The 142,701-nt window shown below is 32.2% G+C and overlaps 10 protein-coding genes, 1 long non-coding RNA gene and 6 pseudogenes across 23 annotated transcripts; 11 read left to right on the top strand and 6 right to left on the bottom strand.

The window, feature by feature from the left end:
• Nucleotides 1-3,466: 3,466 nt before the first annotated feature.
• LOC111307516 (uncharacterized) lies at nucleotides 3,467-7,607 on the bottom strand. 2 transcript variants are annotated; one of them, XM_022905537.2, is made up of 6 exons: nucleotides 7,374-7,607; nucleotides 7,105-7,234; nucleotides 6,465-6,623; nucleotides 5,209-5,469; nucleotides 3,962-4,636; nucleotides 3,467-3,733 (listed from the first exon to the last, which is right to left on the bottom strand). In XM_022905537.2, exons 2-6 carry the CDS (start codon nucleotides 7,183-7,185, stop codon nucleotides 3,647-3,649), a joined length of 1,263 nt encoding a protein of 420 aa, XP_022761272.2. In that variant the 5' UTR covers nucleotides 7,186-7,234; nucleotides 7,374-7,607; the 3' UTR covers nucleotides 3,467-3,646. The 2 variants fall into 2 exon arrangements, with proteins under 2 accessions (XP_022761272.2, XP_022761278.2); XM_022905543.2 differs by having other exon boundaries at nucleotides 6,401-6,623; nucleotides 7,374-7,482.
• Nucleotides 7,608-29,448: 21,841 nt separating this feature from the next.
• LOC111284514 (zinc finger BED domain-containing protein RICESLEEPER 2-like) lies at nucleotides 29,449-33,423 on the top strand. The gene is made up of 4 exons (XM_089765542.1): nucleotides 29,449-29,591; nucleotides 30,588-32,700; nucleotides 32,794-32,864; nucleotides 33,208-33,423. The coding sequence occupies exons 2-3, from the start codon at nucleotides 30,598-30,600 to the stop codon at nucleotides 32,833-32,835; spliced, it is 2,145 nt and encodes a 714-aa protein (XP_089621668.1). The 5' UTR covers nucleotides 29,449-29,591; nucleotides 30,588-30,597; the 3' UTR covers nucleotides 32,836-32,864; nucleotides 33,208-33,423.
• Nucleotides 33,424-34,009: 586 nt separating this feature from the next.
• On the top strand, nucleotides 34,010-36,059 carry LOC111307363 (RING-H2 finger protein ATL20-like). Of its 2 annotated transcripts, XM_089765541.1 has the most exons (3): nucleotides 34,010-34,766; nucleotides 35,401-35,510; nucleotides 35,584-35,852. In XM_089765541.1, the coding sequence occupies exons 1-3, from the start codon at nucleotides 34,091-34,093 to the stop codon at nucleotides 35,707-35,709; spliced, it is 912 nt and encodes a 303-aa protein (XP_089621667.1). In that variant the 5' UTR covers nucleotides 34,010-34,090; the 3' UTR covers nucleotides 35,710-35,852. The 2 variants fall into 2 exon arrangements, with proteins under 2 accessions (XP_089621667.1, XP_022761110.2); XM_022905375.2 differs by having other exon boundaries at nucleotides 34,019-34,766; nucleotides 35,401-36,059.
• A 75-nt stretch (nucleotides 36,060-36,134) lies between these two features.
• LOC111307481 (putative RING-H2 finger protein ATL21B) lies at nucleotides 36,135-38,250 on the top strand. The gene is made up of 2 exons (XM_022905501.2): nucleotides 36,135-37,160; nucleotides 37,347-38,250. Exons 1-2 carry the CDS (start codon nucleotides 36,485-36,487, stop codon nucleotides 37,457-37,459), a joined length of 789 nt encoding a protein of 262 aa, XP_022761236.2. The 5' UTR covers nucleotides 36,135-36,484; the 3' UTR covers nucleotides 37,460-38,250.
• Nucleotides 38,251-40,886: 2,636 nt separating this feature from the next.
• Nucleotides 40,887-42,588, top strand: LOC111307392 (putative RING-H2 finger protein ATL21B). Its single transcript, XM_022905407.2, has 2 exons — nucleotides 40,887-41,737; nucleotides 42,017-42,588. Exons 1-2 carry the CDS (start codon nucleotides 41,077-41,079, stop codon nucleotides 42,484-42,486), a joined length of 1,131 nt encoding a protein of 376 aa, XP_022761142.2. The 5' UTR covers nucleotides 40,887-41,076; the 3' UTR covers nucleotides 42,487-42,588.
• Nucleotides 42,589-48,564: 5,976 nt separating this feature from the next.
• On the top strand, nucleotides 48,565-55,114 carry LOC111307302 (long chain acyl-CoA synthetase 4-like). The gene is made up of 19 exons (XM_022905321.2): nucleotides 48,565-48,813; nucleotides 49,652-49,715; nucleotides 49,833-49,922; nucleotides 50,057-50,113; nucleotides 50,263-50,311; nucleotides 50,533-50,609; nucleotides 50,847-50,886; nucleotides 50,990-51,084; nucleotides 51,611-51,778; nucleotides 51,937-52,047; nucleotides 52,127-52,214; nucleotides 52,605-52,671; nucleotides 53,081-53,156; nucleotides 53,293-53,410; nucleotides 53,523-53,768; nucleotides 53,858-53,997; nucleotides 54,411-54,593; nucleotides 54,686-54,805; nucleotides 54,928-55,114. Exons 1-19 carry the CDS (start codon nucleotides 48,662-48,664, stop codon nucleotides 54,973-54,975), a joined length of 1,989 nt encoding a protein of 662 aa, XP_022761056.2. The 5' UTR covers nucleotides 48,565-48,661; the 3' UTR covers nucleotides 54,976-55,114.
• A 1,861-nt stretch (nucleotides 55,115-56,975) lies between these two features.
• On the top strand, nucleotides 56,976-59,469 carry LOC111307431 (protein phosphatase 2C 51-like; annotated as a pseudogene). Its single transcript, XR_016344876.1, has 4 exons — nucleotides 56,976-57,158; nucleotides 57,616-58,199; nucleotides 58,861-58,966; nucleotides 59,037-59,469. The product of XR_016344876.1 is annotated as a protein phosphatase 2C 51-like (transcript).
• Nucleotides 59,470-59,604: 135 nt separating this feature from the next.
• On the bottom strand, nucleotides 59,605-63,701 carry LOC111307502 (endoglucanase 6-like). Its single transcript, XM_089765540.1, has 9 exons — nucleotides 63,221-63,701; nucleotides 62,839-63,051; nucleotides 62,359-62,559; nucleotides 61,838-61,927; nucleotides 61,578-61,742; nucleotides 61,168-61,452; nucleotides 60,714-61,062; nucleotides 60,537-60,611; nucleotides 59,605-60,387 (listed from the first exon to the last, which is right to left on the bottom strand). Exons 1-9 carry the CDS (start codon nucleotides 63,422-63,424, stop codon nucleotides 60,089-60,091), a joined length of 1,881 nt encoding a protein of 626 aa, XP_089621666.1. The 5' UTR covers nucleotides 63,425-63,701; the 3' UTR covers nucleotides 59,605-60,088.
• A 16,484-nt stretch (nucleotides 63,702-80,185) lies between these two features.
• LOC111307422 (ethylene-responsive transcription factor ERF061 pseudogene) lies at nucleotides 80,186-81,685 on the top strand (annotated as a pseudogene).
• A 566-nt stretch (nucleotides 81,686-82,251) lies between these two features.
• Nucleotides 82,252-87,022, bottom strand: LOC111307322 (uncharacterized). Of its 4 annotated transcripts, none has more exons than XR_016345047.1 (15): nucleotides 86,668-87,022; nucleotides 86,513-86,563; nucleotides 86,231-86,406; nucleotides 85,994-86,071; nucleotides 85,767-85,878; nucleotides 85,478-85,562; nucleotides 85,327-85,378; nucleotides 85,182-85,243; nucleotides 84,984-85,099; nucleotides 84,776-84,897; nucleotides 83,965-84,071; nucleotides 83,730-83,787; nucleotides 83,252-83,325; nucleotides 82,960-83,008; nucleotides 82,252-82,583 (listed from the first exon to the last, which is right to left on the bottom strand). XR_016345047.1 is itself a non-coding variant. In XM_022905339.2 (15 exons), the coding sequence occupies exons 1-15, from the start codon at nucleotides 86,825-86,827 to the stop codon at nucleotides 82,441-82,443; spliced, it is 1,407 nt and encodes a 468-aa protein (XP_022761074.2). In that variant the 5' UTR covers nucleotides 86,828-87,022; the 3' UTR covers nucleotides 82,252-82,440. The 4 variants fall into 4 exon arrangements, 2 of the variants coding, with proteins under 2 accessions (XP_022761074.2, XP_089621664.1); XM_022905339.2 differs by having other exon boundaries at nucleotides 84,003-84,071; XM_089765538.1 differs by having other exon boundaries at nucleotides 84,003-84,071; nucleotides 86,513-86,558; nucleotides 86,668-86,845.
• Nucleotides 87,023-87,136: 114 nt separating this feature from the next.
• On the top strand, nucleotides 87,137-89,892 carry LOC111307441 (abscisic acid receptor PYL8-like). Of its 2 annotated transcripts, none has more exons than XM_022905483.2 (3): nucleotides 87,137-87,498; nucleotides 88,305-88,520; nucleotides 89,324-89,892. In XM_022905483.2, exons 1-3 carry the CDS (start codon nucleotides 87,352-87,354, stop codon nucleotides 89,540-89,542), a joined length of 582 nt encoding a protein of 193 aa, XP_022761218.2. In that variant the 5' UTR covers nucleotides 87,137-87,351; the 3' UTR covers nucleotides 89,543-89,892. The 2 variants fall into 2 exon arrangements, with proteins under 2 accessions (XP_022761218.2, XP_022761198.2); XM_022905463.2 differs by having other exon boundaries at nucleotides 87,141-87,498; nucleotides 88,290-88,520.
• A 137-nt stretch (nucleotides 89,893-90,029) lies between these two features.
• LOC111307346 (putative polygalacturonase) lies at nucleotides 90,030-96,224 on the top strand. 2 transcript variants are annotated; one of them, XM_022905357.2, is made up of 6 exons: nucleotides 90,030-90,502; nucleotides 90,973-91,312; nucleotides 92,882-93,002; nucleotides 93,349-93,523; nucleotides 94,077-94,147; nucleotides 94,677-96,224. In XM_022905357.2, the coding sequence occupies exons 2-6, from the start codon at nucleotides 90,974-90,976 to the stop codon at nucleotides 95,315-95,317; spliced, it is 1,347 nt and encodes a 448-aa protein (XP_022761092.1). In that variant the 5' UTR covers nucleotides 90,030-90,502; nucleotide 90,973; the 3' UTR covers nucleotides 95,318-96,224. The 2 variants fall into 2 exon arrangements, with proteins under 2 accessions (XP_022761092.1, XP_089621665.1); XM_089765539.1 differs by lacking the exon at nucleotides 90,030-90,502 and adding an exon at nucleotides 90,544-90,867.
• Nucleotides 96,225-97,691: 1,467 nt separating this feature from the next.
• Nucleotides 97,692-99,463, top strand: LOC149516724 (putative inactive receptor kinase At5g58300; annotated as a pseudogene). The gene is made up of 3 exons (XR_016344875.1): nucleotides 97,692-97,758; nucleotides 97,882-98,442; nucleotides 98,606-99,463. The product of XR_016344875.1 is annotated as a putative inactive receptor kinase At5g58300 (transcript).
• An 11,693-nt stretch (nucleotides 99,464-111,156) lies between these two features.
• On the top strand, nucleotides 111,157-112,999 carry LOC111307414 (putative WRKY transcription factor 53; annotated as a pseudogene). Its single transcript, XR_016345044.1, has 3 exons — nucleotides 111,157-111,812; nucleotides 111,920-112,048; nucleotides 112,179-112,999. The product of XR_016345044.1 is annotated as a putative WRKY transcription factor 53 (transcript).
• A 209-nt stretch (nucleotides 113,000-113,208) lies between these two features.
• Nucleotides 113,209-115,225, bottom strand: LOC149516723 (uncharacterized). Of its 2 annotated transcripts, none has more exons than XR_016345046.1 (2): nucleotides 114,639-115,225; nucleotides 113,209-113,875 (listed from the first exon to the last, which is right to left on the bottom strand). It is a non-coding gene; the product is annotated as an uncharacterized LOC149516723 (long non-coding RNA). The 2 variants fall into 2 exon arrangements; XR_016345045.1 differs by having other exon boundaries at nucleotides 114,659-115,225.
• Nucleotides 115,226-117,071: 1,846 nt separating this feature from the next.
• On the bottom strand, nucleotides 117,072-118,684 carry LOC111302564 (NADPH HC-toxin reductase 1-like; annotated as a pseudogene).
• A 12,107-nt stretch (nucleotides 118,685-130,791) lies between these two features.
• LOC111315734 (hydroquinone glucosyltransferase pseudogene) lies at nucleotides 130,792-132,747 on the bottom strand (annotated as a pseudogene). The gene has a single exon (XR_016345375.1). The product of XR_016345375.1 is annotated as a hydroquinone glucosyltransferase pseudogene (transcript).
• Nucleotides 132,748-142,701: the final 9,954 nt, after the last annotated feature.

The following is a 142,701-nucleotide window of genomic DNA, read 5'->3' as shown; positions in this document are numbered from 1 at the left end:
TTAAAAGAATCCCTTCGTTGAGATGAGTCAAATGAGTTAAAGATAAAATTTTTTGGACATGCAACCACTATTAAAATAATATCATCCTCCCATTTGGATTGATTGAAGATGCCTTTCATAGTTTCTTCAGCCATTAATTCTGACAAAACAGCATCAAAGAGAAAGGACACGATGTAGAATAGAAGCACAAATAGACTGAAAATCATCTTGAATTGTGCAATATGACTTTCTTCTCTGTATCAATAATATAATTTTGCATCAACAGTCCATTTAGGTTCCAAAAGAACTAATTGGTCCCAAATAATCGACATTTCAGAATGAAAATTAGAAACAGATTGTCCCTTTCTCTGTTTCAAAATAGCAAAATCCATCTCAAGTTTATATTTTCGAGCAAAATTAGTTTGCACATAACATATTTTCAAAAAAATTCCAAACCTCCTTAGCGGTGTCAAATTTTCCAAGCTGTATATTAATTGAAGGAGCAACAGTATTAGCAATCTAAGTAAGAATTTTGCTATTATTAATCTCCCATTATTCATATTCAGACACAAAATTTTTTAATCCATCAAGAGCTCTCGGACATTTTTTATCACTATAACATATTTCCAAAGTCCTTTTCCTTTACAAAATTTCACATCAAATAAGACCAAATGAGTTAGTTTGTTCCATCTAATTTCACTGTAATAGGTTGTGATGATTCTAAGAGAGCCATGAGAGAAAAACAATTCAAAGCCAATAAACTGATCAACCTGTAACAAGCCAATAAATTGATCAATTGGTAACAAGTAAAATAGAAAAGTCAATTATACAGGTGAACAATCCATAACCAATAAAGTATTTAGTCAACCTGGAGCTTGTGAATAAAAGTAAGAAAAAACAAAGGCAATTCCAATTTCACAAAACCCAAACTATAGTCAATGACATAAAAATCAATTCTACCCAATTTCACAAAATGACAAAACAAAAAAAATAAATACAATAGTCATTTATTAAAAAAAAAAAAAGAGAAGTCAAACAATAACAAATCAAAATGACTTGAAACAAAAAGAAATAGCAGTCATCAAAAACTCTAATACTATGATGATTTGAAGAATGAAAAATAATATTATTTTTAAGGTTATAAAATACATATATATACAAATGTATAAATAAGTTTAAAGCCCACGAGATATATCTAAAAATAAAATACAATTTTATAAGTTGACTAAATATAATATACATTTTAATATAATAAACCTTTGAAGGTATAATAAAATTTATTAATATCTTATTGGCAATAATAAATTTGCGTTAAATATAATATATAATTGTTAATTTTATTAATGATTTTTAATGTATTAGGTGAAGATATTATTTTATATAATAATCTTTAAAAAAAACCCTAAAAACAACTATTAGCAAAATTCTAATAAAATTAATTTGGTTTTTGGCTTATGTATATATATATATAGTTTTTTGCTGATAATTTTAAGTTTCACATGTAAATGATATAACATGGAAGATTCAATAATCCAATAATTTAAGCTTTTGAATTCAAATTTTAACGTGCTTCGATAAACTTCAAGTGCCATTTAATCATCGCCCCCAAAAAATAACTACAACGTACAGCCTTTCGATAAAAGCAAGAGGAAATTTGGAATTTAAAATGAAGTGGATTTCGCTATCAACGTATTTTAAAGGCTAAAATTAGGTATGGGAGTGACTGGTTTCACATATTTTAAAGGCTGCCAACTGCATGTGGAAACACAGAACAAAATCTTTTCATTTGATCCATGAAATAACAACTGCCTAACCTTTTGTCACTACTTTGCTAAACTGGGGTTGAAAAATTTTATCTTTATATTAGACTGGAACACCGGAGTGAACAGTTTGCTCAGCAAAAACACCTATGCGTTCACTGTGCTATCAGCTATGGCGAAACAATGAAAATCTGTTTTGAAGCACGAGTGATCAATTTTGCTTATGTATCACATAAAATCCAAGGCTTAATTTCACAAATATATTAAAAAAATAAAAAAGATAATGGCACATAAAGCTGTAGGAGTTCATCTTTGAATTGGGATAGACTCGCTAGACACCATGAAGGATTCGGCTGTTTGTCCCGTGAATCGAGACTTTTTGGACATTTAGTTGGCTCCAGCACCAGCAGTAAGAGAAGGAAACAAGATAAAGCGGCTAAACAGCCCACAATCTAGAAGTTTTAAGTATTTTATAGACAAAAGCTTAGACACGTAGTATATTAAATCTCAACCGCAACAAAGACCTTCGGGCATTGGTGTTCCACCCATTCAAGCAAAAAATTCTCAGATCTCCCCACTCACTTGATGTCCAAACTCCGAAGAGAGTCAATTAAGCATGATTTCAATGATTAATCAGTTGCAAGTCCATGCATTTTGACATATTTTTAAATTTGATGTGAAATCAGTATTTTTCAACACACTAAACATATGAATTTGACATGAAACCTCAACAACTTTCTTTTACTAAGCTGAAAATCTTAGACACTTGGCTTATTTCAGTTGAAAAACTTGTGCCATTATACCGTTCATTGACAAGATATGCTTAGAAGATATTTCCTATATGGCATCGTGCCATTCAAAGCTGGATCAACTTACCATACCCGACGTGATAAGTGGCAAAACACCCACCGCACTCCCATCATCATGGATCGTGTCTATACGGTCCATATTGTTATAGACTTATAGTAACAGATCGTGCCATTCAAAGCTGGATCAAGAATTTTTATTCATGGACTGACACAACAGAGCCATCATATGTAGCGGGCTGACACATCCTTGCACATCACAATTCCTTTTTTTTTTTTTTCATTTGATCCCACTCTTAACATCTTTAAAATTTTCTTTTTAAATTGACTAATGAATAATAAATCCATTATTTTTATATAGTTTACTCATTGATTTTTGTGTTCCCAAATAATGATTAATGAAATGTTTATTCTCTTCTAATATAGAAAAGAAATGCATCTTTGAAAAAAAACAATAATTCATGATGTCTATCAATTGTTATTTGTACTTGTAAAATTTATTACCTTTTGAATTAATTAGTGTCTATAAAATTTGTTTATTCACAATAAAAAAATCATATCTAATTTTGAGTGTAAATCTAACAATTCAAGAAACATAATAATAATAATAATAATATTATTATTATTATTATTATTATTATTATTAAACCAAACCCAACCCAACCTTTACACGTCGGGTCAAATACGGCACGACACGAGCCGCGTTGAGGGTTTAAAAATCTGAATTGTGCCAGATACGGCATATATATCATAGGTGAACTAAGCCGACATGACCCAGCCAGGACCAAACCCAATGCTGAGCCATGCCAAGCCGACCCAATCCAACCATTTTAACCACCTCCATGCCTGAGTGCTCATACCATTGTTGTAATTGCTGGCATGCAAATTTAAACGGGGCACAGATACTGTGAAACATACGACTTCAGCCAAAACAGAAACCCAGTTAATATAAGTCTTCAAGCACGACTACAAATGGTTCACAACATTAGAGTTGTAACTTTAAAAACTTTAAACAAAGTATTTGCACACCATCATACTGTTTTCTTTCCTTTTCCTCGAGGAAAACTTAGCAAGTGCAGTAATATCCAATAAAAAAACCTACTACACACGCCGTCGCTTGTTCTTAAGGTTCTCGAAAATCTGGTTGACATCAGCTGCTGTGATAGCCTTTGAAGGATCAACTGAGCCCTAAAGATAAAAAACATATATATAAATCTTAGGGGCAGCAAGTTTGCTTTTGAAAGATACATAAATGAAGAATCTAATGATGCAGGAACATGAAAAAAAATTGCATGGTTTTCCCTAGAACCTACCTTGCAATATAGTCAGTAAAGGCAAGCAATTAAAAAGATATACAATCATTATTATAAAATATAAACAAAAACTAAGCAAAAAGAAACACAATCAATAACATACCAGGAAGGAACGGAACTCGTCTGTGAAGTCTGCAATGCCATTCAGAATCTCCATTTTTTCTATATGACCAAGATTGTTAAAGAAATTTAATTCAGCACCCTCCCTTTGTTGCAACTTTTCTTCCCTCTTCTGCTTTGCATTTTTTTCATACTCTGCTATTGAATCCTCCTTGTCAAGTAGATAACTAATATGCTTCTGCTTGTACATATCCAAGCACTTGTCACATCTGCAAAGGCCATCTCTCCAGTTTTTAGAAAGAAAAAGGGGTTTACTTTCTGAAACGAGTGATGCATCCACCCAGTCTACTCCAAGAATACAAGTACCACGTGAACTGGCAGTACTTCTGGACACACTTGAGCTGTCATCATTACGAGAGCTTTCTCCAATAACAAACTTCTTGTCATCAAATACAGATTCACAATCAGCATCAGCAACCAAATTATCCTTTTGGGAATAATCAGTGCACGAATAATTTTCAAGTTTCCCAGCTCCATCATCTTTAGGAGGGATGTCTTCCACCACACTTTTATCCTTGCTAGTAATAACAGGAGCAACAGGCTGCCCCCCTGCTGCCCATATGGTTTTAGGATATATAGTCAGAAAAGAACAAACCACTGAGCATGCCTTGCATATGAAATCTTCATATAGAGGCTCCCCTTCATCATCTCTAGGAATCTGTCATACAAGTATTTTCAAATCATAATCTATTTCGTAGTATCAATAACTCAAAAGAATAGTGCAAAAGCTGCTAAGTCTTTTTTTACTTCTTCCTCTTTGCTTTTGCCATATCGAAGCTCAAATTGAACTTAACTAATCAAGTAAATGTGCCAAATGAAAGGTCCTTCAAACTGATAAATGATCAGAAATAATATGTCACTGAATTTATTACTGTTTGTTTTCAAATGATTAGAAAACATATCCATCTTTAAAGGGACAAGTTCAGGCAAGAACAATGCCAGTAGCATCATGCTTAACATGAAACAGAACCTAAAGGAGGGCAGCAGCAGAATAACCACCAAAAGTTTGACCAGCTAAGATTCAGCAAGACAGCACATTGCAAGTAGTCATAATTAGTATAAAAAAAACCATGGCAAACATGAACCTACTTAACAGGGCATCTCTCTATAGATTTGCCAATGCTTACAGCAAAACTATAACATTGGGACATTTTATAGGATATCTGGGAAAAAACTAGTTAAGAAAAAACCATGATATGAAAATGTAGGACATGCACCCAGCTTACCGACCTCATTGGGTGAGTTGATACTAATATGCTCCTCGTGAAACCAGTCCTCACACATACAGCACTGTATCATCTCTACTTGTTCCTGGACATCTGGATCAGGATAGGGGCGATTGCAGGTGCAGTATACACCTTTGAAGTTGTGATTATATGAATTCTCGATATTCTCTACATCTTTATTTGGGAAAAGCTTGCATGAGAACTCTTTGAATTTTGAATTTCCACAATCACACCTAAAATTTCTCTTGGTCCAGAGCTCCAAAACCTTGAATATATTGCAACAATGAAAATCTCTTACATTCAAGTAAGCAAATAGAAACAACAGGATAGAATATTCATACAAAGAAAAACAAGTAACATAAGCACATTGTCCTCGACAGTCTTGAGCAGTGGACCACAGATAAAATTACCAGCATAACATACATAACTTATGCCCAACACTCAAGTAAGCATGTGCAATTTCAAATGAACCTTAGCATATATTACTTGTGTTCAGTACTTAAGTAAGCACGTGAACTTTCAAATGGACATAGGAAGTAATCAAAATGAATCTTTCATTTCATATGTTCTAACCAATCAAATATTGTTAAATCAATTCATAAGTTCTTATATAACATATTTAAAATCAATAACCCATTATGATCCAAAAAAATCAAGTAATTGGATAGATGATAAGAATATGGCTTGAAGCCACTCTCAACGAGCAGAGTTAGATATTGGAATGTGGAAACGATGAGCAGTGTAAATTTTAAATGCAGTTAATGCTGATCAAGCACCAAAGAGGTCAATGTTATTCCAATTTAAAATGGGGAAGAAAAAAAAGATACACTAGTTGGAAATATCATGACAATAGTAGGGATGTAAACAAACCAAACATGAAAGAACACTGCTATGTTCATGATTTTTTCGTTTATTTTTAGGGTTGTTTGAGCTCGATTCATGTTCGGTAAAAAAATTTTACACTATGTTCAAGCTCAATTCATCTAGTTATTAGAATGTTTGAGTTTGGTTTGGGATCGGTTTGTTTAAGTTAAATGAATTCGTTCAAGTTAAACAAATTTATTCATGAGCATGAAACAAACGTATTCAAAAACATAAAATAATAACTATAAAACACAACTCAAAAAGTCAGAGTCTGCAGAAAGCAAAAACACAAAACAAACTTCCACTTGAATAGATCATAATTTCAGTCATACCTTAAGAGATGAAATTAAGCGAGGAGATCTCCCACACCGTAAAGGAAAATGCAAAGGAAAATACCTCATGGCCATCATGGCAAGACAAGCAACATGCAGTGCAAATTCCAGCATTCCCATCAGGGGTGCATGTGAGGCAGGAGAAAATTGCCTGTCTTTTCATGTAACCTTTAGGATATGTACATTCATCGCCCTCATCTCCACCCAAAACCAAATCCGCTTCCTTCAGATTAAAAAAGTAACAAGTTACACATTGCCAAACAGCATATATAGCTCAAAGAAGCACAACAACAACAACAGAATCAACCAATAGCTAGTTCAATCTTCCTATACTTAAGAATCATTGCAGCTAATACTTTTTCAATCTAAATTTACAATAGAAGATATATTTGACCAATCTCAAACTAGCATGCTTATGATGCATTCCGCGCTAGTATAAAATTAACAACATAAAGCTTTATCTCGTGAAATTTTCTCAAAATGTAATCAGCGTTCATACAACAGTTCAAGTATTAAATATATCTCAACCGAAAATTCTGCTCCGGAAAAGCTAAAAGATTTTGATTTTATCACTTCTACCAAAAAAGAAAAGGGGAAAAATGCCCATGTCCACAAACCAGACGAAAAAAAAAAGCCCCAACTAAATTCAATCATTCCTGCAAAAAGAAACCCTAAACCGATAAATAGGGGGAAAAGACTTTTACCAGCTCTTCTTCTTCGATGCTCTCAAGATACTCGTTGATTGACATGGTCTGCTCACCATCATCGTCGAGCTCGGCAGCCATATTCCCCAAATCACCAGGGCCTTTAAAACCAAATCTCTACTCCTCGAACCTGAAATTGTATAAAAAAATGGAAAATATTAGCAAAATATTTCTGAGATCAAACGGATATTTCATATCTCTTTTACTCTTTTGGGGAAACCTAGCGTTGAGCCCGACAAACAGAAACCCTAGCATCGAAAAAAGGTTACCTTTTCAATCTCGCAATTAACAGATTTTGAGAAGGTTGATGAGTGATTATATTTCTGTTGAAGATAAGCGAGAGAGATAATGAGAGAGACGAAACATAGTTTGGGGATTGAGAATTAGAGATGGGAGGAGTTAGGGTTTTATATAAAAACGGGTAAAATAGAGTGACGAGGGAGTGTGTGCGGACATTTTCCCGCCACAATGTGTCCTCACCGGAATCAAATTACGTGGTCCGTTCCCTCCAATTTGTTGAATTTTATTTTTATTGTAACAAATTATCTTGGTATAAATATTCGAGGTCATCATATTTATTAATTCGAGTGATAAAAAAATTAATTTTTTTAAATAAAATTTTGATTTCAAATCTTATAAATAAAAAAATATATATTTAAAAAAATTTACTCATCTTATAAAATTATATTCAATTTGATTTCAAATTAATCAAAATTTAAAATGATTATTAAACACCAAAACATCTTAAACCAAAAAATATATATGTTTGAGGTTATTTATTTATTTTTCTTGTGTCTTGATTTAGGGAAAAAAGAAAATGTTCTTCTGTCCCAAACTGAAATTTATCGGATCCTATTTAGCTCATAGTCAACAATATGTATTAATATTTGTCGTAATGATTTTAGGACCGTCAAATTTAAAAAAGTTTAAAAATCGAAGTAAATGAAAGGGGAGTCACCATCAATCTTTATTAGAGTGTGATTGATCACCTAAAAATTTATCTTTTTAATAAAATTATAAAAACAGACTTAAAGTTTATTAAAAAAATAAATTTTGGTCTACGAAAAAAAATAGATTGGGTTAGGAAGTCGGTTACGCGTAGGAAAGGATTAGCACCCCCAAACGTCCATAAATTGGTACCATTTAATTATGCGCTATTTTCGATGTTTGATAAAAATGATTTTGACTTGAAATTTAATACTAATTCCCTTCATTTGAAAAAAAAAATTTTGCTAAAGCTCTTTATTTAGGAATATTGAGAAAATCTTGAAGTTAAATAATTATTTTAAAATTTTCTAACATCTAGGCAGAATTTAAAATAACTCTTTTCTCTTAAGATTTAACACGATAAATCTTAAAATGAAATAATAATCTTTATAGAATATAATTATTAGTGACTCTCCAACTTCTAAACAGAGTACCAAGAATTATTTTTTTCGAAATATTATTTTTATTTTATTTTATAATATCACAAAAAAAAATTTTAATGTATTATTCTTTTTTTTATTATAAAATATTTTATCATCAAACAGTAAATTAAAGAGAGAATAATGTCGATAATTATTGATGATAACACGCTAACGTATGTATGCTAATGGATGTCATGTAAAATGAAATACAATTTAAAAGTTAGGTTCTTAAATATAATGAAACCACCCCGACTCTCCAACATCTAGGCAAAGTTTATGTGTGACTGTTTATGTTTAAGATCTCAATTTATTATGATATTTTTTATTTATTAATCTTATTAATCTTATTATTAATGTGAATTAATAACTCGTGTGAGAAACTTAATGAAATAGAGTTTCTTAAATACCCCATCATTTAGGCAGCATTCAAGAACAAACCATTTCATGTGAGATTTTCACACGTATCCTTAAGGTTTTGAAATAGATTTAGGGTTTTGATTTTAGAGTTTGAAGATTTTAGGGTTTCGATTTTAAAATTTGAGGTTTGAGGTTTTGATTTAAGGATTTGAATTTTAAGGGGTTTGGATTTAAGAGTTTAAAGGTTTGGGATTTTGGATTTTGGGGGGTTTTGGATTTTATGGGGGTTTTCGGATTTTAGGGGTTTGGATTTAAGGGATTTTGGATTTTTAAAGGTTTCGGATTTTAGGATTTTGAAAATTAAGAATTAGTGTTTAAGGTTTCGTTTTTAAGAAAATACAAACATCTCTAAAAATTCCCAACATTTAGGTGAATTTTCGAAGCAAGTTCAATTTTTATGATTTTTGAAAACTAATTAAAAATTTCTTATATATTTCTTTTTATGAAAATTTATTAATAATAATTCCCCAACATCTAGGCGAAATTATTTCTTTAGGAAAATATTTTTTATTCCCTCCAACATCTAGGCAGGAAAAATAATAATTATTATTCTATTATTTTATTATTATTATTATTATTATCTTTAGCATTTTTAATATATATTTTTAATTATTATCTTACTTACTTTCATTTTTATTATTATTAAAACAATTAAAAAACTTATCCTAACAAATTTAAAACTTATCATGCATATATATATAAAAAATACTTAAAATAACAAAAAAAATTATATATAAAAAAAATTAGAAATTTCAAAATTTTTTTTTACCTAAACCGGACCCGTCAACGGTGGTTCGGTTGGATCGAAAAAGGTTTAGTTCGACGCGCTGTTCGATTGAGCCGGTTGAGGAACGATTCGGATCGGTTCGATCGATTCACTGGCAATTCATCTAAACCGACTAGAGGTTCGCTGAGGCAGGTCGATGGGTCAATTTACGCAGATCTCGGGTTGGGTTCGGTCCATGCGCGGATCCTCTTATGCTTGAAACGACGTCGTTTTGGCCCTATGCTTAAAACAACATCGTTTTGCTTCTATGTTTTCTATATAAGTCAGTTTTTTTCAGCTATTTCACCATTTTCACCAAAAAAAAATTTTCAGAGCTTTCAGTTCTCTCTATCCTTTGTCGAAATCCGGTGCTGTGTGTTGCATCAACCGCCGTGTAGGTCGCAGTCGAGGATGGTCACCGGTGATCAAAAATTTTGACATCCTCTTGGAAGCTCTTTTCGACGCGATCTTTCCAGATCCGATCTTTTCTTTGTCGAAAACGACCCCGATCGATGTAGATCAGGGTTCAAAGTTTTCTGTTCTTTTTTTTTTAAACTCAAACTAATAACCTTTCTTTTTTGTTGCAAGTATCTCTTTGGCACTTGGTTCTTCATCGATTCGGTAAGAACTGTGATTTCTGTTTTATGATTTTTTTATGTTGATTTTCGTAGATCTGTTTATTATTTTGTTTGGGTATTTGGGGGTTGTTTAGTTTTTTTTTTTTTGTCTGAGAGGTTGTTCGTAGGGGTGCGTATTTTTTGATGTTCTGATGAGGGGATATCCAAAAGTTTCAATCAGCTCTGAAATGAGGGAGAATCGAGTGTTTTATATGGTTAAAAATGATGGTAGCGTGTACTGATAGAGTGAAGGGACTGGATGAAAGGGTGGTATGATGGCTGGTGTAGTGGCAGGGCATGGGTGGCTTGGCAGGGTGTGGGTGGCCAACGGTGCCGTGCACGGCACATGCTGGCACTAGCCTTTTCCATTTTGTTTCTTTTGTTTGGATTTTTCATTTGTCTTTCTTTCTTCTTTTTTTTTTTAATTTTAATTTTTTAATTAATTAATTTTTTTAAATTATAAAAAATGTAGATCCGGATAAAATTCGGTATCTACAACTATCTCTCTTTACACATTATTGAATATCAGTAATAGGGTAAAGATAAAGACAACGATTTTGTCCGAAGCTAACTAACTAAATAAAAGCTATTGGGATTAAATCGTAAGTCGAAAACATAAGAATGACCAAGATTAAACCATAAGTCAGAGATTAAAGACAACTGAGATTAAATCGTAAGTCAGAAATAAAAATGACAGGTTAAACTGTAAGTCAGAGAAATAAAAATAATTAGGATTAAACCACAAGTTGAGAAACTATAGGAATGACTAGGATTAAATCGCAAGTCAAAAAAATAAAAACGACTGGGTTAAACTGTAAGTCAAAGAAATAAAAACGATTGGGATTAAATTGCAAGTTGAGAAACTATAGGAATGACTGGGATTAAATCGCAAGTCAGAAAGTAAAAGCGACTGGGGTTAAATCACAACTCGAGAAGTAAAGAATCGATTGAGACAACATCGCCAATCAAGAAATAACAAGATCAGGATTGAACTCGGATTAAATCACCAGTCAAAAATGAGGAGAGCGGGATTAAACAACGAGTAAGAGAAATACTAAGGATCAGGATTAAACCACAAATCAAAGAATAAAAAGATCGAGATTAAACCATGAATTAGAGAATAAAAAGATCGGGATTAAATCGCGAATCAAAAAATGACATTAACTTGGATTGAATCACAAGTCCGAAAATAAGGAGATCGAGATTAGACCACGAGTCAAAGGATAACAATAACCGAGATTAAACTATGATTTTGAATTAAAAAGAGCAAGATTGAACCGCGAATCAGAGGATAAAGAGACGGATTAAACCGCAAGTCAGAAAATGATGTTAACTTGGATTGAATCACAAGTCTGAAAATAAGAAGATCGAGATTGAACCACGAGTCAGAGGATAACAACAATCGAGATTAAACTACGATTTTAAATTAAAGAGATCGAGAATGAACCGTGAATCGGAGGATAAAAAGATCGAGATTAAACAGCGAGTTAGAAAATAACGTTAACTTGTATTGAATCACAAGTCTGAAAATAAGAAGACTGGGATTGAACCACAAGTCAAAAGATAACAACAATCGAGATTAAACTGTGATTTTAAATTAAAGAGATTAGGATTGAACCACAAATCAAAGGATAAAGAGATCGAGATTAAACCGCGAGTCAAAAAATGACGTTAACTTGGATTGAATCACAAGTCTGAAAATAATAAGACTGGGATTGAACCACGAGTCAGAGGATAACAACAATCGAGATTAAACTGTAATTTTAAATTAAAGAGATCGAGATTGAATCACGAATCGAAAGATAAAGATATCGAGATTAAATCGTGAGTCAAAAAATAAATGACTGGGATTAAATCACGAGCCAAATATTGATAACGACTAGGATTGAACCACAAGTCAGAGAGATAAAAGAAACTGAGATTAAATCGCAAGTCAAAAAATAAAGAAATTACTGGGATTAAACCACGAGCCAAATATTAAAAATTATTGGGATTGAACCGCAAGCCAAGGGCCTATATAAGACTGAGTTATGAGTTGAAGAGGATTAGGTACCCTATAGATCGACAGTTTCAATTTTTGGGAATGTGCTAACATACCATCTTCAAGGCCATCATCTTTGTTTCCAAAAAGAAACATATTGATTCTTTTTTATGTCTCATAAAAAAACCTTCTATGTAACTTATCAAGAGATATGTAATGCATGTAATGATTATGATGAATGAAAAAACAAAAATGTCGTCAACAAATTATATCATGCATTTTCATCCAAGTTAATTCAACTTGTCGTTCAATTCTTTCAAACATTAAAATCAGCTTCCTGTAATCTTGTCTTTTTAAATCTTTCAATTTTTGATCAAAAATCTCTGTTTCATGATGGACTCATTTGGCTTTTAGTCGCTTAAAAATCTTTTTTTTTTATTTTTTATCCCTTTTTTCTTCTTTGTCTTCAGTAATCAATCAATTTTATTTCATTCTTTCTGCTCTCATATTACTATTTTTTCTCATTCTTATATTGCATTCTTTTTTTGAGTGGTGCATTGATTTATTATGAACTTTATCAATCACTATCTTAATTCTAAATGACAAATGCAATGATTTCAGGTTTAAAATTAGGTGTGAAACAAAGTCAGTAATGAGGTATTTTTGGGTTTAGGAAGATAAGGATAAGCCTTTTGGGACACAAATAACAGTTAACTCAAAAATATTTCAAGAACCAAATTATCAATTCTCTAGATAATGAACATTTGAATGACCTTAGCCTACTCAGACCAAGTCTTTTCCAAAAACTTGTTACATTTACGATCTTGTCGCCTGTGATTTCATATGACCAATCCTTACCTCACATCTGTGACTAATGAGAACTCGTCCCCTAAAAGTGATCTTTTTTAATTCTGGTGACAATTTGTCCATTCGATGCCATTCTTTCATTCTCTAAAAAATTTTCTCCGAGCTCCACCTTCATTCAAGTTGCCTTTTCAGATTTTCAACTTAAATGATCATTCTTTGATTCAAATCACCCTTTTTCGGGTTTTTAAATTAAATCACTTCTTTTTTTTTATTTTTTTTGTTTTATATTTTTTTATTTATTTTTTTAAGTAAAATATTTCTTGATAGTGTCCGAATTTATAGGGTTTGGTAATTCACCTCCGTCCATTTCTACAAGGATCAGAGCTCCACCAGAATAAGCCTTTTTTACCACATATGAACTTTCCAATTAGGGGTCCATTTTTTTCTATTGTCATGCTGACATGGTAAAATCTTTTTCAAAACCAATTCGCCCTCGCGAAAGCATCGAGCTCATATCTTTTTATCATGTGCTTGCATGACTTTTCTTTGATACATTTATCCATAACTGAGTGCTGAAAGCCTTTTCTCTTCAATAAGATTCAGTTTGCTCGAAACGATCCTGAACCCATTTTATCTCATCCAATTTTGTCTCCATCAACCCCTTCAGAGAAGGAATTTCTATCTCAATCGGTAATACAGCTTTCATCCTATACACCAGTGAAAATAAGGTGGCCCCTGTGGAGGTTCGGATTGATGTTCTATAGGCAAGCAAAGCAAAAGGTAACTTTTCATGCCAATCCTTATATGTGTCAGTTATTTTCTCCAATATTCTCTTGATGTTTCTATTCACAGCTTCTACTGCATTATTCATTTTTGAGCGATATGATGCTGAATGATGATGCTTGATCTTGAACTGTGCACATAATTTTTTCATCATTTTATTATTAAAATTGCTAGCATTATCTGAGATGATCCTTTTCAGGAGCCCATACTGACATATTATCTCTCTTTTTATAAATCTACACACCATTGATCACGTAATACCAGCATACGAAGCTGCTTCTAACCATTTTATAAAGTAATCAATTATCACAAAGATAAATCGATGTCCATTTGAAGCTTTTGGGGTTATGGGTCCGATCACATCCATTTTTCACATAGAGAAAGGCCATAGTGGTGCCAAGACATGCAACAAGACTGAAAGAAAATAAATTTTATTTACATAAATTTGACATTTGTGGCACTTTCTAGCATAATTCATGCAATCATTTTCTATTGTAGACCAATAGAAACCAGCTCTCATGATTTGTTTGGCCATCATATGCCCATTAGCATGTGTTTCACAAATTCCTTCGTGTACTTATTCAAGTATCATTCTCACTTTCACAACATCGACGCACCTTAGCAAAATCTGATTTTGACTCTTTTTATATAGGATTTCTTCATCAAGCATAAAACTTACTACTAATCTTTGAATGATCCTCTTATCATTTTTTGAAGCCTACTCTTGGTAGTTTTAACACTTGATATATTGTACAATGTCATAGTACCATGGTTGTTGATTTGTCTCTTTTTTCACGTTTGGGCAGTGGGCTGGTGAAATTTTTATTTGTACTTTAATGGGCTGAATTCTCGTACTATTATTTAACTTAAACATTGCTACCAAAGTAGCCAAAGCATCAACAATCTGGTTTTCTTCTCGGGAGACATGCTGAAATTGTATCTCTTTAAAATGTTTCATCAAGTCAGTTATGTATTTTTGATATAACACTAATTTCAAGTCTCTGATCTCCCATTCATCTTTTAGTTGATAAATCACTAAGGCTGAATCCTCATATACTTTTAATGTTCTAATCTTCTTTTTAATGGCATCTGTAACCCCATGACGCATGCTTCATATTCAGTAACATTGTTTGTGCAGTTGAAATCTAACGTTACGATACATGGGTAGTAGTTCTCTTTTGGGGATATTAGCACTTCTCCAGTGCCATGCCCCATTATATTGGATGCCCCGTCAAAAAATATTTTCCATACTTCTCTTATAGGTTATTTATCTTCATCCTGCAAGATTACAATCAAATCTTCATCTGAAAACTTAAACTTCATAGGTTCATAATCTTCTGTAGTTCGATCAGCAAGAAAATCAGTAATTATACTCTTTTTTATGAATTTTTATGTCACATACACAATATCATATTTTGAAAGCATGACCTGCCATCTCGCTATCCTGTCTGACAAAAATAGTTTCTCAAAAATGTACTTGAAGGGATCTAATTTTGAGATTAACCATGTTGTATGGTAAAGCATGTATTGTCTGAGTCTACGAGTAGTCCAAGCTATGGCACAACATATTTTTTCTATTTGGGGGTACTTGGCCTTGTACTCTATAAACTTTTTATCAAATAGTAGATAGCATGCTCTTTCTTGCTAGTTTCATCTTTTTACCCCAATACACATCGCATCAATTTTTCTTGAACTGTTAGATATAAAATCAATGGCCTTCCTACAACTGATGGAACCAATACCGGTAGGCTTATCAAATACTTTTTAATCTTTTCAAATGCATTTTGGCATTTTTCATCCCATTCACTAGGATTATTTTTATGAAGTAACCTGAAAATTAGATCACATTTCGAGGTAAGTTGAGATATGAAACGAGAAATATAATTCTATCACCCCAAAAAACCTCTCACCTCCCTTTACGTACGTGGTGCTAACAATTTTTGAATGGCTCAAATTTTATCAAGGTCTACTTTTATACCTCTTTCACTGACTATAAACCCTAATAATTTTTTAAATTTAACAGTAAATGTGCATTTGGCTGGATTCAACTTGAGCTAGTATCTCCGTAATCTTTCAAAAAGCTTTATGAGATTAACAACATGATCTTTCCCTTCTTGAGACTTAGCTATCATATCATTAATATATACCTTTATCTCCTTATGCATCATATCATGAAAAAGAGTGATCATCGTCCTTTGATATATGGCACTAGCATTTTTCAGCCCAAAAAGCATGACTTTAAAGCAAAATATCCCTCACATTGTCACAAATGTAGTTTTTTCTATATTTTCATGAGCTATTTTGATCTGATTATAACCAAAAAATCCATCTATGAAGGAAAAAGTGGAGTGTTTAGCAGTTTTATCCATAATGATGTCAATATGTGGCAATGAAAAATTATCCTTTGGGCTGGACTTATTTAAATCTCGATAGTTTACACACATTCTAACTTGTTTATCTTTCTTATAAACTGAGACTATATTGGCTATCCATTTAGGGTACTTGGCTACTTCTAAAAAGCCAATGTCAAATTATTTTTTTACTTCTTCTTTTATCTTTAGTAACATTTTTGACTTTATGCGTCTCAATTTTTGTTGTACTGATCGGTATTCTAGTTTTAAAGGTAACCTATGTTCAACCACCTCTGTGCTAAGTCTTGGTATATCTTGGTAAGATCATGCAAATACGTTCATGTACTTTTGTAGTAAATTCATCAACTTTTGCTTCTCAATTGGTGATAATGAAGTATTGATCCTAACTTCTTTCTTATTGTCACCATCTCTCAAATTTAATGGATCAGTTAATTTCTGATGGGGTTCTAGAATTTTCTTCTCTTATTCCATCCATTTCAACAGATTATGAGATAAATCATAGTCTTCTGAATCAACATCATTATCAAGCTCGCTAATGTGAGTTAAATTTTTCAAAATCAAACCCGGTGTTATTACATTGGTCATCCATAATGTTCATTATTAGAAAACCTGAAAATGGGTATAATCACAAAGAAATATATATCGATCTTGGCAAGGGCAAAGAGAATGGTAACGAAAAAAAGAAAAAAGAAAAATAGAGAACATGATATAAGTGAAATGCATTGCATTCATCATTTTATTAAGATAATAAAAATAAGCCCATACACTTAACCTCCGCATGCTCTTGGGTAGAAGTAATTGGAAATTTTGAGTTAAAGGGTTCAAGGATAACAAAAACGATACACCATTCTTCGAGTCTCTTAAAAAAGAAAAAAGATCTCTTTATTTTGCATGACTCATTCATCTACTTCAACTTGAAATTACCAGTCCCTCTTGTTCAACATCTGTCGACCCAGGATAGACATGTTTGACTGAAAAAAAAGTTTCATACAAATAAGGGAACACTATTTTTTCATCAATCGAATTTTACCTTTTGAGGCGTGCCATTCTCTTTTTTTTCTTCTCCAGCATTACATTCTTTTTATCAGTAGCCGTAGGCTTATAGCCTAACCCTCATCTTTTTTTATTTTTAATTGAGCATGGTGCTCTTGCGATTCCTTGTAGAGCTTTCTCTAAGCCTTGTCTGGCTCGTCAACCCTTGTCAGCAGTCTGTTTGATCACCATATTCGTAACTTTTGATAATTGAAGGATCGGTATCCTTAACCTTTCTTTTATGTAAATAGCGTTTGCTACTTTAAAAGCTCTGAAAGAACATTCAATTGCTTCTTCTGCTACCTCAATGTAGAGAATTGTTAAAGTCTTTGTTACCAATAAATCTTTCTCACCATCCACACAGACTTATTTTTCTTCCATGATGAATTTTATCTTTTAATGTAGAGATAAAGGTACAACTTTGATCGTGTGAATCCAAGGTCTTTCAAGTAGATAACTATACGCAAGAGTTATATCTATTACTTAAAATATGACATTAAAGGTATAAAGATCGATTTGTAATGGGATCTTTATATCATCAATTATCTCTTTTCGTGCCCTATCAAATGCTCTTATAATCATATGGCTATTCTGCATGTGAGAGAGATCCACTGGAAGCTTTGATAATGTCGTCAGAGGTATAACATTAATAGATGATCCATTGTCAATAAGTATTTTAGCCATAGTGTGGGACTTGCACTTGACAATAACATGTAAAGCCTTAACACTACCACGTCTTTTCGGAGGGATTTCATCATCATTGAAGGTGATAAAATTAGGGACTGTAATATTCCCAACCATGTGATCAACCTTCCCTATAGAAATATTATGCTTGACATAAGTTTGGTTGAGCACTTTCAGCAAAGTATTCCTATGTGACTCAAAATTTAACAGTAGCGACAGTAAAGAAATACGAGCTGACAGTTTATTTAGCTGGTCAACCACACTGTACTCACTGTATTTGATGATCTTTAGAAACTCATAAGCTTTTTTTTTTTTACACTGGTTTGTTAACTTGTACTTTCGAGCTTACCACTGGTTAAGAATCTTGGCTTTCTCTTGTGTCTTCTTCTCCTATCTTGCCTTTCCTTTTCCTAGCCCTTTCTGACATTTTAGGAGTGTAAATTTGACCACTTCGGCTCATTCTTCCTATTTTCGTTATGTTGGCGGTATTTTTCACGTTTGGATTATTCGAGGTCATATCAGGCTCTGGCATCACTACATCATAATCGTATCTCTATGGGACTACTTTGTCGATCTGATAAGGGAATGGACTAAGAACATAAATGGTCATTGGTGTCCTAAAAGAAGAGATGATTTTCTCAGTTAAGGGCTCTGATTTCTTATCATAGTAAACAATTAGGGGTTTGAGGATAAAAGACTTGCCAGGACACTCGTCACCCACTGTATTCACACTATTTCCATCACATTCATTATATAACTCAATAATGGCCTCATCCATTAAGCTCTGTAATATTCGCTTAAAGACCTCACAACTTTGGATCGAATGTCCAATTATTTTCCCATGGTATTTACAAAAATGGTCAAGGTTTTCATGACTTTTGTTATCTAAAAATAATGGTTGAATCATGGCCATCTCATACAAACAATCGTACACCCGTTCAAAAGGGTTTTCACTTCATCCGTGCATCTTTTGATCTTCTCATATTTTTCCTTACCCACCATATTGATTTTTCTTTCAATGTGATCCAGCAAAGAGTTTCTACTGACACTTGGCTTGAATTTGGTATCAAAAGATAAAAGCCCATCATTTATTAAACCTTGCACCTTGTGTTTAAGTGCTGTGTAATTTTTAATAGAGTGTCTTGTAACCCTGTAATAATAATCGCACTTGGCGTTAAGGTCATACCAACTCGGGTAAGATGATTTTAATGATTTCACATAAGTAGGAACGATAAGGTGGCCTCTCATTAATTGAAGGTACAAATTGATGTAAGACATGAGAATTGGGTCAAAATGAAGTTTTTCTTGATTGTTATTATTCTGTGAGTTTTTTTTATTGCTGTTTGAGTAGGTTGGTCTGGTAAATGGTCGAGCTGAAGGTACAAAGGTGTAATTGGATGGTTGAGGGCTAAAGCTTGGTCTAAGTAGCAATTATTGGGGTGTTCGGTAATGATATGATTGTTAAAAAATTTGGTTTATGGCAAGGTAGTAAGGGGGTATGGATTATATGGGACAAAAGGATGGTGTGAGGGATTTCTATGAGTGACAGCATGTGTCTCATGCTCTTTCTTCTTTAAAGTTACTGTCTTTTTTTTAAGCCTTTCAATTTTATAACTTTTGATAGCGTTCTCTATCATCTCTCTTGAGATTACCATGTCAGAGAAGTTTTTCGTGGTATTCCCTACCAATATATCATAATACGGGGCTTTCAGTGTGTTGACAAATAATACAACTATCTTTTCTTTGATCAGTGGTAGTTAGACTTGGACTGTTGTATCTTTCCACCGATGCACATATTTTTTGAAGGTTTTCATTGATTTTTTCTCTATATTTTGTAATGACAGCTTATCTGAGCTTGTATCCAAGATATGCTTATACTGAGCAAGAAAAATTTTGGCCAAGTCTTTTCACGAGTGAATCTTGCTTCGATCTAATTGCATGTACCATTTTATTGCTGAACCAGTCAAACTATCTTGAAAAAAGTGTATCAATAATTTATCATTATGAGTATGACCCGTCATCTTCCTACAAAACATGATAATATGAGCAGAAAGATACCTTATTTCATCGTATTTTTTAAAATTTGGGGTCTTAAATTTTTATGGGATAACTAAGTCAAGCACTAGGCTGAGCTCATTAGCGTCAATGACCCCATAAATGTCACTACCTTCAACCGTTTTGAGCCTCTCTTCAAGTTGGTCATACTTGTTTCAAAATTTTGAATTTATAATAGGTTCTGACATTTCGTGAGACTTCTCCTGTTCAACAGGGTCATCAAGATTTGGCACCATGATGGGATCAACTGGGATAGGTCTCAAGTTAACATTCAAGTGGGTCAGTTGTTGACTTACAGAATGATTGACATAGTGGTATGACTGTGCACTTGGTGGCTGTATGTATATACCCCGAGGGATTTGAACCTGAACCTGAAGTGGAGTGAATCACGAAGGGTATAATGGCTCTTCTATGTTGACCTCATCCCTTGTCCTTGACGTGCCAACAACTCTTTTTCTTTTTATTGAACCAAGCAACAGTTGTCTTAATTCAGCCATTTGTGCTTCGATGCTTTATTGTATTTCCATCACTCTTTCTCATATTTTCTCATGTGCCTTTTCAATCCTTTCAAATCTGGTTGTATTCTCTTCTTTCATGGCTCGAGTCTAAGAATGAGTATTATATCTATACGAAATTGATTGATTTTGATTCCTCGATTTTGCTATCCTTGAACCTTAGTTTATTAACCATGAATTAGATCGCATGATATAATGTCGTTGATATCGTTATTAGTATTTACAATTATGCTTGCATGAAATGAATAAAATACAAATTGGGGCATTATCTTGGATCGATCAAAGCAAAAAAAACCTTTCATTAACCATGGGAGTCTTTATACATCATCTGATCATTTTTGCATTAAAGTTATAAAAATATTTGATTTGAGCATATTGTTCTCTAACTTCATACAAAAAGTGTAATAATCTTTAACTGTGACCTTAGATTGGTACAATCTCTCGTTCCAGTACTTTTACCTTTTCAACTATGTTGCTTGCTTTTCTTACAACCTTATAGATTTGAGCAGTCAGATGTTCAATGTATTGCTGCCTTCCTAAATTTTTCACTCTTTACATCTCTCTAGCATCCACCTTCATATTGCAAGTGCGAGCCTAATAATCTTTCCTCTCTTACCACTCATTCAAAATCTTATCTATGTGACTCTGATTGCTTATCAATTGAAGCTCCAAGTTCATTAATTCCTGCTCTAAGACTTTTTTCTCACTTTGTAAATCGAAGTTCCTATTTTGTTTCCTCCTTAGTTCAGCTTTTAGCTTCTCACTTTCTCTTTGGTGCTTTGCTACCTTTTCAGAAGCTCTTAAAAATTTTTCTTTCCATTCATGTTGTTCTTTGATGAGTATGGAGATCATTTCTTTGTTCTCTCGAGCTCTGTTCTTTCAATATTCCATCATATCTTATAGTTCTTTCACATCTTTCTTGGATCCCTTCAAAGGTCTACTATCCAACCTTAGTTTTTTTTTTTTTATATATAGATTTTACATATCTTTTTTCAATACTTTTCATTTTTTGGTCAATTTTTATACTGCATCATCTTTTATCATTAAATCATATCTCAATTGGTTAACCTGATCCATCATAGCCATCTTCTCTTTCTCTAACCTTTTTTTTTCAATCTCAAACTCTCGTTGGGTGACCTAAAAAATTGACGATATCGATACTAAAATAGGAGCTGGTAACTTTTTTGAAACATCGGTTGGTAGAGGCCTAATTTCGTAACCATTTTCATCTTTCAAACAAGGTAACCTTTTGTAACATTATCTGTAAATCTAGTTGGACTCATTCGATTAACTTAATTCTATGCTTTGATGATTTCACGAACCCTTTTCACATAATCGGGTGTCTCATAATCGAACTCGAGTGAACTGAGTCCATGAGTCATAGGGATAAACTGTCGTGAGTCATATTGTCTTTGAACCATAAGGGGCGTATAACTCACTACCTCTCGTATTCCTAACAAAGATACCCATGACTCATCTCTACAACTACATAAAATGGCCATCGAAAGCATCCATGGTGCCCTCTATGTTACATCATCGCTAGTGAGCTTCAAAAAGAATGCCAACCACTGATTTTTTATCCAATCTTTTCTCTATTCTTTAGCAATAAACTCCTTAATAGGACTGAAATGAACGAAGAATGGCCAAAATGATGTCTTTTTTTTCCCAAAATTAAGTAATCTAATAGTCTCTGCCAAAATAATTGATGAAAGATTATTCTTTTATCTAATTGTTAAAAAAAGTCAATCACTGATACTTCTATGTGTCCTAACCCCTTAGGAAATATCATCAATCCATACACAACCAAAGTAAATACCTTCAATCCCTGATCAATTTCAATATACTTCTTTATATACGCAAGCAGAAAAACTGATGGAATAGTTTCAACTCTGTTCTTTTTCTTCTTGTGTTTGTCTATCTTTTCAACCTCTACTTGCATGATATTGGCTAACTTCTTTTTATATCCGATAGTCTTATACTCTTTCCAATAGATCTTATATTGATTGGTAGACTCTATCTGGAGTAAAGAAGAATATTCTTCGATTGTGGGGGCCAAGTCTTCTTGGTTGAATACAAAGCATCGATAAGATAGATCCTATAATTGTATTGCAGCTCTCATCAGCTATTCATCAACCTTCAATGACATAAGCAGTGTCACATCCTCATATTTTTTGAAAAAAGATTCATTTCTCTCTATTTTTCACTATTTCCAAATAGCTTCTAATTTTGATATATTATTATGGCTGAGATCCATATGTATTGACTGTGGTAGCACCGATATGTGACCATCTACTAAGCAATCTCTTTTTTTTCTCTTAAATGCTTTCTGAATGGCTCTTAACTTCTAAGTAGCTTTTACACACGGATGACATCTTTTAAGTTTTTTGAAAGTTTTTCTTACTGAAGATTGATCCAAAATAATACCCTCTAGAAATATGATACCTATATGATGCATGTAACAAAATTGAAGATAATAAAATAATTAAACAAATCAATAATGTAAATAAAACAAATAAATAAAAATGAGTAAATGAATGAACAAGTATAACATATGTCATAACAGAATATACATAATGTCTTAATTTAGGTAATTTTCTCATAAAAGGGACAGCATGGCTCTATCCTAAAGTTAGACCTTACAGCTCACTATATGTCAGGTTAAGATTTACATGTCTAAAGGTTCTCAGACTATTCCTTACATTATCATTTGTTATAGACTAGTAAGGCTCCCTGATCATCACCCATTACAGGCTACTAACGAAAATGGTTCAATCTGAATGAAAGTGTTTCGCTAGCAAATGTAGAAGTTATCACCTCACGAGAACGTAGCTACTTCACTTTCTCCTAAAAGGGATAGTGCCCGGGTCTAGAGCTCATGCATGAATATGTAAAGTGTGTGCAAAATAATATATTAATCAAAATATCATAAACGTAAAATTAAAATAAAACAACAACTAATATACAATTTATCTTATTCATTAACACATATTTTTTTGAAAAATCAAAATAAAGGAGATTAAAATAAATGTCAAATAAAACCAATTAAATCCAACAATTCTTAATATTGCGTAATTAAAAGTTTTGGCTTGACTCTTAAATTAAATTTTTTAGTGGAGTCGCCAAACTGTCGTAACGATTTTGGGACCGTCAAATATAAAAGAGTTTTAAAATCAAAGTAAATGAAAGGGGAGTCATCACCAATCCTTGTTAGGATGTGATTGGCCACCCAAAAGTTTATCTTTTTAATAAAACTATAAAAACGGGTTTAAAGTTTATCAAAAAGATAAATTTTGGTTTACAAAAAAAAATAGATTAGGTCCGGGAGTCGGTTACTCGTGGGAAATGATTAGTACCCCCACAACGCCCATAAATTGGTACCATTTAATTATGCACTATTTCGGTGTTGGATAAAAATGGTTTTGACTTGAAATTTAATACTAATTCACTTCATTTGAAAAAATAAAATTTTACTAAAGCTCTTTATTTAGGAATATCGAGAAAATCTTGAAGTTAAAGAATTATTTTAAAATTTTTCAACATCTAGACAGAATTTAAAATAACTCTTTTTGCTTAAGATTTAACACGATAATTCTTAAAATGAAATAACAATCTTTATAGAAGATAATTATTAGTGACTCTCTAACTTCTAGGTAGAGTACCAAGAATTATTTTCTTCGAAATGTTATTTTTATTTTATTTTATAATATCACAAAATTTTTTAAAAAATGTATTATTTTTTTTATTATAAAATATTTTATCATCAAACAGTAAATTAAAGAGAGAATAATGCCGACAATTATTGATGATAACACGCTAACGTATGTATGCTAATGGATGTCATGTAAAATAAAATGCAATTTAAAAGTTGGGTTCTTAAGTATAATGAAACCACCCCGACTCTCTAACATCTAGGCATAATTTAGGTGCGACTGTTTATATTTAAGATCCCAATTTATTATTATACTTTTTATTTATTAATCTTACTATTAATGTGAATTAAAAACTTGTATAAAAAACTTAATGAAATGGAGTTTCCTAAATACCCAATCATTTAGGCAGCGTTCGAGAATAAACCATTTTATGTGAGATTTTCACACGTATCCTTAAGGTTTTGAAATAGATTTAGGGTTTTGATTTTAGAGTTTGAAGATTTTAGGGTTTCGATCTTAAAAATTTGAGGTTTGGGGTTTTGATTTAAGGGTTTGAATTTTAGGAGGTTTGGATTTAAGAGTTTAAAGGTTTGGGATTTTGAATTTTGGGGGATTTTGGATTTTATGGGGGTTTCAGATTTTAGCGGTTTAGATTTAAGAGATTTTGAATTTTTAGGGGTTTCGAATTTTATGAGGGTTTCGGATTTTAGGGGTTGAGATTTAAGGGATTTTAGATTTTTAGGGGTTTCAAATTTTAGGATTTTGAAAATTAAGAATTAGTGTTTAAGATTTCGTTTTTAAGAAAATACGAACATCTCTAAAAATTTCCAACATCTAGGCGAATTTTCGAAGCAAGTTCGATTTTTATGATTTTTGAAAACCAATTAAAAATTTCTTATATTTGTTTTTTATGAAAATTTATTAATAATAATTTTTCAACACCTAGGCGAAATTATTTCTTTGAAAAAATATTTTTTATTCCCTCTAACATCTAGGCAGGAAAAATAATAATAATTATTCTATTATTATTATTATTATTATTATTATTATTATTATTATTATTATCTTTAGCATTTTTAATATATATTTTTAATTATTATCTTACTTACTTTCATTTTTATTATTATTAAAACAATAAAAAAAACTTATCATAACAAATTAAAACTTATCATGCATACATATATTAAAAAATACTTAAAATAACAAAAATAATAATATATAAAAAATTAGAAAATAAAAAAAAAAATTTTTTTTACCTAAACCGGATCGGTTAATGATGGTTCGATTGGATCGAAAAAGGTTCGGTTCAGCGCACGGTTCGGTTAAGCCGGTTGAGGAACGGTTCGGACCAGTTCGATCGGTTCACTGGCCGTTCGTCTGAACCGACTAGAGGTTGGCTAAGACGGGTCGACAGGTCAGTTTACGCGAATCTCGGGTCAGGTTCGATCCACGCGCGGATCCTCTTATGCTTGAAACGGCATCGTTTTGCTTCTAGGTTTTCTAGAAAAGTCAATTTTTTCAGCTATTTCGTCATTTTCACCAAAAAAAATTTTTTAGAATTTTCGGTTCTCTCTGTCCTCTGCTAGAATCTGGCGTCGTGTGCTACGCTGACAGCCATGTAGGTCATTACTGGCGGTGGTCGCCGATGATCGAAAATTTTGAAATCCTCTTGAAAGCTTCTTTCGAAGCGATCTTTCTAGATCTGATCTCCTCTTCGCTGGAAACGTCCCCAATCGATGTAGATCAGGATTCAAAGTTTTCTGTTCTTCTTTTTTAAAAAAAAAAACTCAAATTAATAACCTTTCTTTTTTGTTGCAAGTATCTCCTTTGCACTGGGTTTCTCACCGATTTGGCGAAGACTGTGGTTTATGTTTTATGATTTTTTTTGTTGATTTTCGTAGATCTGTTTGTTTTTTTGTTTGAGTATTTGGGGGGGTTGTTTGGCTTTTTTTTGTCTGAGAGGTTGTTGGTAGGAGTGCGTGTTTTTTGGTGTTATGGTAAAGGGATATCCGAGCGTTTTAGCCAACTCTGAAATGAAGGAGAATCGAGTGTCATATATGGTTAAAAATGGTGGTAATGTGTGCTGATGGAGTGAAGGGACTGGACGAGGGGATGATATGATGGCTGGGGTAGTGACAGGGCGTGGGTGGCTAATGGTGCCGTGCACGGTACCTACTGGCACCAGCCATTTCCATTTTATTTCTTTTGTTTGGATTTTTCATTTTTCTTTCTTTTTTTTATTTAAAATTTTAATTTTTTTAATTAATTAATTTTTTTAGATTATAAAAAATATAAATCCGAATAAAATTCAATATCTATAATATTTAATAGTAATATTATCAAAATTCTTCTAAACAACCAAAAAGAGAAAAAAGAAATACTAATAAGGTACCATAGCATCACACTTAAATGGATAACATTAATACGTGGTTTTTTGAGATTCGATAACCGGCTGCTTTGCCTCCAGCTACGCTAAGATATGAGCAAGATTGGTCTTTATTTAATTACTCTTGGCTTTTTATTTTGGTCAATCAATAATTGGACCATTGACACAACTACGGTCTTGTTGGGCAAACCCACTCTTAAATGCTTTGAAATTAATAGTGTGAATTATTAAAGATTCGTTTGGTATTATTCTATGTTTTATTTTTTATTTAATATTTTTAAAATTTTTATTTTTTTATTTATTAAATTTAAAAATATCTTTGGATAGAACATTTTTATTTAAAAAATATGAAAATAAAAATATGTCAAAAAAAGTGATTAAAGTTTTTAAACTCAATATATTAATAATAATATAATAATATTTATTAATATATTATTTATATAAAATTATTATTTTATTAATATAATAATTATAACATTACTTTAGAGATTTAGTTGTAATTTATGTGAACAGTATTCATGCAGTAATATTATCAAATTATTTTAAAAAATCTTAAAAAGTATTTTTTATTTTCAACAATTTCTAAAACTTTTTAAAATTTTATTTTTAATTTTCAAAAACAGAAAACAAAAACAACTTACCAAACATATTTTTATTTTTAATTTTCAAAAAAATTGAAAAAGAAAATAGAAAACAAAAAAAAAAACAAATGACCCTTAATTTATCATTTTTTTAATTGGATATTTAGATTCACTAGTAAAATTTCCTACATTTTAAAGCTAAATATATATATAAAAAAAAAAGTAAACACCAAGTCCTGTCAAGTAACCATGGACAACTTTATATTCGGTATGCTTCAAAATGTTATAATAATACCAACAGTGAAATATACAAGAAAATCGCATTAAAAAGAGTTAATATGACGCAACCAAATTAATAGATAGCGACTGTGATTTGATTTAGGAGTTCAATTTAAAACTTTAATCGCATTGAAAAAAATACTTTATGATTGGACAGGAAAATAAATAAAAAAATTATGTAAATATTTGATTAACAAATGCGTTTCTTTTTTATATATATAGTTCTTCATTTGACTCTTTCTCAATTCAAGAAACATAACAAAATTCCATGTTGTTTAACACGTGTTTGGCTTGATGATTCCTTGTGTATAGAACACGGAAAAAAGATAGAAAAAAAAAAAAAAAAAAAACAAGGAAAAAAAAATGAAGGAAATGAAAAAAAGACGTGAACTTTTGAATGGTCTCTGTTAACAGGACACTGGCACGCTGACCCACCACCATCGAACGCTTATCTAGTAAAGAACATCTTAACCGTTCACATGCTTGACAAACTCGCTAGAAGCCATTAGATCAGATACCAACTTACGTGTTTCCTTCCAACATAAAAAGTGATTCAATAAATTAAAATTCCTTATAAAAAAAAATATTGAATTTAAATTCTATGATAATTATAATTATTTATTTTAAATTATTAAATATAATATATTTTATTTTAATTTTAAATTTTAAAAATTTATTTATTTTATATTTCATCAAACAAACAAAAAAAAAATCATCTTAATTAAAAATTTGGGTATATTATAAAATATTGATAGTAAACGTAGATGTTAATACTTTTTAACTACTTAATAAATTGTTAAGTATTTGCTTTGCAATTGAACTATAATATTTTTTAAGGATGTCATTAAACCTTCATTATCTGCATAGACTCATATAGTCAATGATTTTGTTATTTTTTATATTTTTAATTGTACAAAAGTTTTTGAATAAAAAAGTGATTTATGTATATAAAAGAGAATTTTACTAATTTAAAAAAGAATGAATTATCATAATAGTATCGAAATCATATAATATAATATGTCATCTTTATAGCTACAATTATAATGCTATCCAGTCTAGGGGTGTAAATGATACATTAGTACTCGCAAGCTACTCGGGTTCGATTCGAAGAAAACTCGAATTCGGTTCGATTATTATCGAGTCGAGCTCGAGCTCGAGTAGCTCGACTTATCGATCGAGCCGAATTCGAGTATTCTTATATCCGGCTCGAGTAGCTCGCGAGCCTAATCGAGCTTTTCTATTATATATTTATTTTTATTATTTTATTTATAAAATTACTTTTTTACCCTTAACTTAAAAAACCCTAAAATTTTATTTTCTTTCTTTCTCTCTTCTCCTTCAGTTTTTCTCCCCGTCTCTCTCACTCACCAACAGCCCTACTTGCGGCGGCTTTTCTTCCCGAATCCCACTCCATCTTCCAAGCTTGTTCCACCCTTTCGAAAGCCCTTTCTCCTCTCTCTAAAAGGCTTGAACATAACCCGATCTTGAACAGAACCCATTCGACGTTTGCAGCAGCTTCAACAGTTTGCAGCAGCTTCAACAGAACCCATTCGACGTTTGCAGCTTGCAGCAGCTTCAACAGTTTACAGATCTTGAACAGAACCCATTCGACATTTGCAGCAGCTTCAACAGTTTGCAGCAGCTTCAACAGTTTACAGATCTTGAACAAAACCCATTCGACGTTTGCAGCTTGCAGCAGCTTCAACAGTTTGCAGATCTTGAACAGAACCCATTGGACGTTTGCAGCAGCTTCAACAGTTTGCAGCAGCTTCAACAGTTTGCAGCAGCTTCAACAGAACCCATTCGACGTTTGCAGCAGCTTCAACAGTTTGCAGATCTTGAACAAAACCCATTCGACGTTTGCAGCTTGCAGCAGCTTCAACAATTTGCAGATCTTGAACAAAACCCATTCGACGTTTGCAGCAGCTTCAACAGTTTACAGCAGCTTCAACAGTTTGCAGCAGCTTCAACAGTTTGCATATCTTGAACAGTTTGCAGTAGCTTCAATAGTTTACAGATCTTGAACAGAACCCATTGGACGTTTGCAGCAACTTCAACAGTTTGCAGCAGCTTCAACAGAACCCATTCGACGTTTGCAGCAGCTTCAACAGAACCCGATCCCTCAACGTAGCCCTTTTTCCTCTCTCTAAAAGGTAAGCTCGTTCCACCCATTCGACATTTGCAGTAGCTTGAACAGAACCCGATCCCTCAACGTAGCCTTTTCTCCATGACATACTTTTTGAGTGCCATTTTTTTATTAAATGTTTTTATGTTAGGCTTCCAATTCATGCTAAAAGGTGGTTTAAATAAGAATGCCTTAATTAAATACCTTTATGAATGCCTAAATTAAATACCCTTATGAATATTGTGGGGATGCAGATCGAGAACAACAATGAAATGGGGCAAGGTGTTATAGCTATTTGTTAGTATTGATATTCTCAATTCTGATTTGTTTGTCAAACACTATCATATTATATTTTTATTTTTGTTGCAAACTTGTGAAAAGCAGTATGTTCTTTGTGAAGTTGCATTTAAATACTGAATTTTGTAAACCAAAAGTCTCTATATTATTAGCAAGAAAGTAATTGAATTTGGGCCACTTCAAGACTTGCACAATACGCTTTATCAGTAGAAAAACTTTTGGATGGTTCATATTATTTAACAAAAAAAAAAGGTCATTGGCTCTATTGTTTTTAGTCATAATCATAATTTGAGCTTCCATATAGTTCATCACTAATTTATTGGGGACTGTTTAATGTGAATACTTTTCTTTTTTATGCATATTAGATTTGTTAGAATATAACCTGACACTTATTTCTAATGAGATTGAGTTAATGTTATATAAATATTAAATAGGCATGTATAATTGTAAAAATTAATAAGAAATATTCATTTTAAGAAATTGATTTTAGAAATTGAAATTATTATCGAAGTAGGTAATCTTAAATTTATTAAAATTCCTACAATATTAGTATATTTTTCCAAAGAATAAAATTTTATACTCTTCCAATAATTTGTTCTCGCAACTTGTTTAGCATGTTTCTGGCAATAAAATTTATCGCACATGTTTCTAACAACTTGTTTGCATTATTGTTTGATCCTAAAATTATATTATTGTTTTGATTTGTCTTTTTTGTTTTTTGTTATAGGAAACTAAACATGTCATCAACCACACCAGATATCTCTTCTATACCAGTTCAGCCGACAATAAATTCTTTTACTAGTCGAATTGTGTCAGATGATGGTAATGATTCAATGAATGAAGCTTTAGATGCCACTAATGGTAACACAGATAAAACACCAATCATTGATGCCAATGATAGAGAATGTGATAATGCTGACCTTGAAGAGTGTGAAGAAAGTAATGAGAAAAAGAGGCAAAAGACATCTGCTGTTTGGTTAGAATTCAAAGAAGTCACTCTTTCTGATGGTTCCAAAAAAGGAGAGTGTGTCCATTGCAAGAAGAAGCTAGCAATAAATACAAGTAAAAGTACAACTCAATTTAAGAGGCATTTGACAACTTGTGTTAAGAGAAAAATTTTTCAGAATCAACAACAAATGATCAACTTTCAGCCAGTAAACACATGTGGTGATGTACAGATATTACCTGCTCTCACAGATGGCAAGTTTGATATGGTAAAGATGAGAGAAGCAGCTGCACATTGGATACTTATGCACGAGCATCCTTTTTCGATTATAGAAGAGGAAGGTTTTAACATGATGCAAAAACGTGGGATGCCTGAATGGGAAAAGGTATCACGCAATACTATTAAAAAAGATTGCATGCAAGTTTATGAAGCAGAAAAGAAGAAATTAAAGGCATTGTTGAAGACTGTCAGCAAGATTAGTTTGACAACAGATTTATGGAAATCAAGTAATCAAAAGATTGAGTACATGGTTCTTACAGCACACTTTGTAGATTCTAATTGGAGATTGCAAAAGCGTGTTATTAGCTTTGTTCACATACCTCCTCCTCGTCGCGGTGTTGAGATTGCTGATTGTATTTTTAAGTGTCTAAAGGAATGGGGAATTGAAAACAAGGTGTTTACACTTTCTGTGGACAATGCTTCAAGCAATGATGTGGCGATTAGAATTCTTAAAGACACTTTTTCAAGAAATAGGATGTTGCTTTGTGGAGGAAAATTATTTCATGTTCGGTGTTGTGCACATATCTTAAATCTCATGGTTCAAGATGGCCTTTCTGAGATTAAGAATGTGATTGGTGATGTTCATGAAAGTGTCAGTTTTATTAATCAAAATGAGGCAAGACTTAACTCATTTTCTGATATAGTACAGCAGTTACAGTTACCTGATAGGAAACTCATTCTCGATTGTAAAACACGTTGGAATTCGACATTCGAGATGTTGTCGATTGCAATCAAATTCAAAGAAGTGTTTTCGAGACTCAAAGAGCGAGAATCTCATTATGAATGTTGTCCAAGTCATGAAGATTGGGAAAAGGTGGAGAAAGTTTGTGAGATTTTAGAAGTTTTTAATTCAGCCACTAAAATCATCTCTGGAAGTGATTATCCAACTTCAAACCTGTTTCTGAATGAAGTTTATCGTGTGAAAGTGTTGTTGGATAAAAGGATGAATGATGAAAATGAATTTGTTCAAGCAATGGTTCGTAAGATGAAGAGTAAATTTGATAAATATTGGGGAGAATGTAATTTGTTGATGTCTATAGCAGCAATCTTGGATCCAAGGTGCAAAATGAGGGTGATTGAGTTTTGCTTTCCTCGAATGTACCCTGATAGAGAAGCAAAAGAAAATATTGCTAAAGTTCGAGATGCCCTTTATGAGATTTATGATGAATATGCTCGTGAGTATCAATTTGGCAATGAGCATAGTGCTGAAACTCAAGTACATGATAATGGTATTAGTGGTATGAATATAGAAGCTTCTTCTTCTGGTTGGTTTGAATTTGCAAATTATGTAAAATCAGTTGAAACTGCTCAACCACAACAGTCTGATTTAGATGTCTACCTAGCTGAGGGCTGTTTTATCTGTGAAGGAGATTCCACTAAGTTTCATGCTTTGGAATGGTGGAAAGCGAGCACTTTGAAGTATCGTATTTTATCCAAGATGGCTCGGGATATACTTGCTATTCCTATCACTACAGTGGCTTCAGAAGCTACCTTTAGTGCAGGAGGTAGAGTTATTGATACTTATCGTGCTTCTTTATCTCCTGACACAGTGCAAGCATTACTTTGTGGAGGAGATTGGTGTCGGAATCTTCATGGAGTGAAGAAGAAGAACAAAGTGAGTTTTTTTTATTATTATTTTGTTATTAGGTGACTATCATTGGTTTAATCTAATTTTTAACTATTATTTTCCTTTACTTTATCTATGTAGAAAGAGAAGAAATCAATTGAGATTGCACTCAAAATTCCCTAAAGTGAGGATATCTAATGTCTTCTATACAGGTATGAAATATTATTATTAAATACTTTTAATTTGTCACAACATTACTAAAGAAAAATAGGTAGTAGCTAGTCTAGATTGAGCTTTTTGCATTATAATTTACGAACCATAGGTTAACTAATGATAGAAACTCATGTTAAGGTAATTGACAAGATATTGTTTATATTTTTTTGCTTTGATTATAAGACAACTGACAAGATAAAATCCATGTTGATGCTAATGTTAAAAATTTAAAGTTATTGATCATTGTAATAATATTACAATCTTTTTCTTGCATGGGTACTTTTATCGTTATTCTTATTGTTAATTATAATTTCTTTGTTTTGTAATTATTCTTTTGTATAGGTTTATTGAAAAGCAATATGAGCCCAATGTTCATTTGAAGACATAATATTGTGAAGGCAGCATATGTATTGTTGTTGGTTTGTTGTAACTTATTTGTGAACTTATTTGCTTGGATATTTACTATCTTTCAATTAGGATTTTAATTTCTAAGTTTCATTATGTCTTATATTTGTGTGTTGTATTTGAATCATTTAATGAGACTTTTATTTGCTTAAATTTGATTGTTGTGTAAGTTATTATTATTATTATTGTTGTTGTTGTTATTGTTGTTGTTATCTTGAAAATATAATATTTATTAGGTTTGATAAAAATTAGTTGTAAAAGATCTCGAGCTCGAGCTCGAGCTCGAATAATCGAGTTTTTTTTTCGAGTATAAAAATCGAGCTTTTTTTTATATATTAATCGAACTTAATCGAGCGAGCTCGAATAGCTCGAATTCGATCACGAATCGAGTTCGAGCTTGAAAAATGAAACTCGATCGAGCTCGAGCCGAGTATCGAGCCCCGAATTGTGAGTCGAGCTCGAGCTCGAGCTTCTCATTATTCGGCTCGGCTCGGCTCGTTTACAGCCCTAATCCAGTCTACATATTGGTACAAAATTTTTAAACCTTTATTTAATGATGAACTTAAAAATCATAAATTCTTCTGGACCCAACCCATTACCTCCTCGATCACCACAAGTTTCTTATTAGTACGGATTTTTGAACAAAATCACGTGTTAGTGGGAAAAGACAACACGTGTCAACATTACATTTGCTAATTGAAAAAACCGCACTCTCTCCGGTCGCAGAGAAAGCATCAAAGTTTCCACACAAAATTCCTTGAAAGACTCGGGTATATTCTTAGGCAACATGCTGGTTGACGTTCTTATTCAAGCGTGAAAAATGGCTCTTGTGACATTTCTTTCTTTCCTCCTCCTTCTACTCTTTCTTCAAAAACCAACGACTGCTCACACTTGTTCAACATCATGCGCGGGCCGTGAACCAGAAGTTAAATTTCCTTTCGGGCTGAACGCTAATGGCAGCCGCAATGGTCATTGCAGCTATCCGGGCTTTGGTCTTTCCTGCAGCAACAAAACAGGAGGACTAGTCCTTAATCTTCTGGAATCCGTAGAATTCACCGTCAAATACATCGATTACGAGGCCCAACAGATACTGATCGACGATCCTGATAACTGTCTCTCTAAACGGTTCTCGCGGTCTTTCGATGAATCGGGAACTCCCCTTCACTCAGAATCCAGTTATACCTTCACGTTCTTAAATTGCTCTGATAGCGAAGTAGCAGCTAGGTTGTGGACAATCCCATGCCTTAGCAATCAGAATTATTCGGTTGTGGCTTTACAGACAAACTCTTCAGTGGATTCTTTCAATAGTTTACCGTATTCATGTCACCTTATAAATACCGTCACAATTCCATTTGATTTGTATAGATGGACGGAGGGAGGCTGGTTAGAATGGTACAAACCGGATTGTAGGTCATGCGTTGAACGTCAAGGGGATTGTGGGTTCAAGAATAGAACTAGTCAGGAAATTGGGTGCTTTATTAATCTGCCAAGCCAAGGTATGCTAATACTAACCACAGCTATGATTAGCGTTTAAATCACTTAATTTGGGTTTCTATTAAGATTAACTTCATGAATTCTTAGTGATCTACAGTTAATTGTTATCGTGACTAGAAATCTAATAGTTCTTGAAATTAGAGTATCGCTTAAAACGTTTCAGAATCCTTAATTTGGATCCAAAGTCAAGAAATCAAGATGATTTTTTTGGTTTCTATTTTGTGTTGTATCGGAAGCTTTTGAGTGAAACTTACAATGGAAACGATGAACAGTGTATGATTGATCAAAGTCAAAGCGTTAATGGACTCAATTTCTATCATCTGGGAGACTGGAAGGGTCTTGGGTTCCCATTGTTGCCTCGACATCCATTGGATGGAGCATTTTTTTCAACTTATTGAGAAAGCGATGCGGGTCATTTATTTAGAGCCCCCATATATATTACAATTTTTGTGGCTGTAGTCATTTTGAAATGCATAAATGTCGCCAGTCATCACGTTATGAAAACTCCTCAGACTCAACTGAATTTATTTATTTTAATCTGTTGTCAAAATTCACGATCTCTTGGTCAATATTGTGACAACAGAGTGCTTGGAATTTGGTTTTCCTTTTCCCACTGAAATTAATTTCACATTGCAGGTGGTCTTCCAAGGGGTGCCAAGTATGGAATTACAATTGGCGTTGGAATTCCGGGTTTCCTGTGCCTAATTGGGCTCGTTTCGTTCGTTGGTAGCCGAGTGACAGCTTTGGTACGTCGACGCAACCTCCCCAGCTTCGAATTCTCCACATCAATCTCCCCTTCACCGGCTATTTTTGTGGCAGGACTCGACGGACCAACTATTGAATCCTACCCCAAGACTAAGCTCGGTGACAGCGGGCGTCCTCCTAAGCCTAACGATAGCACTTGCCCCATATGCTTATCAGAGTACCAGCCTAAGGAGACATTAAGAACTATACCGGAGTGTAACCATTACTTCCATGCCAATTGCATAGATGAGTGGCTAAAGATGAATGGTTCATGCCCTTTGTGTCGTAATTCACCCGGTGAATCTGCTGGAATGACCCCATCTATATCTTCCTCTTCATCATCAGCTTCTCTCTTACCATCATAGACAAATTCTATTACATGCCATTTATCAGCTCCTGTGTATAATGTATGTAGTTTTGGGAATTTCCTGCTGTGTGCTTGATGGATTTTTGTATTTTGTCAAACAAACAAATTTCTCGTTTCAGAACATTAATTGCAACAGTGTTTGTCAATTGTCTTTGATTTAACACAAATTTGAAATTTCATTATATTATAATCTTGCAATTAACCCATCATAGAAAAAATTATCTAAGGGTCCAGAGTATGGATCCTATAAAAACTTTTAATAAAGCATCAAAATATTGAATTTTAATTAATTAATTGCATTACAGTAATTTTAGGTGATATTTTATTATACCAACAGTATGAGATCAAGATTGCTGAATTAATTATCTACATAATTTCCAAGGTCAGTCTCTAATCTTTCTCTTTTTCATTGGATTATCTGGGTAAAAAAAATTAAAAAAAAATTACAGCTTTCCACTTCGTACGCGTTGCTTACCAAACAAAGCTAGCACATCACACCAGTACATAAAACAGAGAAATTTGTTGTTTGCTTTTGGATAAAGCGATTCTAATGGTGAGAGTTACAATAACAACAATATATGCCAACCTCTTCTAGAGCAAAGGTAAAAAATGACTTCTTTCAAACTCTACTTGTTCTTCTCCTTCCTCTTCTTCTTTCTTCAGCCATCAAAAGGCTATGAAATATGCCGAACCAGATGCGGACCGGTGCCGATTCGCTTCCCTTTTCAGATTATCAGTAGCCTACCTGAGAACCGCTGTGGCTATCCGGGCTTCACTGTCTTATGCGAAAACGAAACCCAAAACATCCTAACATTTCCATCCGGTGAATTCAGAATCGAATCCATCGACTATTTATGGCAACTTATTAGCATAAGTGATCCAAGTAACTGCACCGCCAAACGTCTTCTTCAGGGATTTGATTACTTGAACACTCCTTTTCAGCCACTTTACGCTCGAAACTTCACGTTTCTCAACTGCACATCCGATCCACTGATTTTCCTAATTACCGGAGTATCACCAATTCCTTGTCTTAGTAGCGAAAGTTATTCCGTCGTGGCTTTACCGAATGATCGTTACAATGTCTCCAATATATTGAGTTGTTCGGAGATAGCAACGTTTTTATACCCGAGTTTGCGGGCTGATGATTCTTCTGACTCTCTTGGTGATTTTATCACCTTAACATGGAAAAAACCAGATTGCCAATCGTGTGAAAGCGTTGCAGGGATTTGCCAGTTCAAGGCTACTATGAGTTTGGATATGGGATGCTTCGATCCTGTTGATCCTCGTAAGCTTTAATTCCATTTTTTTTATTGTTCACTGATAAATTTCAGGAATGAATTTTGAATAAAACAGGTCAATAGATGGTCATTATGAAAAAATAAAAAGAAATAAAAAGCATGTAAAGATCACTTCCCATGTTAATTATGAAGTTTGAGATCATTCATCACTTCAATTTAATCTGCTTTTTCAGGATTTCTATCAAATACTATATACGCCGCCATTTTTGTTGTGGCTTGTGTCTTGTGCATCTTTGGGCTTATAACTTGCGTCCAACGCAAGATAGAGCGTCGTGGCCAAAGCTAACCCAACGCCGCTGACATCTCCAACTCCACTTACACTCTACAAGGGGGAAATGTTTTCGCAAAGGGACTCGACAAGCCTACGATCGAAATGTATCCCACGACGTTGCTCGGTGAAAGCATGCAATTACCAAAACCCAGTGCCGATGTTTGTCCAATATGTCTATTAGAGTACCAAGCCAACGAGATTTTACGAACCATACCTAGTTGCATGCATTACTTTCACGCTGATTGCATCGATGAGTGGCTTAAACGAAATGCAACTTGTCCTTTGTGTCGCAATTAAAATATACTACAAAAATATGCTTTTTTTAGTCAGTAACAGAGACTGTTTTTGAAAGCCGCAAGCATTGGATTTTAGTATGCTTTCTAGAGGATATCAATGAGAAAAACGTCAGAGGTCAAGCCAAGCTGCATTGTCTTGGATTTTTCATCTCAATGTATATTTTATTTGCAATTATTCTATACCCAGGATTACCAATTAGAATTTACCGTGCATTAAGCGCTTTTCTTTCTGTTTTTGCTTTTTCTTATTTTTTGGTTCCATTTAAATGCATGGGTGGGTGACATTGAATATCAACCATGACAGCATACCCAACAGAGAAATTCAAGATGTAATTGACCTCTCAAAAGGAAGAATACAACAAAAATCATGCAAATGCAAGGCATACATATGAATCCTAGATGCCAGAATCATGATTAGTTTATGCATTTATTCCCTGTATATATCTTGTTATCTCATATTAATTAATATTTAATATGGAATAAAAACAAGGTGGCTAGTCGTTCAAAATAATGCTATGAACAAGATAGTGTGGATGATTTGTTCGTTTATGAGAAGAAACTGACAAACACGAATTCTCTTTTTTTTTTTAATTACATGACAAATTTCAAATTAATGTACAAAATCTAACCATTGAAATAATCTAAAAATTTAACCTCTTAGAGTCCTAATTGTTCTTTTAACCATTTACGCTCTAAAATAAGAATATTGTAGTAAATCAGTTGATGATTATTTGTTCATTTAATTTCTTGGAAACAAATACGGCACACGAAATTAAGTTTAGTCAGTACCTTTAATGTTAAAAAAGAAACATAAATTTGGACTTTGAAATTAGACCGACGACAAATATCAATTAACCATTTGTTTCTTTGTTTTAATTTGTGTTTTCCAAATTACAAAACGGTGAGCACAGAATCAAATTTACCATATTAGCTGCTGAAACGATCATCTCTACATATTCTAAAGGTCAGCCTCCAATTTGTCTCATTAAGTTCTCATTGGAATTAATTGTTTAATGTAAGTTTCCTACAACTTTTCTGTTTGTATATACCCAATGCTAAAGTAGAGTTGACATCAGGTCGGGTTTGAGGTGAGTTTTGTTCGTCCCGAATTTAATTTATCCAATTTTTTTTTGTTTTTTAAAATCTGAATCCAACTCCGACCTGATATTATATAAATCGTATTCGATTAGACTCAATTTGAAATTAATAAAATATTATTTTTTTAAAATATAAATATTTAAAAATATCATTATATAAATATATATATAAAAAAAATTAAATAATTAATTAAAAAATATTTTTTATATAATATCAGGTCAGGTCGAGTTTGTCTAAAATCTGAATCTGATTCGAGCCCAGTTATTTCATAATCTTACCCGATCCAACTTGATCCGAAATTTGAATTTTATAAAAAAAATTCGATCCCGTAAGATTAAGTCGAGCCGAAATCTGTCGAGAATGGATTAAATTACTAACTCTATGCTAGAGCTTATTAATTAAATACAGAATTTTATCGTAGTTTCTCACGTAAGCATGGAAATAGAACCGTTAATTGGTCTCAATTCGTTTACTATTGTTGTTGAAAGTAATTTTTACATTTCAAAGTTACTTTTGATCTAAATGTAATGTTAAATAATTAAAAAAATTTTGAACTTTCAATTTAAAAACTAATTTTTCAACTCAAATAAACAACTTTTCAAGAAGTGTTTTGGAAATAAAAAATTACTTTATTATCCCTATATTTATAATATTTTATTATTTTATACATATACTTTTAAATATTTCAATTACTCACGATATTTTTTAACAACAATACTAAACATTCAAAATTTTTAATCACATTTTTTTCATTTTACATTTTAAACATATTCTTTGAACTTAAAATTTTTTCAACCATAACAACAATATTAAATTAGAAGTGTAAAATTCGAGGTTGGAACTGTGATATTGATTATCTCCTCGTTGTACCAAGAAGTAACGGGGAAATATCTTCTTTTTTGTTTTTAATTATACGTACATACACGACCCCGTTTTAAGTCCCACAATCGTATTATTTTATCAATCAATTCATCAAATTAGAAGGGTACAAAAAAAATTGAACAATGAAAGGAATCTTGTTAATGTTTCTAATTTCTTATCTTAGTATTTAATGTGGATTGAAAGCAATAAGAACTTCTATAATTAGAAATATAATTGATTCATAACGTGAAGAAAATTGTCCTTGATGGCTTGGATAAGAACATGAATTCGTTTTTTTTTTCTTTTTCTAATTAAAATAAAAAACAATACTATATACAGAAAAAATTAAAATATACATAATATAATTTTTTTTAATAATATTTTAAAAAATAAAAAATAAGATTTTTTTATTAAATTAAAAAGAATAATATATAATCCGGCTCTTGAACTATATCATTATTTACGATTTAGAACTTATAAAAGAATTTACAATTTGATACATCAACTTTTATTATATCAAATCATTTGTTAAAAACATCAACTTCGTTAATAATATGTTGATATAATAAGAAATCAACGAATAAAATTATGACACGTGACATATTTTTATTGATTAATATCTACTATTTTAGAATATAAGATTAAATGAAATAATTACATTATGTTAACATATATTCTTTCTATTCAAATCATCAATCGTAATCACATTATTGAAAAATAATTATTTATTATAAAATAATTAATAAATATATTTAAATATATATTCATCATAATTATCACAAATTATGTGTAATAAATAATTGATTTTTTTCTTATAACATAACTATATCATATGATTTGAATGAAAAGAACATATGCTGATGTGATTTATCATTTAATTATCGTATGTGATGAATAATAAAGAGTAAACTTTTTTTAATAACATGATTATGTAGTATGATTTGAATATAATGGACATATACTAATGTGACGTAATTGTTTGGTACAATTCTTTCTCATCATTTTATCTAACACTACAAGTCAATTGTGCAAATTATTTGATGAAAACAAAATTAAGTTACCAAATCATGACAAATAATATACTTTGTGGCCAATTTCAAATTAACCCAATTAAAAAAGTTGATAGGACAATTGAGAAAGAATCAATTTGTTTGCATATATTTATGTTTTTATGTACATATAATAAATAATACATTCAAAAGCTCAACAACAACTACAGCAAAACTATGGGAAGCCTCCTAATTGACTTGTTTGATTGGATTATCTGTCTAAACTATTTATCCAACTTAAAATTATTCTTTGTTTCGTAGGCCTCGATTACGAGGGAAGAATTAACAAATTTCTTTGTTAAATGAGAAGCAAATACCTTCAAGGAAAATGGCTCACTCAAAACTCTTCTTCTTCCCCTTCTTCCTTTTGTTGCTTCTTCAACCATCTACAAACGGTGAAACATGCCAGCAGGTTTCCTGCCGTGATGTAATAGTTGACTTCCCTTTCCGGCTAAGAGACCAACCGGACTGCTGCGGCAATCCCAATTTCAATCTCTCATGCACAAAGAAATCCCGAACAACGATCACTTTTCCTTTTAGCGGTGAATTTATTGTCGACGCCATCGGTTACTTAGAGACAAATTTACTGATCAGCGACCCAGAGAATTGCATTGCAAAACATCTCCTTCAGGGTTTAGATCTCTATGGCACTCCTTTTGAGCCACAATACCCTGAAAGCTACATCTTTTTCAACTGTTCCTCCTTAGTATCAATAGACTATCCTGCAATATATATTTCATGCCTTAGCGATACAAACTTTATGGTTTTTGCAATCCCCACAATTGCTTACAATCAGTCGACCTCGTTGGGGTCATGTCTAGAAATAGCAACGATTTTCGTCCCCCTTCCGGTTCAAAATTGGCCATACTATCTTAGTGAGCTTCTGTTAACATGGGAAGAACCAGATTGCCAGTCGTCATGTAACTGTGAAAACCATTCGAGATATTGCGAATTCACCGGTGGATGCAATGATTTCAAAAAGAAAAGTGGTATGTTTGCAAATAAAACCATGTTCTTGGATGATTTCTCATATATTTTTTTCTCACAGCAAGATTGATTATGTGCTTTAGTTACCAATAAAAGACCAATATGAAAAATCAAATTAAGAATGAATTGAACTCTCGAATTCAGGAAACGAATTTAAGGTTATGAAAACTGTAAGATTTTAGATACGCTAGTTTAATTTCATTAACTATAGTTTTTATACATATCTTTTAAATATTTAGTAAGTTCGCCCATTAATTAAACTTGATTTGCAAATGTTTTAGGTCTTTCAAACGGTGCCAAATATGCCTTAATTTTTGCCCTGGGAACACCCCTCTTCTTCATTGTGGTGTTTATTATTCATCACAAGCTCATTGTCCATGGTAATGATCAGCGCCACCAATCCACTGTCGAAATATCCAGCTTGGCTGCAGAGCCGCAATTAGCCGCTCGTACTGTAAATGGCCTCGATGGATCAAGGATTGAAGCCTATCCAATTACTTTGCTTGATGAAAGCTGCCGGCTTCCAAGGCCTAATGATAATACTTGTTCAATATGTCTATCAGAATATCAAGCCAAAGAGACAATAAGAACAATACCTGATTGCGATCACTACTTTCATGCTGACTGCATAGATGAGTGGCTTAGACTAAATGCAGCATGCCCTGTCTGTCGCAAATCGCCAGATCAAGAGTCTGCTTTAATAATCCATTCTACAGTACCCTCTTCATCAGCACCACCACCACCACTATAGATGATTAATTCTACAAAAATGTTTGTAATTATTTTGGGGTACAGTATATGTTTGTATTATACGTAGTGTTAATCTCCAAAATATTCCAAATTAATTTGTTAAGTCCCTCATTTACCGGTCAGCCCTCTGTACGTACAAACTTTTATCCTTGCAGTGTTATACTTTGATCATACATGGCGGCTGGAACCTTAATTTTCTAGAAAATGATCCGGCCTTGCTGCCACCAACCACAATCTCCCTCACCTATTCCAACAGTTGAGCTCCGAGAAATTCTCAAAATACTATAAAAATTACCTACTCTTTTGACTCATTTCCATTGAACCATTATAAATGGACACCAGGAAAGTTTCGAAGAAAAACAAATCATACATCTCTTTTTGCCATACGAGTAAGCATAAAATGACATCTTTGAACTCTTCTTTATGTTCTCTCTCTCATTTTCTTTGGATCATACAATTTATTATAAAATTCTTTAATTTTTCTTTGTGTACTTACTAGTCATGAAAGTTTGAAAGGCAAACATAATTTTTGTAGCTTTCATTTAGCACCATATGGCTCTCTTTAAAACAACCTACCTATCCTTATCTTATCCTTTCTTTTACTCTCTCTTCAACCATCAACAAGCGTTGAAATTTTCCGTGTTTCATACGGGAACCAATGGATTCGCTTCCCTTTCCGTCTCAACAACCAACCTGATCGCTGTGGCTGTCCCCGCTTCAATCTCTCGTGCAGAAATCAAATTTTGTTGAAAAAGAATGAATTTTATTGGTGGCTAATTAAACAAAAAATCCATGGCGCTAATACTTGGCATACGTCTATATTTTGATGATTTATTAGTTTGATTATGCACTCAGATACTATATGCAAAAAAATCTTTTTCAAAATGAAAAAAATCAACGAACGTTAATTTGATTAAGAACTACATAATTAAAGTTGGTTTACCTTTTCAAGGGACTTAGCAGTTCTTCAATTCCAAAAATTATTGTGAGATGTTAAAAGGCCGGCAGGAGTCCATTGGCCATTGAGCTATGGCCTTTGCTCAAAACAAATCCATCACCCTTTCATGAAAATTGAAAGGTGAAAAAGAAAAAGAAAGCAATGGCAGTCGATGATTGGGCTAAGCTGGACCCAAAATTATCAAAGGAGGTCCATTCTATCGACGTCAAAAGGACGGGATTACCCTTGAAAGTTTCTATATGTTGAGGACAACAAAAGAAAAGTACAAGGAACTCAACTCAAAAGCGGGGAGTTAAACCCGGTTCTGTTCAAAATTCTGTTCGGAGAGCGCCTTGTTCGTTTGAGCACCTGATAGAACCTTCTATCTGTCGAACACAAGAGATAGAAACGTCGAATTTTTGCATCTTCTTTCCGGTATTATTTTAGTTGTTTACTCTGTTTTCGTGTCCAAGATTTTACCTTAGAAATCTTAGTGTACTGCTATTTTAGTTTTTTTTTTTTTCATTTTTAATATATTTTTTCTGCATTTATCTTCCTTTGATTACGGTTTAATTTGGTTATTCTTCTTCTTATTTTTCATTTTATTAGAGGAACTTCTATTCTTCGTTTCAATGGCGTTTAGGCGTAGCCTTTCCTGCAAGATAGTAAGAGTTATAATCTTGTAGCAGCTAGTAACAGCTCAACAATATCAAAGCTTCAATGATAATTTACGTTAAATTTACAAATGTTTCATTAGTCATTTTCTAACGCGTACACTTGAGTAAATCCTCCACAAACGTGTTGCTAAATGGTATTGGGTTTTGGTCTTGCAAGTTTAATGTTAGTTGACCTTCCGGTTAACGTGACAGGTTGAATGACGTTACTTAAAATGATAAAAACTTATGAAATAAATAGAATAGTGACAAGTAATGATGAAGGTGTGGCGTGCCAGTAATTCCAATTTAGACATCCAAGATTTAATTGTTAACCATTTTACTTGGACTCCTTCCGATCATGATGAATCAAATTGTTTGTCTTTTTCTTAGTACTGTCAAGTCAGTGTTGAGTGATACTTGGCCATTTTTTTTTTTATAATACCACTTGTCGAAGAAAATTGCCTTGGCCAATTTTTTATAAAATAGGATGTGGTTGGTTGGTTTCATCTCAAATCGGAATTTTGTTATGTTTTTTTTTTCTTCTAAAGAGAAAAGATGGGAAAGATTTGTCCTTCATCTTTATTTAAAAAGAGATGCATTTAAGATAATTTTAAACATGTTATCATTGATAAAATTTAAATTAAAAATTTTTTTATTAAAATAAATAAATTTTAATCAATTAAATTAATTAATTATTAATTAAATTATTTTATTTTCGTTAAAATATTTATTTATCAAGGGCAGAACTTAGATAGAGTTTTTTAATTATTTTTTCTGAAGTTATCCCATAAAAATTTAACACTTCATCTTCTATTCTCTTTTTTTTTTTTCTTTACTTCTAATTAACCCATTAACACTGAACCAAAACCTTAATTTTTTTTCTTTTGAATAATTAAAACTCACGGGCGCTATTGCTTAAAAAAAATTCATTATAGTTAATCCAGTCAAGAAAAATATGATTTACTTTGGAATTTTGATTAGATTTTTTCTTAAAAAAAAAAAGCATGTGATTGTGTATTATTTTAGTTTTGATTGGTTTTTACTTTGGAGTTTTGATTTTTGTAATTTGATTGGCTGTTAATGTTTGTTTCTTCTTTTTGGGCATTTGATTTTATTCATATGATTTTTTTGTGTGTTGATTTTCATTTTTAATTTTGATTTTTTAAAGGCTCTTAGAATATTATTGAATATTAATTTTTGGCCTCGAAAACGTTATTCAAGATTAGTTAATATATTTTTATTTATAATAACTTTGTGTTAAATATAATCATTAATAATTTCATTAATGACTTTCAATACAGTTAATATAATATTTTTATATAAGAATTTTAAAAAAATATTTAAAAATATTCATTAACAAAAATTCTTATAATTAAAAAATAAGTTTTGAAAATTTTTCTCGAAAATGCTATAATTGATAATTATACTTTCTGTCTCAAAATATTTATTATATATTAATTTTTACGGAGTTAAAAAAAATTTATTTTTAATATATTTAACATTAGAATTAATTTTTTTATAAAATTAAAGTTTCATAATTTTTAATGTCAAAAAGTTTAAAAAAATCATAAAAAATAGAATTTTTAAATACTGAAAAAAGACATAATTTTAAAATATTTAAAAAAATAGATAAAAGGAAATGAAAAAAAGAAGTACAAATTTTAATCTTTATCGAAATACTTGAAACTATACTTTGAATTTATCTATAGTTATATCTATTTATATATGAATGCCTTAAATCCAACGTCTCACCCATAATTTTTTAATTCAATGAGCCGCGTCTGGTTAACAGTTAAAGATTTTTATGAATCAATTTGACGAACAGTTAGCAGACAGTAAGGACCATAAAAGACAGCCAAAAGCAATTCGATCTCACTTTCCTCCCCCCTACCTTCCTCCTTTTGCCTCATTTATTTTGTTCATTTCTCCCTCGCTCGCCCTCCTTCAATCTCCATTTCCTCCTGCCCCCTAAGCCTTCCTACCAACCAACCAACCAACCACCCACATGCATAATTTGCTTTTCCGGTTAACATATAAATTGAATATTCGTTTGGATTTAGGTTGATCTGCTTTGGGCATTTATGAATTATTTTATGTTTGAACTTTGCTTAAATTGCTTATAGATGATTAAAATTTTGTTTATTTTCCATTGATTGCCTCAGAAAAAAAAAAAAAAAACCTTTTTATGAGTTTTAACAAAAAAAAAAAAGAATATAAATATCAAAGAAGTTAATCATTTATCATTAAAATCATTAATAAATTTACAAAAATAAATATTTATTATTTAATATGATATGTAATAAATAATTTATTTTTTAATAATAATTCTATGCTATAATTTAAATTAAATAAATATATATTGATGTAAAATAATTTTGTCATACAATTTTTTTCTTTTTTGTAATCAGCGACGGATTCACGTTGTTTCCAAAAAGTTTGAAAGCGTGATTCTCGGTCCAGTAATGCCTTTCTTTAGCATGGATCGAGTTTGAGGGAGAAAAAAAAAAGAATATTATGAATATAAAAATATCAATATGTTTTAATAGGTCATATAGATAATATAAAATATTGAGCTGTGATCTCAATTATTGTGTTATTTTATATGATTCTATATCTTGTAGGTTGAGATATGTTAATTGATCATCATTTTAATTTTTTATTCAACAGGGACAGCAAATAAAAAAATTTGACATTTAAGAAATGAAAATTTAGTTTATGTACAAATAAAATTAAAAAGCATAAATAATTATTTTTATACTTCAAGTAATGTTGATGATAAGAAGAAAATTATGTAATTAATATTTATTAATTTCTATTAAAGTTTACAAATTTTATTTTTTAAAATTTTATTATTTTATTACAATAATAGTCAAAATTAAGTTAATTTGACCACAACACTATAATTTTTTGTGATACAAAAGAAATAAGAAAAGGAGAAACCTAAAAAACAATTAACGAACCAGACATGAGATATCAAATTAAATGATATTATTTTATTATTTTCGTTACAAAATAGTTTCGTATTTATATATTATTCTTAAACAATATTAAAAAATATAATATCATTTTTTTTTTATTTTCCAATTACAAATTTTCTTTTATAAAAAAAGTACATGCGTTGTGATTCACAGCATTGACTTGCAAAATGGTAAAAGAAAATGTCATTTTGACGTGAACATTTACCGACCGGCTTTTGTGTCGTTAAGTGGATCAAAGCTAAAAAAAAAAAAAAGTACATCATTTGTTTGTGTTACTTATTTTTTGTAAAGTGAAATACAAAAACATTAAATAGAAAAGAAAAATATGTTAGGAAAAAAATAAAATTTTTAATATACGTAAAGCTTAAAAAAATAAAATAAAATAAAATTGTAATTACTTAATAGTATCTCAGTATATGACATTATAAAACCAATAACGTGTAATCTTTAAAGTAAATTTTTAATAAATTTTTGAAAATTTGAAATTTAATTTAAAGATTATGGTTAAATTAAAATGTAAATAACATATAAAATTTTGGATTTTATTAAAAATGCAAATAATTTTTTTAAGGTTATACATTTTTATTTTTTTGTAAGTATTTTTTATAAATTAAATCATGCAAATAAGAAAATTTTAATAAAATATTAAATGTTTATACCATCAAAATTCTATTTATACTAAAATAAAATTGATAATTGTAATTTCATATAATAAAAAAACATAAGTTTATTTTTTTTCCAAATAAAATTCAAAAGTTTATTTGACTTAAAAGTTATTTTATTTTCTCTTGTAACAAAATTTAACAAAAATAATAGATTAGTAAAAAAATTTCAAAGAAAAAAATTAGAATGAATTTCGATCTCGAGCTTATTTAAAGATGACAATGAGTAAGATCATAATAAATTTTTATTTATTTTAAATTTGATCTGATCAAATAATTTTTTTATTTTTTATATTTAAATTTGATCTAATATGATATTATATAAATTCGATTTAAATTTTATAAAAATATTATTTTTTTAAATATAAAATATTAATTTTAATGTAAACATAAAATTAAATAAATATTAAAATATATATCAATATAAAATAAAATAATTAATTAAAAAATAATTATATATATTAAATTAAATAAATTTATTTAAAATTTGACTCTAATTTTATTTTACAATTATTCAATCCAAAACTTAAGTTACAAAAAAATCAACCTTGTCGAAACGCGTTGAACACGAATTGGACTGCCATTTCTCTGTTAACCACAAATGCTGTCCGTCACACCGCAGATCCAGCCCGGTCCTCTCTCTTTCTCGAGTCTCTTTCACTCGAGACTTTGAACTTCTCTTCTTGTCCGCAAGTAGCTACAAAATTAATGCCTCAGCCTTGCACATAAAATAAGAATAAATAAATAAATGAATTTTAAAAAAGGGCGTTTTTCAGTTTGCCGGTTACCCACGGCCACTTAATTATTTTTGGCATTATAAACTCACAATTTTTCTTCTCCACATTCAGCCCTGAGATCCTTCCATTTATATTTATATATATTTGAAAGAAAGAATATATAACAAAGAAAGTCTCGCGAATCTGATTCCGACTCTTTTGATCAAATGGCTGAGAAGAGTTATATAGTAAAAGTAGAGGAAGGAAAGGCCGCCAGCGATGGAAAACCGTCGATCGGCCCTGTTTATCGCAGTTGCTTTGCGGAGAATGGATTCCCTGCTCCGGTTCCTGGAATGGAGAGTTGTTGGGACATTTTCTGGTTAAGTTTTAGCTTTTTCTCTTTTTTACGTTAAGCTTTTGCTTGGTTGCTTAAAAAATACGGAAAATAGGAGAAGGTTTGACTTTTTTTTTGGTTTGATTTCAGTTGAGTTTGGAAATAATTGCTAACTTTTGAATTTCCGCTTTTGTTTATTATTATTATTTTAAGTTCAGTAGTAGATTTGTTAAGTTTGATTATGTACTTTCATTTCAGATTCAAGAAACAGTACTTTTAGGGATCATAAGATTTAATTATATTAAGATGGAAACGCCTAATATTTGAAAATTTTGAACTTGAACGTTCTGAAAGGAGCAAGGTACTGAGATTTCCATGCTTCTGGTTGAAAGATCGATGACTTTCATTCATCTCTCAGTCTAAAACTGTAAAATTAAAATTTAAATACCTAATATCAGTAATTATTTCTATTTTTGGTGCTCATGGGATCTGGAGAATAGAAGTTTTTGCCAACTTATAACTTAGCCTAAGTCATGGATGCGGAATTTGAATTTACTATGCTACGAAAGGCTGATGTTCTAGTTGAAAGATACTGAGTTTTTCTTGCTTCTAGTTGAAATATCGATGACTTTCATTCAACTCATTCTAATCCTGTAAAATTAAAATTTAAATGTTTAATAGTAGTAATTATTTCTATTTTTGGTGCTTGTGGGATGCGGAGATTAGAACTTTTTGCTAACTTATAACTTAGCTTATGTCACGGATGCAGACTGATTGAACTTGTTAACTAACTATAAGACAGTGATAGCTCGTATTTATTATGCTGGGAAAGACTGATGTTCTATTTGGCGATAATGGCTTGTGTTTCATCTTCTCCTTGCAGCATGTCAGTTGAAAAATATCCTAACAACCCTATGCTTGGTCGCCGGCAGATTGTGAATGGGAAAGTATGTTGCCACTGGAGATTTTTTTCTTGTTTTGGTTGTTATTACTTGCGCATTCTGTTTGTACTGCTGCCTTTGACTTTTAGTTTGTTGATCTAAATTGCTATGCTTTGACTGTAGGCCGGAAAATATGTGTGGCAAACTTACAAAGAAGTTTATGACATTGTAATAAAAGTTGGAAATTCCATCCGAAGTTGTGGTGTTGAGGAAGTAATGTTCTAATTTTTTCATTGTAAAATCATTGTTAAAATTTTTATAACAAAAATACTATTTCTGTGATCATTGTCCAGAGCCACAATTTATGTACATTTTACAAATTTTATGCTTTTTATTCTTTCTTACAGGGAGGAAAATGTGGTATTTATGGCGCCAATTGCCCAGAGTGGATAATGAGCATGGAGGTATGGTTCTGGCATGTTTTTGTCTGATTTGCATGGTAGACATCTCCAGTTACTTGGATGTCACCGTAACTTGTTTCTGTTGAGCCTATACTTTTCTATCAAAACGCTTGTTGCCCAAAATGTTTACTAATGCAGCAACATTGATACAGGCATGCAATGCTCATGGACTTTATTGTGTTCCTTTATATGACACTTTAGGTAATTCTTCTTGAGAACAAACAAAAGCATGCTTTGAATTTTGTTAAATCACTCCTATCAGCAAACAATAATCATATCTGTGTTATGTAGGCTTCTTCATATTTGAATATGGTGATAGTCTGTTATTAATAACATATTTAAACTCTTTTAATTATGTGTGCATCTCAATGTAACGTGCATACCGTTTGTGAATGTTTGATCCTTTGTCATCGATGTTATAGGTGCTGGTGCTGTGGAGTTCATCATATGCCATGCTGAAGTTTCAATTGCTTTTGTAGAGGAAAAGAAGATTAATGAGGTAAGCATATTTACGTCTATATTTGGAATCATAGGATTGTTATGGGAACAATTGGGAAAGATATTTTTTTCTGGGTAAAATAAGTTATCTGTGTACCAAATTGATTTGTAGTTTTTTTATTATCAGTATTTGCTCCTATAGATGCTGCTCACTTTTGCATAGTTGGTTTTGATCAGAGAATTTGTACTTACATTGGTAGTTATTTTTCTCATGTAAGGTTTCTCTTTGCCCTTTCAGCTGTTTAAAACATTTCCGAACTCAACACAATACTTGAGAAGTAAGTTGTCAAAAATTTTTTTTTCTTTTGGGGGGGGGGGGGGGGGAACTATTCTTGTTCTACTGTTTTAGAAATAATTCATGCGTGTATGTTTCATATGCAGCAATTGTTAGCTTTGGGAAGGTAACACTTGAGCAGAAGGCGGAAGCTGAGAAGTATGATTTGGCAATATATGATTGGGAAGAGTTTTTGCAGTTGGTAGGCTACTTGCTCTGTTATTCTCCTCTTGAATTTATTGGTAAATAACTTTATACTGCAGAAGTTATTGTGTCTTTTTTGGCAGACTACCAGCCATGTTAGTTATGAGTTCAGAGAAAAACATCTTGCTGTAAAAAAACAAGTTTGTGGCTTTGCATTGCAAATCTTTAATATGAGCTAAGGATCTGTACATTTTCATGCATTGACCTCTATCTAATGTCCTCTGAGAATAATTTTTCATTTATTGCTGAATTTTAGATTTGCAAAAGCGATGATCCGTCTGCTTGATAATTTTACCATTTTGACCCTATAAAAATATATTAGTTGGCGTTTTCTTTGGATTCATTCTGATTGAGGATGCTCTAGCAATTTTCCAACACTGTTTTATAGATAGTATTTGATAAGCATGTCTCATGCTTATTTGATAGTTGTTTGGTTTGCTTCTTCATCTTTAGTTATTGTTGATTCTGATTTAAGTTCTAACACACTATTGATTCTGGTTTAAGTTCTTATCTGTTTCTTGCAGGGAGAAAATAAACAATTCAATCTTCCATTAAAGAAGAAAAGTGATATCTGCACGATAATGTATACTAGTGGAACAACTGGTGATCCCAAGGGAGTATTGATTTCAAATGATAGTATCGTTACTCTTATAGCTGGGGTGAAACGCCTACTAGAGCATGTAAATGAACAGGTGATCTTTTCATTTAATTTTCTGATTCCAAGACAAATTGTTTCCCTAGTCACTTCATTTGACCTGTCTTATTTTTCTCCACATTAAATTTTGACATATGATTTTTCTCTTTTTTGCTTTCACTCTCTCATTTGTTCGTTTCTTGTGAAATTTTACAGTTGACAACAAAGGATATATATATTTCTTATCTTCCTCTTGCGCATATCTTTGACCGGGTGATTGAGGAGTTATTTATTTCACATGGTGCCTCAATAGGATTCTGGCGTGGGGTGAGCATGATTATTTGATGTTGTCTCAACAAATAAGAGCTTATTCAAGTAAGTAATTGCTTATTTATTGCATCTGCAGGACGTGAAACTATTGGTTGAAGATATTGGGGAACTAAAGCCAAGTATCTTCTGTGCTGTTCCCCGTGTGTTAGATAGAATCTATTCAGGTAAACTTTCTTTTATCCCTGAATGTACTGAGGAGATTGATTTCCAGCATTTTTCTAAACACTATTAAGGTATTGAAGCGGTCTTTGAAATCTGGATTTGGCAATTTCATTTTGGCTTGTTTGTGAAGGTTATAGTAAGCAACCTGGAACATGCACTTGCTGGAAAACTCATCCTAATTTATTTATTTTTTCTATTGGGGTGGAAATCTCATAGTTAAATTCTGGTTCAAGTATATTTTTTATGCCCATTTTAGTATATATTTAAACAAATGCAATGAACTGAATTGATTCTATTTTATATTGTTTAATTAAATTTATATGAAGTTTTCTTTCAAAAGGACTCTGCAATGATTTATTAGCTGTGAGACTCATAAATTGTCACATTGTCAGGTTTACTACAGAAGATTTCTGGGGGAGGCTTATTGAAAAAGACATTGTTTGATGTTGCATACTCATAGTAAGTTACTTTCATTTTTTGGTTTGCTTATGTGAAGCAGTTCATTTTGTCTGCTGACTGCCAATAAATAATGAGTAAAAGAAGGGTTAAAGAAGGAAATTAGTTTCAGCACCACAGATCATTGGAATTAAGAACAAAGGATATTGCCTTTCCTTGTATCTTTTTCCTTGTAGATGAAACTAGAATTATTTCAATCCCTTTGGGCATTAAACTTTATCTTGAACTTTTGCATTAGTTCATATTTATTTGCACTCTGTCCTTGCATTTGTTGTTACTTTGTTTAGTGGGGTTACCTAATTAGGATTAGTGCTTATTGGCTTTTGTCTTATTTCTGTTGATTCCGGTTAATTTCCATATTTCTGCATTGCTGTTTGGTTCTGAGTTCTGACATCTATGATAACCCCTACAGCAAATTCTATAACATGAGGAACGGCTACGAACATGGAGAGGCATCTCCAATTTGTGACAAAGTTGTATTTAGTAAGGTGATGAAAGTCTTCATTGTTATATAATACACACAAGGCTCCTTGCATGCTGGTCAAAAGCCAATAATAAACCACATTACATGCACATAAATCCTGTTGACTACTTGAATCTCATTCGTATTTGCAATTTTTTCAGGTAAAGCAAGGATTGGGAGGGAATGTACGCCTTATTCTATCTGGAGCGGCACCTCTTTCTGCTCATGTGGAAGAGTTCCTGCGAGTGGTGGCATGTTGTCATGTTCTGCAAGGATATGGTATACTATATCTGAAAATAGCCTTTGTACATGTGATAATTCCTTTCTTTACTGATTGTGCACGCTTACCACAACATGAACATTGATCAATTTTATATGGATATGAATGTAGGTCTGACAGAGAGTTGCGCAGGGACTTTTGTCTCATTACCTAATGAATTGTCAATGCTTGGTACCGTGGGGCCTCCAGTACCAAATGTAGATGTACGCCTAGAATCTGTTCCTGAAATGGGATATGATGCCCTTGCAAGCACACCACGTGGGGAAATTTGTATCAAGGGAAGTACGCTATTCTCAGGGTACTACAAACGTGAAGACCTCACCAAAGAGGTATTGATTGATGGGTGGTTCCATACAGGTCTGCTAATTCATATCTCTTCTTAAATTAAGGTTCTACATATCATTAGTTTATCTCCAGGTCGATGTCATTTCATATTTGTTCATTAGGGGATGTTGGTGAGTGGCAACCAAATGGAAGCATGAAAATTATTGATCGAAAGAAGAACATTTTTAAGCTTTCACAAGGGGAATATGTTGCAGTTGAGAACCTGGAGAATATTTATGGTCTTGTGTCTGATATTGATTCGGTATACCTTTTTGCTCTCGTCAATATGTCAACATCCAGTGCTTGTCTCTATGTTTCTGTATTGCCATATACTGAATCTTCAAGTTAAATGTTTTGAAAATGATGGGCAATTGAACATTTTTATCCTGTACTCATCCTATGATTGCATTCCTTGGTTAGCTGTGCGTTTCAAGTCTTTATCACTCATACATCGTAGCAATATTTGGTGCAGAGGGTGTAGAAATTTCTGTTGTAGAAATTGATATGGTTGCTTTATTGTGTGTGTATATATATATATATATATATATGTATATATATTTCATGATTATAAGGATGCTTAATGTAAAATAAACTGTATAGTTTATTTCAGATTTATCTTACCTTTCTGGAGATTGGCATTCTTTTAAGCAGTTACCGTGTCTTTATCAATTTCAGATATGGATTTATGGGAACAGCTTTGAGTCCTTCCTTGTAGCTGTGGTTAACCCCAATAAGCAAGCACTCGAACGCTGGGCTGATGATAATGGTGTGAGTGGCGACTTCGATTCCATCTGTCAAAATCCCATGGCAAAAGAGTACATACTTGGGCAGCTCACAAAGATTGGCAAGGAGAAAAAGGTTAGTTATTCAAAACACATTTTCTTTATTGTACTTAGAAAAAGGAAAGAAAATGGAAATTGAACTTTTAATCGTTGGTGTTATTCTTACAGCTGAAAGGTTTTGAATTTATAAAAGCTATTCATCTTGACCCTGTACCATTTGACATGGAACACGACCTACTCACACCAACATATAAGAAGAAGAGGCCTCAATTACTTAAATATTATCAGGTAGCTATTTTTCTTCTTTCTTTTTGGTTTTTTCTATGCGTGAATGCATGCATGCATGTGGACGAGCACGACTACATGCCTGCGCCCGAGCACTGATAAAACAAAAAATACTTTGAATGCAGAGTGTTATTGACGACATGTACAAGCGTGCAAACAAGCCAAATGCTTGAAAATACAATACTTCCATTGGAAGTCCTAAGGGGGTTGGTTCTGCGATTTGGGTATCTGGCGTTACATTTCTTTTCTTTTCTTTTGGTAGTTTGGACTGTAAATAACTAAATATAGTCAAATTTGTTTACTTTTACCCAATTCAATGAACTGCGGAGAAAATTATCAAAAAAAAAAAAAAAAAGGGCCTGCGGATAAAACGTCAAACATACAGTAGTTTCTTGGTTCAAGGTTATGAACCCCAAATGTTGTTCGGTTCCTAATTTGGCATGATACTCTCGCAAATTAGATAAAATTTATTTTCCCAAATGGAGTATTAAAATAAAATCATTACAATTGTCATAAAAATATAAAATTAATTATTTAAAATTAACTCTTTTTTGTTTGCTTTACTATTAATTTTTTGGCCTCAATCTATAAGTAGAAAATGTATTTGGTGACACGACATTATTGCAATTTCTCTTATTATTTTTTTGCTCTAATTCACATCTTTCTTCCTTGAGAATAAATTTTTGCAGTTTTACCATCCTTCGCGCACACGAGAAAGGGTTGAAAGAGTGAGATTGAGAAGCGAAAACAGTTTTCATCAAAAGAATTCAAGATAATAAAGCAATTGTAAAATCTTCTTCTTTTGGTTATATCTATTGTCAGCTAATTGCCTTAAAATGTATATTCTCTCTCAATTTCAATTAGATTGAGTGTTACAATACCCGTATCAAAGGCGGAAACTATATGGCAAGTAATTTTCTAAGTAATTTTCTATGCTATACTTTAATCTTTGATAAGATTGTAAATGAATCGAGTCGGATATCAATTCATTCAAAATCAATTCGGCTAAATTTAAATGAACACAAATGAATTTTAGTTGAACTCAAACAAGCTTTTTAAATAAATCATTAAACATGACTTGAAATTTCAATTATCTAGAAAACATAAAAATGCTGCCCGAAATTGATAAGCCAACAATCTAAGCGAAAATGGGCAGTGGCAAACATAGAATCAACGTTTCCTTTTGTTTTGATTTCCTATCTATATGGAATTGCTTAAAGAGACTATGAAGAAAAGCTTCTCCTCGTTTTTTTTTTTTTTTTTTTTTCAAAATTTATCATAACTCCAATTTTAAGTACATAAAAGATTACTATAAAATGCGTACTTTACAATTGTACAAATCTTAAATCATGATTTGGATTATATTAAAAGATATTAAAGTTACAATGAACTTATTTAACAATGACAAAATATATCATTATCAAGTTTTTATCTAAGTTTATTCATAAACGAACTTAATAAACTTGTTCACAACATAAACCAACCTAAACATATTAATGTTTGAACTCTATTTATTTATTAAATGAACTTTAAAATTTTGTTCAAAATTATTTTTAACTTAATGAACAAATATAAATGAGTTGTAATCGAACAAGTTCACTAGTTCAACAGGTGTTTTATTTGTTTACATCCATAATTTTTTATTTATTTGAAAAAACAAACAAGAGAAAAAAAAAGGGAAATGTATTACTTATGTCTTTACAGCCATCTCTGCTATACTTCAATCTTGTTCTTCTACTTTTCTAGCTTAATTTGTCAGTTGCAATATATAATATATATAAAAGGTCAAAAAATGTTTTTTGTACAAGAAAAATGTATTTTTATTAAAAAGCTTGATATAGAAAAACATATTATAAATATCAAAATTTAAATTTATTAAACATCATTTTAAAAGTAATTACATGAATCAATTAAATTAATTTTCAAATTAAAAAATTTTTATTACTTATCTCTTTACAACTATATATCTTCAATTCATTCGGTGTTTCCTCTTGTGAAGTTCATATGACATAATAAACATGCAAAATTCTGCATAATCAATTAATTAAGCTAACGGAAACACAAATAACGAGCAAAAACCAGGTAAACTAAATAAAGAACAACTAACCCCCAGAAATCTAGTGCTGTGTATATATACATATAAGTATATAATTTAAAATTTTAAACAATTAAAATGGATTGGATAATTTCCAAGATTTTCTTGGGTAAGTTGATCGATATTTTCGGTCGGCTTGGAGTTTCTTGCACAGTTGTCAATAAGAGAAACGAATTGCGGCGCATGTATCAGATCATAAGCTACTGCCACTGCCAGCAGACCATATCCAAAGCAAACATCGGCCGTCAATTGCCATCAAAAGTGATCAACCAAAATCTTTCTGCTCTTTGTATCATGTCCTAAACGCAGACCATGTCCCTTGGAGCGCCAAAAAACAATGATCCCAATCCACGTTTTCTTTTCCAAGGAAATAACACTGGTCCGAAACTCCCAACATTGTCTCCCGCCAAAATTAACCAACTCTTGTCGGACAGATAATTGCCGCGTGTGAGTCCTTTAAACTACCGCGTCTTATTTTAGACCATCTTGTTTTACCTGTAAAAGAAACCGAATTTCGGAACTCGTGGCACTCATCTCATCAAGGGACCATTAATCCAATGGTCCACATCATTTCTCATGCCCACTCAAAACTCTCGATTCCTTGCCTACCTTCTCTGTCTCTGCATTAAAACTAAAATTCAAGGAAAAAAAAGAAGAAAAACCATTAAGAAAACTGATCATCAATGGTGAAATGAAGTTCAGTATGTAATTAAAGAAGGGATACAAAGCGAAAAGAGTGATGGGTTCCGAAGTGGTGATGGATGGCTACTTTAAAAGAAAAAGAGAGACATCAATGAGTTAAAATCAGGGGAGTTGACAGAAATGCCTGGAAACGATCAGAAGAAGAGAGAAGAAGATAAGGGAGAGAGTGTCACGTGCATGTCACATGGGTTTATATCGGTTATCGGACGGCGGAGAGTGATGGAAGACGCCGTGAAGGTGTCGGTTGGAGAGATACGAGGGTATGACTTTTTTGCTGTGTATGATGGGCATGGTGGGGCAGGGGTGGCTAACGCTTGCCGTGATAGGATGCACCGGTTGGTGGTGAAGGACGTAGAGGAGACGACACGTGGAGGTAAGGTATTGGAATGGGAGAAGGTGATGACAGCTTGTTTTGGGAAGATGGACGAGGAGGTGAGCGGTGATGAGGGTGGGGCAGAGAATGTGGTTCTGAAAACGATGGGATCTATGGCGGTAGTGGTGTTGGTCGGGAAGGAGGAGCTGGTGGTGGCCAACTGTGGTGACTCAAGAGCTGTTCTCTGCCGTGGCGGCACTGCGGTGGCTTTGTCCCGTGATCATAAGGTCAATTTTTTATGTCTTACAGTAGTTCTTTAAAAATTTTTGCTTGGAATTGAATCGAAAATTGAGATGACTTAGGATTATTCTGATGAAATGATTAGCAATTAGAAGCTAATCCAAGTGGCCGATTTTTTAAGAAAAAAAAAAAGAACACTATTGCATGAACAATGGTCTCTATTGCACGAACATCATGTGAAATGAACTACATTAATCTTCAGTTGAAGGGAAGTGGGGATTATATGAGTATTCATTGAAAGTATTGCGGGTAAGAATGTAACAAGAAACAACCTAGTTTTTGTTCAATTTCAAACCTAGATTTTTTAAGAAAAGGCTAAAGATTTTTCTTTCTATAGTAATTAGATGGGTGCAAGTATTTTAAAAGAAAAGACTAAATAAGAAAAAAATGAATGATAAAGTAAAGAATGTGATTGACAAGAGATTTTACATGAGAGATGCTTTGTATCATTTTAAAATTCATAATCTTAAATTGGTAGCAATGCACAACTCCAAATCGTCCTCTTCTAGTTCAAACTATTACTGTGAGACAAGAAGCAAACCAGGGTAATAGGGTTGATTCTGTGGTTGGATACCTGTAGTATAGTAGGAACTTAATCTTTTATTCATTTAATTTTACATGAGGCTTTTTGTGGGATTTTTTACACAGCCTGATAGACCTGATGAAAGGGAAAGAGTGGAAGCAGCTGGAGGAAGGGTCGTAAACTGGAATGGAAGTCGTGTCCTAGGAGTTCTTGCCACTTCGCGATCCATAGGTATTTGGAAAATCCTATCGATCGATATTTGAAAGTTAGATCCATTGGAGCTGTTCTTAATCTGATGCAGGGGATCAGTATTTGAAGCCATATGCGATCTCGAAACCAGAGGTCTCTGTGACTGAGCGAACTAAGTCTGACACCTTTGTTGTATTAGCAAGTGATGCTTTGTGGGATGTTGTTTCCAATGAAATTGTATGTGAAGTTGTCAAAAGATATCTTGATGGACAAATAATGATGAGATTTTCATATCTTCCCGAAGGATGCACCGGAGATCGTGCAGCAGAGGCTGCAGCCATGCTAGCTGGGTTAGCAATTGCTCGAGGGAGCACCGATAACATTAGTGTCATTGTAGTTGAGTTGACAAGTAAAGCTGCTGCATCTCCTATGCTCGAGTCTTAGGTCTTTCTTTTCCTTTTCTGATTGAAGTGTTCGTCTTTCACTCTTTCTTTTCACTTTGCTTTGAAGTTGTTATGTAATAGCAATAGAGACCATTGTTATCATCATGGTAGAGTAAACGAAAGCTCCAATTTGATAATAGGAAACTTCCATTAGAATGATAGCATGTCCATTAGTTCATAGGGAAATCTTTACAAAAGCAACAACTGAACTCCCATTGAATCTTGAACAAGAGAAGATTGACAAAACATTGTTGTGCAAACTGTATTCATATGGAAATTATAAAATGCTGCAAAGCTTGCAGCATTACAACAAACACAGAAAGAAAAAGGACATTAGCAGCTTTCAAGTACAAATAAGAAACAGACTCCTTGCAATCTATGGAGAAGTCATTCGTTTACTTCTCAATTCTCACTCTTTTTTCACTTTCTCTGAATCCTATCTATTAGATATATAACTAATGAAATGAAGGAGAAAGAGGATGAGCACTCCTTTTTAATTCGTCTCTTCACTCCTTTCTCCTCCCATCTTCAACGTTATTTAACCTAATATTAGCTAGATCCCTAATCAAATACCAAATCAACAAGTTAAAATTCCCAAACAAGAAAAAAAAGGAAAAAAAAAAATTCTGGACCACATTCTGTATAAATAGCTGCACAATTTTACACCACAACCCCATCAACCATGGGGACCTTATTCTGTTTTTTGCAATTTTTTCCTTTCTTAAGCCAAATTGTAGCTTGAAACTGAGACATCAGCAGGAGAAGCAGAATGGATGTATACAAACTCAAGACTCTTTCCAGCTGGTAGAGCACTGAGCCATGTTGGGAAACCATAAGAATTGCCAGACTTAGTGAGTCCCCATAGAGGACCATAAAGCTTTGATATAGAAAGCTTGAGATCCTTCACAGTCTTGTTAGACTTGTTGGTCACTACTATGGAATATCTGTAGTAAGTTTTTCCCTTGTCATTCCAGGAAGTTGTCATCTTCTGCTCTATGGTAATTGGACTAGAAGATGAGGCTGTAAAACAAAATTCCCGAGTCAGATCCTGACATTTAATAGCCTATTATAATGAGAAATAGAACCACACATCCATTAATCAATTAGGGAAATTGCGTGTCCTGACTCATAAGATAATGTTTACCAACTCCAATGTTTGAGGGAAATACCTGGAGTTGGAGTCAATTTGGGTTTTGACGCCGGTTTTGGTTTGACAACTACAGGATTAGGAGCTGGGACAACCACTGCAGGAAAAGCCAATATCATGATCATCCTGATTGATGGAATACGCGTGAAAGAAAAAGTTAAAACCATACGACTTAAATGGGTATACAGGCTATACATACCAGGAAGGAGCTGGTTATAACCACCATGTCCACCACCTAGTCTAGCCAATATGCCAAGAAGGGGAGCATTGTTATAGGTAGCAGGTTCTGTTTGTTCATAATTCTCCCTTTCATCAGCAAAATTATCGTATGCATCAGGCCCTCCAACCAAGGCACCAGTGAGGACATTAGGATCATTTGCTTTCCTTGAATACCAAGTGGCATAACCTTGCCGGCAGGCAACAAATTTAGGGTCAACCTTGATTGAAACAATTGAAGAACCCCGGTGGTGAACTTGTCGTGGGTAATTGTTCCCATAACCAACCATGTAACTTGTAGCTCTTGGATTGTCTCCAAGAAGGTAATCCACCTGAGAATTTAACATTGTAAAACATCAGAAAATTTGTTGAAGTCTGAAACTTGCTACCATTCACAAAAAAACATGAGTTAAATACACGAAGAGATAAGTACTCACCTGAGATTTTGCAAAAGAAAGAAGCTCGGATGTTGCAACATTGCCAGCAGCACACTTAAAGCTTCCGCTAGAGGACGTGAGATAGTCGGAGTACACAATGGCCAAGAACGAGGCACTAGTTACGAATTGCATGTTATTCCATCTCTGTCGGAAAATCAAACCACCAGGAGTCTTCTGGACATTACGTCTACCCTTTCCAATCAATGAACACATGAAGTACTCTGCCTTCTCATGGTACCTCTCAAATACTGGTGCATGGAGACCAGCTTTACCTTGCATTAAGAACTACAGTGCAAGCAAAACATTCCACTTAGTCAGCTAATCAAAGCAATTAATTACTTGTTGATGAGACATAGCCAACTATTGTTTTGATAATATATGGATTCGAACTAGCAGTTGAAAAACAATACCTTGGCGACAAGGGTCTGAACCCCAGCGTACTTGACGTCCCAACCAAACTCAGTCATGGCCCAGCCGGTTCCACCCATAGAGTCACCATTGTTTCCAAGATAGTTCAAGTAGTGCTGGTTGTTACTAGCTTGGTAAAGCCATGCAGCGGCCCACAACAACTCGTCCTATAAAATATCCAAATCCAAAATTGATTCATCAACCATACTAACATGACATGTTCTACCATTAATCAAATTTTTAAAAAAATGCAGAAACTTACGTTGTAGCCACTGACGGATCGGTAGTATTTTTGGGCAACTGTGATGCTGGTGTCATATTTGCCTCTGTATTTATCAGCAAATTCGAATAGCTGAAAACAGAAAAGAAAATTCAATATATTACTACAACATTATTAATTCTATGAAATTTTTTGTTAAGGGGCATGGATAGGTGATGTAAGGGTAATTGAGGTTTAATTGGAGCACCGACAAACTTGGCGCGTGAGAAACGAATAAGATCTGCTAGTACGATTTATCTGTACGGTCATAATTACAATTACCCGTGATGGACAGGTCAAAGTGATACCATGAATCAAATTATGCGCCGAACACTTTACCCCATATAATTTTCAATTTGAAAACCAGGAATAATCCACCAATGACACCCTTTTTCATTAGATGTAACTTAATGAAAGGCATAGTTTGAGTTAAATTGCAACGGCGGGTCCAATGGTCCACACCCAATATTGTGTCAGGAAACAGTTAGCTAAAGAGAGTGAGAAAAGAGACTTGTGTAAAATACCTGGTAGGCGTGGCGAAGAAGCTCACTGGAATATGCAGGGTTTGAGCGGCGGAAGACGATTGAGGCCGCAGCCATGGCTGCTGCGGTTTCACCGGCGAGATCCGACCCTGGGTTAGTTGGGTCAATCTTGTAAGCATGACGGTCGGTGGTCATATCCTCTGGCCTTTGCCAACAGTAGTGGTCACTGTTACCATCTCCCACCTAAAACACACCCACACCAAAATTTAGCAACACGTTAATTTGAAAGGATCTTTGCTTTAAAATTATTAATTCATAGTTCCAGCATAGTTCTTTGCCCTTTTTTAATTCAGTCCCTTGAGTTTAAAGAAATTATGGTACTAAATTCTAACTATTAAATTAATATTTTAGTAGACCAGTGTCGCGATCACGTTGTGAACTAAAAAAAATATGGACACATTAGTGTTAACAGTGGCAGGAGCAAAAGTTGATGAAGAGAAGGAGGGAAGGGTGGAAGAGTACCTCTCCATAAAGGACATAGGGTTCGGGGTGAGCTTTGATGAGGTAGTCAGTGCCCCACTTGACGGCTTCCAAGGCATGGCCGAGCTCTCCATTCGCAGCCATTTGTTTTCCGTACTCTATTATGCTCCAGGACATCATTGTTATGGTAAATGCCATGGGTAGTCCAAACTTCACATTGTCCCCTGCATCATAGTACCCTCCTACCAGATCCACCTGTAAAAAATTTCACAAACAATTTCAACAAATTAGAACCATAATTTTCAATGCAGAAAAGAAACCAAGAATACAGCAACATTTTTTATTCCAAATTGTTATTTTGGGGTAGAATTGCCTGAATAAGAAGGTCAACATTTAGGAAAATGAGAGAGGAACTTTAACTTACCCCACTGGCTTTGCCGTCATTCAAGCCCGAATTGGCTCGCCATGTGACTCTCTGGTTATGAGGAAGGTAACCAGATCTCTGAGCTTCAAAGAAGAGAATGCTCTTACTCAGAGCTTGGTTATAGTCATGTCCAGCAAATGCAAAGGGAAGAGAAAGTAGCAGAAGCAGAGGAGCCATTGAAATGTGTCTCATTAACTTCTCCATGTATTCACAGTTATCAGAAAACACAAATCAAGTTTCAATTTCAACAAAAACAAAGGAAAGAAAAAACAGATCTGTTTCTGCGGCAGAATTTGTATACTTCAAAATGGGATTTCCTTAAACTTTCTAAAACTGATAAGAGAAACCCATTTTGGTTTAAACACAGAAAATGCAGTCTAATTAGAGAAAATAAAAGTAATGTGGGTATATTTTATCAGTTAAAACTCTGATAAACCCACCAAGAAGAGAAACTCTTAAGGAGAAAGAGAGCAGTGGGATTGGGAATTGGAAGAGGAGCCGGAGCCTCTATATATTGTGGATGGAAGGAAGCTACCCAGGGGCTGGAAATAGGTAGAGATCAATAAATGCAAAATATTTTATTAAAATTATTTTCCCCTTGGGATGAGAGGAAAAAGGTTGACGAAAGAAAAAAACAGAATCATGTGGGTGTCCCTGGCTCCTTAGTGGGAACGGTCGGTGGGGATTTAATGTACTTTTGGGAAGAAAGAAAGAAAGAGAAACTGCTGATAAGATGAAAATATAATCCGTACAAAGTTTAAATTTGATTTTTGATTAAATTAATTCCACTTTTTTTGCAATCTTTAATGGCCGTCTTGAGTATCAAGAATTACCCAAACATGTATGAGAAAAGCAGCATTGAGTTGAAAAGAAAAACCCAGAATCTGGCCCCCAAGCCAAGAGTTCCGAGCTTCAAAATGTCGATAATGCACCCTGAAATTTTCCTATGAAAGACACTTGGCAGTTACTAGGGAAACCTCCACTGCATACTCTTGCAGTTTAAACGTGCAAGGTGAAACCAGGATTCGCAGAACCCGACAAACAACACTCACCACCTAATTTCACTGTATTTATAAAATGCCCACCGACAGCATCCGGTAAAAGAGATTTTTCATATTTTAGTTTTTTTTTTTTTTGGCTTTTTGGTGTCATTAAAATTAATCCACGTAAAATCAACTGTTTAAGATGACCATTTTGGTTTTGATTATTTTGTTTTAGAAGAGGGAGAAAAAAAGAAAAGAAAATGACAATGACAATGACAATGGCAGCTGGGGTCAAAAAGAGCGTCCCCTGTCAGAGCGCTTTATTCCCAACCGCAATCAACGGTCTCCGCCGAAAATGAGATAAAATCTTAATTTATCTTTTTTTTTTTAAAGAAAATTTTGTCCTTTCGCCTTTTTTCTTTTTCCTTTTAGAAAAGCAAACTTTTACTATTGTAACATCACAAGGTTAAAAACAAAGAGATGTGGACACGTATTGTAAGTCAAAGCATCTAACGCCGGTTCTATCACGGCTTCGGCAGCACTTCCGATTCAATGCAGTCCAGCGGCTGTCGGGGTTGGTTAGGTTTCACCAGCCCAAGGAAGTACCGTCTGGAGACAACCCAACTAACCGGTAGATCTCCTTTTAAGCGTTAAGACTGAAATTAAAAATAATTATTATAATTATAATTAAAAAAATTTTAATAAAAAATTTATATTAAATAATTTTATAAAAATTAATATTTAAATTTAATTGATGATATGATAAATTTATTTATAATGCAATTAAATTCAAATATAAGTTAAATGTAAAAAAAAAAAAAAAAAAGTTAATGCAAATACGAAAATGAAGAAATTTATTTTAAAACAGTGTTGTTTGGTTTAAAGGTGGTGAAGAATGGAGATGCTGTTGGCGGGAGTCAAAGTCCTCCATTCTGATATGAAAGTCATCGCCTGCTGCTTTCCTAAGTGTCCCCCAAAATAATACCACTCACTTTGCTTTTGGTTAGTCTTTGAAAATTTGGACATTTTCCCACTACGTACATCTTTGAATCAAGTCCGAAAAATATGAAGTCATCACAGTTCACACTGTTTTTTTGCAACCTTCAGTGCCCTAGAGCCTACCAAAGAATTCAAATTTGAAATACTACAATTTTGCTTTACGATCTAACAAAAGTTGGTAAAGAAATGCCTAATTAAGTTAGTAACTTGTTGAACTCGATGTTTAAATTAATTATTTTAAATTATTATAGTTAATAAATGATATTAAAAAATTAAAATTAAAATTAAAATTTCAGGATTTATTATCATTCTCGTGTACTAACCTCTTTTATGAAAGAAAATGTAGAGTTATTTGTTCAATTCAAATAGATTAACATTGAAAAAATGTGTTGTTTGATTGGTTAGATTTATATTTTGATAAAAAAATAAAATGAGTTTGACCTGGAATTGGTAGCTTGGGATTGTGCATGGTTAACCATACCAATAGGATTTGTTCATTGATTATTCCAATTTGCTTGCAACTGGCCAAATTGGCAATTTTTTTTAAATCAAACTAAACCAGACAATCACTTCATGCTGTAGCCAGGCAACTTGCAGTGATGGCTAAACAGAATATTTTTTCATAAATGCATATATATTATCTGTTGGTATGAGCTTCAAGTTGAGGGTAAAAATCTTGAAATTACATAAGAGAAAGAGAGTAGTTAAGAGTAAACACAGAAGATTTTTCTTATGTTTGCATTATGATATTCAAATTAAAAATCAAGATAAGAAAAGTTGGAAGGAAAATAAAAAATATAAGAGTCGAAGAAGAAATCAAATGAATAGATAGCACATGGATGACTTTATTTATAGGTGAAAGGTGAGAGATTTATAAAATAAAATAGTAACATAATCGAGTTGATATGATACCGTATATATTATGTTAGTCCAAAAGTCGAAGATATTTTTAATTATTTGTTGATAATGTTTAATAAGAGAAAGGGTAAATTTATCATTTGGATCTAAAAAATATTCCTAACATTACCTTAAGCTGCAATCAACTAAAAATTTCAAATTTATTAGCTTAAGCTGCAATAAACTAGAAATTAATATTAGGGGTCAAAAGATGAGCGAAAGGAAAGGTCATTGGAGTGAGCTGCAGGGTAGGAGGGATGGGGCAATGGGGGGAATATAGAATTTTACAGACTCAATTATGAAGAACAAGTGAAGAAAGGGATATTTGAGAAGACAGCGCTTGGGACATGTGCTGCGAGATAAATGTGTTTCACATCTCCCAGTCAGGGTCTCTTTCTTGCATGCATCTAATTTGGAAGGACCAAATAAAGCTTTGGTGCTTGATGAATTCTTAAAGCGGATGCTTATAATTCACGAGGAGATAAGATAAAGAGCATGAAAAATGTCAAAAAGAGAATGTACCAAGCATCTTTTTATTCTTTCGTTCTTTGAATCCAGGGGAATCCGAAGGTCATGATGTCAAAGTTAATTGCTATTAACAAAGTAATTAATTAAAGTACTTAATTTGTTAATAGCAACCGTAAAAATTAAATGATAAATCCTTAAATGTTAACATTGAACAAATTTGTTATTCAAATTTCAATACTTATTAATTTTTTTAATCTTTTTATATCAAAAAATATTTTTCTTTATCCATATATTACATCTTTTTGTATAAAAAACAGTAAAAATAAATATGCTAGACTGCTTAATTAGAGTACTTAGTTATTTAATCATTTTTTTAGTACCTTAAACCTTGATCCCAAAAAATAATTGAAAGTAAAAAGGACTGAACCTAAGTAAAGTCGAAACAAGTCATTGTCATTTGATTTTGATCTTTGAACGGATAAAGGAACATTTTTTTTTGAAACGGATAACATTGTTCTTTTGGAAAGACTTAATTACTAGGGACAAAGTTTTACTACAAATGACAAATAAGATTAGAGTTTGAACAAAAAGTTTTACAGGATTTATTTATTAAGATTAGATTATCTTAATTTATTATCCCATTACAGAAAAAGATTTTAATTACAAAGTAATTATTAAACGAACAGAAAAGCAGCATGTAATTGAGAAAACTTTTTTGAACAAACCTCCAGAAGAGTGTTGAACAAGCAAGGAATAAAAAGCTGGGAGATATGAATCTTTTTTTTTTTTTTCATTATATTAAAAATGAAATTGACATGATTTTGTATTTACTTTTGAGGCATGAAAAAGCAAAGCACGTTTAATAAAAATATATGATCCTTCGGGATGATAGATGGTGACTTTGAAAGAGCTAGTAAGGGTGCAAATAGGGAACCTAGGCAAGGGCACCCATGAATTAATCCAACACGCATGCAACAGAACAAGAGAAAAAGTGCAGCTTCCTCTCGATCGTGGAAGAAGGCTAACGATTTGAGTTAAGGTTTTGGACCCACTTTCACACATGCAAAATAAACCCTTCCAAGAGACAAATGTCCATATACAGATCTGTGGTGATATATGCATGTCTCCTATTGAGAATGATGTGTGGGTTAATGCTTTAATGGAGGGGAGGGGTCCCTTGTCCCTTCTCCAATAGATCCAAGGAGAGAGCGTATTGGAGGATTTTTTGGCATTAACTTTTTCCAAGCCCCACTGTCACTTTAACGTTTTAAATCCACATTTGAAGAATTTAGAAGGAGCAATCACTAATCTTTATCTATCAAGTTATTATTTATTGGGAAATTTTTTAATTTTGTTTGTTTCTCCTTTTTTTTACTTACTACTCATTACGCAAAGCACAAGATTTGATGATTAATTATTTCTTAGATTATTTTTATAAAAAAAATATCTTGATTTAATAAAAATAAGAATTTTTTTTTCATAATTATCGTCGATAAAATTTTTAAATTTTATAAACAAAATAAAAAAATTATTTTTTATCAAATTAGAGTCGATTTAGATATTAACCTTTCTCATGCCTTTGGTGAAACTCTTTATGTGAGGATTCTTCAAGATTTTTATGATGTTTCCTAGACAGAGTGAAACTTCTATAATTAGAATTAGCGAAGTAAGCAAATTCTCAGTAGTCATCCTTCTCACTCTTTTTTTAATTAATAAATAAATTCTTAAAAATTAGTGTGGATCATAAAATGCTTCTGGTCGTTGAACCCACCCCCCCCCCCCCCCCCAAAAAAAAAAAAAAAGGAAGAAAATGAACCAGAATTTCATGAACCAAAGTGTCATAAAACCATTTGAAACCAATAGATGTCAAAGCTATTATGTAAAGTTGGTTGACCCAAACAAAAAAATAATTGAGCTTCAAGGTACTAAATTTCTCACAATTCTTTAGGGTGCTTGTTGGAAAGCGCAAATCAAGGCAGGTTCAGGTAAGGTACATGCAGGGCCACCGGGAGAAACCTGGTGCGAGCCAATCACGCAGAAACCTGGTGCGGTCAGGTCAAAGTTTTATGAGGTTAAGATGAATTTTGGGGAAAATTCCATGAACAAATTGATTTTGTTAATCAGAAGATTTTCCCAGCCGGGTCTGAAATATGCTTTAAATCAAAATTTGTTACTAATAAAGTTTAAAATCTTCATGAAATTAGTTGCATTACATTTTAAAGTTAACATTGATAGTAAGTCATAAGGATCAATGATATGAGGTTGATTTATGATTCAGCAGACCCGCATCTAGAGCCTCAGACTCATTACACATCACGCTGCTCTTTTTGACCTAATAGTTTGCAACACAATTAGACAGTGGGAATTTTCTTCAGGCCCCCAAAATATATAAAAGATTATGAAACAATATCAATTGTCCCAAACAAGAATAAATATAACAACTTTCAAAGTGACTCCATAAAAATATGTAGCCAACTCTTCCTTCTAAGGAATACTGCTTGCCAATCAAGCCAAAACTAAAGGTGAAAGTGTGTGTATATATATATATATATAATCAAACATTACAGTCACATAATAAATTATTATATCATTGAATAATTAATTAATAATTATAATTTAATTAAATAACTAAATTTATATAAAATAATATTTAAATTTAAGACTTTAAAATTACAAAATCTTCTCCTTACCATTAAACTAAGAGTTATTAGCAGGTCAATGTAGATATGTATCTAATGTTCCTGTTACCTTTTTTTTTTCCCTTCTTAGCAAGGTCAAAACTCAAAACTAATGTTATGATTGCAATATATTGGTAGAATAATTAAAATTTAATTTTTTTATAAATTTAAATATAAATATTATATTTTTATTTATTTTTATTTTGAGAAAGTAAATGTGAACTTTATTTTTGAGCGTGATATGACACATTAATCATTGATCGTAACATTGGAGTATGCTAATTCAATAATGTTACAAATTAATTAATCATGATTATAACCTCTTTCTAGCGAAAACGATTTCTTTTAACTTCATTTTCCCCACCAAAATTTGACACGATTTGATTGATTAATCCGCATCATAAACCACTTTTAAGAGTGAAAACTACCATTTGAATGAAACCTGAAAGGCAATTGATATTGTTAATTTTAATTCCTTTTTGGTCTTCAAAGTTCGTGCCTTTCCACACTCATCGGTTGTTAAAATTTTTCTTTTAATGAATTGAATTTTTAACTACTGAATATATTATAAAAAATGAAATTGAAACCATTGCCTTAACCTACACGTGTGTAGGATAAAGATTAAAAAAAAAAGAAGAAAATTTCACTTGTAACAAAGCATTATTTTTCAATGTGTCGCTTGCAATGAATTCATCTTCTTTAAAAAATGAGGATGTTCAAACTTAAAAAAATAACGGAGCATTTTTTTTCACATGCCTGCAGCAAATTAAAATTTCATATATCGTAACTAATTAAATAATAACAAAAAAAAATCAATTATTTTTAAAATTACAAATATAAAAAAAATTACAATTATAATTAAATATTACATTCATATATAATATATAATTGAATCAATTAACGGATTAAAACATATAAACTTAATAATTTAAATTCATAAATAAGGAGATTCGAACTTAAATCTTCTTTTTTTGTTAAAACAAAATTTTATTAATAAAAAATAATCAACTGTTCAATCTAAAGTTCATATGATAATGTTATGAAAAAACAATATGATATTATTTTATAATTGAACTTGAATGCTTTAAAATTTAATAATAAAACACAATTGTGACGCAATGAACTACAAAATCAAACTTAAAAAAAGAAATTGAGCTCCAAATTTACTGAAAAGGACAAGAAATATCCCACTCAAACTCCTCAAGTATAATTCTAGAGCCCCACAATAAAAGCACAATCTCCCATTTTCATTGTACATTTTTATATATTGTGAGTGCGGCCGTTGGAGGGTAAAGACATGAAAATATATGAGATACGCTGCAATGCTGCTCTGATTTTACTTTTTCATAAATTAACGATAAAAGTTTAAAAGCCGACACGGGGATCTCAGCTCCCTAACTTCCCAACTAAACTGCTGCAATAGATCTTCTGATCCCAATCTTTCTTGTTTCTATGCGCAATTTGCCTAAGTATCTGTTTGATGCAGTTGCCTGCAGGGTTCCTTCAAGCTTGTTACCAATTGTAATTTCTCTAAGTTTGGAATTCTCTTTTTAGGATAGGATAGGATAATGTAATTAATAATTCCTGTATTGTACGTTATTTTAATATGATATTTATATTTTAAAAATATTTAATGTCATATTTATTTTACCACATTTAAAAAATAACGTAACATGTTGGAATTAACATCATAAAAACTATCATTTAAGTGGTGCCAAAAAAAAAAAAGCTTTCTTAAGTTTATAATTTGACCATTTATGTTATTTTTTGTCTTATTTTGAGTTATTTTTTTTAAAAATAATCGGACAAAATCCTCGGCATTGTTATTCGATCAATAAAAGCGCCAGCTAAGCAAATTATTGCTATGCTTTGAACAAAAGAGGGGAAAAAAAATTAAATAAGCTCCAGCCAATTCTGTAAGCAAAAATCATTTAAAATTTTGGGACATTTTATTTTTTTTATTTAATGATCTACTACTGAGATGAAAATTTAAGAAACAATCACATCCGTACAAGAATGATAATTAAATTTATTTTTTTCTCCTTTTCCACGTGCAATGATAAATTAAAAGAACAACTGTATTCAATATTTTCGTTGGATGGCAATTTCAAAGTAAAATCCTTATAAATCTTAGTTGTTTTTTAGAAAAATATTGTAATTTGAAAATTAATTTCTTACATTATTGTACTTTAAATTTACTTTTAAATTTTTAGTATTTTTATCACATCATTATCATGTCATAAATTATATAAATATAAAAATAATAATTTTTATAAACATTTATTTTTTGTAATTAATTTAAACAATATATTGCTGGGATTTTATAATTCCTCATATTTAGGTCTTAATGGTATTCTTTGTTTTTAGTGTCGGCGGTTGGCTGTGAAAATTAGCAATTTAGCATAGGTTACCCCTTTTTTTTCCCCCAATGTAGATGGACATTGGAATTAAGACAAATTGAAGTCGGTTACACGATAAGCATCTGATGCACCACAGATCTGAGCCGTCAAACATTCGCAACCCACGTTGATCCGTGGGACCGATATCCAATAACACGCGTCCTTTTTCTAATCGCAATCAGCGTTGATATTGTGAACCTAAAAATCCGGGACTGGCGACACATGTTTTACTGGTAGGGGGCATTAAATCTCGTCATGTGTGTGCACGTGCAGTCTGACAAATTTCCCGCAGGCCCACCCACGTGCAGCCATTCTCCGACAATCCCTCGCCTGAAAAGGGCATCATCTCCACGTGCTCCATCAGCGTGGACGAATCCACTGCCAACACGCGGCACATGATGCTACGTCTCACATGCCAGTAACCACCATTTATCTTCTGTGACTTGTGGTTGTGGGCTCGAAAGCCTTGATTTAAAAAAAAAAAAAAACCTTACATATTTATTTAAGTTTTTTTTTTTTTTTTAATGTGAAGTAAATTATTAAATTTATTAGTGTAAGTTGGGGGGAAAAAAGACGATATTGAGGAATGGAAGAGTTCACGGAAACGTGATATAAGGATAACATGTTTTGTGCTATGTGAAGTGGCTGTTGCCTTATTTCAATATGAAAATGGAACTAATACTTTAATAAATGACGAAATGCGAAAGAGTTTCAGAAATCAGATAGCAGCCTCAGATGTACAGCAAATAAATACGACGATGCAAATTGCCTTTTTCAATGTTTCCCATCACAACAAATACTTAAGGCTCTAAGTTCTAAGGGGCACTTGTCCTTCAGGGATAATGCCTTAACGAATTATAACTGCAAAGTGATAGAACATGCGGTTCGGCTGGATGAGACCCAACCCAAACAAAGTCTTCTTTCCTTTTGTTGTTCTCCTTACGGGCTACGCTAGGAGCAGAAAGAATCCAGATTTACCCACGGGCCTCCTATGGGAGATCCTGCTGAATTCTATCATTAAAGGCCTCCGTCAGTATTACCCTAGCTTGCTATCCCATCCATCATAAACATCTACCTCTATCCTTTGAAAACATATATTTTGATAATATATATACAACAATATCCCTCTCGTATTACAAAAATATAAATGTATGCAACCTAAACGGAAAAATATAATTTGATTCTTAATATAGTGTATGTTTAAAGGTGATGAAAATTTGAATCTTTAGATTGAATAAGAGATATTTTATATTGATTCATGTATTTCTCTAAAAATAACGTATCAATAGTCGTTACGTGTTGGTGTACACTGCAAAAAAATTGCTCTATATTGACACTAAAAAACCCATTAGTAAAATTTAAAAATTCATTGGTTTAGCACAATAAATCTTATACTGATGATCAAATTATCTATTCTGACGAATTTATAATCATCAGTATATCCTTTATTGGTATAAACTTATAGTGATAACTTTTAAGCTGTCAGAATATGTAAAAGAGATATACTGATAATTTTAGTCTGTTATTATATGTATAGCTATTGGTATAGTAACTATTGTGTTTTTCGAATTATACTTGTTATCGATGGTTATTCTCGTCAGTATAGACTCTTATATTTTAATTTTTTCAACTTATATCGATGATATCTTCGTTAGTATATCTTTTACCAACGATCAATGCTAGTCAGTATAGCTTTATGTGTTTTAATTTTTATCGACGATCGGTGATGACTGTCAGTATAGCTTGAAATATTTTAATAGTAAAACATATTAGTATAAATTTTAAGGCGTTAGTAAAATTTTTTTTTGAATTATATTTTGAATTATTAATATTAATTTATTTATAATCATAATATGTTATAGTTTCATATAAAGTAAAAATACACAAAAAAGTAAAAATATTTAATAACACTTGAAATAAAACAACAATCAAATTGTTTTAGAATCCATAAATTTAAAATAAATTAAGAACTATCATCATTGTATCAAATCCAAAAAAAAAAAAAAAACATTAATATCTATGATTGAATGCCTATAAACATGGTGCTTGAAATAAATAAATAACTCCTCAAAGTAAGATGATGCCATCCCAAGTTAGTCCAAATACCTATTTAATTAGTAAAACTCAATAAAGTATTTCATGTAAAATTAAGCTTTTATCAGTCAATTAACATAAGAAATGTTCCCAAGGTTATGTCAAGCATACCAGAAACTATAAATAAATGAATTGCTGACAAGATTTTATCCACTGTTATAGGCTTCCCTTACTTCATCAACCTAAGCAACTACTGAAATTGTTGAATTCTTCAAAATTGTTTGAAGATCTCTAAAAGGTTATTGCCCACTATCTAGATAAGATTGATTTAGGATTTTGTTTATAAACTGATTATCATTACCTACATACAGAGAAAATATGTAATTTAATAATTGAATTCCAAAAATATTTTTTAAACAGTGTAATTTACTATTTTGTTGTACATGCACCAATGTTGTAAATGTGTTAAGTAACTACTTACAGAGATTTGGTGTTTTTTGTACAAATTGTGTAAACATCAAACATTCAATTGTCCTAAGTAATTACTTCTTCACAAAACATTCAATCATCAAAGCTAGTACCAGTAAAAGGATAAAAAAAAAAGGCATGTTCGATGACACCAAATTGAAATACAAAAAATGAAAAATACTTTTGAGAAATGACGAGAGTTTTGATGCTTTAACTTTGATTCAGCTCTAAAACAAAATGGGTGTCGATGGATTTAAGTTTGTAGAGTCAGTGAGAGGTGGAGAGAGTTGGTGGGAGACGGAGATTAGGTTATGAGTACCGACAGGTGAAAATAGTTGGTGAGAGGTGGAGATTAAGTATGTGGAGTCCGCAGGAGGTGAAGGGAAATAAAATGATTTAAACATTTTGGGGATAAAAGCCAATAGTTTTTTTTATTTTGAGCCTATACTGACGGTTACATTAATAACCGTCAATATATAACATATTTATACTGACGGATAGTCATATACTATCAAAAAAATTTATTTATATTGATCGTTAAATAAAGTGTTGATATAAGTATGGTATATTTTGATGGTATTAAAAATTTATCAGTAAAACTCTCTTTTACTAATGTAATTTGACCGTTAATATAACCATTAATAACCATCAATATATAACATATTTATACTGACGGATAGTCATATACTATCAAAAAAATTTTATTTATATTGATCGTTAAATAAAGTGTTGATATAAGTATGATATATTTTGATGGTATTAAAAATTTATTAGTAAAACTCTCTTTTACTAATGTAATTTGACCGTTAATATAACCAAACATCAGTATATGAAAATTTTTTTGTAGTGGTAATAACATAAAAGTTCCTACAACACTTTTTACTCAAATATTAAAGCATGAGATTACACAAGAAAAGAAACGGTAAGAAAAAGATAGCTTAAGATTACTTGAAATAGAAACATCATAATTAACAGCCTAATTATATGAAAAAGTTAAATAATATGCTTCACAGTTAAATTTAAATTGCTCCACATTGCCCCACCTAGGATTGGTGGGGCACGTCGGCCACATGATATAAGTCAACTTACCTTGAATCTCAGGTTCATCCTTGGTAGATGGTGTTTTTTTGGATGTTTAGCTATAGTAGAATTTATTAGAGGTCGAGTGAAGGCAATTTGAATCTGTAGTTAAAAAATATGGTTAAAGAATGTCGAAGTTAGTTTTTGGGAAGCATTTTAATGTTCAAATCAGTGAAAGTGTCTAAAGTTTTGGTGAGGATAGTATTTGGGAAGCATTTTAATGTTCAAATCAATGAAAGTGTTTAAAGGTTTGGTGAGGAAGAAAGTAAGTAAAGAATATCTAGGACGCTTAAAAAAGAGGAATGCTTAAGTCTTGCGTACTTAGGATCTTTCTTTTTAACCTTATATATGATAAGAAAGAGGAGCCACGTGGGTGAGTGCTAATTGCATTTAATAACCCTAAACAAGTATGAGTCATATTTAATGATTTTAAGTAAATTGAAGGTTAAATGTACAATTTTAAACTGATACCTTGATAGGACGTTAATGGAGACATCAGACGAACCTTCTTTTGATGAGAGGCAAGCCAATTCTATGGCAAGAGATTTGGATGTTGACATTTACTAGTGATAACGTGACAATCGGACATGTATTCATTGAGTAAATAGGTATCTTAGATCATGTAAAGTAGCCAAATTAAAGTCTAAATCTGTTTCAGCATGGACAAGAATTTTTATTTCAAAATCAGTAATGAGTTAAATAATTAAGAAACTTCATGATGATTGAACTTCGAAGTGTTGAGAAATGGTAATTTTTGGTCTTTATAGAAAAGAGCAATTTGTCAAACCGACCTGGTCCAGCCTCTGTGCAATAATGTTTGAACACTAATGAAGAAAATTTCAAAATATTTGGCATACCAGACCAAGACAGCTCACTGAAGTGAACCAAAGAGGACCCAGATTAGACAAATGTCGCCACTGTTAGCCAGCTTGTTTCTACACTCTAACTCTACGCTTGAACTTGTCTTGACGAAGGGCTAGTTTGGAATTTGTGGCACTCTGATTGAAAAAAATAAAGAAAAAGGTTCTTTTAAACTATTGGTTTTGTAAGCAAGATTGATCAAAGTCGCAACCCATCCAATATTATTGCTTGAATTTGCAAAGACGAGAAATGATCGTATCATTCGTGTGAGACAAAACCGCATGTTATTATATTTCATGGCTCTCAGTGTATCAAGCACAAGCAGTACCATAATGGTATAAAATTGTATGCCTTATGCCAAAGAAAAGGAAGATTACGATAAGGCTAGACCAAATACATAAAGCAAAGATAATGACAACATTTCCTGCTGGAACAATTTCTCTCTTTTGTATTATTCAATCAATAATTTAGCGCAGTTGAAGGAAAACACACGTCTCATCTTTCGAAACAAGCCAAACCCTCTCTTCCTTCATGTAGCAAATATAGACAACTTCGGTCAAAATGGCGGTGGCCACGCTTTGCAAAAGCCCGATATGTGCTTTCCTGTGCACATTGGCTGATTCACATCTAAGCTAGCTATTTTCATCTATTTAAGCTTAAAACTTTCATGTGTGAACTCACTTGCTATAGCTCTTATCTAGGTGAAATATATTCAACAAAATGCTGTAAATTTTCTATTACAAAATGTGAGAAAAAAACCAATCATGAGTCATCCAATTAATAATGCAATGTTGTTTTGAAATTATGAAATGGTACATTTTTTACGTGTGAAATAACGAAATTTAAAACTTAATTCAATTGATTTATATAATTATTTTTAAAAAATAATATTCAATAAATTTGATGTTCAAATCCTATTTTTAAATTACGATCTTTATTATAAATAAAAGAACTTTGAAATAAGTGACAATAAAAAAAATTAAAATAAGATGAAATATATTATAAATAAGTACATATATCAAGGTCAAAGTCTCCATATCCTATTATTAGTGTGGTATTATCTTATATTTAATAAATATATAGTTTTTTATAATATTATATTTAAGTTAAGTCTATTTATTTACTGTCAATTAATTTACAGTTAAATACTTAACATGATATCAGAATAAAATTTTTTTATGTTGACTTTTTAAAATTTGTCACGTAATAAGTTTTTTCATCTCTCTTACATATGATAGATGAAGATCTATTCGTGTGATGTTATCTTACATCTAATAAATATCTAAATTTTTATAATTTTATATTTAAATTGAATTCTTCTACTTACTATAAATTAATTTTAAATTAAATACTAAACACTTCTTATCATTTTCCAAAAAATTAAAAGAGTGTAGTTTTTTAACTTTACATAAAATCAACATCAATGATTTGATGATCAAACAAATTTCACGCTTAAGTGGATACTCTTAAGTGATTCCACTATACCTTTCTATTTTCCATGTATATATGTCAGGGTTTTGATATGGCTTGTAAAAAAAGATAAAAACTTTCCTACTTCGTTTTTTTTTTGTCAAATGGCTAGGATATTTGCATTTCCATGCAACATAATGAGATCGATAGTTGATCAGCTGTCGTTTTTCTTTCTTGACATGATCGTTTAAATATGATGAAGCTATACTTGGCCTTAGAAGCTGAAGGTAACACCAAAAATTATTAATGAGTATATTGTTTCATCATGGACATATATACATCTAGTCTTTTTTTTTACAGTTAGGCTTTGTTTAAATAAGATGGATTAATAAAAAAAAAAATGAAAATTTTGAAGAAAAAAATAGGATGGAAAGTATATTTTTTCTTATGAACATTCTTTCTATTCGTTACTTGATAAATTAAAAAACAAAATTAAACTATTATTTTTTCATTATATCATTTATAAATTAAAGTGAAAATATAAAATCTAAATACATACTATGATACCTTATTGAAGTAAAATCACGAGATTTTGGAAAATTTTTTAATTTCTCTCTTTCGGGCCGACGACTGAATGGGAAAACGATACGTGTTGGTCAAAAAACCATGAATTTGACGTGTCGGGCTGAGGAGACTGGACCACGGGCTTAGTCGGCGTCGCCCTGCTGTGTAAGTGCGACCAAGTCTATGTACTGCCAAAACTCAACTTTTTCAAGCCTCCTTCATCATTTGCCCTCCCATTTCTCACTATATTACATTCAGCTTTCTTTAGCTACAGCTTTTACCGACATTTTACATACACCTAGAAATTTTGATTTTAAAATTACTTTAATACCATTTTTTAGAAAATTGATGATAATTTAATTAGTAATGAGAATAAGTTTCAAATATTTTATATTAGCTTGCAAGATTCTAATATAAGTTTTCAGTTTCCAAATTCTTATTATAAATTAATTTTAAATTAAATATTTAACAAAATATCAGAGTCAATATTTTTTTTTATTATTTTTTTTAAATTTATCACATGATAATTTTTTTTATTTTCACTTACATATAATGAGAGCATTTTAAAATAAAATTATGTCACATCTAATAATTTTTTATAATTTTATATTCAAATTAAATCTTTTCACCTACTATTAATTAATTTTAAATTAAATGTTTGACAAATAATTTAAAAGATTTGCTTCCACAAATTTGTGCAAATGCATGATCTATTGGGGTGATAAAGAATTACCCATAACATATAGTTCTTTGGAACAGGTTAAGACGTGTTAGAACTAGAAGTGGGGTGGAGAAACAGTGTTTGCCAGAAAATAGTATGAAGAACTGTAGACTGTTTGACATTCAACTCCTTTGCATCTTGAAATATGTTTATTACTATGTATGTTAATGCTCCACAAACTCAGCCACCCGTTTGCCTGGATGTTTCCTTCCCCTCAAGTATGCCTAACTTTTATGTTAAAAGCCTTATATATATTTTGATGCATAAAATTCAAGAATTTATTGTATAAATTATCTAAATTTTTAAATTAGAACATAGATATGTAATTTAATTAAAATTTATATTTTGAATCGTATCAACAAGAAATTAGATATATATAAATTCAAAATTTTTAATCATTGGAGCTTAATGAATTAATCAATTAAATTAATTTTTCGTTGGTTAAAACTTCTAAAAATTTGATAGTTGATACTATGAATCAATTTTAACTCGTGAATTTGGTTCTTTAAAGAAGTAACTTGTACTTAAACAGGAGCAAAATCTCAATTAAAGACCTTGTAATCTTTAGTAACAAAGGTTGGATTTCGTCACTGTTTAGCAAAGAAAGGAATGCACATTTTCCTGCCAAACCATAGGGAAATTCATTAATGGGAACGAAAGCTACAGGATAAAAAAGGAACGAAAGAAAGGTTTGTAAGCAAAAGCTTGAGGCTGTAATCTGCTCAGGACATTGGACTTTCTGAGCTGCAGCTTTAATGGCGTTTGGATTTTTCTGCAGAAAACGAAAAAGATAGAGATTGAATACAAAAGTTAAAAAAAAAAACTAATATGATTAAAATTTTAAAAGTTTAATTATAAAATGCAATTGTAATTCAATAAACCTTTGATGCATTAAAAAAAATCAAAATAGATAAAATCATCCTTTATATTTTTGATAAAATTTTTTAAAGGAAATAAGCAAATTTTGGTCAAAAGAAAATAAAAATTGAAATCTTTTTTAGCTTTTAAAAATAATAATAATTCCTGTCATACATATATTTTAAAAAAATATATATGATATATCAATGAAACGTTACTAATATTTGTTGATAAAAAATATTAAATATTTTAAAAAATAAAAAATAAGAAATAAATGCAATCATTCTTTATTTTATTTTTTATTTTAAATTACGATATTTTTATATAAAAAATGTACTAATCGAAACCTTTTTTTTAATCAAAACTTTGCCAAAAGAAAGAAAAAAATGGTACGAATAGAATGTATGGCTGTGGTTACAGAGCAGTCCCAGTAGCTTGGACTGTGATTCAAACTTCCAAGCTTGAAAAATTCCGTGAGAAATCAGGCAAGCTTTTGCTTTACTGTGCAGCTATAAATATACCAAGCTGGAGCCAGACTCTGGCCTTAGCATAATAGTAATTCAAGTCTCTTACTTTCAAACCCAACCGCCACAAAAAACTTTGTTCTTTTGATCTTTTCCTCTCCAAAAATCTGGGTTTCTCATTTGCTTTGCCTCCCATTTTTAAAATTGAACCCAACATTTCTTCATTGTTGAAATAGTAATTTCCTTTATCTCTGTTCTAAACCAAGAATCACATCATACCTTTCTTGGAACCTTTCCTCTTTTAGTTTTTCAGGTTTCTCTCTCTGTCTTTTTTTTTTAATCATAATTTCACTGTCATTTACCTTTTTATTTTGTTTTACAAGGAAAAGGGACAGTTTTTAGCGCCCTGTTTCCTTCCTCTGTTTTGAGTTAGAATACAACGAATCTAGAAAGAAATGCAAGAAATCAATCATCTTTTTGGATTCAACAACGGTGCCGATATTGGGTCTTCGATATCACAGCTCATATTATCAGGAGGCTCAATTACCTTAGATGCAATCTTCTCTCGTTGCCCCCCATCAACGGCCATCACCACCAACTCTGTTTATGAGCCATTAGGCTCTTCAGTCTATCTCCGCCAGAGAGATCTTCTTCAAAAATTCTGCCAAGAAAACAAAGGAAACGCTTCATTTTCACGAAACTCGCTGACGAATCAGCTTCAAAACTGCCAAAATCCTTCGTCGACGAGAAACTACTTGACCTTGAGTCCTCAAAAGAAGAAGCTATACAGGGGCGTGAGGGAGAGACAGTGGGGCAAATGGGTAGCGGAAATCAGACTCCCACAAAACAGAATGCGAGTCTGGTTAGGCACTTACGAAACAGCTGAAGCTGCAGCTTATGCCTATGATCGTGCTGCTTTTAAGCTTAGAGGGCAGTATGCAAGGTTGAATTTCCCAAATCTGAAGGATCCAAGTAAGTTGGGGTTTGTAGATTGTGCTAGGTTGAATGCTGTGAAGAACACGGTGGATGCTAAGATTCAAGCCGTTTGTCAAAAGGTAAAAAGAGAGAGAGCTAAAAAGAATGCCAAGAAGGGCAACTCTGATCGTCCTGCTGCTTCTCCTGAAGCTGAAAAAGAAGTGGAAGTAACAGAATCATGTTCATCGTCTTCATCGTTATCGCCTGCGGTTTTTAGTGACAATTTAAGCAATGAATTGCTGTCACCAACCGTGTCTGAAGATGGGTTTTGGAGATGTGAAAACTCACCGTCCTCTGTTTCGAATGATTATCCAATGATGATGGCAGAGGAACCACCATTTGAGGACTGTTCGCTTCCAAGAATGCCATCTTTTGATGCTGAATTGTTATGGAAAATTCTAGCTAATTAGGATAACAATTCTCGTTCATTTTTCACAAAATGAAAATTTCCAGCAGATGGCTTTCTAAAAAAAAAAGAAAAGACGAGAGAGAGATCTTTCCTCTCTTTTTAGTTAAAAATGCAAATGGTAGTTTCTTTTGAGGTTCTACTTCTTAGCAAAAGGTGTCCTGTTTTTTAATGTTGTCTGGTTTAGGTTTTTATTGGTATTTTTTGAGATATTTTCAGCTTTAAATCAAGCAGGTGAATTTGATTAAGTAAAACCCTCCATTTGGTTCGGTCCAAATCATAGAGGAGAAAGAAAAAACAAAAACAATACATGTTCTTTCCAGATTGCAGTGCTATAAATAACACAAGTTATAGGACTTCAGATCACTCCTTACTCTCGCAGCTTATCTGCCATGCTCTTCTTCAATGGTGAGAAAGCCATGGGAAAAAATGTTGTGGTCCTCGTCCGCTTCTATCAACAATTCTACATGTATAAATAAAATATCGAAAGACGACTGTGTACGGATTAGCATGGCTTTATTAAACCTGTCAAGATTTCAATTGGCAGGACGATGTATGACGTTTATCAAACCACTTCTGCAGTTCGATTTTCAGGGACTCTGATAAATGAATAAATTCTGGTCGGTTTAGAAGCACTTTCAATCAAATATGACTTCTGACAATGATTAAATATTTTAATGGATCATGTTTTAGAATATCAGAGAAATCGGAAGCCAACACTAAAGCATACAAACAACCAAATATAAATTCGTATACTCTCCGGACAAGATAAAATAATTGGAATAATTTATATTTACGATCGTAGTTAAGTTGCAGTCCTAGCCGGGGATAGTACCAAGAATATAACTTCATATCAAGGACAAGGCCATCAGAAAATATTACTCATCAACAATGTCTATTGTACATCGCAATCAAAAGATAGACCAGATCTTTCCATGATATCGTTTAGAAAACACTACCAGCTGAGAGCATTCTTGGACTGCTGCAGCTTTGCATTGTGAGAACTTTCTATCTCCTCCTTGCAAGATTTTAGCAGAGGCAGTAAAAACGATGATCTGAAAAATGTGACGGACTCTCCAAGTGAGGTTCTATCCCATTCTGCCATCAACCGAAGACAATAGTATCAGAAATACAGAAATACCAATTGCAGGTAGCATAATAGCTTTAATAGGCCAAGTCGTGCAAGAAAGATGACACTACAGCAGCACATCGTAATACAAAATTGACCAATCACGTAATTAGGTGACTTTATTTGACTATCAAATATTTTAATCCCTGACAAGATCAACCCTGAATGAAAGATGTATCCTTGTATGTCAAAGGGATAACAGAAAATTAGAACATGTTTATACAAGTTCAATTTCCCGAGAAACTCAGTAACAATCTTCTAGTATTTGCAACTGACGAACTAAAATTCTCGGACACTGTACCTAATAATCAGAAGAACAAAAAACTTTGCATAAAATAAATTTACCACTCTCAGCATCTTGTCTTAGTCCTCCCTTGTTTAGTTCTTCCAAAAGCTGCAGGATAAACAAAATCACAAGAATTATAGGCAGACCCTTCTACAAAGGGGCAACAGCTCATGCAATGCAGTGCATCAAGAAGAACTACCTAGCTAGAATTCATAATTTACAAAGTTGAAATACAATGTAATTCTTATTCTTGCTTAAAGTCCTCAAAAACTATTAAAATTGGAATTGAAAATCTTGACAAGAAAAATCTCATAGAAAAATAAGAAAACTGAAAATTGCTAGCATACATACCTGAGATAGGGTGGGAACTGTAGTTGGATCAAATTCATCACAATTATTTGGGTCAATCGGAACACAAACACGACCTAGAGGACAAGTAAAATGTTAAAAACACTTGAGACTACTAAAATTCATTTGAGGGGGCGATAAAATGAAGTTTCTTCCCCTCCTACATTTTTGGAGGACATGAAGATGAGGATAGTACCTATCATGAGGTGTTAGATGTATGTATGTCAAGACCCAAATAGCAATTATGTTAAGGAAAGAAATTCAATAACAGCACATATTCAAGGTTTCATAACATAAACACAACTATTGATAACACTATTGGTTTTGGAAGCTGCCACCGTTAGTGCTTTAGCCTTTAGGTTTAAATGTCTTAGTTCTTAAAACAAAATTAACAACACACTTTTAGGCACCACACCAATGATTTCTGGTCAATCTTCACATTCATAACAACTGATATCCAAACAGACATTCCAAAACTAACCTGTTTTTGGATGTACGCAGAATGGTGCCTTCAATAAATGGTTCATGTGCTTCGAAACCTGATATACAAACAAGTAGTAGCGTGTGAAGGGTTACGCATAGATATATTTACATATCAGAGATTCTTGATTCTTGCTTTTATAAAAGTAATTTATATACACTGGTGTATGAACTGGAGGTGGATGTACGTCTAAAATCATTACCATATTTGCTGTAAGTGAAAGGAAAAAATGAACCTTAAAGGAAAACCAAAACAAGCAAAAGTGTTGTAGACCTCCATATCAAGCCTAGGATATGTGAAGGAAAAGACGATCTCTTCAACACATCTGCGTAGTCCTTGTGACTGGAAAAGGTGAATCATGCAAAGTAATTAAAAGAATGAATAATACAGTACAATGTACATGAGAAAAATTCTCCAGGTAAAACAGAGCACATCTGGGTCAAAACATATATTTGATAAATGTGTGTCTAATGAGGTAGAAGTTGTCCAAGAAAACAATCAAACTGTACTTGAATTTTGAGAGCAAGGACTAATAACTTGATCCAACTCATTATTTATTGCTGATTTTTCTCAGAAATGCACTTTGATTGTGGAGAAGAAAATGAAAATGTTGAGGGAGGGAGAATCCAACCTGTGACACATGTAAAACTGATTGCAAGTCAGGCCAGAGTAGTGGACTCACACCCTTTATTATAAAGGCTTTAACATTTCATGGAGCTCTCACTCCATTATCTGTTTATGGAGCTTTAATATCCATCTAAGTCCCAAAATTCTATGATCTGTTTTTAGGCCCTAATCGATTTATGACAGTAACACATCTTTTACACATCGCAAACTTATTCTAAGATTATATTTTAGTATCACCATAGAGTATCTAAAAACAAATTCAAATTATGACTGACAAAGTGCATTAACTGTTCAATATCTCTGGCACCTATTCAAACAGAGTGGCCTATGCCATTGTTCATCCCAAACATTCCAAACAAAGGTTTCCACTGCCCATAATGTATTTAATCCCTAAGGATTTTGAGCATACCAATTCATACCTTTTGTTTTCCTGATTGTAGGATATGTTTGACTTGCTCCCATCTAGCATTATTAATGTCTTCTTTTGACATGGAAAGTCGCTTATTCTCCTGCCACCTCCCCCGAAGCTCAGAAGCAACAGCTGCAAAGATAGCATGTACATACATGAGCAACTGCTAAGGTAAATGACAGAGCTATCCAGTATCCATCGAAGAGAATAAATTTTACATGCATCAGTAATCATTTCTAGGATCTTCTCATATCTCTCCTCAGATGCGAGTAAATTTTGCTTTGAAAGCAGTTTTGCCTCAAAAAATCCCTTCAGAACTTCAGTATAGGATCTCCTGGAAAGTCAGAATATGTCTTAGTGAAGGAGAAAGTAGGTCCAGGATAAGTAACTAAAAGACGATATACAGTAACACTTACGCCAGGAAAGGGTGTAGAACAGGACCTGGTAAAGATATCTTTTTGTTACTATTTTCATTGCCCTGCACAAAGTACAAGTCAATGTTTTCTTGGTATTAAAAAATTAAGCATAACCCAGTTGTATTTCAGAGCACTAGTTAAACACCTTGTATAGACGGAAATAATCAGCAATAGATGCCCTCTGTTCATTAGTCAACCTGCAGAAGTGATAACAGTAAAATTCAGATCTTCATGTAATAATACAGTAAAGGAAATACCAGAAATTATGTGACGACTTCAACTATTTACTGTATTACCTTCTAGCTTTTCCATCACAAACCCAGCAGTGCACACCACGTCGACCACTATATACCCAGAGAATGTGATTAAAGCCAAAGTCATCTACAATACTAGAAGTTAATTGATGATGTAATAAGAAGAAGACATTATACATGTCGCACTCAAGAAAAAATATGTGCCTACATTGTAATGCAAACAATGTTAAGTAGGACAGCTAAGGACTCAAATTTCCTATTACAATAGTCGGGGATCTAGGCCAGCTAAGAACTCAATGCGTGATTAACAAACTAATGTAGAGTATTTTACCTCTGAGAGCTGTATCAATCACTTTAATTGCAACTGTCATTAGAGGCCAGCATTCCAAGCAAACATCAGCTCCTGTGCAGCAATATCTAACATCGTCATAATCTGTTATATCCTGGTGCGAGAAAAAACGCAACTCCAACAAGTCAAACAACATAGCCATTACAGACTTGTACCCAGTATGAAAAGTAGACTAAGATGCTCAATTTTCTATTAGCCCAGTTGCTTACAATATCAAAAACCAGTTCCCTTTCAACTGGAGTGAAAACATTGTCGCCACTTTGTGCATAGGCATGCCTCTTAGCAGGCTGCATTGCAAAAAAATACATCAATAACAACTAATAAAACAGGTAACATTTATACTTCAACAGAAAACTCAAGAAGAAATATCATCAGTTTCAACTCATATCTCATCAAAAGTTGATTCAAAGACTGCATAATAAGAAGAAAATTGCACGAAATCTTGCATCAACACTGTAGACAGGCCCAATATCTATCTTGAATGGACACTTTTCTTTGATGGAATTTTCAAGTTCAGAAACACTGTTGAAAGACTGGAATCGAATATAAATGTCATTTTCTAGCGTGAAAGAAAATTCCCTTCTTCCGAAGTAGGACTTGTCACAAGCAGGATGCTTGCCATCTGCAGATAGAGCAATTACCATAAACATGGACACATAGAACAACATGAACGCATAGAAACAAGTGCGCGTGCATACACACGATAAGGAAGAATTGATTTGGATTACCATTTCCGTAAGACATCCACTTAAAGATATCGGCATGAGGAAATAACTTTCCTGACACAAAATTAGTTTCCAATTTCAATAACAAAAAATCCATGATTCAAACGATAAGTTTCTTAAAAAAAAAAAACTTTATATGAAAAAATGAAAACTCTTACCATAGTAGATTCTGAGATAGGTAGCGTTGAATCCATCGGGAACGGTGTTTGCTTGCTCAGGTCCCTCAATCAACATGTCATCTCTTCCGTTCTCAGCTTCCTCTTTCGTCATCTCTGCTTCAAAATCTTTCTCTCTATCAATGGAAATCCTTTTTTCCATTTAATAGCTTAAAATCGGAGAGAGGGGATGGAAAGAGACGAGGATGGCGGGAAAGAAAAGGGGTCAGGGCAAACGGGTAGATCATTTGGAGGGAAAATGTGGGGCCTGATGACATTGGCCCATTAAACATAATTCAGCCCAAGCAGAAGCCTTGTTTTGTGAACGGAGCCGTTTTGACTTTCGCTACGTTCGTCCAAAATCCTATGAGCTATAAAAATTCAGCCTGGGCAACCAAAATTCCTGTCGCTAATTACCAATGGAAAGTACGAATAAAACAATAATACCCAAATTTCTTTATTTCTTTATTCTTTAATTTCTTTTTAATTAATAATTTATAAATTCCAGGCGATGAGATGAGAAAGTAGTCTGGACCTTTCGCTATAGGACCTGGCCGATGGCGTTTTGTTTTGGACCTATCTAGGACTCCCCGATAACTGCACCTGGATCCGCTAATACCTCCATCGGCTTTTTGACCGGTTTTCCCACTTCTTACCCGGTCTAGGGTTTCTGCTAGGGTTACCTCGATGGTGACCAATGATTATACCACCGTGAACGGGAACGGGATTATTAAGATGGAAGAAGAGTTCATCAAGAGGCACCACAAACATGACGTCAAGGAAAATCGGTGCAGCTCATCGCTCGTTAAACACATCAAAGCTCCTGTTCATCTCGTAATTTTTTTCTTTTTGTTTTAAAATTTCAAAAAGATTTACTTTTGTTTTAATAGAATCGATTGGGTTCCTATTTGGTGTTAGATCCGTTCATATCTGGGAGGCTTTTTGTTTATTTTAGTTTTTTTTTTTTTCCTTTTAGACGCCTATTTTATGTAGTTTAGCTTGATTTTCCGGTTACTTTCTATTTTTAGAAAAAGTCCCTTTCTTTTGTTACTTTTCGTTGCATGTGAAGTGAATATATGAGGAGATCGAAATTAAAGTGGCGATTGATTAGAATTGTGAAGTTATCACTGAAATTTTAAGCTAGATTATTGGCTCGTTTGAAATGTTATCTGATGTTAAACATTCTGTGAATCAATTGAAGTTATTGGTAATCAATGTTAGAGCATCCAGTGACGACCTTCAGTAATTTGTAGCGTTTAATATTAAGAGGGTGCAATATAATACATCGACAACTTTTGATTGATGATTGATTAGTAAAAATTTCCTGCCAAAGTTTTTGTTGTCTTGGGTGATTGCTTGGTATTTGCTTTGTTTGATAGAAATGGACCTTAACATTTTCTTTAAACTTGCATGTTGCTGCAGTGAGGAAAGGTTAGCCACGGGTACTTATGTCCCAACTTCAAATACCGAAATACCTCTCATCGAATGAGATTAATCTGATTTCACATACCCAATCTAAAAGTTGTGTAGTTACAAATAAAATTACTTTGAAGTGTTTCAGGTTTTAGTTTGTTTGACTGAAGGCTAACTTGGCAGTGTTTTCTGCCTTAATGAGTGATTGTTAGTTTTTGATCAATCAGGTTTGGTCTTTGGTGAGGAGATTCGATCAACCTCAGAAGTACAAACCATTTGTTAGCAGGTGTGTCGTGCAGGGTGACCTTCAGATTGGAAGCGTTAGAGAAGTCAATGTTAGGTCAGGTTTGCCAGCCACCACTAGCACTGAAAGGTTAGAGTATCTAGATGACGATGAACATATTTTGAGCATGACGATTGTTGGTGGAGATCACAGGTTGAAGGTATGAATTTTCTACTTGATTGAATTAGTTACACACCAATCATGTAACTATAAATGCATGCCCGTCGAGTTCCAATAAGTTTTAAGTTTTTGTACATGTAATCCTGACTAAAACATAAGAATTCATCTCAAAGTAATTGTTTTTTTGTCTCTTATTAAAGGATATTTTTCTTTCAGATCATGTAATGCATAAATTGCCTGAAAATGTAATAAGGTTTTGAATATGATCGCTTGAAACTTGCAAGTGGAGGACTGAATATGCCAACTTTTGTTACCGGTCATTTGGATTTGAGTATGAATTGTCAAAATCATTGTTTAAATTGTCGAATCTATTAAGTTTTTTAGAAGATTTTTTCGTGTTTGAGATGGAGCATATCTTTATGATTGCACTCTGTATGGAGCAATTTATATGCCTTATGTGGCCTTTTCCTCTATCCAAATTATTCATGTTTTCTTGTGCTACTAGACATTTGACCTGGAACCCATCATGTTGCAAATGGCTATGACTTTGTGGTTTGTATGATTGTAAGTGATCTGTTATAATAGAATATTTTTAGTTAATACACATGGGCAAGCAATGTTGTTTATCATGTTTTTGAAGATGTGTTAGTTTTCAGTTCTGAGATGCATTATCCTGCCTCCATTTCTTTTTATATTTAAATTTATGTAAATGCTATTGTACCCATTCTGGATTGACCTCTCATTTGGGGGTTGAATTTTGATTTTTATAATATGTCCTGTACTTTCGTGGCGATCTAATTGGCTGAAATTGCAAAATTGTCCTTTTGCTTTGCAAATTTGCAGAACTACTCTTCCATTGTTACAGTCCATCCCGAGGTCATTGATGGCAGACCAGGAACGTTGGTGATTGAGTCATTTGTGGTGGATGTACCAGATGGGAACACCAAGGATGAAACATGCTACTTTGTTGAGGCACTGATCAAGTGCAACCTCAAGTCATTGGCTGATGTTTCAGAGCGTTTGGCTGTTCAGGATAGGACTGAGCCGATTGAAAGAATGTGAATAATCTGGGTCCCTGTTAACTGCATCAAGGTTCTTGTTCTGGGTGATAAGTGAGTTACTCTTGTTATTAGAAACTGAGTGGACGGTTTGGGCTTCCTACAGGCAGAATCGACTTCCTTTTTCTTATACTTTATGTTCTTCTTCATTTTACTATAACTAGATCTTTAGGTATCTTGTGTTGATAGTAGCTGACAATTAAGTTGATCATCGGCCTACAGATTTCCTAGATGGAGAAACATAAAAAAATTCTTTGTGGTTTTTCTATGTTGAATAATGGGGTGTTGTATTGGTATTTGGTTGTAAATAACTGCGCACTATAAAAATTTTATGTTAATATCTTAGGTTTTGCATGTTCCTGTTAGAAAAGCCATTCAGTGTTTGGTAAATATATGGAATGTTGGTATTGGTACATGATGTGAATTTACTCATCCAGCAAGTAATTTGTATTGTAATTTGAAGAGGGGTTGAAGAAATATCTAGATTAGGGCCTTTCAAGCACTTCCCCATTGCTAAAACTCCAGATTTGGATCCTATCCTGTTTAATGGAAAAGAGGTTTTCAACAAGTTTTTTTTTTTAATGAAATGAAACTAAAGTTATGGAGTTCAAGGAAAAAGTCCCATGATGAGTGTTGTGCATCATGTCGGGTTTCAAGCTTTTGGATTGTCGCATTCAGTTCTAGGCAGGTTCAGTCAAATGCAATGAACGCTCCATTTTCAGGGACTGTCATTCAATAAAGGACGTATGGCGTGTATTTCATGTGAACTTAGTTATCCTTTTTCTATTACTCCATTCCTGTAAAAACCAGAAAAAAAAAAAAAAAAGATCATATTGCTGTATCTGTTAAGATTTCTTTGGTGTACAAATCGATTTCTTTCTTTGTTTCCAGGTTAGATTCATGGCAAGACGGTGGTGCTCTAGACTAATCCAATTTTCATCAGTCCATAAGCAAAGGAAGATAAGTAAGCATTTGCACCGTTTATGCGTAGAAAACGTAGTGTAATTTTCAATCATTTAGGAGGCGAAAATACTATTGTACCATTTGGGCCATTATTAAAAGTCAAAAAGAAAATCATGTAATAAATATTTTCAGGTAGGGGATTTCAACAGAAAGAACGGAAATGTAAATAAAATAATAAAAGCTTCAGTCTTTAATCAATGGACCATGCATTACTTCTGAACTCCACCTTCCATTTCGTGTTAATTACAGCAAGCTTGGAATCTATGAACACATTGTCCATAGTCTCTACTCTTTGTTCTTCGCTTTCCTTTTCCTGATTAAAATAACCATAATCCTTTGGAGCCTTCTCCTTGTATGAATCTCCAGGTCTACTCCTAATTCATTCAACACAATAAAAGCCCATTTTGTTCCTTTGCTCTCTGTCGCTTTGCAAATAATAAACTGCCTTTTTATTTTTTTTTTCTCAAACAGAATGTTTCGAGCATTGGCTTCGATTTTGCTTTGTTGCTTCTTCCTTCAAACCTTTTTTTGGTTTTACATTTCTAATGGGAATTTGATAACTTGTTCGGGGATAGTACCGATGAGGTTCAGAAACGATAAAATATCGATAACGGACTTTGGTGGGGTTGGGGACGGGAAGACGCTCAATACGAAGGCTTTCCGGGAAGCTATATATCGGATTCAGCATCTGGGAAGGAGAGGTGGTACGCTGCTTTATGTGCCTCCTGGGGTGTACTTAACCGACAGCTTTAACCTTACGAGCCATTTGACTCTGTATTTGGCTAGAGGTGCTGTTATCAAAGCCACTCAGGTAACTCAATTCTTTTCACTTCTTACTCTATTCCCTTTGTAATTCTTCTCGTCAGTGGCAGTGTCCTATGGTAAATGAATACACAATCAAAAGTAACTAATTTTTCCTTTTGACATTGTAAAACACTGCGGTCTCGAACTATCTTTTTCGTTTTCCCATCACATCATTAGTATCTTTTTCGTTTTCCCATCACATCATTACATGACAAAAACTAGTGTTTTTTTTACTCAAAATATGGGTAATACTTATGATAGAAAATGGAATCGAGTTAAACAAAAGTACTATTCCACTATCTTCTAAAATGGTAATGAAAGCTGGAATCTGGGTTTTAATTTCCTATAATTCATGATATAATTGCAAGGATGGTTCTTTTTAAGAATGCTGTTTTGCTTTTGTTTTTGTTGAAAGATTTGGATTTTGGTTGCATATAGTCACAAGTGATTATTGTAATTTGTACGATATGGTTGAATGTCAATTTTAATATGACATCGTTTGGCTCCGCCAGTGTGGTGGTGTAGAAAGTTTGGGGTGAAGATGTCTCTCCCTATGAACCATGGGGTCCAGGCAGCGTTATAAAGAGAAGAGAAAAACGTTGTGGGTCTCCGTAGTATAGTCCCATGTGCATGACATTTATGAGGTTTTTCAAGTCAACAATTTGGACAAGACAGATAGCTGGCAAGCATTGTTGTCCAACTTGGTGCTATATCTAGATTAACGCAATGCTGTCCTGTTACAGTGTTGGAGTTATTAATTAAATACATAATCTGAATGCATGATGTTGCAATAACTATTAGTAATTTAAATACTGTTGGAAGTTAATAAAGTGGTTATTATCATACTTACTGGTTTTTGACTGTTATCTTCTGATCAGTAGAGAACCATGTTTCCTGTTTAGTTGTTTGAAATCCTTTTCTACTTCAAGTCGACTGAATGTAATTATCATGTACTTCTACTTGAGTTATATCTTACTGAAAACCAGTAGTGATAGATAAATTTTACTCAATGTTTGGATCATCCTCCACTAGATGTTCTTCAGTTGACGCAATTGAACTTGATTTTCTAAAGACTACATTGTTCTATGATTAACTTGTGCCCTAGTTTATGGGCGAAAAGATTGTTATTGTGACTGGTTCTGCTTGACTTTTGGTAAATCACCATTTGCTTTTCACAAAAAAATGAAAAAAGAAATAAAGATCAATGTCTTATTTGTTTGAGATTTGTGAAGCTAACCATTTAGGAATAAAGAATTAAGCTTTTAGTAATTTAATTGAGTTAAGCATATATAACCCATGTCTAGTTTTTAATTCCCTTATCATATGTGAACGTTCTGTATCTTTTGAAATAACATAATTTTATTTCTTATTGACTCCCTTGGTTGTGAAGGTGTTATAGATAAAATATTCTAGGTTTCTGGCATTTGTTTATGTCTGTTTGAAGCCCTATTGAAGCATTTCTCCAAATTTATTAGTTTCCCCAATCTAGCGAAATCTGTTATTGCACACCTACTCTCTTAATATGATGTGATTTGTTGGACACACCTCTTATAATGTTCTTCCTGGATTATCTCAGGACACTTGGAATTGGCCTTTAATTTCTCCCTTGCCATCTTATGGAAGAGGAAGGGAGCGCCCAGGAGGAAGATATATGAGCTTTATTCATGGAGATGGTCTCCAAGATGTGGTGATCACTGGTAGGTCTGGATAGCATTGTGGTTAATTACTCTGATAGCTTGCATATATTTGTTTTATCTACCATTAATCGTCTTTAATCACTTAAACCTAATGAACCTACTAGTTGACATAACATGCAATATGCTAGAAAAGCCTAATTTAAACTGTCAAACGAGAATGGCATGATTGATTGTCATGGATCTTTATGTTATTGTTATCTTATTAGGGTGAATGGCAGTTAATTCAGACTTTTATAATTGTGCTGAACAATAATAGCACTTACCTCTAAGATGTCTGTTTTATTGACATGATTTATGTAATTTCAACTTGAATCACCATGTTTTCATTTATTTTCAACCATAACAGGTGAGAATGGCACAATTGATGGTCAAGGAGCTATCTGGTGGAACATGTGGAGGCAGGGGACACTACAGTTTACAAGACCAAATCTCGTTGAGTTTGTGAATTCCAGAGACATTATTATTTCCAATGTGATTTTTCAAAATTCCCCCTTCTGGAACATTCACCCTGTTTATTGCAGGTAATTTTTATATCTGAAGTTTTACTTTCCTAATCGTGTAATATACAAAAGCCATGCAATTATTTGAGAGCAGAATCTGTTATTTGACCATGCTGTAGGTTGGTATCACTGTAGAATGCTTAATTCAGTGAGGGCCTTCTTTACAATTTGGTCATATAGTATTATAAGTTTATAATCCTTCATTAATTAAATCAATTTTGAAGTCTGCAAGAAATTCACATATTTGTCCAATGAAAATCAAAAGAATTCTAACTTGAATCTTTATCATCTTTAAACCATTTTGTTATTTCCCACTTTCTTTACGGTGATTCCGAGTTTGGACCTTGTCACATTTAGCAACAAAGGGACTGTATGGAAGCAGGTAGAGCCCGATGGAGGGTGCTCCAAAAGTGTTTCTGTAGCACAGTTTGCACCAGAGTTGATGAGTTTATAATGGATTTGCTATTATAACCACTTGAGTTTGTTGTAACTCTGTTGGACATTCTTGTATTTTAGTACCATGTAAGAATTGCATGTTTAAAATCATAACTTAATGTACTTTTTTTTTTTACAGCGATGTTGTTATTCAATACGTTACCATCCTAGCTCCATCTGACTCACCAAATACTGATGGGATCGATCCAGGTAACAAAATGAAAGCAATTTTATTTGTTGATTGGATTCATCTTGCTTAGGGTTTCATTTACACACACAAAAATGCACTCAATTAGGCTTGACTATGTAGGAGTGCATGTCATCTTGTAAAACTCAAACACAAGTAAATGCTGCTTGGTTCCAATGAATGTCTTAAAACTCTGACTTCACACAAATGCGAGAGAAGAAACTGAACAAAGGAATTGTTGTTCCTTGATTAGGTGTAGATTTAAAATCTGGATGAAATCTAGTCGGGTGCCTTCATCTTATTCTCCCTGCCCAGGGTACATCAAGAAAGCTATTGAATATGCTTGCATCTAAAACTTCTTGAAAAATGGCTATGCTCATTAATTGGTTCCTGTGATGTAATAAAGTGGGCTGTGTTAAATGAATGTTATTGTTTTCCCTCTTTATGAGTTAGGATGGAGAGCAGTTTATCCCACGTTCTTTTGATTTTTTCGAAACAGATAAATCTCTAGGAATCATTAACTTCTTTTACTTTCTCGATTCATTGATACAGATTCAAGCTCCAATGTATGCATAGAAGACTCATTCATTTCTACCGGAGATGATCTCGTGGCTGTGAAGAGTGGATGGGATGAATATGGCATCGCTTATGGACGCCCTAGCTCTTACATCACTATTCGGCGAGTAACAGGGACATCCCCATTTGCTGGAATTGCAGTGGGAAGTGAAACCTCTGGTGGAGTGGAGAATGTCTTGGCTGAGAACATAGTTCTTTACAACACTGGAACTGGTTTTAACATGAAGACTAACATTGGCAGGGGAGGGTTTATAAAGAACATCACGGTGTCTGAAGTGTTCATGGAAAACGTGAGAACAGGTATAAAAATAGCAGGTGACACCGGTGACCACCCTGATAACAATTTTAACCCAAACGCTCTTCCATATGTCAAGGGCATTACATTAAAGAACATTTGGGGCGTGAAAGTCCAGCGAGCAGGTTTGATACAAGGCCTCAAGAACGCCCCTTTCACCGACATCTGTCTTTCAAAGGTTAACCTCCACGGCATTACTGGACCAAGATCTCCTCCATGGAAGTGCTCTGACGTAAGTGGGGCTGCAATCGAGGTAAGCCCTTGGCCATGCACCGAACTTACCAGCCCACAACAGAGTGGTTCATGCGACAGCCAATTCTAAGATTCATTCATGCATAAATATAGTTATCTACTCTGTTTTCAACCCTTAAATAACAATATTTCTGAGCCTCTATGAGTCTTTAATTTTCACATCAAACAGTTCATTTCCTTTTAACTCAAATATGTCCTCCATTTACCCTCAGCACACAGGTGGCATTAAATTAACAACCCAATCACCCAAATTCTGCAACCAAAATGAATGAATTTGGGAGAGCGTTAATTTATTTGGGAGGTCCTTAATGTCCAGCAAGCCTGACGGCTCGTTGTGTTCGCCGGGATTTACTTTTGGGCCTAAGTGTCAGAGACCAGATATTGATTGAATGATCAGACCAGGTACCCTTGAATCTAACTTCACTCACTAGACGTTCATACAATTACAAAACAAAAGAAAGCTAAGGCTGTTTCGAAGCATGCGTCAGCCAATCACAATCACAGAATTTTCTTGGTTTACACAAACTCTAGAAAACGCCAAACCAAAGTATCCTGGATTCGATGTTTTTCATGAAAGGAAAAGACTTCCATAAATAAAACTAGATTTTAACCCGCGCTATGTCGCGGAAGTTCTTTAAAAATGTATGAAAAATATATTTTATCATGAATCTAATATTATTAAAGAAAGTGAATGTAAAAAAAAAAAAATTTAGTAATTCATTATACAATCACAATTTATCGTTAATTCATAGATTTATATATTTAATTCTAAATGCATAAAAAGTAAATGTCCTCACAATCTAAAGAAAAAAGTTTCATAAAAATATCAATTGATTAAAAGAATTTCGTATAATAAACATCTTATCTTCTTTTACAAAGTTTGACACCAAAAACTTCATTACTGATTTTGATTTGAGAACTCCCAATCTTATATCAGAATGTAATGTGGCCCAACCAAGTCCAGAAAAGAAAATAGAGAGGATAAAGAGAAACCAAATTCGAAAGAAAACAGGAAGAATAGAAAAGTAAAGATCGAACCTGCAAACAGAAGCTGAAAACCCAAAAAATATGCTCACCTGAGAAAAAATGAAAAAATGGAGAAAGATTTAGACTATAAATTACCCAAAGCTGCAAAAAGAAAATGAACTCGTCTTATCTTTATCAGAAACCACATTCTAGTCATAAACTTCTAAAAACACAATTAAGAAAGAAAAATCAAGAGCAAAAGTAAGCGAAATTATTTATCAATCTTGATAGCCTAATAATATCTAATAACACTATCTTGCATTAGACGTATTGTGCATTTCCCTTTTAATGACAATGGAGTCATCTAAAGGAAAGATAACCATCACTCTTTGATAGTTGATATACAAAAATAAAGTCAAGAAAAGGAAAATCCTTTTAAAATACAAACATTTTTTGCATCAAACATATCCCAAGGTTTAATACTTTTGATATTGAAATTAACTCGAAAGCATTCATAGTTGTTGATTGTTCTTCTTTCTTTTCTGTCACATGGTGCTCCTATTACAGAAAAAACAATGAAAGCTTAGTAAGAAAAAATGTTAAGAAGCACCAAATATAACAGCACTCATCCAATATACGGATGCAATTGTTCTATAACTTTGGGAAAGACCTCATTCACTACTGCAAAATCCTTAAAAATAGCTTCTACATCATCTAAGTTTGTATCATTTTTCTCTTCAAACACAGAAGGTTTGTAAACATTTTTAAACCACTCATCTTGCAAAATTTTAAGAATGGCAAAGCACTGCGACCAAAGAAAAAGATATGTACACATTAATATTGTGCAAGTTAATAAATTGTGAAGGCAAACAATTTCGTAACATTAGAGGCCAATATAAATATGCATGGCTAGATGTGTGCGAGCCCAACTTGCTACTCAAAGATTAAATAAGGGAGCAGTTATGCATAGTTGCTTCAACCATCAAGAATCAAGATGCTGCAGTAGTCTAAATGCCCTACATCAATCAAGGATCAAGATGCTGCAATATCTCTAATATCTCTAACTCAAGAATCCACTGTTTATGTGAGGTTCCATTGAATCTAAATGCCTATGACATATGAACCCATTTCCTGAAGCCACTGTGATGACTGATGAGATACACACGGCAGCATATTAACGAAAACTAAAGACATAAACTTAATCACTCCTGAATTTAATATTCCTTAAATCAAATATGGATAGAAGATGAAATAGTCAATATTGCAATATGTTTTCAAATAAAGAGATAGACATTTGTTATGGAGCAAATACCAATGTATATTCAACACACAATTACTACTGTAATTTGTAGAAATCGCTCATAAATATGAGCAATAGCATCAATAAGAAGTAAAATCTCCTCCGTTTGTCATTTAAAATCCAAAGATATTCAACCAAAACAGTCAACAACAAAAGAATTGATGAATCTCATAATCATATGGAAAATAACTTGAACCACCAAAACTTAATTAAAACATCACCAGGGGAGCAGCTTTCTGAAAGACGTTTATCCCTCTTCTTAAAAAAAAAACCAATCAATTTAAATTTTTCATTAAAAATTTTATTGATTTATTTTTAATAAGTAACATCGAAATTCAGTAATGTAAGTTTTATCCTCCCATGAAAAGCCCACACGTTAAACAAATCTAAACCAGCCAAAAACTGGATCCAAAGTCCAAACTCCCCTCCTCCCAACCTGTTTCCTAGAACCTCCATTTCCCTTTACCCCAAACTCTTCATCTTTCACAGGAAAAGAATACGACAAGGGCCTTTACATAACCCAAAAAGAGTTTTAAAGACCCATGGTGAACACAGCAGGTCACGGTCCTTCTCTAGATATGATAGCATAGTAGGATTGATGGATGATCTACCGTTGATTTCCTGTGAAAATCATGGGCAATCGCTGTCCTTGAAGGAGATTTTGAGGACGTCCGTTGGTGTGATGGGACAGAACAATAGGGGATTGGCAGAAAAAGTGGTATAATCCAAGGTTAGATTGTGCTTTCTAAAGAGGTTTGGGAAGGTGATAGTAGGGAAGAGAGAGTTCGATAGGAGAGTTGAGAGGTTGGCTCAGGTTTGCAAGAAGTGCGAGTACCTCGTCCCAATTACTGGTTACTTGTATGCCAAGAGGATCAAGCTTGTTCTTTGCGACTACTACCCCATGGGAAGCTTAGCTGACTTGCTTGCAGGTGAGTTTTTTGATTCATAGATTTTGAATATAGAAATTGCCTTTGATTTTGTTACCCTAATTATTAATTAATTATTAGTCGAATTCAGGGATTTAAACCAGATTGATGATTTTTTTTTTGTTTATTATAAACATTTATACATTGTTCCTTCTGATTAATCAAGGTGGGAGGCGCGGCCGAACTGCCTTAAGTTGGAATGAGCGGCTGATGATAACAGTTCACGTTGCACGAGCAATCGCTTTCATCCATGCACAATCCCCTCCAAGTGAAAAGAACATGAAAATGAACGTTCATGGAAACATAAAACCCTCCAACGTGATGATAAACATCGACCTGACGGCTCGATTATCAGATTATTGCTTCATCCAGTTGGCTGCCTGCGCCGAATGTCCTGATAAAGATCGGCCAGGAACTGGTTACTGTGAGAATTTGAGTCAAAAGAGTGAAATATTCAATTTTGGGCCAGTTTTACTAGGTATGCTAGCGGGAGTGAGGGAGCCTGGTTATATAAAGTACATACTTGACACAATGGAAAGTATAAAACAGGGTACAAGCATATTTTTCGAGTTTCATGTGCAAGGGAAAGAACGGAAGCAAGCTTTGAAGGTTTTGGACATTGTTTTGGCTTGTACAAACAGGTTGCTAGAAGCCAGGCCTTCAATAGAGCAAATTTTGTTGAATCTGAGTGATATTGTCAATAGTACTAATAAATAAGCTGTTGGTCTGTGTTAAGACAATGATTGTATTCGTATCTGAGTGATATTCTCAACAGAACTTAATTTAAGTAGTTCAAGAAACCTATTTTAAGAGGTGACATTCCGGATTTGGTTTAAATCTAGTAATTTACGATGATATTCCGCTATAATCATGTTGGTTATTAACTTTTTTAAAACTAGAGTTAGGAACCCTAGGTGGGTGAAACTTCAACCTTCTTATGGATCATTGATCCTGAAACCTCGCTCCTTCTTTGGTTTGCTGAAGAACATACTTAGGCATTAATCAACAGGAGAAAAAGACAAATATTCCAAGGTATATTTATAGGGCTAATTCTATAAGTTAAGAGAATTTCCCTACGATTGACTGCAACTATATATAAGCTAACAAAATACTTGAAACACACACACACACACACACACACACACACACATATATATATATATATATATATATAAATGCCTCTCATTTATTTATTGATTATTCATTGCTTTATAGATTTAATTTGGGTTCCATATTTGAAATGTATAAGGTCTGTTGTGATGCTGGTGAATTTCAGTTATATACTGCTGTTCATGTGTAAATGCCTACCCCATGTGGAGCTGAAAATGCATGCTACCAACCCAAACTTGACGAAAATTATAAAAAAAAAAAAAAAAAAAAAGCTAAGAGTGGCAACGGGAAGCACAAAAACTGAGTTATACTTTGTTTTCATGAATTATGATCCTGAATACCAGCGTCTTCGAGCTGATCGGTCAGTTCTCTATGTCATTAGTAGATCATAATGCAAGACTCATCTCGATGCTATTTCTCATGCCATTGTCTTGTTCTCTCTCCTCTCTTTTTCTACCTTTTTTTTTTTCCTTTCGGGTGTGTGTCTCATAGAACTGAGAAAGGGGCGTATAAGCTTGATTTATATCTGAGTAGGAAGCACGATGAGCTGTTGGCAAGAACCCTTAAGCTGGAAGCTATAAGAAGACCTTATCTTCGGTCATTGTTGATGGTTCTGCAGTCGAAATCACAGAAGCTCAGGTGATCTTTATAATGTCATCTGCAGTTTGTTTAGTATAATTGATTATCTCTCAAGTTAACTATATATGTTTCATTTTTTTTTCCTTTTGGGATTTTCTGTTTATGTAAAGTTGTTTAATGAAATCTGGCCAATGAGCTTAGATCTGCCAATGGGGTAAGAGTTGTGGAGAAGAATCAAGAGCTTGCTTAGTGCAGCAGCTAGCAATAGAATTAAATACAAAAAGCTTGAAGTTTGCGGAAGAGAAGAGGATAATAGGTTTGCTGAAGATTTGTACTTGTAGGTTTAAGTGGTCTCTGTTAGACAAAAGGTTGAAGTCTGACGATTTCTTGGGTGATCTAAGTCAGGAAATCTCTATTTTACTACCATCATATTGCCACTTTTTCTATTAGGTGATCTTGGAGATTAATTACTATTTTTCTATCTCTCAATTATCAGTCAGTTAAGACTTAACTCTTTTAAGAAAAGGAAAGAACTTGAAGTACTTAAAAATCACCAATCAGAAGTGATAAAATGACTGATAACAGTGAAATATGATCAAAGAATAAGATAATGCTTAGGCCTTAGAGATCACGATGAGATCAGCTAGCTAGGGGGAACAATGCATTGTGATCCAACAGCATGCCAAAGTCCATAAAAGCTCGTCCCCACTGAGTGGCATAACAACTCAAATGAAGATAGATTCCTTTCCTTTAATTTACGTTGGCTGGTGGGGGTGGGACAGGTGATTTGAAACAATTCATACGTGTCGTCTCCCACCACTTTATCCAGTTAAGTTTATAATGAAAGGAAGCAGGAAAACATACTTGAAACGGTTCTAATTATCAACAAAGTTTGAGAGAGTGCCTGACTTGTGGGTCATCCTCACATGCAACACGTTTCGGTAGCATTCACCACATCGTTATTTTGTCCCTTCTGATCAGTGACCCATGCCATTTCTGCTTAATTAAATAACTCAAATTCATTTTCTTAATGGAAACTTGACCGCGCCGGTAAAATCATAGATGCATGCCTTCAGGCTTCATGATCATTTCTAATTGTTACCAAAGAATTAACCTGTATGAAATGTTCGAGAGTACTGAAAGCAAGGTAAAAAAATGTGGAGCTATATATTAATGTACTTTTTTCAGCTGATAATCATTCAACTTAAATGCACCGGCCTAGTTCCACTACTCCAAGTCAAGTGGTTTAGATGCGATTTTCCCAGCAGGTGCATTTGTATTTGCCTAAAACAATTTTTCTTTTTCAGGATAACAAAAACAAAGATTAGTACATTAAGAAAATCAAAAGAATGGAAAATTTTGGTAAGAAGATGTACTTAACATCGTTGCAAGCGCCCAATGTAGTAAGTTAACAAACTACAAAAGGGACAAATCACAACTTTGAGAGAGCTGGGTTCCAAACTTCAAACTTCTGCTGACAATATTATTGTCTGCTTCTTCTGTTACCCGCTTCTACTACTTTTTCTTTTTTTTTATGTCAGTTTGATAATTACACAAAGAGACTAGAAACCAGAGTTTCTTTGGCCTTTAATCCGCGATAAGACAGGACAAAATGTTTAAAACGTGGAGCATATATTTTGGACCATCTGGTGGTGCTATGACCCCATCAACTGATCACTGGCATCCAATTTGCACCAATTATATTTCAATCCATATATGTCTGCTAACTAAAATTTTCCAACCGAGAGAAACGAAAAGGAATTAACCCTTGTCCTTATTCCTTGTTATGGTTCAAAATGAAAATTACTGCTAAAATATGTGGCCTACACTACAAAGAAAGATAACAGATTCTAAGAATCAAGATTGGTGATCGTTTACCTCATATAGATGCATGTGGCCTCCCAAAAATATGTACCCAGATCATAGAATGGTGAGCATTATCCACCCTCTCCCCAAGCGCTTCAGTTTAAGCCCTTACCTTAAACAGGCTAATTCAGAAGCCCTTGAGGGAGAGTGAGCGATGAATTCCATTGGAAATTCCCACGAGTACTGTTAATTAATTACTAGTATGGCCCACATGTACGTATATATCATCAAGGCACGTTTTGGTCACTCTCCCCAAAGACTTCAAGCATTGCTGGGGTACCGTCCAGCTCCAGCATTACTGGAAGCCCTTGAGGGAGAGTGAGCAACCAATACCTTGTAAGATTCAACCCTTTTGTTTTTCTGATTGGTCTTGCTGGTTCACCCTGAAGAGGATTAGCTATAAGAAGACCATTTTATAGGACCTGAAAAAGTAATAGCGCATATCAAAATTGTGGTGAAAAAAATTTTTAGTTTATAATCTGATGGGCCCCTCCATATCTTGGCACTTGATATCTTGTGACTAAATTAGATCCTCTCAAATGACTTCCCAGTCAATGATCAGAAAAGCTCATGCGTTCGATGAGCTTGCCATTTCTAAAAGCAAATCACTAGAGAATCAATAGAGAATTTGTAGTTTTTTAGACTAAATGTGTCATGGACGTGCTGATAAACCGATGAATTTTGAATGATTTTAGGAGCTCATGTGAGCTTGAAACCATACAAGAATTACCCAAAAATGAGAATTGGTCCTTAAGAACGTTGACAAGGTAATGCAATATTTCTCTTTTAAGATAAAAGAATAATTAAAGCAGCTATTTAGGGGCTGAGGCATCTCATATCCTTATCTATTCATGAATGATTGTATCTTCAAGGTAAAGGCTAAGACAATTCCTCCATTATCCACCTTCCCATGTCCTTGCTTTTAATCTCTAAAAACAGTTGCATATCTTGCAAATTCGATAACAAGCCAGTCCCGAAACCTGTTGCTCTTAACTTTTTCTATAGCTATTGACACTTGTCATCAGAAATGACGTGAATAAACAATTCCATGACCATCCAGCCCCATGAATTTAGCTTCATATTATCACTATAAGGGTTCATTAAAAACAGGGTTGGATGTACATAGTAGCCAGAGGGGGCAACTTTATTAAAATAAAATCTCAAAAGTTTTGAAAATTTAAAATTCTACCCCTATAAAAATATTATTATCAAATTTGCCCCCACTAAATTAAAGTTCATACAAAAAAATATTTTATTATTTATCTAGCAATTGAACATTGATTCTTTGAGTGCTAAACAATTTCGTTATAATATATATTTATATATATAAGTTTGTAAAAAAAAAATAAAAGTGAAATACTTTTAGAGAGTTTGTAATTATTAAATTTCAAATTTCTTCTAATAATTTATTTAGATTGATGTGAGGTGATTTTATAAGGGTAACGAAACCTAGAGCTTGTACTACTTATATGGTTTAAACAACTTATTTAACATAAAAAAAAAAAGTAACATATAAAATGTGAAGTAATAAAAATTTTAAAAAATCATTTAGATTTAAATCTTCATTTTTTTTCATTGTATATGAGAAAAGAGACATTTTTATTCTTCAAATTATAATGAATAAGAAATAAAATACATTTACTTATTTGAATTAAATGATAAAACTAGACATATTAAAAGTGAATAATAAAACTAGATGTATTAATTTTTATATTATTCTTTCACATATTATATCTATTTTTAAGAATTTTATAAGTAAAATTTTACTAAATTAATATGTGTTTCTATATTGAAAATTGATTTATCTAAATACTGTTTCGACTATATTTATTAAGAATCATATAATTAATTTTAATTATACAAAAATTATTTTTATGGTAAAAAAATTTTTTTCGTGTACAAAATATATGTTATACATCTTGATTTTATTTATAAATTTTTATATTAATTTTTGTTTTAATAAAAAAATTTTAAATTAATTTAAAATATTTACTTCCACTAGCCGTAATTTTTGAATCGGTACTTGATTAAAAAAGCTAGCTGGGACTTTCTATACTCTTTATAGGATGTGCTATTTGCCCTCAAAATATGAAAACAAAGCAATTTAAAACTAATAAGTGATTAATTCAATTAGTTAAAATTTGTTATATTTGATAAAAAAGTTTTGAATTTAAGTTTTATCGATGGTCAGTTATTGAAATCATCTCGAATGTATGATTTATAGTCACTTATTTTAGATTGTTAAATATGATATATTTTGCTTGAACTTATAAGACTAAACAATTTATCTATTCTTAAATTTTTTTTACCAAAAAAAAAAAAAAGCTTTTTAAAAAATGCTATGAGAAATCAAATTTGGTTGCAGTGGAATGCGTTGACTGCTCTCTATCGATCCACTAGTCCAATTGCCCCAAAGCAAATTGACTTGGTTAAGGATTTCAGTAAAACCAAAGTTGGCGTCGGCCCATTAGAAGCCCAAAGTTGCCTTTTTAATAAAATTAAATAATTAATTTTTAATTATTTATTAAAAACTATTATTTAAAATAAAATAATTAATATAATACTTTTAATTATTTATTAATTTTATAAATATTAAATAATTTAATTTTTTTTTTTATGTAATTTTTAATATAATATCTTTTAAAATTTCTATTGAAGAAAAACATAATGATGATGAAATCCCGTACAATAAATTGGCTTTTATTGAACCTTGTACACGCATAGACTTGGTCGGTGGTCCTGTTTGTTTGCGTGGGTGGCACTTTTTTTAGATTAACATCTTCTTTAACAAAAATACAAGAGATTGCTCGTAGAAGTCAGAATCTAGTTCACAATGAAGTTAATTTTTAATTATCTTTCATTATATTTACAAGAATTTTTAAATTCATTCAATCAATGACATTTGAAATTTATTTAATAACGATATTTTTAATATTTATATATTTAAATAAATTAATTATATCATACGATTATTCTTTTGATCGTGTTGCTCACACCAAAAAAAATTACTAGTCAAAGAACATAGAAATTTTACCAACCATGGTGAAAGTGAAATTCATAATCTTATGTGCTAGAAGATCAAGACATATTCTAATTTGTTGAATAAGTAGCAAATATTTTGATGTATAATATAAGAGAAAAATATATCTCCTAAAAAATAATAATAATAAGAGAAGAAAGGGTTAATAGTTGTGGTCCAAGTCCACCATAAAAATAATCAAAGGATGTATGGTAAAGGATTTGGTTTGGTATACTAATCTAGTTGATTCAACAAACTGAACCTTTCAAATTCTAGTTGATATTTAAAACTCAAAAAGCAAAGTCAGATAATTTTTTATTATTAATTGTAAATATATATATATATATAAATATATGTATATATATACTACTCTGTTCTACCAAGGCAGGAAGTAATTAGTGAGGGTGCCAACTGCCAAAGGAAAAGACAAGATTGGTCAAGGGAATACAAAGAGTCAATATATGAAGGTTTTGCCCATGGTTTTTGGTGGTTGTTTCTTTAAGCTGTAAAGGGTTTTTGGACTTTGTTCAGTTTTTTTTTTTTTTTTAATTTAAAACAAGTAAGTTTGTCTGTCGAATGTTGTTTTTAAGAAGCAATTAATGTTTTTTTTAAGCTGCAATTTAGTTTATTTATCGAATCTAGTAAATTTATAAAATATTAGTTTCTCATTATTTAAAAAAAATTCGAATTTAGATAATTAAAAAATAAGTATTTTTTTTATTATTATTTGAACTAAATATTCGTTGATCATGATTTTGGTTGTTGAATGCTGCGAAGTTTAGAGGAATTTGTCTTTCGAAAAAAGTACAAAAAAAAAAAAAAACTTTTGGATCATTTTAACGTCATTTTCAACTCCATTACCTTCTAAAACAGAGCAACGGTTACTATAATTATTAGAGGAGAGACGAATATATTGAAATTGAGTTTTTTTTTTTTTTCAATAAAATGGAGGTTTATGTGTTTTCTTTTTTAAGGAATTTGTAAATTTTTAAATGGAAATTTAAGAAAACTTTTGCTTTTAAATACTTGTACTAATAATTTATGACCATCGACTCAAAATTTGATTGTTCAACTAATTCTTTTAAGAATCCCATTTCATTTCCTTTCATAAAAAATCTCATTTTATTTTTCCAAAATGATGGGAAAGAAACTTATATAAACTAATAAAACTATAAAGGCATTATTTTTCTAAAAAATCTCATTATCTCGTTATTTTTTTTTAATTGTATGAAATGAGTGATAAATTAGGTAAAAACAAAATAAAGTATTTGCTTTATATATATATATATATATATATATTATCAAATTAACAGTCAAAATATGATTATATATAAAACAAGTTATTTTTTTTGCATCATCTAAAATCTTTGTCACATTTTTTTTGTTAATAACTTCAAGGTACAAATCCAAATAATTAGTTGAACATGCTGTATAATACAAATATTTTTTTCTTTTTAATTAGTTTTTTTCTTGCGACATTAAGTGTTGCATCATTATCAATAACTATTTGAACAATGATTTTTTCTCAATTTCTTCCACAGTTTCATCAATAATATGTAGCAAAAATTTTTATATCTATTACGAACACTTGAAACATCTATAGATTTTCAAAAAATGATCCATTTACTATAATAAATAAAAAAATTAATGATATATATTTGATTCAAACTGTTGATCCAACCATCACACGTCAAAGTAACACCCAATTCATTACAATGAACTTTTAATCTATTAACTCATTCATGAATTTATTAATATTCAAACTCTAAATACACATCTAAAACCTCATAAAGTATTGAAAGTTTTATATGTTAGCCAACTTTTATTGTCATAGAAATCAAATTATGCAATCATTGAGAGTTTGCTAACAGAAAAAAGAAGTTAATCATATATCAAAAATTTTGATACTAATTAACCCATCTTCTTTCTTAATGTCTTTAAAAATGAATAACTTATTTTTTGTTATTTTGAACTCTTACTTCTAATCAATTCAGGTATAGCTCTCATTAATGAAAATTTAAACTCATTTAGAGTTAATTTCCTTATTCTTTTTTCAAAATATTCAGCAATTGAGCCATAAGAGCTTTGTCCTTATCATATATGTTACTCCAACCACTAATTCTTTGTCTAAACTATTATCTTTTGTACCACTTATATTGTGATTAGATACTATCTCGCATGCTTTGTTTAGTAACGATGTCTTCATCAATAAATCTTTCATATTCATCTTCCCTTCTTAATTGTGATTAAAATTCATTTTTTCTCCTTTTGTTGTTAACTTTTTTTTATTTGCTTTCTTGAAAGAGTTTCATCATACTTTCTTTTACTATACTTATTAATAATATAGTTAAAAAAAAAAAAAAAAAGTTGTACATGCTTATGTAATTTTATAATTTTTATTGAGAAATTAACAATAATATTTTTAAAAGAATTACAAAAACATAACATAATAGTACATTGGAGCATGGTGCAATATTGTCAAATTTATGAGCAATGTATTTCTTGAAACGTGTTATTTCTCATTTTACAACTTTACTACAAAATTTGCATGAAATATTTCTTTTTGTATTTGGCACAGGTATTCGAAAATGACAACCTATATCATCATTTGGTACGCTCTTTACTCCTTTACTCAGAAACTCTTCATATGGTGGCATGCTTGGTATTTTGTATAAAAATAAAATAAACTTATATTTAGAAATATTAATGTTACTTATTTCATTATTAAAAATTGATTGAATTTAAATTTTTTAATTTTTAGTTTTTAATCTAAAGAGTAATAGGTCATAAAATGTTAAATTTATTAAGTAATTTAATCTTTTTGATACACTAATTGATATAAATTTTTTTATCACAAATTACTTTCAATAATTATATAATAAATAAAATCTTCAATAATTACACAAAAATAATAAAAATTAATATAATATCACAAGAAATGACAACAATATAAATACCAAAACAACAAAAAAATTATTAAATTTCAAATATAAAATCATAACTTAATAAATAACAAAATCAAAACATAATATTTAATTTGAATTATTTTTCATCAAACTTATAAAAAAATTTATCAAAATTTCTCATATAAAATCCTATATATATCATATTAAATTATTAATCCTTTAATTTTTTAAGTATAAATCCTTAATCCCTCTAATTAAATTTTATCTAAAAAAATTTCAAAAATAAAAAAATTTTAAACTTATATTTTAATAAAATTAATTACAAAATTAAATAAAAAACCTACCACCCCACCCCTCCCTACCCTACCCTACCCCTCCCCTCTTGTCTCACTCCACTCACATGTCGTCAAATATCCCCAAATTTTGGCTACCTAATACCCTTTTCAAATTTTCTTTTGTTTTTCTTCTTCATGCCTTAGGTGTCTTCTTTTTTACTCTTTTTTCTTTGCATCTCTTATTCTTTCTTCTATACTCTCATCACTATCACTTTGCTTAGTGCCTATAGAGTGCCTCATTCGTCTTTCTCAAATTCTCACAAAGATAGATATTATTTTACAAAAATTTTACCAAAAAAAAATTAACTTTCTCTTCTTACCTTTTTTTATCTTGATTGTTGATTGATGATTGCAAACTTGAGACTGATTTAAATTTGGGTAATTTACGGATTGAGCTAAGGTTGTTGCTGATTAAATGGTTGATAAATGATTTGATATTATTTTTTTAATTTTTTTTAGATTAATTTTGAAACTAAGGCTCTGAGTTTTTTTTTTTGCTTTTACTTTTATTTTTGTGGTCTTGTTACTTTATTCTAATTATTGGTAATGTTAAAAAATTTTTTTATAACTTGGGCTAGTGAAAAGGAAAACGAAGATAGCGGTAATAATGGACTGTGATTATCGTTATTTTCCTTTACACCGTTTTCTTGTGGTTGCTACGCACCATTTTGAGTGTGAATGAATTTTTCAACTGTATTTTTTTTAATAACAGTGGTAGGTGATGATGTTACTGTAATTTTATGGTTGTTATTCTGTTATAGAACCGCTATTTGATTCCTAAGGCTTTATTAAAAAATGGCATGTTTCTAAAAATAAAGTTTGAATTTCTTTTTTTTTTTGGGTACTTAACTAACGAAAAGATATACAATTTTTTTTTTATTTTGTTAAGTAAAAAAATTGTCAATTGATTGTCAAAAGATATATAAATTTGCAATTAATTTTTGAATTAATTGATATAGAATTAAAATTGATGTTTAAAAATTATAAATTTTAAAAAATTTATAAGTGTAATATTTTAGCCAAATAAATATATAAGCAAAGAATTTTAAAAAAGAGAACAAATTAAATCCTTAAATTCTACTAGAACTTCAAAATCAATTTCAAAAAGTATTTGTAACTCTTTATGGATATTCCATTAGTTTACTTTATTTTTATTTTACTATCTATTAGTAAAACTAGAAAGTAAAAAAATTCAAGAGTTAATTTAATTGGTTAATATATTTACTTTTAAAAGATTACATTTAACCAATTTAATTTTTAAATTTTAATATTTGTAATTTTTTTTAATTTTTAAACTGCAATCTCCTTTATATAAATGAATATCCAAAAAAAAAATTCCAATAATTGTAAAAGAAAAACCATAATTTAAACAGAGAAAAACTGTTCGTTGAAATATTTTGCTAATCATATGTATGCACTATAATATCAGATTCAATTAATTATTTCTTTTAAAGACCATAAAGTTTCACCTTAATCCCACTTTTAAGATAAATAAATTTATTTGTAGATTAAAAAAATCTTTTACATCAAAATTTTTTTTTTTTACATGAGGCTTAGCTAAAGGGTTTCTAGAATCCCTCGTTGATTTGTTTGACTCAACAAGTTTCACGTTGAAGATCCAACAAACAAAACATTGTCTCTCCTTAAATTTATGACGTGAAGATTTATCCGTTCCAATTTTATTGGATGCCTCTCAGTCCGAGGGGACACTGCCAACTCCATTGGTCTTGCTCATGTCCATCTCATGGCATTTACAAATAAAATAAAATAAAAGCTCAACAAATCCAATAAAAAATTATATACACATGTTTTTTTCTCACATCATTTTTTTTAATTTTATAAAAAATCATTTAATTTTTTTACTTTTAAAAATTTTATCATACAACATTTATATGTATATATGTTTCTTATTCGATCATAATATTATCCTAAATAAAATATAGAAAGAACCCTAGAAGACAATTAAGTCAAACCTCTATCCAATAATGGGGTTTATAATCACATTGAAAGCTGCAGTTTAGTCACTTTAAATATATATTTTTTAGGTTTATTAAATGTTTTTTTCTTAATTAGAGAAGGGTTGTTGGGTTAGGTTGGGAATTCAATATATATAAAATGAAATTATGAATTGGGTGATGCCTTGAGGGCTACAATACGGTGAAATTTCTGCCTCTGATGAAACTTTCAACCACGATCTCCGAATGGAACAAGAGTTCGGTTGTTTTGAAAATTGCCCATTAGTAAAACAAAAAGAATTGTGCGGTTTCCAAAGTAACAAGAATCGTGTTGAATTTGTTTGATCATGGAAACAGGGCAATCCCTCTAGAAAAAATTAGAAAGAATTCAGGTCCGGTTGGCTCAAGGATTGTCAATGGCTGGACCGAGTTCATCGTAAAAAATTGATATTGAAAATCCCTTCATCCCCCCCCCCCCCCCCCCCCAATTAAAAAATAATAAAACTTAAAGGCACGTGAGGAATCTAACATCGATTAGCAGATGAATAAGTGGGTTCGAAAGCTCACTTTTCCCCACATGGAAATTCGTAAGAGCAGAGTAATGACGCGGAACATGGTTTGAAATTTCTTGGTCCGCCCTTCTATTGAGCTTCAACTCTGATTTTCTTGATTTTTTTTTTCTATTACTCTATGGTTTCTTTTTTTAATCTTTACCATTCGCGTCACAAAAGGGCAAATGATGAAAGAGGGGGTCCCATTTGGAGAAGTAATTTGAAGGAAGAATTGGTCAGAATTTGGAGTTTGGACACACTCCCACTCTTTACTTCTAAATTATCATATGACCAAAGACTGGTCTATGCTGAAAAACTCGGTTTCTGTCAGTCAAACTTCAAACTTTCTACATTCCCTCAACCTGCCCTTTAAAAGCCCAGACCTTCATTTTCTTTTTCAAAACCAAAAGCTTTCACTCTCCTACTCTCCCTTGGCTTGCTCAAGCTCAACAAAAACAAGTTTCAACAGTTCAACCTTTGGTTACATAATCAACTTTCATTCAGGCCAAGTTCCATGGTTGTTGCTTCTTGCTCTTCACTATTCAGGTTGTTTCAATCCCTTTGGCTGCTTCTGATCGTGTTCCTTAGGGGAAAGCTTTTGCTTCTTGATAACCAAATTTTCCCCGTCTAGCATATTCGGAAGCGGTAGTGTTATGAATTAGCACTTCCAAGTTTCAGACAAGAAATCCCTCTCAATTTCCTGTAAAATCTTACCGTGAGAACTGTAAAAAGAAGAAAAAAATGGAGCCAAGATGGAACGGGGAGCAGGGGACACTGATCAGTGAGCTGATTCAAGGAATGGAATTAGCAAACCAGTTAAGGATGCATTTGGGTGCAGCATCTTCTGTTGAATCCAGGGATTTGTTAGTACAGGAGATTTTGTCTTCCTATGAGAGAGCTCTTCTGATTTTGAAATTGAGTGGGCCAATAGGACAGCCTCAACAGAATGTGGGAACAACATCTGGCGTCCCTGAGTCTCCTCTATCCATCAACGGCAGCCCGCGGAGTGATGATTTAGATAACCAGGATGTCCGAGATGTGTCAAAGAAGAGGTGAATTGCAAGCTACAAGTTGCTATATTCGTGTATGTTGTTGCAAATTTATGAGTTAATTTGATGCTAATGATTCGTGGAACATGTTTTTGGAATTGGTTTTGCAGAAAGATGTTGCCTAGATGGACGAATCAGGTGAAAGTTAGTTCTGAAAGCCTGCTGGAGGGACATCAGGATGATGGCTTCAACTGGAGAAAATATGGGCAAAAAGATATCCTCGGAGCCAAATATCCTAGGTGATAAGTCTTTTCTCTTATCCTGCTTGAGTCATCTACTCATCTATTAAGCATACAAAAAGCCTTTTTTTTTATCCTTTTATATCTCTTCACTTCTATTTAGTGATGGAGTGATTGTTTGCTTTTGCAGAAGCTATTACAGATGCACCTACCGTAACACTAAGAACTGCTTGGCTACAAAGCAAGTCCAGAGATCAGATGAAGATCCCTCCATCTTTGAGGTTACTTACAGAGGAACTCACACATGTGCCCATGGCAACCAGGCAGTTCCACCACCAGCATCACCCGAAAAACAAGAACATAAACCATACAACCTTGATAATAACAACCAACATTTTCAATCACAAGATATCCTCTTAACTATTCGAAAAGGCCTAATGGTCAATACTGAGGGCTTAGACAATAAAGAGATGGCACCATCCTTCTCTTTTCCTTCAGCATCATTTGGGTGCCTTAAGAGCCAAAACTATTGTTTTTCACCTTCAGGAGTGCTTGAGAACAACGATATATTAGGCAGCTTCTCTTCCCCTTTCATGTCTTCTGCTACACCTGAATTTAACTACTTTTCAGCTTCTCATTCTCAGATGAACAACTTCGGAGGGATTCTTAATACACAACATTCTGAATCTGATCCCACGGAGTTGATTTCAGCCAAAACTTCAGCCACCAATTCTCCAATTATGGACTTGGATTTCTCACTTGATCAAGTAGAGTTGGATCCAAATTTCCCTTTCGACACCCCGGGATTTTTCTCCTAATTCTTTTTCACAATCCAAATAAGAGTAATGCTAGATGTTAAATTCCCGTTCCACTTAGCGGATTAGCTGGTTGAATCTGTTCATCCTATCTTTGTGTTACGCCAAGAGCTTTTGTAGAATAGATAAGTCTCTTTCAATTTAATGTTGGTTGCAATAAATTTCCTTGGATAACAAGTTTTGACATTTGTTCTAATCGCAGTTGCAATAATATTAGTACGTAGATTATTACCAAAACGAATAATGTTGCATATAGAAACCTTCTGGTGAAACACATAAATAATGCAAATGTCCTTCAACACTTGCTGCAACTTCATTGCAATTTGCAAATGAGTGTTAAGCAATGGCCATTTAAAAAAAAAATTGTTCACAACATCGTATTGTGTAAATGTAACAAATCCCGGATTCGAGAAGAGAAAAATCTGTATATACAGGGGAAAAAGAATTTACATTGCAATGATCCCTTTAGTAGACACAACATTGCTTGTCTTGACGCTTAACGGATGGAATACAAACACAAATAAAACCCAGTAGTGGTGCCTAAAAGAGATATTTATAAAATGAGGACAAGGTGAAACCTCTGTAGCATCAATAATTCTAGATTGGAAACTTACAACTAAGAGCTTTTCTCAACCCCAAGACAATGAACAAGTTGGTTAAAGTGAGAAGTGATTCATCCCCTCCACGTAACTATCCACGTTAAACGAGGAAGTACCATAACCTTTGCTGCTTCAACTGCATGGATAGAGTCACAATTTGGCATTCATGTGTAAAAATCAATGTGTCAAAGTAATTCTTGTTTATTGATGAGAACTTACCATATATTCTAGCTGGGACTGCTTATTAAACATGAAGTCAAAAAGACCAATATAAAGGAAATTAGTAGAGATGAAACAAAGCCACCAATAGCGAAATCAAATTGCAGAAGAAAAGCATCCAAAGTAAGAAAATTTGTACAACACTAAATTGAATGAAGCCACATTTTGTACCTACTCTCATTTCTTTTCTGTTTGCTTTGGGCTTAATTGTGTACTTCATGCTGCCCATCTCTACTGATAAAGTAGCCAAGGAACTGGATAATATTGGCATGGATTAAATATGCTTAAAGCTTGGAAAAATGAAGCAAAAACAAAAATGAATAGCAGCTTAAAAAGATAAATCTATGAGAAGAGCTACTCCAATGATTCGTGCTGATAAAACATGAATAGTATTTCATAGTATTCTCCAGCCTCACAACTAAGAAGAAATCACATGGTAGAATATATAGATGGCTTGGATTGGAAACAAGCAGCTGATGCCTGCCCCCGGTTTTTAAATAAGCAAAAGCAAACACCAAATTTTCTACCATTCTAACAGAAATGTTACAGCTTGCATATGCCTCAGTCACATTATTCATCTCTGCCCTAAGCTGTGAAAAGCCATCAATTCAGAGTCTCAAAATGTAGTATATAATTATCCTAAAAATAAAAGGTAGCATGAACATATTAAATTCAAATATCTAACATGTCAATTATACAATCTGATAAAACCAGGAGATATATGCTAAAAGGATGGTATCTCAACATTGATGGCTTTATCAACAAAGTGGGTTTCTTGTAAAATCATCAACAAAGGGCAACTAATAATCTTATCACTTCGTCTACATCCTGCTAATATGAGTAATTTCATCCTACTTTTTGCCCAAAAGCTAATTTCTTTATTTCATGGCAAAGAGGATCGATCCCTTACTCACAAGTCAAAATTCACCTCATTTCTGAAGTTTAGAACAAAAGATAGAGCACAAAGTAACCTCATAGTAGCAGTTATTACAATTAAAGGATCTGAGAAAGAATTACATATATCCCAGAAAACTCACTGGTGGCACACACTAAGGCAAGCAAGAAGTGGAAGCCAAAAAGGATAAGCTTTGGAGAAGACTTGGACTTGGTGATAAAGTACAAGAACCAAATGTATGGGAACAAAAAAACTGAAAAAAGCTGTGAAGCAATGTTTTCTGAGTCAATGTTTGGTGCCCATGGATCCATAGGCAGTAACTACCCACGTAAAATTCCTCCTTTCCTCTAAACAACTTTTCCATCTCTGTAACTGCTGAAATCTCCGCTTGATTTACTTGGGATTGCTTGGTGATTGTGGAAAAAAAAAAAAAAAAGAACACGGACATGTTACAGTGACAAGATAATTGGGTAGTTTAGACAAAGATTCTACACAACTGAAATTTATCTTTAGTTCTAATTTCTTGCTTTGGAGTTCGGACTTTGGGTTTGAGAACACTGTCGAAAAGAGAAAGGGGTAAATATAAAAATAGCTTATCTATTATGTATTTTTTGTCAATTTAATATTTAAAAAATTACAATTATTACTTTAATTTATCATCTGTTTTGATATTTCAAATTAGTTGTATTAATCAATTTATTAACATGGCATGAAAAATTAATATAATATTAATGTGTTAAAATTTTAATCAAAATCATATTAGCAATTATCACGTTAATATTAATAAAAAAATTGTAATTATCTTTTTAACATATGAAATATTTTTAAAAATTATAAAAAAATTAAAAAATATGAAATATTTTTAAAAATTATAAATATTAAAAAAATTATTAAAACTTAAAAAATTCAAAAAAATTCTTGAAAAGTTCAAAAAAATGAAAATATTAATAAAAATAAAAAGTTCTTAAAATTAAATAAAACTTAAAAATTTTAAATAAAAAATCTTCATTTAAACAAATTTAAAATTAAAAAAAACCTAAAATTTTTTAAAAATTTTAAAAAAATTAAAAAATTGTTTAAAAAATTAAAAATTTTCAAAAAAATCAAATATGCAAAAACTAAAAAAATTTTGAATAATAAAAATAATAAAAAATAAAATTTATATTAAAAATCCAATAATATTCACAAAAATCTAAAAAATTCATAAATATATAAAAATTTAAAATTGTAGCAGTAAAAAAATGAAAATTTTTCATAAATTTAAAAATTTTTTTACAATTTTGTAAAAATTTTTAGATTTTTTCAAAAATTTTTAGATTTTTGTTATTTTCAATTTTTTAGTTTTGTGATTTTTTTTGTATTTTAAGAAAATTTTATTTTTTTAATTTTAATTTTTTGAAAAAATTTGGATTTTTATTAAAATTTTGAGATTTTTTAAAATTTTTAAGTTTTCATAATTTTTTTTTAAATTTTTAAGTATTTTAATTTTTAAAACATTTAAGATTTTTTTTTTAATTTTTAGAATTTTTTTTTGGATTTTTTGTGAATCTTTGAAATTTTTTTAATATTGATGTGACAATTGATATTGTGGTGCTAATTAAACTTTTTGATATTTGTCAAAATCCTATTAAATATTTATGTCATATTAATAAGTTAGATTAATGATATTAATTTTATATATCAAAATAGATGATAAAATAAAAATTAAAAAATCAACTTAAAAATTTTATTTTTTTAGATACCAACTTTAAAATATATATATATATATATAAAATATAGAGACTTTTTTATATTTAACCCTTAGAAAAGTTTGATATGTTAGATTTTGGATTTTAAATTCTTAATCTCCCATCAATCAGGCCCATTTATTTATGAGCTGGGCATATTAAACTGGGCGAGGCCTGTATATAGGTATAGCCGTAAGGAAATAAAGAATGTATATTTAATCAGGAAGGCCCATTTTTGGATTTTTGTAGGAGCTTGTGGGACTTCAGTTGCTGCTGTTATATTAGCTAGCTTAGTTGCTGTATTATGTTAACGGATTGAGCCCTTCCCGTCTGCTAATTGTTTCCTCAAAGGATAATATAATTTTATTCTGCTTTGTCGCTTAAACGAATGAACTTGGCACGGACTTCTCAACATTCAAATAACAAGAAGAATAGAAATGGGAGAGGCCATGGAAGTCCAAACAAGCGAACAAGTGGTTGAAGCAAACCAACATTTATTGGCGAGGGATGGTGACTGAAGCCAAGATTCAGACAGCAAATCTTACCAGAAAGTACCTGACCGTTTGTCCGAAGGAAAATTTTTAAATTTTATAATAATTCATAAAGATTTTAATATTTTTCACTTAAGTTCCTATATATATATATATGAATGTACCATTTGATAGCAATATTTTAATGTATTTACCACAGTCTTGTATATATTTTCTATTTCGAGGCAAAACAATATATCAAGAGTCATAATCCGCTAACAAATTAAGAGGCAATAACCTGGTGACAATTAGGAATTAAAACCAATATATCACTAGCTCGTAACAATTAATGCCATTTGTTGTATTTGCCATTTACTTAATTATACACACTACAACAGTTTTTTACTAGTACCAAATCAAATCCTAGTGATGGCTTGATCACGATGTCATCACTAATTGAGAAATACAGCTCACAGTCGCCTTCCACATTTGACGCTATCATCTAATATTTTCTTGATGTCGTATTTTTACTAAAGACACATCTTCACCAATTTGCTGGAGTCACATGCAATGCCTTTCTTTACTTCCCCCAAGAGCCTGTGCATTGAATCAATCAAATAATATATGGACTATAATTATTTATATATGCAAATATATAGAGTGAGAGAGAACCATATTTCTATAAAATTTTTTCCTGATTCCTAAGAATTATAAATAGAATTTGGGTGTTAAGATTTTATTTATTTATTATGTACTCTTCTGTTGTGTCATAGTGTGGATAATTTTCTCGAAAATACGTTGCAATTTCTCTGATGGTTGGATTAGCTGCTGCACAAAGGAATCTGCCTCTCAAGGATGGTTTCTCCAAGCAAATGATATGTGCATCGCAAATATCATCGATGTGTACAAGTGGAACTGATCCACGAATTTCTAGCATAAGTCTCAATCCCTCCACAGAAAACAATTTCCCTGTTAGGCGTGCTAAAGTTACTTCCACACTTAAGGGCACGTAGGAAAGAAGAGTCTCTTTTGCTTACGACTTCTAACTTGCCATTATTTTTTTAGTTGTAGCTCAATGCCTCTTTCTCTGCTAACGTTTTTGATCTTGTGTATGCCTAATTAAGAGTCAATAGTTGCAGCCAAGAAAGAAAGAAAAGAGAATTTCAAACTCGTAAAATGAATTAATCTGAGACATTACTTATTGATATATATCAGAAAATTCAAAGAGAAGAAACAAATTATATATACCAGAAATTATATATACCAGCGTAACTGCATTCCAGTAAGTAAATAACATATCAACAGGTGTCTTGCGAAAGATTTCAATTTAAGTCTGTCTTCAGTTAGTGGTGAGGATGCCATCACAGAAGCAGTTTAGATGCGTCGTTTAACTGTTTGGGACCGGATGCAAGAGTCAGCAATGGCTCTCACACCGGAAACAGCTGCTTCAGTTGTATCTTTAACTATTACAAATACACAAAAAGTTATCACCAGAACTTTATAATGCATCTACAATTAGGTAAGACAAATTGGAAATAACTTTGATGATGAGCTAATTATTTGATTAAGTAACTAACCATTGAGCTTTGGGTGTCATGAACCATTGGACTAACTATATGAAAGTCAAATTCACAGCCTTGAATGTCTCTTTCAAACTGATCGGGGTTGTATATGTCAGCTTGAAACAACACTAGATTGGTCTCTGCACCAGGGAGGGACTTAAGAATGCCAACTTTTGATTTGTTCTCTGCAATTTTATTGAAATTAAAGTCTATGAGATAGCTGCAAGAGCACGACATAAAGAAAAAGAGAAACAGCGATGGATAGGGAAAAGAAAGGGAAACCCAAGTTTCTGAGGGTGGCAAGGATAATGTAGCTGTAGCCTTTCTATAGGAGCTTCTTAATAAGCCAAGAAGCAATATATCCAGCACCTCCGGTAACACAGACCTTGATATTAGCTTTCTACTCCATTCCGATACTTTCTTTTGGCTGTTTTTCTTTTTCTTTTTTGAGAGTAGTTGATGAGGTAAGCAAGTATAACCAGTGTATACCTTACCCCAAGCAAAGGGCAGGAGCTTTTAAGGTGTCATTTGCCTGAGCTGTGCAGGAAATCAGGTTAAAGTAGACGCATTAAAAATTCGAGCTTAAGGCCGGCCAAACCAATCGATGCACAAATTGTCATTTAGCATTGGGTTTTTGTTATTATTAGAAGAAAATGAAAGTTGACCAATTGACTGACCTATGGTGGACGGCAAATTGCAATCAATATTCATGCTTTGGGTTCAACAACATTTCGTTCCTGATAGTAATCTATGGTATGTCCTTTACCCGAGAGGAAGAAAGTTTTTGTCCAATTGTACCATCAACCCATTATTTTAATCTTATATATATATTACCGTTTTTCTTAGAGATCTGCGATGGATGGTTTTTCCATGCAGAAGATATGTGCATCACAAACACCAGTGGAATTGATCCCAGAAGTTCTTGCAACCATCCTAATGCCTTGAGATTTGAGAGTAGCTAGTTTTCCTGAAAGCTGTGAAATAATAGATTTCACACCTGAAGGCACGCAAGGCAGAGTAGTCTCACCTCCCACAGCACCGCAGATAAGCGTTACAACTTCTAACTTGCTATCAGGATTATCGTCATAGCTCAATGCCTCTTTCACTGCCAAGGTTTTTGATATAGTATATTAGATTTGGCCAAAATAACGTTAACAATGCAGTCATATTCATCTCAAAGCAAGGGTCACATAATTGTTTAGAGCAAGTCTAATCATGACAAAGTAAGAATTATTTCAAAATCATACAGAATTTTTAGGTAAAAGATATGCAGCTATGTTCATTAACGTCTATTAAAAAAAAATCATTATGGAAAGTGGAGATTTAAACTCTACTAATAAAGTTAGTAAGGTGATATATATCTTTTAAAATATAAAAAATATATATTAATTAAAAAATAAATGAAATGTGTGTTGAAGATGTAATCTAACTCCACTTATAAAATTAAAAAAAAAAAATTATATTGACAATCTATAAAAAAACAAATTCTAAAAAAGCAAAATTTTGTTTTTTTAATCAAGTTTTTTATTGATAAAGTGAAAAATGATACCACTAAAACTCAACATTTTTTTATTAAAAATATTTATTAAATAATATTTAAAGTGAGTAGAAAGCACAATAAAAAGAACTATATCATTAAAATTTAAATATTTCTTCTTTTTTTCTTGAAAAGAAAATTTTGAAAACATCTAATAATTTATTAAACAGAGCTCAAAAACTAAACGAGTGTTCACTTTTAACATGAGATATCTTGTACAAGAGAAACAGCTACCAGAGTTCAGAGTTCTGGTATTTGAAAATGACAAGAACGAACATGTAAACGTGAATATGAAAAGTTGGTAGTGGATTTTTTTTTGTTCATGATAATGTGTTTGTGTACGACTCTGATTTCAAGATATTCCTGAAAAGATAAAAGAAAAATATGGTTACAGATAAAGGTAGAGAGTATTTTTTATATTTATACTCTAATACATAAGTCAAAATGAATGAAGTAAAAAAGAAAGTAGTAAAAGGAATCGGAGTAGATTGAACTTGCCTTAATAATATCTAGACATTTATATATATAGATGAAAGATAAGATACCATCAGGGGACAAAAGAACATGGTCAGCTGATATGGCATTGAATATGTCAGGTTGACCTGATGACCTGGCATGTCAGGTTGGCATAAATATCGAAATTATCTATGATTGTTTGTTGAAGGCTTTTAATAAGGAAATAAACCACTATACCCTTTTAACCATCAAATGCTCCCAATATTCTATCCTCCCCTTAAGTAGTCTAAATATTAGACTATTGGGTTTGTGATCGATACACTATGTGTGTGCCAATAAGCAAAGGAAGATGAAGTGGAATTGATTTTTTGCAATCAATGTCACAGTCAAGGTCAGCATTGGGAAACAATTAACGTTAAGTCATGATCTAACCTTGTGGCAATCTGATCTTGCGTGTATGTTTTGGGTTAAGTGCATAATATGCTTGAGGGTCATCGCGGTGTTAATTGTTCAAGGTGATTCCAGATTAGTGTTGGAGTTCGTCTAGTCGACATGAGACTTTGTGTTTTATTTTAAGAGTTTGGATTCAAGTCTCTATTTTGAACTCTAACGATGAATGGGCATCCGGTATATCTTAAGGAGTTGTCTGGTCTGGTTATTCTAGTTTGATTGGTCTAATGGCATTAAATGAGGAGAAAGGTAATTTGAGCGAAAAAATTAAAAAAAAAGATGAAAAGACATATTTCCATATTTGCTCTAGCATGTGGCATAATCTATGCCATTCATTTGATATGCAAAGTGGCTATATAAAGGGCCATTAGGGCTTTCATTTTCCACATTTCTTTTTTCTTTGCTATCCGTTCAATCTAAATTTTTTGACCTCAAAAGCTTTCCAACCTTAAAGTTGTTTTTCTTATTGCTCTTTTTTTTTTTTTTTTTGCTTTTTTCAATATGTACTTTTAATTATGTTTTCTAGTTTTAATTTTAGGGAAGTTAGGAGTTTAGGGTAGAACCTAGAGAGGTCAGCTTGGGTAAGACGATGATGACTTGATTCCATCAACAATTAGAGGTCATGATTATTAGAGGGTGGCCTTTTGGTTCAACTCAATGTCTAAAGAAGGGCAGCAACAAAATGTGAATAATGCTCGAATAAGAGGAGAATGGGTTTTGAGTATAGAAGAACTATGTGCTTAGATAGATTTTGACCTATAGTATCCATAGATAGATTTTAACTTATAAATTCCACTTTTTCCCCATATTTCAGGTCGATATTTCTTCTATGGTTAACTTTATTTCATATTCAGCTATTCCCCCTTTTGGGGTCTAATCTCATTAGTTTTTTTTACTTCTATTCTTTTACCTATAGATGCTCTTGTTATCACTTTTTTTCCTTCTTAGTCAATTCTTGTTGAGACTACTTCTTTTACTAAAGGGTCTCCGCCTTGTCATTCTTCCCCTAGAGTCATGTTGCTCTTAGTCGTGATTCAATCTTGACATTTTTCTCTTGCTTAAGAGTTAGAGTTTTCTGGTGTGATGATTCTGACAATGAAAAGGGTTTCGAGAAGGAACAAAAGGAAGGGAATACCTCAGCTGAAGAAAGTGATAGCGAGGAGAAAAATCTTACAGAGTAAGATGAATTGGCTAAGGTTCCTATATATACTCTTTGTGATCTCGATATGATCTCTAAGGATGTGATGAGGGAAATAAAGGGTAGAACTAATCCTAAAGTTGTCTTAACATGTATTCAACTTATTATATCCAAGCTCTGAATATGACCTTTCTTTTTTTTTAGAGAGGGGTATAGCATATTAATACCAAACTCCTCAAATTGAGTTACAGATAAATTGCAGCCACATCGACTCTATGTATATTGGATTCATTCATGATTGGTCTAATGTTTTTATTTCATTCTTTGTTTATTTTAATTTTTAATTCTTATAATTTAACTATCATTCAACTAACTCCTAACTCTATACGGTATATAGTAGGTTTTATCATTCTTTGTCAATATCTAGATATTCTTTCTGAGTCTCTCTCTATTTAAAGAAATTTTTTATCAAAAAGTACTTTAGCAATATGAGGTGGTATTACATAACAACTTGACCTAATAAAAAATTATTCACTAATTGCCTGAGCTCTATAAAAAATTAAAAACTATTCTTTTTTTGACTTCAAAAGCAAAAAATGAATAAATATGGTGAGATCGAGGTCGGGGTCATTATTGAGGTTATGGCATGAGAGATAGTAAATGAGTTTGATATATTTATGGATACACCAGTAGCTCTTTCTATCATAGATTTATTAGATCTAGATAAAAAAATGTAGTACACCTGTTGAGAGAGCTCCTCATTGATCCCCATGAGCTGATTTCCCTTGAAATAATAAATAAGATGAAGTATTAGGGTAGATGTAAGGTAACCTCGTAAGATTTTATTTTAACCTAGTTCTTATCTAATTATTAACTCAATTTTATAGAAATGCCCATTAATGAAGACTTCAACTTCTCCTTGTTTCAGCACTTACCTAGGTCTAAAAAGGCCCAGAGTAAAAAAATTTAACTTAAGGCACCCTTTTGAAAAGGGGATAAAGTCATTAAGCCCTTGACCCAACACTCTTTCGTAGTCTGAAAGATGAAGTTCATAGATCATTAAGAGCTCTCCACAACACCATCTTTTACCAAAAAATTAAGGGTCGATGTCTTCTTTTCCATATTGAAGAATCCTGAAGTAAGGGTGTTAAGACCTAACTCAAAAAAATTTTTCACAATGTTGGAGTATACTTCCATCAATGACCCTATCGAGAACCTCAACATGATGAGAAAGTTCTGCAAGGTCATAATCTTTCTCCTTGGCAAGTACTACCTACATTCAACTCAACTTTTTTATGATTCTTCATTTTACTAAGCTTAGGTTCATTTTATATAGTCTGATAGTAGTTCTTACCTCAGCCTTTAGAGAACACCAACTAGGCCTCTACCACACCTATCTTACTATGGCTCACCCGCTTAAGGCTGAAAAAGATATCGTTGCCCTGATTGAGGAGTACAAAATGAGCTCAAACTCTCTGATTAATGTTAGGTCCAGTCTCAGTGCATCCTATAAGAAAGAGGCTGAGCAAAGAAAGAGAAATAACAAGTTGATAACAAAGTTGAAAGCCATCATAATTGAGAAAGCCTCGATCGATTTTATAAGAGAGTAGGCTAAGCTCAAACTTAATGATACTCAAGCTGAGATAGTAAAGTTGAAGTCTGAGTTAGAGGCCAAGAAAAAAGAGAAAAAAGATATGAAAAAAAAGTTATTGAAGACTTCAAGGCTTCCAATAAATTCCTCTAGCTCTAAGTGGAGTTCTCTAAGGTCAACATCTTAGTGCCTTTGATCTGACCAATGATGATATACAATTCAAATTTATTGACCTCAACTTCAATCTCTTTGATATTGATATAAATAATATTAGATCGAGGCCTCTTTCATGTCAACCTAATAAGAAAGAAGAGAAAGAGGAAGGGAATGATGATGAGGCCATAGATGCTAAACTCAAGGTAACTTTAGGGGCTAAGCACTAGATGAATGAGGCTAAAAAGGTTAAAGCCATTGTTATTGCTCTTATTAATGAAAGTGCTATTGCTACTGCTGCTACTGATGTTGCTGACACATAATTTTCTTTCTTTTTTTAGTTTTTTGTAATTTATTTTGTTTTAGAAATGTTGATGTATGAGGTTGGTTTTTGTGGTGACCTCAAATAGGAATCTTTTGTTAACAACCTTTTAGTTGATAATTTTTGTATTAGTTATACTAATAAAGAATACATATCTTGTTCGTTTTGTTCAAGTTTCAGTTTAGTTCTATTATTATTTTCCTTTATTTGTAGTAGTTTAAACTCAATTAATTATGGTAACACGAGTTTTATGGATTTATGGTAATAAGTTTAAGCTTAGTGTTGATTTGATTGAAGTTAATTCGATCAAGCCCAATTAAGTGGGTAGAAGATTTATCTGGTCACTTAAGAATATCTCAAATTATTTAACTTAAGAATTCATCTAAGTTTTAGGTTAGATTTTGTTAGGTTAATTGGGGTATATGCTTAGTGTAAGCGTAAGCGTCATTGAATGAGTGTAATTTAATTTCTATATTCAAGTACAAAGTACAAGTGTGAGCTATTGGTAATAAGCTTTTAAATTATTCACATTCCATATCCTTAGAATGATGTTACCATTCATATCTTATACCTTATATGTCATATCATGGATGATCTCATTGATTATATATGGGGGCTAGTTTGCCACGTTTATCTATTCTTGATGTTTCAATTTTTTTAAGCACTAAGTCACTTTTTCTAATATGCTTACATCGGACCCTTTTATTTTAATAGCTAGACAACTTTTGTTAATAAGCTGTTATCTATGTTAGGGCTACGTTTTTTTATTTTTTGATGAGGTCTAAGTTAATCCTTAGCGTTTTCACATTTTTTCTTCTGACCTTAATTTAACTTTTAAGCTTAGAAAGTCAATCTTAATAGGTATTATGGCCTCTATTCCAAATGCTATATGGAATGAAGTTTCATCTATTGGTACTTTAATGGTCGTCTTTAAAGCCTATAATACCCCCGGTAGTTCGTCAACCTACTTTTCTTTCACTTCATCTAGTTTTTTTCAGGGCTTTTGATATTGTCTTATTCGTCGTTTTGACCTGTCCATCGAACTGAAGGTGGGTAATTGATGTAAATCTTAGATCGATGTGAAGGTTTGAACACAATTCCTTAAACTTCAAGTTTTTGAATTGTTTGCCATTATTCATTATTATGGACAAAGGTAAGTCAAATCTACAAACTATATTTTTTTATACAAATTTTGAGACTTAGACCTTTATCATAGTGGCCAAGGCTTCAGTTTCAAGATATTTAATGAAGTAGTCTATTGCTACTACGATAATTTTTTTTGACTCATGGCTGGGGTAAAGGTCTAAAGACATCCATTTTCCATTATATGAAAGGCTACAGGCTGATGATAAGAGTGAGTTTGATCATGAAAAGATGTTGTACGTGAGCTCAATCATGGAAAGATGTTGTATGTGAGTAAACCTCTTACATTTATCTCATTTCTTGACCAGTTCAATTACATCATTTCTGATGGTAGGCAATAATAACCCTACCTAAGTACTTTGTAAGCTAATAATTGAAGTCCGAGATGATTTTAACATATTCCTTTATGGATGTCTTACACGACATAATATCTTTTTCCCTATCAATACATCTTAGATAAAATAGACTAAAAGATCTTTTGTATAATTTTTCTTTGCTCATTATGCACCAAAGATTCTTCTTCATCAATATTTTAGGTCGGATCTTATCTTTAGGTAGCGTTCCCATAGTCAAATATGTTTTGATTAGAGTCATCCAAGTTTTTTTTTTGTGATTTACCCTAAGAATTCTTCTTCTATGCTTTTGTATGCTAGTTCTTTTACCAGAGCTTAATCTAAGCTTTCTATCATCATTCCTGAAGCCAACTTAAATAAAAAATCTGTCAGTGGATTTTTTTAGACCTCGATATCTTTTTTATCTCGACTCTGTAAAATTACCACCAGGGCCAATACTTTATCTAGATATTTTTAAATTTTTTTTTTAAGCTCTGAATTCTCTATTTATTTAACCAACCACTAATTGACAGTCATTATACACAGTTATATATTAAATATTCAACTCGATTGCCAATCTTAAACCAACTATTAATGCCTCATATTTCACCTCATTATTAGATGTCTTGAACTTAAATTTCAAGGTGTGTGGATATGGCAATCCTTTCGGATTGATTAGAATGAGGTCGGCTCTTTCATTATGATTCGTGGTCGATCTATCAATAAAAAACTTTCAACTTATATATGGTTCGCTTCTTTTCTTTAGGTTATCTTTTAAGGTGAATTGAGGTGAGCTATAACAAAATTCGCTAGCACATGAGATTTTAAGACCTACCTAGGTAATATGTGCAGGTTAAGCTTTCTAAGCTCTACTACCTACTGGATTAACCTCATTGACATTTCTAGCTTCTCTAAAACTTGTCTCAGTGGTTTATCAATCAATACGTGGATCACATGAGCTTGAAAATATGGCTTGAATTTTTTAGCCTAAGTGACAACCTTGTAAACTAATTTTTCTATATTGCTATAGTTAATTTCTAGTCATGTCAATACTTTACTCATAAAATAAATCGATCTTTACTTTCTCTTTTTTTTTCAGACCAAGATTGAGCTGATGACCTGATCGATGATGGTCATGTATAAGTATAAGATTTTGTTAGGTCATGGTTTAGACATGATAAGTGAAGAGGATAAGAACTCTTTGAGTTTTTAAAAAACGTTTTGGCAATAAGAGGTCTACTTGAAGTAAAAAATATTTTTGAAAATTTTAAAAAATGATAGATATTGTTCTATCGACCTAGACATAAATCAGATTAGGGCAGTTATTCTTTCAGTTAGCCTCTGTATTTTTTTTTATCGAGGTTAGTGCTTTTATGTTTAAGATTACCTGAACTTTTTTTAAGTTTACCTCTATATTTCTCTTATTAATAATGTAATCGAGAAACTTACCCAACGTGACTCTAAAAGCACATTTGCTCAGGTTAAGTCTCATATTATACTTTCTCATGGTGTTAAAGCTCTTTTTAAGGTTTTTCAAGTACTCGATCAAGCTTTTACTTTTGACTATCATGTTATTCACATATATTTTCATACTATGATCAATCTAGTTTTTAAACATCTTATGACCAGCATTTGATAGGTTATCCCTAAGTTTTTCAATCTGAAGGGCATTATCTTGTAATAGTAAAAGTCTTTCTTGGTAATAAAAGTCTTTTTTTTCTCATTGTCTTTTAGCATTTTGATTTGATTGTAACAAAAATAAGCATTCATAAAGCTAAGAAGGTTATGTTGGGCACTATCATCCATTAATCTATCTGTGTTAGAGAGGAAAAAGCTATCTTTTAGGCATGTTTTATTCAAATCGATAAAGTTAACATAAATTATTTATTTTTCACTATGCTCTTTTACCACGACTACATTGGCTATTCATTTCAGGTAATAGAACTCCCTCATAAAGCCTGCTTGTAATAATCTATCGATATCTTCCTCAATAGCCCTTTGTCTTTCTAAGGCAAAGGTTTTTTTCTTTTATTGAACTAATTTTACCTTGGGATTAGTATGTAGCTTATGAACCATCACCTTGGTATCAATTTCAATCATATTAGATGGCGTCTAGATGAATAGGTCGACATTATTTCTCAGAAGTTAAATTAACTAATCCTTGTGCTAAAATTTATTTTTGATTTGCATGTGTTTTTTAGGGATGCTATCCCAAAATGGTAGAGCTACAAGATCTTCAGCCGACTTAAATCAATTTTCATTCGAGTCTTATCTTTGGTCAATTATCTCTTTTTGTTCGATTAGGTCAAGATCATTTTTTACGAAGATAAATCCCAACTTTATGATTAGTATGTTATTGGTGACTTGTTAAAATGCATGGTTGAATATGTATGTATTTTTCATTTTAAGCTATATTTTGATTGATGTTTTAGCTCGGTCCAAATGACATGTATTTGTCTACGCCGACTTAAAAACTCGATCATCTTTAAAGTTACTTTAAAAATTCAAGAATAAAATAAAAGATATTTTTTGTTAGAGCTTAAGAGTGTGCTTCTGTCAGGTTAGTCTTACGTTGTATGTTTTGCTTATGGTTTTTTGCTATTTCTCTGTTTTCATTGTTTGCTCTTCCTTAATGCTCTCAATTTTGATTAAACTACTAGTTTGCTTCTTAGTCTTTTATTTTATTATTATGATATAATACTGTTGTGCCATGAATTGGTCTCCCCTAACCTCTTTGACCTTGTTGGGTATTGAAAATTTTACTTTTAGATGAAAAGTTGAGCCTATAAGCTGCATAATAGATTGACTAAGTCGACTTAATATCATATTATAGGTAAATAAGACGTGCACAATCATAAATTCTATGATCGAGGTGACAATCTTCGATTCTATCCCTAAAAAGATTAGTAGCTTAATTGTTCTTTTCATTGGTACTTATTCATTCTCAAATCTTACTAGTGTTGTAATGATCAGTTGTAGCTGGTTTTCACTGATTCTCATTTTTTTCATGGTGCCATAGTACATAATGTCAATCAAGCTCATGTTATCTAACAAGATTTTTTTAACTACATAGTTATATACTATAGCTATGATTACTATGACATCATCATATGAATGCTAGATTCTTTTTAAGTCTTTCAAGCTAAACGAGATCAGTTTATCTTTTCAATTTTTTTTGTTGAGGTACCTATAGTCATGATCATGTTTAGATTGAACTTTCTTTTAACCGAGGTTAAGCTACTTCCTATAATGACATTGATCACTCTAACAATTGGCTTGTTGTTATTAGTTTAGCCTTCTTCTTATCTTGGTTCATTTTTTCAAATTTTTTTTCTTTTATTTTTTACCCTTCTTTTCTCATCCTGGGTAAGCTCTTTTCAGTCTAGTTTATAAATCGTTATGGGTTGACCTCATCTTTATTACTTTATAAACTTCATCAGTTGACTTTTCCTAATTAGAGCTTCGATCTCATTTTTTTTGTTGACACAGTCTTTAGTATTATGGCTTGTGTCCCTATGAAAAGCACACTTTTCTTCAGATCACTTCTTGTGTTCTGTTTTAGAGGTTTTGATCATCTGAGGTTAGGATTTCTTTCAATTTATATCAAAATCTTATCTCGAGAGGTATTTAGTGTAGTGTAGTTCTTTTTTCCATTAGGACTTTCAGCTTTATGGAGTCTCCCTCTTAGGGGAGGATCGTAAAAATTCTTGCTTTTCTTAAAATCAATGAAGAGATATGAGCCTATCTCACCTTGGTTTTTTCTTATTATAACTTTAGCATTTATATATTTTTCAACTATTAGTAAGATATTAGCCAGAGTTTTAGGTGGTTCTAGTGACAATGTTAACTTCAGGTGGTACTCTCTGTCATTGAGTTTACTTGATAGGGTAACTACAATGGCTGTTTGTTCTAGATTTTTTACTTGTAGAGCTTTCACGTTAAAACACGTAACATAGCTTTTCAAAAATTCATTGTGACCTTGGTGGATCGATATCAAACTCAAAATTATCTTTTCCATTCTTTAGCTACTTACAAATTGAGATAAAAAAGAAAGGCTAAGTTCTTTGAACATTGTAACTGACCTCAGTTCTATGTTGTTGTACCAAAACTAAGCTGTGCCTTTTAGAGTATTAGTAAGGCCCTTTCATATCAAGTTTCATCTGTATCCTGCATCATCATATTAGTCCTATAAAATTTTAAATGATCAAAATGGTTAGAAGTACTATTATAGGTTTCAAAGGTTAATATTTTAAACCCTTTGGGAGGCATGACTTTATTGATCATTTTAGTAAAAGATAAAGTCTTAAGAAATTTAACCTTATCCTCGAATGCCATTGCCTTTGTTTTCAGTTCTTTCTCAATGGTCTGCATTCGAGCTTTCAGGTTCTTATTTGGTTGGGGTTTGAAGTTTGTTTGTTTAGATTTTAGGTTGTAGCATGTGTTGAATTGTGACTAGGGTAGTGCTAGACTAGGGTATTGTGCTCCTCTTTTTTAGAGGCCGAAGAGGTTTTCACCTTTTCATAACTTGGCTATTTTACTACGACTCCTCGGCTATGGGTGATTAGGTCAAGTACTTTCGAAACTTCTGGTAGGGTTATGGTTTGCAGCATCTGTTTGAGGGCTTGTATTTGCTTGATCAAAACCTGAAATTGTTTCATGGTTGGGCTAATTTATGGTAGGGCAAATTGGTTTGAGTGTTGGCTATTGTGCTTTTCTGTCCCAATCAAGATGGTGGTCTCTCTTTTCTTTAAAGTTCTTTCCTAACTCGCATTATTTTATGCTTAGCTAATGAGTGAAAAAGGCCCTTACCTAGCGCGTCAAATATTTGTATCGAGCTCCAATCTCAAGGTATTCTTGTAAAGATAAAAGAAAATAACGATTAGAGACAAAGGTAAAAAGTGTTCTCTGTGTTTGCACTCCAACATGCAAGTCAAAATGAGTAAGATCAGAATGTGAGTAATAAAAGAAATTAAGAGTAGATTAAACTTACTTTAATGATGCCTAGACATTCGTACTTATAAGTGAGAGATAAAAAATCATTAGAGAATAATAAAAACATGATCGAATTGATGTAACATTGAATATATTTAGTTCAGATCAACATAAATATTAAAATTACTCCTAATACTAAAAGCTTTTAATAATAATAAAAAAAAATCATTATATCTTTTTAATTATCAAATCTCTCCAATATAATGAAATCCTTCTTCTTAGTATTTATAGAAAAAAAAAATCAGAAACTGAGTTCTAGTACGTGAATCTTAAACGTTGATAGTGGATTTTTTTTTTTTTTCATGGAAATCATATAATGAAAAGACAAAAGCCATATGAAGTAGTTGACTTCTGGTTTTATGCTTATGCGCCTAACAAAAAGTTATCGGTTTACTTGTGTGGTTAAAAAAGAAGCAAGAAAATTGGAGCAATACATCACATTTCCACAGGGGCCAATCACTTTAAAATCAGAACAAAAAAGATTGCAAAAGGCTAATCAACCATCAACACATACCAAATGTACTACTAGTTATTGCTCCAGAACTGACAAGCTACATCAAATGTACTACTACATTATTTCTGCAGAACTGACAAGCTGACACGGCCTTACAATCGCAGGACTGTTCCATTATTACTGATTCTTCCATATTTCTGCTACCTTGGCCAGTGATTTTGTGGATGAGCCATCTGGGCTCAGAACCCTTTTGGCTGCATCCTTTAGTTGTCTCGTCTTGATTCTGAGCGCTTTCCCTTCTTCCCCCTCAATCAGTCCTTTCACAAAATTTGCAATGTCTTCTCGCCCAACCACCCTATTTTCATTCTCTTTTACCCTCCAAGCAACCTTCAAATCATCTGCTAAAAGCACTGCATTCATCTTTTGTTCTGCATAGAGTGGCCATGCAATTAATGGCACGCCGTTCGAAATGGCCTCCAGGGTTGAATTCCACCCACAATGGGTTAAGAACCCTCCGGTTGAGCCATGTCTCAAGACCTCAATCTGAGGAGCCCAAGACGGCACCAGCAGGCCAACCCCTTTGGTCCTTTCCAAGAAACCATCCGGCAAAAACTCGAGAGGGTCTTCGACACTTTCTACACCAAAGTAAGTGGCGTTTCTTGCCTTTTCAGCCGGACTCTTGACAACCCACAGAAATCTTTGTCCACTCATTTCCAGCCCAAGTGCCAATTCATTTAGCTGCTCAAGAGAGAAAGTCCCACCACTTCCAAAACAGACATAAATCACTGATCCATTAGGCTGCTCATCTAACCACCTTAAACAATTAGACCCATCAACTCCATTATTTGAACTAATTGAACTTGTTTGTATTAGTGGTCCAACCGGGTAAACCGCTGGTAGACCAAGTTCGCCCTCCATCAAAGCCTTAAAGGCTTCCTCTTCCAAGTCCATAAAGCTATTAACCATAATCCCAGCTGCCAGTGGGTAAAGTCTGCATAGCTGAATCATCCCTTGGTAGGCCACGTTGTTCTTGTCTTGAACAGGGTCTGCTATATCTCTCCCGTGAAGCGGCACGCACCCTGGTAACTTGATCGGCTCAGGCAAATCTCTGTACTCACAAGAAAACATGTGATCAAACTTGGGCAAATGAAATGCCAATTGTAACATCATAGCAGTTGTCGGAAAGAAAATGTAGGGCTTATGGCCAAATTCTTTAAACACATCAATTGCGTCTATGCCAAACAGGTCAACAACCAAGGCCACAAGTCGAGTTGACTCAACTAAGACTTTGAGCGAGGTTTTTAGAGCAGGAAGTGACCGAACCAAGCTGAGTGCGATCCTGGTCTCGATCTTGACATCCTCAGGCAAATCGTCAAAACTCACAGGAGGGAGCGAAATGGATGAAATTGATTTGGGTAAAGCTTGAAGGAGTTGTCTTTGGTGTTTCATAGGTGAGCCATCGTTGGGGACAATGAAGGTTACTTCAAAGTTTGGGTACTGGTGAACCAGTACCTTGGCGAATTCAACGAGTGGGATTAGATGACCCATGCCAGGGGTGGGCACGATGGCTACATGTAGTGATGTTTCCTCTGTGTTTTCCATCGTGGCTAACTGGCTTTAATTTGTTTGTGATGTGGGATATCAAGGGAATGCCGAAAGGGATTTAATTTATAGGAAGAGAGATAAAGGAGTGTTGGTTGTTTGATTACAAATGCAGACGAATGAGTTTCGTATGATTCATGATGTCAGTCCTGCTTTTGTATGATCAAACAGCACAAGAAGTCAGGAATGGTTTACTTTGCAGGACTTGTCTTAAAAATTGACTTGATCATTGAACTTTTCTTACATGATGCCATGTAAATGCAAGAGAAATTTCACAATATATAATCAAGTTCGAGCCTTGCTCATCAATCACCATTATCTTATATCTTACCAATTTATAATTTATATAAGAAGAAACAATTTTGACAACAATCGATTTCTTCTGTTGATGAATTGAATTTCATTTAAAAAGGTCATTACCAATAATAAGAATGCAAATTCTATCTACATTATTAGATTTTCTTACTGAAGATAAATTTCTAGGATCATATAGGATACAATAATATGCCTAAAGGTTTTAATGGTGTCGGTTTAATTTGAAGGTAAAAGAAGGTCAATTTAAAGTTTATCTCGTCAGGCCGAGACAAATGCAACAGGAAAAACGCAAAGACAACAACCCTCGTGCATCACGTTGAGGTTGTACGAATCAAAGAAGACAAGGCAAAGCCTAATGTTGATACGACAAAAAAAAAAATGAACAATCAAAACAGAGAGAAATAGAAAGACAGGGAACATATGGCAAGTAGCAGTCAAGCAAACTAGTAGTTGGAATTGGAGGAAATTATTTTAAATAAGGTAAATTGCGAAAAACTTCATCAAAAGGGAAAATGAAATAGAGGTACAATCATTTTTAAGGGGACGTTACCATATTATCATGGTATGAAAACAGATCAGACCACAATAACAAAATGCGGAGTGACAAAATTTAGTATGGTTCAAATACTATATCTCAAAACATTCGTTAATATCTTGGATGACGATTTTGAATAGGCTTTCAATAAAAGATAGATTGTAATCTTATGAAATAAAAATTAATATTAGATGTAACTTATGTCATAATGAAGATGAAACAAGAAATCATATTTACTTTGAGTATGTCTATACAAAAAAAAAGTTTGGCTAAAGATTCTTCAACTATGCAAGATTGATAGAAAAGTAGGAAGTTGATACGCAAAACTGAGCTAAATAGAAAACAAATTAAAAGAAAAAGCCTTGATCTAAATTTTATTGAAAATTGCTTGGAATGTATGTATATATTTCATATGGGAGAAAAGGAATCACAAGATATTCAAGCAAGGAAAGATGACAACAACACAAATGGTGGACAAAGTCAAGGAAATTGTAAGATATAGGCTTTATGGATTGAAACAAATTGTAAGAGATATGATAAATAAAAAACTTAGTGAAGATTGAAATTTAAATGTAGATTTTTTAGAATAAATTAGTTATGAACTGTCTTCTTTTGTTTGTTAAATTATAAAAAAATTGTATTATAACAGATTTTTGCTGTCTTTGGATAAATAAAAATTCAACTTATCTAAAAAAAGAAATAAAAAGACAGAAACCAAACAAGACAATAGCAGGAAGACAACGACGACGACGTACTTTTTTCTTTTTTTTTGACGTTAATTCGGGCACAAGACCCCTTGTGGAGGCTGGGTTAAAACTCAAGCCCTTCTAATACTCTTGAGACAGAGACTGATCCATACCTACTGAAGCCCATGGTTACTGATGGGAGCCCAACCCAGTAATGTGATTGAATTGTACTGGACCCGTGAACCTCAGTGGAAAGTCCAAAAACTAAAAACTACGAACATGACATGACAGAGACTCAAACCTGAGCCTTACAAACAAATAAATAAATAAAACCAATTAACAACAGTGTATTGTTGCGATCGTACAGACATGACAGAGACTCGAACCTGAGCCTTACAAATAAATAAATAAATAAAACCAAACAATTAACAACATTCTATTATTGACTTAAACCTGAGCCTTACAAACAAATAGATAAATAAATAAATAAAACCAAACAAAAGCCTTCTTAATCTTTCGTGATGACCAGCGTTGGTTTGTAGTATTTAGGAACTACCAATTGTTGAGCATAAAAATTAACAACATTGTATTGTTGTGATCGTACATGACATGACAGAGATTCAAACCTGAGCCTTACAAACAAACAAATAAATAAATAAAACCAAGCAAAAGCTTTCTTAATCTTTCGTGATGACCAGCATTGGTTTGTACTATTTAGGAACTACCAATATTTTACCAAAAGATTGAAATTTGCCAGCAAATATAACCAGAAGAAAGTGAAGAAGGCAAATTATATCACTTATAGTTCTTAACTAAAAACAAAGATGTTTCCTATGTTCTTGCATTTGAGAAAAAATATCCAGTTTTTAGGATGTTTGAATAAAGTCTAGGTTTAAATCATGACAAAGAATATGAATGTTTTTAGGATGTTTTCTTTGTGCCATTATAAAATGTACGTGAAAAACAAAGACAAACATCTTGGTTCATTAATCACAGAAGAATTTCTTTACAAAGAATCACATCATATATTCATATTAAAATAGCTAGTTTATTGAAACATCCTCGTATAAGCATTAACTATTAATTTGTTATTTTTCTATGTTGCTCTAGCATCCTTTGCTTTTTCAACCTATTTTATATGAAGGATAGGTAAACTTTCTTTGTACATTAACTTAATCCATACTTTATTTTATTTTTTTAATTAATAAATAGGTAGTAATAATCACCTCCTTTTTTTTTTTTTTTTGATATTTGAGATTGAATCATAATTACAGTAATAATTGATATTAATAATCAATTTTTTTTAATATTCAAGATTATCAAATTAAATCATGATATGAAATTAAAAATATAATATTTTGTCAACCAATCATGTTCTTATTTCATCAGGTTAGTTTTATGTTGTATGCTTTGCTCATGGTTTCTTGTTTTTTCTCTGTTTTCGTTGTTTGCCCATCTTCAGTGTTCTCAGTTTCGATCGAAGTACTAGTTTGCTTCCCAGTCTTTTCTTTTATTATTGTGACATAACATTGTTATACCGTAGACTGGTCTCTCTTAATCTCTCCAACCCTGTTGGGTATTGGAAATTTTACTTTCAAATGGGGAGTTAAACCTGTAAGTCGTATAACAGATTGATTAGGTCGACTTAATATCATGTTGTAGGTAGATGAGACATACGCAACCATAAATTCTAGGACCGAGGTGATAGTCCTTGATTTTGTCCTATAAAAGATTGGTAGCTTAATTGTTTCTTTCACTAGTACTTGTTCATTCTCAAATCTCACTAGTGTTGTAGTGATCGATTGTAATTGATTTTCACTAATTCTTATTTTTTTCATGGTACCATAGTACATGACGTCGATCAAACTTTCGTTATCTAATAGGATTTTCTTAACTACATAGTTATATACTATAGTTGTGATTACTATAGCATCATCATATGGATGCTGGATTCATTCCAAGTCTTTCAAGCTAAACGAGATCGGTTCATCTTTTCAATCTTTTTTTTCTTTATCGAGGTGCCCATGGTTATGATCATGCCCGGATTAAACTTTCTTTTAGCTAAGGTTAAGTTGCCTTTTATAATGACATTTATCACTCAAACATTTGGCTTGTTGTTATCAGTTCAACCTTCTTCTCATCTCGACTCATCTTCTCGAACTTCTCTTCTTTTATTTTTTGGCCTTTTTTCTCGTCCTAGGTAGGCTCTTTTTGGTCTAGTCTGTAAATCGTTCTGGGTTGACCTTGTTTTCGTTGCTTTACAAACCAGTTCAATTGGCCTCTTCTAATTAGAGTTTTAATCTCATTTTTTATGTTAACACAATCTTTAGAATTATAGCCTGTGTCCTTATTATCATAACACATAAATCTGTAAACATATAGCTAGACTTAACAAAATGAGTCACCACCAATCTTTTTTATCTAGGTGTGTTTAGCCACTTAAGAAATCTATCATTTTAAGGAACTCCTAAACTTGATTAAAGGTTTTTTAAAAAATAAGTTCGGATTTACTAATCAAAACGAGGTTCTAGAGTTCAATTATATGTAGGGAAGGTTATAGCACTCCCACATGCCCATTAGAAGAATGATACCATTTTATTTCAAATTTATCATAAGGTCTTGATTCTAATTTTTTTTAAATTTTATGTTCAAATATTGGAAATAATTCTTAAGATTTCTCCATCAATCTGGTATAATTTTTAAAAATATTTTTTCACCTTAAAAGTATTCAAGAATCTCATTTGTTTTCTTGAAGAGGCTCTGTCGCAGAAGGTTTAATTATTTTTTTATTTTTATTTTTTTATTGAAAATATATTTAATATTCCTCCATTTGGGTCAAATTAGAAGTATTTTTTCTTTTAAATTTTTAAATTCGTCACCGTTTCGACCTATTTAGAAATTTTTTTTTAAGAAAATAGTGTGACAATTATTTTTCTTGAAATTTCATTTAAATTCTTCCATCATTTAGAATAAATTTAAAAAAATTTCTCATCTTGAGATTTCTTAGGAATTTACCATTTAAAATTTTTAAAAATTTCATCATTGAGTAATTATTAAATATTTTTAACCAAATTTTTTTATTGAAAATAAATATTAATTATTGTTATTGAAATTTTATATAAATTATTCCACAATTTGGGATAAATTTAGAGAAAATTTATCTCATAGGAATTTTATAAAAATTTATCATTTGAAATTTTTAAAAATTTCATCATTGGATAATTAGTATTTATTCTCACAATTTTTATTTTATTAAGTTTTACATTTTTTATTTTTCCTAAATTTAATAATGCAAAAATACTATGAAAATAAATAAAATAAATTAATAAAAATAATAAAAAAAGCCAAACAGGAAAATAGCTTAGCTTAGCAGCTAGAAGGCTCGGCTCGGCTCGACTATAGGAAGAAAAGCTGAAACAGCTCAAAAAGTGGCTTGACTTGGCTCAGCTTGAGACAAAGACTGGTAAAAGTCATCGAAATTTGAAAAAATTTTAGAATTTTTTCAAAAAAAATCTTTTTTTAAAAAATCCCAAAAAATCTTTTAAAAAATTTTTTGACTGTTTTTTTTTCTAATTTTTACCTCTCTCCCTGATTTTTTTTGTATGTTTTTGTATGATCTGTATGGGTATGTATTATAGGGTTCTGAATCTGAGAACTCCAATCCAGAAAAAAATCCCAATTCCTTTGAATTTCAACCTTAAACCTAACTTTAACTTTACAAATCAATTCCAACAATTTCACACAAACTCAACTTTTTATTTTTATATATTTTTTTATTTTTTATTAACAAAAATCAAAAGTAGACCCTGGACAAATTGGAGTGTCTACAGCTACCCCTCTTTGCACATTTTTTGTAAAATAAGAGTTGTGCAAAGATGTAGACAACCCTATTAAAATTAATTCGATGCCCCCTTTTTTTTTAAACATACTCACACTTCCTAAAAATTCCTCTAAACAAAGGCTCCATAACTTTCAAAAAATAAATACTTTTCTAAACAGAGGCTTAACAACTTTGAAAAATAAAAGCTCATTTAAGCATAGGCTCAACAACTTTGAAAAATAAAATAAAGCTCATCTAAACAAAGGCTCAACGACTTTGAAAAATAAAGGCTCCTTTAAACAAAGGCTCAACAATTTTAAAAAATAAAAGGCTCCTCTAAATAGAGGCTCAATGACTTTTGAAAAATAAAAAGCTCATCTAAACAGAGGCTCAATGACTTTTGAAAAATAAAAGACTTTTTTAAATAGAGGTTCAACGACTTTGAAAAATAAAAAGCTTCTCTAAATAGAGGCACAACGACTTTGAAAAATAAAAAGCTCATTTAAGTAGAGGCACAACAACTTTAAAAAATAAAAAGCTCTGTTAAATAGAGGCATAACAACTTTGAAAAATAAAAACTATTTTAAATAGAGGCACAATAATTTTGAAAAATAAAATGCTCCTCTAAATAGAGGCACAATAATTTTGAAAAATAAAAGGCCCTTCTAAGCAGAGGTACAATAACTTTGAAAAATAAATGGCTCATCTAAACAAAGACATAACAACTTTAAAAAATAAAAGCTTTTTGACAACCAAGTCTAGAAGAGTCATAGATCATGTCTGATGGAAACTCAAAGTTTCACAATTTGAGTTCAAAATTCAAAAGTTTAGATTCGCAAGAACTTTTCAACTTTGCAAGAATTAACTAAAATTTGATTCTCAAAATTTCAGTTTCATAACAATTTGATTCATAAAATTTTAGATATGTAAGAATTTAGATTTGCAAGATTTTAAGATCCACATTTGTGAGATCCTTATCTAAAGTTTTAATTCAAGGATTCACACGCAAATTACAAGGCTCACACAAACATTTAAAGATTCTCATTTGAATTTTGAAGATTCACATCCAAAAATTTAAAGCTTTTCATTCGAGTTTAAAGGTTCACATTCAATAAATCTTAGAGTTTCACATCTAACATCTCAAAAGTTCTCATTTGAGTTCTTCTTAAAGATTTTCATTTGAATTTGAAGATTCATATCCGAAAAATTTCAAGATTTCACATCTCAAAGATTCTCATTTAAAACTTAAAGATTTTCATTTGAAAACTTAATATTCTCCTTTGAAATTCAAAAATTTTCATTTGAAATTCAAATATTTTCATCAAACGATTCATAATTTCTTTTTTTGATGACTCAAAATTTTGTATATAATGAATGTCATGATCAATGATGTAAATGCAACAATCTAGATTCTCACAATATCATATTCTCAACCATGATTCAAATGTTTATTGCATAATGCAAGTGCATGGCCAAACCAAAGTTTCAAATATTCTCCAAACAACAATGCAAATGTAATGCATGTAATGTGGATGTCCATGTCATTAAATTCTAATTAATTATGGTAATATAGTTCTCAAGACTCCCACCATCTCACATTTTCGCCTCTTTAGCTTCTTAACACTAGCCATCTCATCAACTGATCCACATTATTTTCATCATTTGATCACCATTCATAAGCTTCTCAACACTAATAATTCCAAAATAAGTTTCATCCATTGTCTCATATCATTTAATCACAACTCATAAGCTTCTCAGCACTAACCATTTCAGAATGAATTTCATCCACTGATCCTTATCATTTAATCACATCTCACAAATTATGTCAACCAATCCATCACCACATTCATTACTTTGTCACACTATGTGTCCTTTCAAATCATTTTTTCAAGTTTTTACTTTTTTTACCGTCTATCCTTCTGAATTTCTTTCTAAAAGAATGTAAGAATCTTTGAAGCATATATTCATTCATTCATTATCATTTTAAATCATAAATACAATGCAATCATACATTTCTTCAATTTATTTTGGGAATGCAATAATAAGGGAGCACAAGGTGAATTGAAAGAAAGGTAATAAATAAGGAATAAGTTTGGTATAAAAACAAATGAAAAAAAATACAAGTTGGATGCATGTCATTGGGATGAATGGTATATCCAAACAATAAATATACAGATAATTTTGAACATTATTCTAGGATTTTTTTTCAAAAACTCATTTCATTGATTGACGAAATCATTTTGAGCTCATTGAACTTTACCCCAGCTTTGAGAGATCTTCAGATGCTTTGGCCTTCTATCTATGTGAACTATTTATCCAACTTTTAACTTAGAGATTTTTTCACCCAAATCTCTCTTTCGGGTTTTCAATTTGAGTCTTTCTTTTCTCTTACAGTACATTTTTTTATTTTTCCTTTTTTTTTCTTTTTTTTATATTTTTTACCCATTATTGATCAATCTATAAAATAACATAGCATGATTTCATCACAAGCATGCCTTGGCCTAACATATGATCATTCAATTTAAGCATTCACATTTGATTCAAATAAACTTTTAAAATGTTGTAATAGGCTCAAAATATGTGTTTAAAGGGTTCAAAACTTAATGATCATTTGATGTAATTTGGCATTTACCCTATTTCACATTATTTTACTATTTTTTTTCCTTTTCATGACTCTTATTACTTCACCCTAATTCATTTGTGGCATTCTTTTCTCTTTTCTCTCTTTTCTTCATTTTTTTTTCTTTTTTGCTTTCTATCTTTGAGATTTTTATGATCTTTTACCTTTTTTTTTTCAAAAATTATCTCCTAATGTAGAAGGTGATCCTTGGTCAACGTTCTTTAAAAAAAAATCATAATAAGCTCAAAGGGGTAGTAATGAATAATTTTTAAAATAGTAAAAGAAAGATGATCATTTTTCATTTCAAATATGAATGCTTTCTTTAAAGATCATCTATTGAACAAAAATAGGCTCATAGATCTTTATAAAAGATTACATATCTTCAAGACATGTCTATTCTACATTGTCAGCAGCTAGTTTCTTTTGCTCAAATGGTCTCCATAGATCAATGCGAATAAGTTTTCAAAATTAAATCCTAGAATTATTGTTATCATTGTTTAAATATTCATCATCTAAAATTTAAGAATGGAACGAAAAGTTATGAAAGGTAACAAAGCATGAAACAATGGTTGAATGAAAAAGAAAATATAATAAAATACGTTATCCTTGTCTTTTATTAAAATAATAATAAATAAAATTCTATCACATAAAAGAAATTCTAACATTACTCTAAAAGAAATCCTAAAATAATAAACAACTTCCAATCAGCTTTAACATCTTTCTTAAAAATTATGCCCTTGTGCAATTAGGTGAAGGATATTTGTTGACATCTTACCATCTTGATTCATCAAAGCTGATCAAGCCTTTTCAAATCACACTCGTTCTTGATCTTCACTTGAAACATTGACATTGTGATTGGGTAATAGATTGCCACTAATATTAGGTGTTGTTGCCCCTCATTGATCAAAGTTTATCATTCCATCCTTGATCAATCATTGCATCTTATGCTTTAGGATAATGCAATTCTCTGTGAAATGATCGATAATTTCATAATGTTAGTCACAGTAGGCTGTAAGATCATACCACTTAAGATAGAGTAACTTGAATGGCTTCAAACGACTAGAGATAATCAAGTGGTTGTTATAGAGCCTTCGATATAATTCTGTATAAGTCATGAGAATTAAATTAAATACAAATTTTTCTCTAGTAGTTTGTAACTCTTGTGAACCACTTATTTGGTTAGTAAGACGAATCTGAGGTTTTGTGGGCGGTTGAATGTTAAGGCTATATATAAGAGTTTGAAGGCTAAAAATAGGCTGATATGTTGATGGATAAGATGGCAATGGAGTTGGTTGATATGGGTAGGATAATGTATTATTCACAGCAGGACTGTATAAGAAATAATCCTGCGGTGGATAAGATTGATAACCTTTAAACTATTTGTCAAAACTTATGGCTTAAACTTTGATATCTTTTTTCTCTGATGCCTTCTTGATTTTTTCTCCTTTCAACTTACCATTTTTAATGATATTTTCAATGATTTTGCCTAAGATCACCATTTCGATAAAATTTTTTGTGGCATTCTCTATCATTTTTTCATAATAGAGAGATTTTAAAGTGTTGACAAATAATACCATAATTTTTTTTCAATTAAAAAATACTGTACCTAAGTAACCATGTCCTTTCATTTATAGACATACTCTTTAAATAATTTAGTCACCTTCTTTTTCATATTCTATAAAGATAGGTGATCAATAATTAAGTTTATAATATACCGATACTGACTAATGAAATCATAGGTCATATCACTCTAAGAATAATATGAGTCTTGTCCAACTGGACGTATCATCTAATAGCAGAGCCAGTAAGGTTATCTTGAAATATATGCATTAATAGTTTTTCATTATTAGCATGCGCAGTCATTTTTAAATAGTACATGGTAATGTGAGTATTTGGACACTTTGTACCATCATACTTCTTTAACTCTGGTACCTTAAACTTCGAAGGATTAACCACATCTAAGATTAAATAAAGCCCAGCAGCATCCACTGAGCCATAAAAACCAGTTTTTTCCATAGCTTGTAACCTCTCTTCCAATATACTAATCTTTGAGTCTTCTAAAGATTCAACCACTTTTGCTTTCTCTTTTTTTTTTTCATTTTAGTCATCCAAATCAAGAACTAGGATCTTTTTTTCATTAAAAACAGGATTCACATAGCTATGATAATGTCCTAGGTTTGAAGCTAATGGTATTTCAGAATTTGTTAGGTATGTGAATTATTGTGATGGTACTTATTGTGTAGACTAAGCTTGAGGTGGACTAAAACTAGGAGAATATAG

Source organism: Durio zibethinus, chromosome 9 (assembly GCF_047325235.1).
Source record: "Durio zibethinus cultivar Kanyao isolate XHJ-2024 chromosome 9, ASM4732523v1, whole genome shotgun sequence".
Lineage (NCBI taxonomy): Eukaryota > Viridiplantae > Streptophyta > Magnoliopsida > Malvales > Malvaceae > Durio > Durio zibethinus.
This window is presented reverse-complemented; position numbering and strand designations above follow the sequence as displayed.

Coding starts and splice junctions, on each gene's coding strand:
- LOC111307363 (XM_022905375.2), top strand. CDS start 34,091: ATGGCTCTTGTGACATTTCTTTCTTTCCTCCTCCTTCTACTCTTTCTT. Junction 34,767..35,400: donor TATTAATCTGCCAAGCCAAG/GTATGCTAATAC, acceptor TTCACATTGCAG/GTGGTCTTCCAAGGGGTGCC.
- LOC111307392 (XM_022905407.2), top strand. CDS start 41,077: ATGGCTCACTCAAAACTCTTCTTCTTCCCCTTCTTCCTTTTGTTGCTT. Junction 41,738..42,016: donor TGATTTCAAAAAGAAAAGTG/GTATGTTTGCAA, acceptor CAAATGTTTTAG/GTCTTTCAAACGGTGCCAAA.
- LOC111307516 (XM_022905537.2), bottom strand. CDS start 7,185: ATGGCTGCCGAGCTCGACGATGATGGTGAGCAGACCATGTCAATCAAC. Junction 5,470..6,464: donor CTTGCCATGATGGCCATGAG/GTATTTTCCTTT, acceptor AATATATTCAAG/GTTTTGGAGCTCTGGACCAA. Junction 3,734..3,961: donor ACGAGTTCCGTTCCTTCCTG/GTATGTTATTGA, acceptor TTTTATCTTTAG/GGCTCAGTTGATCCTTCAAA.
- LOC111307481 (XM_022905501.2), top strand. CDS start 36,485: ATGACTTCTTTCAAACTCTACTTGTTCTTCTCCTTCCTCTTCTTCTTT. Junction 37,161..37,346: donor CTTCGATCCTGTTGATCCTC/GTAAGCTTTAAT, acceptor CTGCTTTTTCAG/GATTTCTATCAAATACTATA.
- LOC111307346 (XM_022905357.2), top strand. CDS start 90,974: ATGTTTCGAGCATTGGCTTCGATTTTGCTTTGTTGCTTCTTCCTTCAA. Junction 93,524..94,076: donor ATTCACCCTGTTTATTGCAG/GTAATTTTTATA, acceptor TTTTTTTTACAG/CGATGTTGTTATTCAATACG. Junction 94,148..94,676: donor TACTGATGGGATCGATCCAG/GTAACAAAATGA, acceptor TCATTGATACAG/ATTCAAGCTCCAATGTATGC.
- LOC111307302 (XM_022905321.2), top strand. CDS start 48,662: ATGGCTGAGAAGAGTTATATAGTAAAAGTAGAGGAAGGAAAGGCCGCC. Junction 52,672..53,080: donor TTTGATGTTGCATACTCATA/GTAAGTTACTTT, acceptor TAACCCCTACAG/CAAATTCTATAACATGAGGA. Junction 53,998..54,410: donor TTGTGTCTGATATTGATTCG/GTATACCTTTTT, acceptor TATCAATTTCAG/ATATGGATTTATGGGAACAG.
- LOC111307502 (XM_089765540.1), bottom strand. CDS start 63,424: ATGGAGAAGTTAATGAGACACATTTCAATGGCTCCTCTGCTTCTGCTA. Junction 61,063..61,167: donor TTTCTTTTGCAAAATCTCAG/GTGAGTACTTAT, acceptor TTAAATTCTCAG/GTGGATTACCTTCTTGGAGA. Junction 60,388..60,536: donor CAAATTGACTCCAACTCCAG/GTATTTCCCTCA, acceptor TTTGTTTTACAG/CCTCATCTTCTAGTCCAATT.
- LOC111284514 (XM_089765542.1), top strand. CDS start 30,598: ATGTCATCAACCACACCAGATATCTCTTCTATACCAGTTCAGCCGACA. Junction 32,701..32,793: donor GAGTGAAGAAGAAGAACAAA/GTGAGTTTTTTT, acceptor TTATCTATGTAG/AAAGAGAAGAAATCAATTGA.
- LOC111307441 (XM_022905463.2), top strand. CDS start 87,352: ATGGTGACCAATGATTATACCACCGTGAACGGGAACGGGATTATTAAG. Junction 87,499..88,289: donor TCAAAGCTCCTGTTCATCTC/GTAATTTTTTTC, acceptor AGTGATTGTTAG/TTTTTGATCAATCAGGTTTG. Junction 88,521..89,323: donor GTGGAGATCACAGGTTGAAG/GTATGAATTTTC, acceptor GCAAATTTGCAG/AACTACTCTTCCATTGTTAC.
- LOC111307322 (XM_022905339.2), bottom strand. CDS start 86,827: ATGGAAAAAAGGATTTCCATTGATAGAGAGAAAGATTTTGAAGCAGAG. Junction 86,072..86,230: donor GGCCTGTCTACAGTGTTGAT/GCAAGATTTCGT, acceptor TTTGCAATGCAG/CCTGCTAAGAGGCATGCCTA. Junction 85,879..85,993: donor GGGAACTGGTTTTTGATATT/GTAAGCAACTGG, acceptor TTCTCGCACCAG/GATATAACAGATTATGACGA.